Source organism: Jaculus jaculus, chromosome 4 (genome assembly GCF_020740685.1).
Source record: "Jaculus jaculus isolate mJacJac1 chromosome 4, mJacJac1.mat.Y.cur, whole genome shotgun sequence".
Taxonomy (NCBI): Eukaryota; Metazoa; Chordata; class Mammalia; order Rodentia; family Dipodidae; genus Jaculus; species Jaculus jaculus.
Window position 1 is genome coordinate 74,392,997 of NC_059105.1, and position 113,330 is coordinate 74,506,326.

At 40.1% G+C, this 113,330-nt stretch overlaps 1 protein-coding gene and 1 pseudogene across 1 annotated transcript; both read left to right on the forward strand.

Annotated features, from left to right (window-relative positions):
- The first annotated feature begins 2,191 nt into the window (after nucleotides 1-2,191).
- On the forward strand, nucleotides 2,192-2,793 carry LOC123460157 (annotated as a pseudogene).
- A 3,420-nt stretch (nucleotides 2,794-6,213) lies between these two features.
- On the forward strand, nucleotides 6,214-63,077 carry Slc38a11 (solute carrier family 38 member 11). Its single transcript, XM_004651717.2, has 12 exons — nucleotides 6,214-6,345; nucleotides 6,776-6,890; nucleotides 7,890-7,964; nucleotides 14,131-14,265; nucleotides 16,361-16,426; nucleotides 17,690-17,796; nucleotides 22,408-22,487; nucleotides 39,118-39,188; nucleotides 39,962-40,123; nucleotides 43,280-43,392; nucleotides 47,703-47,834; nucleotides 62,709-63,077. The coding sequence occupies exons 1-12, from the start codon at nucleotides 6,310-6,312 to the stop codon at nucleotides 63,000-63,002; spliced, it is 1,386 nt and encodes a 461-aa protein (XP_004651774.2). The 5' UTR covers nucleotides 6,214-6,309; the 3' UTR covers nucleotides 63,003-63,077.
- The last annotated feature ends 50,253 nt before the right edge of the window (nucleotides 63,078-113,330 follow it).

The window sequence follows — 113,330 nt, forward strand, 5'->3', positions numbered from 1 at the left end:
TTTAAGTGATCACAGTGTTGACAGAAATCAGAGACTCTCTCAGGGTGGAAGAAGGAATAGATGTGTAGAGACCAGGTAAGTTTTTGCTGCAGTAACCAAAATCTCTGCATTACACAATTTTTACCCAACAAAGTATTTTTGTTTAAATATTCCAGCAGTGGACATTTATGAAGCATTTATTATGAGCTAATTAACTGCATCCTTTAGTTTCATCCCTGTTGGAACCTTAATGTCAGAAAGGGGTCAGCCAGCTTAGCCATTAGAAAGAGATGTCTAAATTCAGATGTCTGACCAGAGGCAGCTGCATTTCAGTATTTCTAAGAAATCTAGATGACCTCAGAAGTCAACTAACCTGGACTACAACCAAACAATGGAGAAAAGTAATATTCTTACATGGATAAAGAGTATTATTTGACATAATTGTGCAATTCTATAAAAAGCTCAAATTAGGACTCTCTAGATTCCTTAAAGTCTGGTTTCCTGACCTCAGTCTGGTGGGAGACAGACTCAGTAACACAGGTGGTTTTATTTTCCTGCTGCATGTGGATCTGTATTTATCCAACAAACAAAACACCATATAATCTGACTGAGCTGATGGGTTCTAACTCATCAACTCTGCTTTCCTCTGCATGCCATCATTGTCAATGACTCTGCTTTCTGCTTCAACTTTTTATATAGAGAATATAGTATTATTTTTTTTTTTTGAGGTAGGGTTTCACTTTAGCCTAGGCTATCCTGGAACTCATTATGTAATCTCATGGTGACCTTGAACTCATAGCGATCCTCCTACCTCTGCTCCCCAGTGCTGTGATTAAAGGCATGTGCCACCACACCTGGTCAGAGAAGATAGTACTCTTGAAGTGAAAAGATCCTTTGAAGGGAGATCATTAACTATGCATAGAAAGATTGCAATACACACACACACACACACACACACACACACACACACACACACGATCCTATTGTAGCTATCTATTGCAGTGAAAGTAATAACAAATGTCAATGACCTAGAAAGTCACAAACATTTTCTCTCTTACATGTTCTATGGATCAAAAATTTGGGATGACTTGTTTGGACAGCCTTGCTAAAGGTGTCTCATGAAGCTGCAGCCAGGCAGCTGTAGGACAGTGTAGACACTGGGAAACTTGATTGGCATTGGAGGACCCTCCCTACAGAGTTCATTTATATGACATTTGCGGAAGTCTTCACTTCTACCTACATAAACCTCTCCATATATAATTGTAATTTCTCACAACATAGTGTCTGGATTCTTCCAAAGTCACCTGAGAAAGAGCAATTCAGAAGCCACAATGACTTATGACTTAGTTTATCAAGCGACTCACATCACTTCCACCACATGCCTTCCATTAGAAGAAAGTCATTAAGTCCAGCACACTCTCAAGAGAAAGGGAATTAAACTACCTTTTGAAGGGAGCATCAGAACTTGTGGAAATGTTTCAAAGCCCCACAGAGAAAAAGAAAAGAAAAATGTAAGGTTCACACACCAATTTTAAGCTTAAAATTTTTGGTGAGATTAGAAATATAATATTTTTTTAAACAGTGTCCCATTCTAGTCCCAGCTGACCTGGAACTCACTCTGTAGCCCCAGGATGGCCTTGAATGCATGGAGAATCTTCCTATCTCAGCTTCCTGAGTGCTGGAACTAAAGGCTTATCAATTAAAAAAATATATTTTTATTTTATGTACTTTTATTTCCTGCCCTTGTTTTTATTTCTTGTTATGTATTTGTATATTCATGTGATGAGTGTAGAACTCATTCTGTAGTCCCGGGGGGGGGCCTCAAACTCACAGTGATCCTCCTACCTCTGCCTCCCAAGTGCTGGGGTAAAAGGTATGTACCACCACACTCAGCTGGCAATTTTATTTCTATATTTCCAATTATCATCTCTCTAATTTTTCTTGCCTTTATTATTGCTTTAGATTAGGAACTCTTATACATTATTACATAACAGTCATAAACATATCCATTTGAAAAATATTCTATTTGTTTATTTGCGAGGCAGACAGAGAGAAGCGGTGTGTCAGGGTCTCTAGCCACTGCAAACAAACTCCATATGCATGTGCTACCTTATGTGGGTACTGGAGAATTGAACCTGGTCCTTAGTCTTCTCAGGCAAGTGCCTCTTTCTGTTAGGGGGTGCATACGCACATGTGGCCACACAGAGCCAACATGCAGGCTGCCTGGAGCTGGGTTTGTAGCAAGACTTATGTGACCCCGCGGAGACCCTTTGAGAAACCCCCTCTCGACCTGGAACTGACCCCTTCTTGACCTGGAACTGAAGCTGATCATGGACTCCGGAACAAATGTGAGGTCTGGAGGGTCAAGTTTACTCTGGCGAAGATCCGCAAGGCTGCCCACCAGCTGCTGACACTGGACAAAACGACCCGCAGTGTCTTTTCGAAGGCAATGCCCTGCCTCAGCGACTTGTGCGCATTGGGGTGCTGGATAAGGGCAAGATGAAGCTGGATTACATCCTGGGCGTGAAGACTGGGGATTTGTTGGAGAGGTGGCTGTAGACCCAGGTCTTCAAGCTGGGCCTGGCCAAGTCTATCCAACATGCCCGTGTGCTCACCTGCCAACTCTGCATCAGGGTCTGCAAGCAGGTGGTGAACATCCCATCCTTCATTGTCGGCCTGGATTCCCAGGAGCACATCAACTTCTCCCTTCATTCTCCATATGGTGGTGACTGACCGTCAGGTCACCTGAGGAGGAAAAATGCCAAGAAGGGCCAGGGTGAGGCCGGAGCTGGTGGTGATGAGGAAGAGGATTAAGCCCACACATCTTTTCTTGGGAGGATTGTCTAGTTTTCCAGTCAGCTAATAAAACAGGACCAGTACAGTGGGGAATAAAAGAAAATAAGGAAGACAGCATGTTACTATAACGTGCACACATTATTCCTCCATTTTATGCTTATAAAAGTGTATTCCAGGACTTCCATTTAAGGAATTTTTATTAGCTTAGCTCTTGTGTTTGTAAATAAAAGAAATAAAGTACAAGTAATATTCTTCAAAACAATTTTCAAGGGTTATAATTATGTGAAAATATCCACCACATCAAAATAAAGATAATGGAAATGTATACAACAATCACACACTCACAGACAACAACAAAATAGCTTTCTTGGTATTGACAATGCCAAACAAGTTTACCTCTATGGTGGGAGTGTAATTGGTATGATCAGTGGAGCAACTTGGAAATAACTGAAGTTGAAAGTGTTCATGCCCTACTCCCTAACAGTGCTTGTAAAATTGTCACTTACATGTTCAATGTTCAAGGTATGAAGAGACGACTAACTGAACTGCTAGGAAGATAAAATGGACAAGTGAGATCTGCATTTTTCTACAATCATGCATCGGGAACATGAGATTACAATGCTGCATGAGGTCTACAATGTTATACACCATCTATGTGATATGCCGTCAATGTCATATACTATATATGGTCACAGAAGAATTAACTTGTGAATTACAGATAGAAAAGATGCCCACTGCCTTCATGAACTGGGTGACTGCAGGCACGATGTGAAGGGCAGCGGAACGGGGAAGGAAACTGGATTGCTACTTAGAAATTCAGGGCTTACTTTAATAAAATGTTAACATTTCTTCAACCCATGTTAGAGGGTTTGTGGGGTTTATTTCAAACTCTACTTTTTCCAAAGTTAAAAAAATATCATAATTTATAGTAAGTGAGGTAATGCAGGCCTAGAAAGCCAAGCGCCGCATGTTCTCTCTCATATGTGCATCCTAGCTATAGATGACTGGGCTTCTGTGTGACAAGGAAAAAACTCAGTAGCAGAGGCCAGTAAGCTAAAATTGAGATACAAAGGGAAAAGAAAGGAAGGGAGGAGGGTACTTAATGGGTTGGTATTGTATATATGTAGGTAGAAAAGTCTAATGGTGGTGAAAAGGCCCAAAGTGAGGTCAGGGGAAGAGATAGAGTAAAGGAAAGATAGAGTGTGGGCTAATCAAAATCTAAGAGGATATAAATAAATCATATGGAATCCTCCATTTTTGAACAATGGAACACTCAGGAGCCATAGATTGTTGCTAGAAAATTTTCAGTGTCAGGGATGGGATACCTTCCAGTGAGTTGTTGGCCAGGGAGATCCCTGGTGCCCTCAAAACATTATAAGCCATTGCCAAGGTCCTTGGTTTCCCACAAGGAATAGATGGTAAGACCCTATTGCTGAAGACTCCACATTCTTGGGCTGCAAGGCCACTGAGAAATCCTGCTGGAACTGAGCTAATAACCTCCTCCATGTAGAGCAGCTAACAGAAAGCTGGAAGAAGCCATTCTACATGCAGTTCAATGGGTGAAAGAGATATCACCAGTGAAGATAATCAACAGTGGACACTGCAAGCCTTATATTTGGCCAGCTAGGACAAATGAACCAACAGGTACAACAGTGGCACGTCTATAATGGTGGAAACCAACTGCCCTCCAATTGGACTGGAGGCCCACTCCATGGGAGGGAATACATCCCTGATACTTAAAACTTAAAACAGGGGTAGTCATGAGCTCTAAGGGTGTAATGTCTGCTGATATCTGGCTAAATGTATATACTATGCTTATCAAACTTCCCAGTAAGCACTTCTCTTAATATTCATACCCTTATATTAATGCTACTCTCACTTTTGCTAAAGAATCTTCTCTTTTCAGATGGCAGTGACCTTAGGACAACTCAGAAAGTATCATGGTGCTGGAAAGAAGTGACTGGAGTACTGAGTAATATCTCAATCACACCTTCCAAGGTTCAGGGTCTAATGCGGAAGAGGTGGCAGAAAGAATGAAAGAGCAAAAGGAAGAGTACGACTCCTTACAACGTGCTCCCTCCAGACATAAAATGGCCTGGATATCCATGACCTCATAGTGCCTGACACTACCTACACAAGACCATCATAAGAGGAGGAAAAGATCATGATATCAAAATAAAAGAGTGGCTGATTGAGATGGGGAGGATATATGATGGAGAATGGAGTTTTTAAAGGGGAAAGTGGGGGGAGGGAGGTTATTACCATGGGATATTTTTTATAATCATGGAAGATGTTAATAAAAATTGAGAAAAAAATACCATAGTTTACATCTGTGAAAAAGAACCTCTGGAATTATATTCCATGTATTCTGTATCTTTGTGATTGAATACACTCTGGGCCTGATCAGCTATACTATAAAGACAGTGAATAGAACAGCATTTCAGATTTTTTTTTTTTCTAGCTCAGCCACTGTAAGGTTTTCCCTTTGTCACCCCCTGAGCCTGTCCTTTCCTTTAATTTTTTTTTTTTTATTACAGAGAGACAGAGGGGTGTAGGGAAGGGTTCTTGCCTCTTCAAACCTCAGATATACGCATCATTGTGCACATCTGGCTTTATGTGGGGACTAGAGAATCGAACCAGGACTGCCAGGCTTTGCTACCAGTGCCTTTAACAGCTCAGCCTTCTCTCCACTCCCTGTCTTTTGCTTATTAAGGTTTATTACCTGAATACATTAACAACGCATCTTCCTTTTCTTCTTTTTGTCTCCTAATCTTATAAGTTACCAGGAAGCATTTGACTAAAGCATGCACAGAAATTAAATTTGCAAATTTCTTGGAAAACATGGTATTTTCGTTTTTTTTTCTTGGAATTAAATCTTATATAGAGACTCGTTTTTCCCCTTCTATTTTTTTTTTATTAGTTTTGTACTCAGTGAATACAGTCAAGTTACTACCATTGTTAGCTTCCTCCCTGTCCTCCCCCCTCCAAAGGGACCCTTCTTGTTGGGGTATATGGGTCGGGCTATTTTTTTTATTTATTTTTTCCAGCCCTGGAAGAGGTGTGGAGGGAAGGAAGCAGCGATAGAAAAGATCCTCTCTGAAGCCGGGCTGCTACTGCTTTGGGCATCAGACCTAAACACAGCGGATCTGGGAGTGAGCTGCGCAGTGAGCAGGGCTGCGTGGGAGGAACAAGCTGCACCTCGAAGCTTCAGAAAGAGAAGTTGTCCGTGGTGGCTGAGGAGAGGGGTGGTGGGTGAATGGCGGGGTGCGTGGGGACAGGGGAAGTCTGAAGCGTCTTGGAGCATCCTACCGCAGGAGGACCTCGCGTCTAGCCTAGCGCACTCCTGCGAGAACCCGCCCCAGCTGTGACGGCAGCTCTCTGGGCTGCACCTCGCGCAGCGGACGCGGCGGCTGGGAAGCAGCTCCTGCACTCGCCAGCCTCGGGGACCGGACCGGGACGCCCAGGAGCCTGGCCAGGCGGGAGCGGGGTTTGCGGCTACCGGAACTTTCTCTCAGCCCGGAACCCTCCCCAGCCATGAGCTACCAGCCACAGCCCATCTTCCCGCCGCAGGTAAAAGGTGCTGGGGGCGGGCTCTGAGCAGTTCCTCTCCAGTTGCCTTCACCCCGCAACAGGTCAGCTACCTTCTTCTGGGGTCTTGGTTTAGCACCGGGAAAGTTCTCCAGAAAGGAAAGAGGGTACCTGTAGCTGACTTAATCTGGCCCCTCCTCACTTGGCAAACACTGTTCAATATAACCCCTGTAATTTCACAAAATAGTGTCGTTGATTCCTAAGACGCATGCCGTGTGGGCGCCCTAGGAGTGAACTTGGGGGCTCTGTCGTTACTATTACTGTTATCCGTTATTACCTTCGTCTGTGTTTTATTCTCACCACTGACATTGCTTAGCTGTATTAGCATGCTGCAAATCTTGCACTGAATATTTGAAATCGACGAGTTTTGGAGCAAGGAGATAGATAATCACTGTTTTGTCTGTTGAAATAGAGAGACCTGGGTGACAGAGAGGCTCTGGTCTCCGAAAATGAGCAGAAAGGGAGGTCGTGCCAGTCTGCAGCGGTTTTCAATGTGGTCAATTCAATTATAGGCTCCGGTATCATAGGTAAGTGACCTGTGATCTGTTTGGTTTTGCTTTTGATGTTAAGTAAAAAGCCCAAGCTTAAAAGTGAATAGCATTCACTGGTGAATTTTAGAGAAAAAATATCTTAGAAGAAAAGTAGTAATTTTCTTTCATGAAAGCCTTCCTTTCTTAATTCCAAAGAAGCACTGTGCGTCAGTCTTACTTATGCTGCATACAGCACTGGCTTCAGCACCCCCCAGTACAGCACCCTCCACGCGGGTAGTGGAATGGCAAAGGAGGGAGGAAAGGTGTTTTTCATCGGTTACCTTGTCAGTTGGTAACTTCACCTAATTCATTTGTTTCTTCTTTCTGAACCATCAGTTAGATCACCTTCCTGTGATCCTCCAGAACTGTAAAACCCCCCAAAAACATATTATAGGTACAAAAGTGCAACATGAAACATGACAATCTTATGAAAAATTAAATCCATACATTTCCTTACCTATCTATCTATATGATGTTAACTTTTAAATTACGAGCTTATGAAATAAACATTTCTCATGTTTTGTCACATGCACAAACTGGTTCAGTGAAAGTGAATCTCATTGTTTTCAACTGTGGCCAGTTAGTTTAAACAAAGGAACAGCTCCTATTTTTCCAATGTATTGGTCCTCTGCTTCCCTTGCAAGCACGTGAGGAAGGGGTTGGGTCATTGTTCTACATATGAAGACATGTGTCACCTTCACCTAAAGTGAACATTATTTGGGTGAGCTTATATCTATTTTATTTATTTTTTCCTAATTATTTTCTTATCATCTTGTAAATTTGCTTTTGTAACATGTCCATAACAACATTTTATTCTGAAAAAATATTAATGCACTAGTATTTTATTTTGGGGCTGCTCTAAATTGTACTGCTTACCATTTTGTCATGTACAAATATGAATTATTTTTCCTGCTTTATATATATGAATTTGGGAAAATTTTTGTGTTCCTATATATCCTTTTAATGTAAGGGAATGGGCATTTTATGTTTTTCCAGGATTGCCTTATTCCATGAAGCAAGCTGGGTTTCCTTTAGGAATATTGCTTTTATTCTGGGTCTCATATATTACAGGTAAAATTCTATATAATTACATATTCCTGCATCTTAAACTGTGCAAAGATTTCTTTACTTACATGAGCATACCCTTCAGTTGCACTTCTTGGCTAATTAAAAAGTGCATCAAAGGATCCTAAAGAATTTAAGCATCATGGCTGAAGAGATTTGCTTTTTGTACTAATCCTTTAAACAGATTAGAAAAAGTAGAGCATTCTATTACCACACTTAAACCTTTTCATGTGCCTTTTCCACACTGCAGAAAGGACTAGATGGGAAAGTCATTCCAAAGGCCGGTTCAGGCTTAGAGGACACTTCTCCACAGTGCACAGAACAGGGCTGGGCGGGGGCAGATGCAAGTGTTGTGTCTGGAAGGCCTGGTGCTGAACCTGCAGGGTTCACCACCCCAGCCCCTCACACAGGTCACCTGGGCACACTGTCTGCCACTGCCTTTCAATGTAGCAGCAAGGTGCTTCTGAATCACCTCTCCAGGTCCCCTCACTTCATGTGCTGATGATTCTCACCCACACTGCTACACCCTGTTTAGATGCAGGCTTCAGTCCTAACACTCACCTTCTCTCTCTGTTGTCCTCAGCCCTGTCATCCCACCAGCTGACCTTCTGACAAACATAGCATCTGTAATCTGCCATTGGATCCCTGTGAACGATGTGGACATCAGACCTGGGGTGGTGGTTCAGTGGCCAATGGTGCTTATTTGCAAGCCTGCTGAGTTCAGTCCTCCCCAACACTATGTAAAGCCAAATACAAACTTTCAAACACATCTGTGACCCCAAAATGCCTCTGCCAATGTGAGGTGGAGGCAGGAGAATCCGGAAGCTTGCAGGGCAGATACATTAGCACATGCAGCCACCAAACAACGAGAGAGACCCTGGCTCAAAGAAGGTAGATGATTACAGACCTTCAGGTTGTCCTCTAACATCCATATACTAGCCCCTATACAAAAATAAATTTCAAAGAAAAATTTAGAGGGGAAATAATCACAAATAGGCACAGGGGTTGCTGGTGTAGAAATGGCTATGAGTAGTATCCTAGATAGCTTGTACCAGCGAGTGCAAAGCCAGCCCACTATCCCTTCTCTGCTGCGGTGGCCTGGGTCTCAAGAAAGCCACCTCTGATGAGTTTACACCCTCCTTCTTCCACAGCTCCCCCTTGTCCACAGTCTTCAGCCAATGACTTAACAGAAGACTCCACAGCTTATTTGTTTCTACAGGGAACAATGTGTAGCTGGATCTCTGGAGCCTCACCACCTCAGTCTTGGGGGCTCACTAGTGTCCCTACACCCAGGACCACATCCTTGTCTAGCTATTTCCTCTGCCCATCCTTCCACCCCCTTCTTCTGGGACCACTTCACCCATAAGCTCCTTGCCCTTGACCTTGTATCTGAGCTTGGTTTCTGGAAACCCTGATCAAGATGTCATCCGTCATAAGATCTCAGGCATCCAGGACCAGCCTGTAGTACTGCTGCTTGTCCTTAGATGAAGAAAGACACAGGAAAATGTATACTAAATTCAAAGCAGCAGAGTCACCGGGCTGCTTTCTGCCCACTTTTCTCTCACCACCTCCGTCCCTAAAACTGAAACTCTTCTGCCTTCCACTATTAGCCTGTAGCTTCAGACCCATTACATCCTTGTGGGATACACAACTGTGCTTGCTAAGAGTTTCTGCTGTTTAAGGAAACATCATAGCTATTAAAGCAGTTATCACATTAAAATTCACATAAGGATTTAGCCTTGTCATTTTTTAATTTCCTGCTTCCTAGTCAGGGCTGGCAAATTAATTTCCTCCCAGGCATACTACCATAGCTGAAGTGCATTGTGAACACCTAGATTGTAAGTCAGCAGGTACAAAAAATTTAACACCTGAGAATGAACAGTTCACTAAAGCCACATCAGACTATGTGTAAGGAAATCCTAGTGGCGGGAACTTTGTCCAGCTGCTATGTATATAAACTCCTTCCAGTGATGGTGAGCCATCCTTTCCAAAGTCATGTATAACAAAGTCACTAGTCAGTGGAAATTATTGTCCTGTTCATTTCCTTACATCATCCAGATCCTTTGATAATTTTGACAAATAAAAAATTCCCATGTGCTGGGTGTGGTGGTGCACCTCTTTAATCCCAGCACTCGGGAGGCAGAGGTATGAGGATCACCACAATTTCAAGGCCACCCTGAGACTACATAGTGAATTCCAGGTCAGCCAGAGCTAGAGTGAGACCCTACCTCGAAAAATCAAAAAATAAAAAAAAATCTCATGACAAGCAAAACAATTAATATGTTATGGTTCATTTTCCTAGACATTTAAGATCAAAATCTACAAGTAGAGTAAATGTTTTCCCTTAAATTGATATTATAACCAGTCAGGTTTTCATGTTTGTGAACTATTAAGAAATAATAATTTATAAGTATTTACAACAAAGTTTTAAGTTTTACCACAAGCTGTAAGTTTAAAAAAATATTTTCACACTTGTTGAGTAAAGTTTTTTATTCAATATACATAATAATTTTAAAGAAAATTACCCTGCTAGATAACATCAACTTATTTCAGGGATTAAAAAAAATATTTTTCTGGGCTGGAGAGATGGCGTAGCGGTTAAGCTGTGAAGCCTAAGGACCCCGGTTCGAGGCTCGGTTCCCCAGGTCCCACGTTAGCCAGATGCACAAGGGGGCGCACGCGTCTGGAGTTCGTTTGCAGAGGCTGGAAGCCCTGGCGCGCCCATTCTCTCTCTCTCCCTCTATCTGCCTTTCTCTCTGTGTCTGTCGCTCTCAAGTAAATAAAAATTAAAAAAAATATTTTTTTCTTTATTTATTTGCAAGCACAGAGAGATAGAGAGAGGAGAGAGAATGGACACATCAGAGCTTCCAGCCACTACAAATGAACTCCAGATGCTTATACCATGTGGTGAATCTGGCTTTTACATTGATACTAGGGAACTGAACCTCTGTCCTTGGGCTTTGCAGGGAAGAACCTTAACTTATGAGCCACCTCCCCAGCCCTCAGGGATTATTTTTAAACCTATGATCTTTAAAGGGAGGACAAAATATTATACTGATTGATGTATTTGAGATGCCTAAAGTTATTAAGGGAACATGAGTACTTTTAAAGCAAATTAAAACATTTATATTTGTTAATGACTTGAATATTAAAAATTATTTCCTTTAAGCAATGCATTTTGATCTTTTATAAAGCCTCCACTATTCTCATCACAAAAATGTAGTTCTTTACCAAACCTCTAAGGCATCTATAAAAGCGCTGGCCTCTGCTCCTCCGCTCAGCTCAGTGACACAAGCTCTCATTGGCTGTCTTTCTCAGCCAATATAACTGTCCAATTTCCTGTCTCTAGCACCTGCCCACTTGCTGATTGGTCCTCCTGCTGCTTCAGGGGCTGCCTTTCTAAACCTTCACCTCCTCTGTCACTCCCAGTCACTGATGACAAAGACAGCAAAAGTTATTGCAGCCAAATTCCCTCGTGACTAGGATACTGCATTTTTAAATTATTTTACTTTTAATTGCTTATTTGAGAGAGGGAAAGAGGCAGAGAGAGAGAGAGAGAGAAGAGACAGAAGAGAGAGAAGGGGTGTGCCAGGGCTTCCAGCCACTGCAAACAAACTCCAGATGCATGTACCCCATTGTGCATCTGGCTTACGTGGGTACTGGGGAATCGAACCGAGGTCCTTTGGCTTTGCAGGCAAGCGCCTTAACCACTAAACCATCTCTCCAGCCCCGGGATACTGCATTTTAATCACATCTCCAGTGACTCTAACATGCGACAGACTGTGACATACACAAACTTTCTTTGCCATTCTGGACTTGTCTGGTCTCCACATGTACATGGTTTCTCCTGTCTTCCTGATGATGGTCTTTGTGTGCCTGACATTCCTTTTCTCCTCTGCCTGGCAAAATCCTGTTCACCTTCCAAGGCATTTTTGGTCTCTTGGGTGAAGCACTTCCTGGTTTAAGAAAAGAAACTAAAATTAACTGCTACAACCTTCATGTTTGCAAAGTAAACCATCTCTTTCTTTCTTTCTTTCTTTGCTTTGCTTATTTTTTTTTTTTTTTTTTGAGGTAGGGTCTCCTATAATCAGGTAGGTAAACATCCAGAAACTCTATGTTGACATTAATTTATTCATCAAATCTACACTGATGTCCAATGTGCCAGACACTGACACTGCATCTAATACAACAAAGAACATTATCCATATCTTTATGGAGCTCAGGGTACTTTTCCAGGACATTATACTAATGGGATTCTTATCTGTCTCACATGTGGCATCATGAAGGCATGCAAGCCTATTAAAACAACTAAGAGGTTAGCCAGATGCACAAAGATGAAACAAACACAAAGTAGCATATGCCCACTAGGTGGCACAAGCATATGGAGTTATGGAGTTAGATTTCAGTGGCTGTGGCCCTGGCGTGCCAATTCTCTCTCTCTGTACCTCTGTCTCATATATATTTATACATACATGCATACATACATACACACACACACACACACACACACACACACACACACATATACACACACACACACATTTATTTATTTATTTATATTGTTATATACATAAACAAACCTAAGACCTGGGTGTGATGGTACACACCTTTAGTCCCAGCACTCAGGAGGCAAAGGAAGGAGGATCTCTATGAGTTCGAGGCCAGTCTGAGACCACATAGTGAGTTTTACATTAGCCTGGTTTAGAGCAAGACCCTTCAAGACAAACCCCAAAGAATAGATAACTTCTCATTCATTCAGCTGTCTGAGACACAGGATCAGGGTAGAGGTGTCAGCAGTGCACTCATCACACCTCTCTTCAGGGCTGGGTCATGCTCCATCTTACAGAGACATTCAGCAAGGGCCACACATGTCCACTTGGCTTATGAAACTAGTTCCAATATTGTCTGTCTAGGATAGCCAAAGCAGGATAAATGCATGTCGGGGTGAATAGCCAGGGCAGCCAGGTAAGAAAGCACTCACCAGTGAGTAGCACAGGCAGCCAGCCATCAGAGGAGTGTGTTCTCTCTGAGCTTCTTCATAGCTCACCTCCAGAGGGCCTGGACCTCCCACTCTGAAGGAAGGACTTCCTCCCCCAGTTAGTCTTTTCAGCAAACAATCTCCCAGGCCTGCCCAAGGCTCAAGAGGCTTATGTCTTGATTCCTGACCAGATCACATTTGACAATAGAACGTAACCATCACACAGCACACACTTCAAAGAAATAAAATAATGTAGAACAACCAGGAAAAGATGGCATCACATAAAAGCAGGGAAAACCAGGAAACAAACAAAATGAAACTGAAATTATATTAAGGCTAAGTAATTGGATTAGATCCATCATTTTGGCCAGCTTGGATGACCTTGGGAAGTAAGTTTCCTGTTGAAGAAAGGAACCAAAGTAGAAACCATACCAAAATGATGAGGAGTTTCTCCTTTATATAAAGTATTTGTAAAGTAGTTAGATTGTAAAGAAATCAGGATGATTGACAAGAACAAGTACCAACCCTTGGGCATCCATCTGTACCCAATATTATTGGAGTGTCTTTCAGTACAATGACATTGTGTTAAATGAAAAAAACAAAAATTAAATTTCCATTATGTAATATCTGTATGCTTATATCTTTAGTCTGAATTTTAAAACTGGGAATGAGATTCCTACAATTTAAATTTCAAACATATCCATGAACTTGCTCTATTAACCATAATAACTAAAACATTTAAGTTTTTATTATGAAACAAATGCTCTCTGAAACTCAAGAATGTCTTAGTTTTCCAAACACTCACTTCATTTTTCATTCAGTTGTCACATATGGCAAAATTATGATTACCTACTATTGCACACATCCCAGTAACATGGGTTGCATGCCTGAGTTAGGAAAGTAAGCAGGCCTGCCCCTTTGTGCTGGTGTTCTGTGCAACCTATCACCTGACTAAGCTTGAGAAGACTGATATCCTGATGGAAAAATGTGTAACTGGAAACATTATGGTTTCAGGAAAAGTGGTGGTGTATGAAAAAAATCTTAGCTGTGTCATGGTAATACTGTTCTATTCAATGAACTCTTCTTTCAACGTTCCCTTTTTCTCAGTAGTAATTCAGTCAAAACATCCAAACCCTGTTACCAATGTATCTTGACATTTGTTTATTTAGTTGCTTTTTTTTTTTTTTGCCACAGACTTTTCCCTTGTTTTACTGATAAAAGGAGGGATGCTCTCTGGAACAGACACCTATCAATCTTTGGTTAATAAGACCTTCGGCTTTCCAGGGTACCTGCTGCTCTCGGTCCTACAATTTTTGTACCCTTTCATAGGTAAGATGCTTGTGAAGGTGAACAATTGATTTTATTAATATGGTGTCATTTCTGAAAATAAGTTTCAATAATTAAAGAAAAGTAGCAATCGAAATATTTTCCAAATTAAGTGCTCACATCTTTTTTATTTATTTATTTATTTATTTTTGATTTTTCATGGTAGGGTCTCACTCTAGCTCAAGCTGACCTGGAATTCAATTTGTAGTCTCAAGGTGGCCTTGAACTCATGGAGACCCTCCTATCTCTGCCTCCCGAGTGCCGGGATTAAAGGCATGCACCACCACGCACAGCTAAGTGTTCACATCTTTAACTATTTTCTTATTTCCTGGAACCTTCACTCTATTTTCCCAATAGCTTTTTGATGTAAAGGGAAGATTATTTTCATTTGGTTAATGCTTGGATTTCCCTCATCTGGCAAAAAGCAGAATGATATGGGATTGAAGATGAATGAGAAGTAACATGTTTCTCTTAAAGTTCAATATTGAAAACTTAAGGTTTTGGAAAAGCCATTGTGGTGATTTGAATAGATGGCCCATAAACTCATGCTCTCTGAATGCGAGGGCCCCAGCTGGTGGCAATTTGGGAATTGTATCTTCCTGGAGGTGGTGAATTGTTGGAGGTAGGCTTATAGGTGTTATAGCTAGCTAGCTTCCCCTTGCCAGGATTTGGTACAATCTCCTGCTGCTGTTGTCAACTGATGTTGGAAGTAGGTGACCTCCAGCCTCTGCTCATGCCATGGTTTCACCTGCCATCATGGAATCTCTCCTCTAGTCTGTAAGCCAAAATAAACCGTTTCCCCCCCACAAGCTGCTTTTGATCAGGTTCTTTCTACCAGCAATGTGAATGAAGCTGACTGAAACAGTCATGTATTAAGCCAACATACTCATTAAAGTTCTACCATAATGGTAAAAATGTCTCCTAGCTCTTCCTCCTCCTTTCCCTCCTCATCTTCATCTTCCTTCCCCTTTCCTCTCTTCTATTCTTTTTTTTTTTTTTTTTCAGTTAGGCTTTCCTTTTGTAGCCATGGTTGGCCTATAAATCACTGTACAGAGAAGGCTGGCTAGAGCTTGTAGTGATCCTCTTGCCTCGGACCCCCAAGCACTGGGATTCTAGGTGTTCATCGCCATGCCTGTTTTCACCTAGTACTTCCTAAGTAGATAAAATAGTAACATAAACCGCTGACCAAATTGACTTCAGGTTTTGAATCAGGACTATAGAAACTATTATGCAGATGGCTAGATCCACATTTTCCCACATGCCTTTAATGCCAGCACTAGGGAGGCAAAAATCAGGAAGATCTCTGTGACTTCAAGTCCAGGCGGGGACTGTAGAGTGAGTTCCAGGTTAGCCTAGGCTTGAGTAAGACCCTACTTTAAAAACACAAACTAAGAAAAGAAATAAGCATGAGAGAGACAGAGAGAGGAAGGGAGGGAGGAAATATTTCCTCAAAAAGTCTTACATTATCAATTGAGGAAATGTTCTGGTGCCTTGAATTTTTTCTATTGTTATTTAGGTTCTTCATTTTAAGCATTACAAATATTCCTAAAAAATCCTTGGAAACTGAATTTACAAAAAAATAATAAATGACATTTTATCTGACTATGAAAACACACTCTTTAAAGTGTTTTGCTATGATGAATCAACTTGTACAATGAAAATGTTCTTATAACACAATTTAATTCTCAGCCATATAGCTGCCATTGATATTCTTAAGGTTGTACAGATTGGTAATCATAATATGTAATTAAAAGTAGTAAAATAGGAGGACTGAAGGGATGGCTTAGTGGCCCAGGTGCTTGCCTGCAAAACCAAAGGACCCAGGTTTTATTCCCTAGCACCCACATAAAGCCAGATGTACAAGGTGGTGCATGCATTTGGAGTTCATTTGCAGTGGCTACTGGCCCTTGTGTGTCCATTCTCTCTCTCTCTTTCTCTATCTATTTATCTATTTATCTACCCATCTACCTATTTGCCTCTTTCTCACATAAATAAAATATTTTCAAAAGTAGTAAAATATGCCAACACATATGTTTGAAATACTCATGATAAAATATATGATAGCTTATTGATGATCATGTTTTTAACTAATTTTTAGCTATGATAAGTTACAACACAATAGCTGGAGATACTCTGAGCAAAGTTTTTCAAAGAATCCCTGGAGGTAAGTAAAAATAAGATTTATAATGAATTTAAATAAACTTATTTTACAAAAATTTAATGCTATTAATAAAAATGTATAAAAGATTTTAATGTTGGAAAATTAGATTACTTTATATATCTTGTAGTTTCCATGGCCAATGTCAATATTGACCCACTTTCATGTATGATTTAGTTTTTAACTGATTTAAGATGTTTATTCACATACATGTATTATATTTTAAATTCCTTGGGTTTCATATGACCAGTTCTTTGTAGCAACATTTTTATGTTCTTTTTATAGTGTAACATTTCTTAAATAAGCAAGTTGTTTTCCCCATTACTTGTAAGCTTGTTTGAAATACTCATGATAAAATATATGATTGCTTATTGATGATTGTGTTTTTAACTATTTTTTAGCTATTATAAGTTACAACACAATAGCTGGAGATACTCTGAGCAAATACAGTCTAGTAGTATCAGCCTTCTTTCAGTTGAGATGTTGTAGTGCTAATAAGTGTACAGTCCTAGAACCACAGCCTCACCAAAATACAGACAAATTCACCCCCCTTGAAGACTCCTGAGTCTGTACTCACCATGTCTCTTTGTGGTCAAACTATCTCTCATGTCCAGCCTCTTGTTACTACTCACTCACTTTCTCTCCCTATCATTTTGCTTTTGGCAGAATGCCATGTATATTCATGGGAGAAAGTGTAGCTATTTGAGTCTTGCATGTGGAGCATAGGACTGAGATTTGTCTATACCTGTGACTCTACCAGGAGTTTGCTTATGCACATTTAAGAACATTACATATTATGAACATATATAAATAATGTATCAAGCATTCACTTGAGGGATATTTGCATTATTTTCTCTGTGAGGCAATTATAAAATAGCTGATATTAACAGACATCTTCCAAGTGTACCAGACCCCATTTCCTGTCTAACAGTTCACTATGTTGTGATTATAAAAGGAATTCAGAAACCATGGATATGCTTATTTTGAGGTATAGAAACAAAAAAACTGAATAAGAGGCTATTAAAGTAATATAAATATAAAATTTTATATCATTTAAATATAAGTTTAACCTTGCTACTTTTGCATCTATACTTTTGTGAATTATTTTTACTTTAATATGATTTTTGATTTATTAATGTGAAATAATTTTCATTTAGATAAGATTTATTATTCAGCTCATTGCTTATAATTAAATGTTTAGGTATTTAGTTGTTTCACCAGTGTTTTATTTTCACCTGTGAACACTAAAATATATTTATTATATTTTAGTTGACCCTGCAAGCTGGCTTATTGGCCGACACTTCATTATTGTAATTTCTACAATCAGTTTCACTCTGCCTTTGTCATTGTACCGAGATATAGCAAAACTTGGAAAGGTAATTTTTACATTTTACTAGTTTTGTTCTGTAGGGTCGCACTGTAGCCCAGCTGACTTGGAACTCATTCTGTAGCCCATGGTGGCCTTGAACTAATGATGATTCTCTTACTTCAGCCTCCTGAGTTCTGGGATCAAAGGCATGCACCATCATGTTGAGTCATTTTTTACATTTTAAATATTTCTGTTTATTTATTTACAAGCAGAGAGAGACAGAGAAAGAGAGAGAGAATGGGCATGCCAAGGCCTCTAGACATTGCAAATGAGCTCCAGATGCATGCATCACTTTGTGCATCTGGCTTTATATGGGTATTGGGGTATTGAACCTGGGTCGTTAGGCTGTGTAGGCAAGTGTCTTAACCACTGAGCCATCTCTCCCACCCCAATTTTTACATTTTAAATGAACATGGGGTACATTAAGTTTGTGATCTACAGCCTACTTGGCCTGGTCTTAAGTATAATATTTGACCTTTAACTTACTTTAGTTTACAATTATGATTGAGTGAACTGTACTTAGCTTGTTAATTAGCTTGTTTGGCAGTGTCCCAGAAAACCTTCTCCTGGGGTGACATGAACATATGTATTCTCCCCAGAAAGGGCACAGACAACAGACCAAACACGATTACACCAAAACCAGTTCAGGTGAACCATTGAGTTTGTTGGGGTTACTTGCAGAGCAGGGGAGGGGCTGCTCATAGTACCAATGGATGACTCAAAGGCAGCTGCTTCACCAACACGGCTGCCCCAGCACAGGTGCCGACACACAGACGCCCCATCTCCAGGGCCCTGCACTGGTCTGAGTCTCAAGCACAACACACACCTTGCAGGCAACTCAACTAGAGACTCTCCTCTCTAAGCAGTCGTTCCCCCCCCCCCATATAGCCTGAAGGGAGTTATTAAATCTCAGGGAACTTACTTCCTCCCCCTCAGGAAGAACTGTTTCAGCTTCTAATTAACATAACCTTGGGGAGTGGTTGAGTGGCCTTGAAATTTCAGGTCTTCTAGACTTGATTTCCTGAATCAGAGCCTCATCCTCTTTTCAATTCAGGGAAATCTGCTACACAAATGGGTGAATTGCTGGCTGAAAGTGAGCAAAACATGCTCTTCCTTTTCCTTTTCCTTTTCTGAGGAAGATATCCTGAGGCCAAGCAACAATATACTTAGAAAATGCAATATATATCTTTAAAGCATATGTGATTTATTGGAAAAGGATTTCTTCTGTTTATAGATAGATTAATTTAAAAAAAAAAAAAAAAAAGGCCAGTTGTGGTGGCACACACCCTTCATCCCAGCACTTGGGAGGCTGGCCTGGGTTAGCAAATCATGGTGAATTCAAGGCCAACCTGAGAGTACTGAGTAAATTCCAGGTCAGCCTGAGCTAGAGTGAGATCCTCCATAAACAAAAAAGAAAAAAACAAACAAACAAAAGAAGATTACACTTAGAGACATAAAATTTGAAGAGGTAAATAAATTTGATCTTATTTAAACATAATACAATGCATATATCAAATGTTATATAGTGCCTTATTAATATGTACCGTTTTATATTTTGTCTATCAAAATTTTTTTTAATTAGGGCCAGAGGGATGGCTTATCAGTTAGGGTGCTATCCTACAAAGCCAAAAAACCCAGGTTTGATAACCCAGGACCCACATAAGCCAAATGAAAAAGGTGGCACATGCTTCTGGACTCTGTTTACAGTGGCTAAAGGCCCTGCTGTGCCCAACCTCTCTCCCTCAAATAAAAAGAATAAAAAATGTAAATTTTTTTAATTAAAAATAACTAAAAAATAAATTTATAAATCATAATGTACATTACATCTATTTTTCATTCAATGAATTTACATAGAAATTTGCTAATTAATCAATTGTTGAGAATTTGGCCAGTATGTAATTATTTTTGCTAAAAGAGAAATGCTAATGAAATCAAACAAATAATTATTTAACTCACCATATAAATTCATTTTCATAGACTAGCCTTTTTCTGGCTGTATTGTTACTGGAAAATGACTCACACAGAGATGGCACCAGAAACAGAGAATCAGAAAATTTATTCATGTTGACATAGACTCAACTTCCAAAGCCTGAGTAATGATCTCTGATAGCTCAGAGTTTTGATAGTATGGCAGGCAATTTGACATCATCTTGAGTTCTTTATACTGTCGGCGAGTTACAAATTTCTAAGGTTAAATGAATTTGGGCACATACAGAAAATTCCTTAGCAGTAACTCAGTGATAAGAAGGTACATATGTATGTACAAAAGAAGGCTGTTTATTTAGGGGTGTTTGTGCCTGTGACTGTACTTACCAGATAACATCCAAGCAGGGTGCAGCTGCCTAGGTAGGGAGGAAGCTCAGCATCATGCCATCTCCCTGATAAAGGCTTGAGCAATACAAATTTGTGTTTTACAGTATTATCTGGGTCTGGTTTCTGTATTCTTTTTCTTCTACCACACTATTATTCCCTTACTACCAAGAAATGTCTACACTTTACCCAAAATATAACTGATACTGTGTCTACATGATGCCAAACATTCTGAAGAGGCTCTTGAAAACGGTTAGTTATGTGAGGCTATTATGTTCTAATGTGAAAAATTCCAACATTGACAAAATTTAACTTTTCACTGTGACGTTTGCTATTGCATCTCCAGTGATGAAGCCCCTCCTTGCAGGCAGAACAGAGCAGAGCAGAGCAGAGCAGAGACACAGCCACACGGTCCGTCCCTAGCCATGGTCCAGAAACAAGCATGAGTGTGCCCAAAGAGGATTCGGTGGAGTGTTCATTCAGTGAGCTAATTTTCACTTCACAAGTTCAATTTAGACATGAATCTTACCCTGTAAGAGCGGAAAGCAAAGCTCTGATGGAAAGGACCAATATTACCATATTATTAATTTCTAAATATTTCCCTCTACTGTCCCCTGAAAGTGTCATTAAAATACTGAAATCTCTCTTGAGCAAAGCATAAAAGCACAGTAGTAAGCACTGATCTGGAATCGGTACCTGCCTTTTCATTCTGTCTGACACCTTCCAGTTGTATCAGCTTAGTTTTGTAATTTAATCTCTCTGTTCTTCTTAAGACAAGTGGTCTCATAATTTTTTGTCTAATTAAACCTGAAGAATTTAGAAAACAAATTTATTGTGAAACATATAAACTAAAGCAATTTAATATTTTTTTCACTTATCAGAGAAAAAAATCTAACATGTGCTTCTTGACTTAAAATAAAAAATCAAGCTGGGAGTGATGGTGCTTGCCTTTAATCCCAGTACTTGGGAGGCAGAGGTAAGAGAACCACCATGAGTTTGAGGCCACCTTGAGACTACATAGTTAATTCCAGGTCAGCCTGGACCAGAGTCTGACCCTACCTCGATAAACCAAAAATAAATAGATAGATGGATGGATGGATGGATGGATAGATAGACAGACAGACAGACAGACACAGATAGATAGATAGATAGATGATAGATAGATAGATAGATAGATAGATAGATAGATAGATAGATAGATAGATAGATAGATAGATAAAAATAAAAACAGGGCTAAGGAGATGGCTTAACAGATAAAGGTGCTTACTTGCAAAGTGTGAAAATATGGGTTCAATTCCTCAGTGCCAATGTAAAGCCAAATGAACTAATTGGCACATGCATCTGGAGGCCATTTGCAGAGGCAAGAGTCTCTGTTATCTCCATACTCTATCTTTCTCAAATAAATAAATAATATTCTAAAATAAAATTAGGGGGCTAGAGATATGGTACTTGCCTATGAAGCCTAAGGACCCAGGTTTCATTCCCTGGTACCAAAGTAAGCAAGATACACAAGGTAGCACATGTGTCCAGAGTTCGTTTGCAGTGGCTGGAGTCCCTGTTGTACCCATTCTCTCTCTACATATATATCCCTTTTTCTCTCTCCTTCCCTCTCTCTCAAATAAATAAAATAAATAAAATGTTTAAATTACAGTACAGAGAGGGAGAAAAAGAATAGACCTAGAAAAATCAGACCAAAGAGCAAGCCACACCAGAAAAAATTGTCTAACAGAGCAGAGAAGAAAATGCAGAGGCATTAGAAAAAAAAAAAGTAAAATATAATAATAATAAAAAGAAAAAGAGTAGAGAAGTGGAGCTATGTGGCACGCTGGAAGGAGAAGGGGAAGATAAAGACAGAATTGCAGGTAGCAAAATAGCTAGCACAAGTCAATACTAAAATTGAGCCTGAAGAAAAAAATATAATTTCAAACTTACTTTCAAAGTAGGAAGCCACGAAAAGGGCTTAGACTTAGCAAGATCACATAGTCATGTGGATACATGTTGCTTTCTGTGGAGGTGGGGGCCAAGAATGTGACCTGATTCAAGAAGTGACATGTCTGAGATTGCACACACCAGTCTATAATACGCACCACCAATCAACTGAGTAAAAATAGTCAAGGAGTAATGGTACCCAAGAAAAAATATTTTAAATGATCTGTATATTTTCAACTAATTTATTTTTAACAATTTAATACATGTCTATAGTATATTCTGAACATATTCACTCTCCCCGTTATTGCCTCTTATCTCCCTTCCACTCCTACTAAACCCTCTCTTCTTCCTTATAATGTCTTGACATTTTCTTTTACAGATTTCTTTTATTTCGACAATTCTAACAACTCTAATTCTCGGAATTGTGATAACAAGGGTATTTTCACTGGGTCCTCACATGTAAGTTATGTTTGTAAATTTGTGTTTGGTTTTTATGTTTCACATATATGTCTAGATGGCATAAGCGCAGTAATATAAAGTAATCAGGAACATGAAGAAAGTATAGAAAGCAACGTAGCAAGCCTGTAATTCCAGCCCCTAGCAGGTAGATTCAGGAGGATCAGGAGTTCAGGGTCAAGACCATCTTTAGCTAGATAGCAAGTTCAAGGCCAACCTGGGCCACATGAGACACTGTTGAAACACCAAATATAAAGTGGGGCATGGTGATGCATGCCTTTAATCTCAGCATTCTGGAAGCAGAGGTAGGAGGATTGCCATGACTTGAAGGCTACCCTGACACTACGTAGAGAATTGTAAATCCCTAACTTGAAAATCAATATACACATATATATAGCGTGTGTGTGGTAATCAGCAATACCATATGTATTTAGTATTTGAATAAAAAAAAAAACAATCCTTTCATTTGAGCTCTACCAAGCTGAAGGGAAAGAAAACCTACATATCCTTTTAATGGCCAGTTCGAAGGATTAGAATAAAGACAGGATTTGAGGCTGGGTGTGGCACACACTTTTAATCCCAGCAGTGGGGGAGTGGGCAGAGTTAGGAGGATCACCATGAGTTCAAGGCCACCCTGAGACTACATAGTGAATTCAAGGTCAGTTTGGGCTAAATCAAGACCCTACCTCAAAATACTAAAAATAAAAAAAAAAGATAGGGCTTGAAGTAGTGGTACACAGAAATGAAATACAGGTGTATTCAATCTAACCAAAATTTTACCTGCCTAAACTGAAAAGAGGCAGATTAAAAAAGTAGTATAGGCTGATGTCATGACTCACACTTTTAAGTGCAACACTCAGGAGGCTGAGTCAATAGGATTGCAAGTTTGAGAGCAACTTTGGGATGAACAATGACACTCTGTTTTCAAAATAAAAATAGTATATATTTTTTCTCCATTACTCTAACCTTAACTTTCCTTTATTTTCTTCTAAGTTTATATGCTTGAATTATTTTTAATTTAAGATGCTTAGTCCCCTGGTAGCTGATGATAACAACTGAAAATGGTATGGCAACTATCTGTGTTTCATAATATTATTTGCTCAAGCAAAATGATGACAATTTGGTACTTGTTCCCAAAATTAAAAAAGGTTACTCATCCTTGAAATTCAAGGGTGTGCATACTGTTAATCTAAACCATGCTTTTCTGCTCTGTTCAGACTTGGTTCACTGGGTAAAGAGCATGGGGCTAGGATACTAAACAACACAAAATAAAATTAAGTCTTAAGGAATTCAAGGAATATAGATTTTTCTATGAATGCTCTTTATAAGAAAAGAAAAAAAACAAGGAAAGCTGATAAATAGTTCTAACTGATGGTGTGGTTCACGTTAATTTGCTTTGCTATTCATTAGTTGTTACTCTGTCATACTATTTCCATGTGAGTATGCTTCTGTAAATCTTCTTAGCCTTACAGAAAAGAAACAAACAATGTGCCTCAAGTAGTCCACAAGTCCAAGGTCAGGGTGCCAGTAGACCTTGATTGAGGTAAAGTCCCTCTCCCTCTTACTGTGGTTCTCATATGGCCACAAGATGTCTGTTGTCACCACTGATAAGGGCACCAATCCCCTCTTGAAGGCTGCTCCTCATGACCTCATCTATCCCTAGGACCTGCTGCTTCTAGTCACTGAGCTGCTCCCACAGATAAGAATAGCAAGCTATAAATCAGAATTTGCTGCAAGTAGAATACTTGAAAAACAAAAGAGGAAGAAAATAAATTCAGCACAACATAATAAGTGCTAAGTAGAAAAATGAGAGGAGGACTGGAGAGATGGCTTAGCTGTTAAGGCACTTGCCTGTGAAGCCTAAGGACTCATGTCTACTCTCCAGATCTCATGTTAGCCAGATGCACAAAGGTGAGGAAAGTACATGGTCACATATGCCAACTAGGTGGCGAAAGTGTCTGCAGTTCGATTGCACTGACAGACGCCCTGGCATTCTCTATCTCTTCTCTCACGCTCTCCCTCTCTCTCTCTCTCTCTCTCTCTCTCTCTCTCTCTCTCTCTCTCTCTCTCTGTCTCACTCTCTGTAAAATAAAAAGAAAGTAAAAAAAATGATCTGGTTATCTTCAGGGATGAACAGGATTTTTTTTAGATACATCAGTGGGTAAAAGTCATTGTAGGCCCAGGAAGAGTATATATGAAAATACAAAAACAAAGCTGGGCATGGTGGCACACGCCTTTAATCCCAGCACTCAGGAGGCAGAGGTAGGAGGATCACCATGAGTTTGAGGCCACCCTGAGACTACATAGTGAATTCCAGGTCAGCCGGAGCTAGAGTGAGACCCTATCTCAAAACAAACAAAAAATACAAAAGCAGCCTAGCATGGTGGCACCTGCCTTTAATCCCAGAACTTGTTAGGCAGAGGTAGGAGGATTGCCATGAATTTGAGGCCACCCTGAGACTACATAGTAAACTACAGGTCAGCCTGGGCTAGAGTGAAACCCTACCTCAAAAAACCTAAAATTCAAGGAGAACCCTGACTACATAGCAAGTTTGAAGCCATACTGGGTTATCTGATATCCTGTCTTAAAAAAAAAAAAAAAAAGAAAAGTTAAATTATAGCAACAAAGAGCTAGTAAGAAAATTCAGTAATACAATATATAAATAGTATTTCAGGGGCTGGAGAGATGGCTTAGCGGTTAAGCACTTGCCTCTGAAGCCTAAGGACCCCGGTTCAAAGCTCGATTCCCCAGGACCCACGTTAGCCAGATGCACAAGGGGGCACACGTGTCTGGAGTTCGTTTGCAGTGGCTGGAGGCCCTGGCATGCCCATTCTTTCTCTCTTTCTCTGCCTCTTTCTCTGTCTGTCACTTTCAAATAAACAAACATAAAAAAAATTTAAAAAATAGTATTTCAGGCTAAAATGTTAATTATGAGACAGAACTATTGTAACTGATGCCTTTTAATGAAAAGAAAATGATTCTACCAAACAGATTTCTGTTACAACAAAAGGTCTTTAAGTTTGTTTTGTATATATGAAGCAATATCAAAGGGAAAATGGAGAGGACATTCAAACAATAAGGAAGTAAATAAATCAGTGCTCCCTGCTGCACCAGGAGACATGAGTAAACAGCAATGTCCATCTGTGGCTTCTCATTAGAATCCCCTGAGCAGCTCCAAGGACTGGTGATGCCAAGGCCACCTGTAGAGCGGCTGACAGCACATACCCAGGATCTGCAGACAGATGCCCTCTGTAATCCCTGTAAAGCCTGCAAACTAGGATCTCCCTTACAGCTTCTTGGCTTAAAATCAGGAGTATGCAACAGAAACATTCCTAAAATGAAACCAGAGATTGTCATTTTCTTTACCGTCATGTGAGATGCTGTCATGAATGCAAAGAAATGCTTCTGTCCTTAAGGGACTTGAGTTTAGTGGAGAGGCAAAGGCTTCACAAATGAGGGTCGGGTGGGCTGTGAAATTTGATCCAGAGGAAGGAGGGAGGGAGGGTCACTTAAGGAGCTGATTTTGTGACTAAAGAAATATTTTGGGTTTTAAACAAATTGTGAACTTGTCTTCTAAGTTGTGATAGATTTTGTCTGAGATTGCATTCTTTTTTCAGGTATTATTATTCTTATTTCAGGTATTATTTAACAGGTATTATTTCTCTAACTGTTTCAATATTTTTATGTTAAAGATGTATGCCTTTTAACACTGAGACACCTTTTGTTTGTTTGAATGCTGTTGCAAACAGCTTCTGTTTGCCCCATTTACAGTCAGACCAATGAAATCCCATGTTCAGGAGTTGGCATAGTAGTGAGGCAAGTAGGCTTCTTTTTGAAAATATGACAGGTACAAATGCTTATAATCCATAAAACATGAAGGATTCAATACACCATGGGTGCTTTTCTTCATTTTTGGCTTAAATGACTGACCAGAAGAGCTGTTTCTTTTTTTTTCTTTCTCTAGATTTTCAAAAGTGGTATTTGAAAAAGATCTTTAAACCCACCATCAGAAAAGAGGAAGGTCTGTAATGGCTACTGATATTGACCTTGTTACTATGGAAACACCTTTTTAGTGGTTGTGTTTTAAAAATAAAACATAATTCAATTTCCTTTTCCATAAGCCATATGACCATAAATTCTGTTTTCTGATATGATTTCAAATATCCACAGTCCAATGACTTTCAGTTCTTCTTGGAAATTATGTTTAGTTTTATAGTATTTTCTAACCTTTTGCTTTCTAAAACCTGAGGTAGCAGGCCATTTAATTGCTTTCCAGAGAGTGCACAGATATAAAAATGCACTTACACAGTTCTCCTTCTTTTCCATTTTTTTAAAAACTAGAATAAGAGGCATTGTTGCAAAAGCCTTCATTCAGCTTTTCATTAATAGTCATAGGTTTACTATTAGTATTGAGATAACATGTAATCAACTATGAAAGCTGTTTTCCCTTTCTATGACATTTTTGTATGGCATTTTAAACAATAATGTATCACTCTAAGCCTAATTCCACTAAGTGTGTCTGTACTTTTTAGAGGTGCATTTATATATAAGATGTGCCAAAGAGCTCGTTATGCGTTAGTTTCCTTACTGTCTAGCCTAACCCTGAACTTCTACAATTTAATGAATTCGATATTTTAAGAAGAAGATCAGAAGAAAATGGGTAAAGAAACTCAAAAAGAAAGTAATTGAAAAAGGAATGATTAGTTTGACAAGTATCAAACAAAAATGAATTTTTTGATGACACATAAATTACTACTGTTTTATTTCAAACGATAATACCCTTCAGACTAGACTGAAAACTGTTGAAGCAAAAGAGAATACATTGACTCAACTAGAAAAGCCAAGATTGGTTCTAGTTTGGGGTATGGTTTTATTTAGGAGCTTAGTTAATGAAATCAGCCCTGGGTTTTCTCTTTGCCATCTCTTTTCTCTGTCTCCTGTTTGGGCTGTAGTTTCTGGATGCCTCCCACACTGTGACAGGCTAGGGCAGCAGTCTCAGCTTAGATCCACTCAAACCCATGTCCACAAGGGAAAAGCTTTCTCTTTCAGGGCACTTCCAACTTCACAGTCAGGCTCACTTCTGAACGGGTGCACAACTGATGGGTGCGCAGTCGACCTATTGAGGGGGTCAGAAAATGCCTCAAGATGCTCCTTCACACTCCCTCGATCTCACAGTCTTTCCACCTCTCGTCTGCAATGTTCCTTCATCCTTGGAGGGCAGGTTATTTGTCTCCTTTAGTGCTGAGCTCTCTGCAGCCTCTGATTTTTCTGCTTTGAGGAGTTTTGAGTCTACTCAGTGTAAGAACATCTTTTCTAAAGCCATGGAAGTGAAAAGATGGATTCAAAATTGAACCCAAGAGATCTTGGAAGGTTGGCATTTAGGGTATTGCTAGGGTGGTCCTTCCAAAGAGAGTAGAGTATTTCATCTTGAAACTCTGACCCAAGTATATGGAGAAGAGCAAATGAACTCATTCTGAAGACTGTAGTTGGTGAATGGAGCCTACTGTTTCAAAAAGATCATCATCTGAGAGCATGCCAATCACAAGAAGGTTCAGAACATGAACATCTTCTTGGAATAAATATGGAGATTTCGTTACAGGAAGTGAGAAGTGTTTGATATATAGTGTGTTTTGTTTGTCATCACACTGCAAGCAGGGGTGGCATTCCTGCCCTGTGTGACAGTGTATACCCATTGCTCAGCAGTGTGCCTGACAGGGACGTGCAGCTCAGCAAAGAAGTGCTGGGTTATCAGTTCGATGCGTACATGAATGTATATGCCTTCCAGCCAAAAGTTTTAAGTGATAAGAGAATAAGAATGGCTTGAAACTAAAATTTTAATGTGAAAACATTTATTGTCTAGAAAAAAGATTCCTAGGGCCACATTCAATGCTAGTGATTACCCTACAGCACCCACTGACTCCACTTCCATATTGTCACAAGCCATGGGCAAATTGTGCTTAAAGATATAACTAGAGTTTTAATGATTCTGGGCTGCAAGTTTGTCCAGTGTATAGAAGGAAATGAACACAGAGAGCGTGTCCGAGTCAATAGTGAGGGGGGAGCTTTATGTGCAGTGGTGAGAAACTTAGTGAAGGGGAACTGACAGAGCTGAAGCAGCAGAACCACGTGAGGTCTCTGTCTTAACTGGACTTTTCTTGCAGCAAATAAGAGGACAGAGGGGTCAGGAGAGATGGCTCAGTCATTAAGAGGCTTGCCAGCAAAGCCTAACAGCCCAGGTTCGATTCCCCAATACGCACTTAAAGCCAGACACACAAAGTGGTGCTTGGATCTGGAGATCATTTGCAGTGGTTGGAGGCTCTGTCATGTCTATTTTTCTCCCCCTCTCTCCTTGCATGTAAAGAAATAAAGATATTTTTTAAAAAGAGGACAAAGGAGAGTGCAGATACCTAGGAGTCCGTCTAAGTGTAAGTAAGTGTACAGGCAAAAAAATAATAATAATCAGCTGGCACTGTACCTGAGTAAGACTGGCAAAACTGAGAAGGGGAAAAATAAAAACTTTAAGCTGATAAATTTAGTGACTAATTAAGAAAGTAAGAGGAGGAGTTACCCAGAATGATCAGGGTTTCCAGCTTAAGCAACTAGATTGATAGATGGTTTTGAATGCACCACCAAAGGAAGGAAGTGGAAGTCTAGTCTATCAAGGAGCTTTCAATAAGTGCCTGCTGTATCAGTCATTCTTCAAGTTGTGAGGCTGAAAAGGCAAATGTATCTATGCTCTTTCTGTGAGTTTGTTATATGCTTATAGAAGCACATAAAGTGTAACCTCCAAGCCAGTTATGGTGGCTCACACCTGTTAATACCAGCACTAGGGAGGCTGAGGCAGGAGTATCACTATAAGTTTGAGGCCAATGTGAGCAATAGAGGAAGTTCCAGGTTAGGAAAGGCTAGAGTAAGATCCTACCTTTAAAATAAAATATAATTTAAAATTACATATATAAATATATATATTTAGATAGATAAAATCTGGGCCTTGTACGTACTGAAGGTAGCTAGCTTGCTTGCTTTTTCTCTTATTTCTTTCTACTTTCCATCTTTTCTTTCTATGATTTATTTGAGAGGAATTCTTGTTTTATTTCCCAGGCTGGCCTAGAACTCACTATATAAACCAGGATGGCCTCAAATTTACAAAAATCCCTGATCCTTCATCTCGTGAGTGTTGGGATTATAAGTGAGACACTATGCCTGCCTTAACCTTGCTTTTATCATCATATGGAGACTAGAGGGTGTTGTGGTGATTGTCTCATTGCTGCCCAGCTATGATGAAGATAAGCTTGTAATTCAAAAGCAGGTGAGAGGCCTGAAAACAAAGATTCAGACAATTCTGCAAAATGAACTTAGCTCCCCCAGACCATTCTGTGACTACCTCCCCTGACTCCTAACATACAGAAAGGTTCTTGAAACAATACAAGGCTAAAAGTATAGATTGGTGATATAGCTTTTAAAGATTAGCATGTGTCAGTTCCTGACATAAACCTTCAGCACTCCCTACCAAAAAGAATGAACAGAAAGTATATCATTAAGCATTTTCATAAAGTTTTAAAAATATATTTATTTATTTGAGAAAGAGAGAGGCTGAGAGAGAAAGACTAAGAAGGAGAGAGAGGGAGCAGGAGAGAGAGAGATAGTGAAAGCTTAGTGAGTATGGGTGTACCAGGGCCTCCTGCCTCTACAAATGAACTCCAGCACATGTGCCCCTTTGTACATCTGGCTTTGCAACTGAACTCTTTTAGGTGATAAGCCATATCTCCAGCCCCTAGTTAGATTTTTTATTTATTTATTTATTTGAGAGCGACAGACACAGAGAGAAAGACAGGTAGAGGGAGAGAGAGAGAGAATGGGCGCGCCAGGGCTTCCAGCCTCTGCAAACGAACTCCAGACGCGTGCGCCCCCATGTGCATCTGGCTAACTTGGGACCTGGGGAACTGAGCCTTGAACCGGGGTCCTTAGGCTTCACAGGCAAGCGCTTAACCGCTAAGCCATCTCTCCAGCCCCCTAGTTAGATTTTTGATGTAAGGGTAGCAATCATTCTTTCAGAGGTATTTGCTACAATAAGGTTGAACCTGCTAGATACCACTTTTTTTTTTTTTTTCTTCAAGGTAGGGTCTCACTCTGGTCCAGGCTGACCTGGAATTAACTCTGTAGTCTCAGGGTGGCCTTGAACTCATGGCAATCCTCCTACCTCTGCCTCCCGAGTACTGGGATTAAAGGCGTGCACCACCACGCCCAGCTAGATACCACTTTTTAAAATATTTGCCATGCTAACATTGCAAACTGCTATGCTAATACCTAAATTATCCTTTTCCTTTTTTGCATGTCATAATACATAAAGACATAATACAGCTTTTAAAATTAAATACTTATATTTTCTCTTGCAGTCTTTCTCCCTTCCTCTTACCCCACCCTCTACCATCTCTCTTGCTTGCCCATCTTTCTTTTTTTCCTGGTTAACTCATTTTGTTTACCAGTTTACTCTGCTTGGCTTTGTTTTGTTTCATCTTTGTCTTGTTTGGCTTTGGAGACCAGGTCCCTGGAGCTCAGAGTAGCCTCCTGTACAGAGGATAATGTTGAAACTGTGATCCTCCCACTTCTGCCTCCTGAGGGCTGGGATTATGGGTGTGTGCCACCTCACTGGGCTGGATGTGCTACTGGGGATTGAACCCTGGGCCTACAAGGAAATCACTCTACCAACTGAGCTACACCCTAGCCCTTTGTTTGGCTTTGGAATTTGACCACTTTTGTTACTCTTCTTCCAAATGCTCAGATATACAGGATCATCTACCACTTTGATTATTTCATAGAGTGCTCCCTCTCAGAGCTCCCCATTGGGCTGTGCCTTCTATGCCCGTGCCTGCAGTCTTTCTTCCTGGGGCTTGTACGGCTGGTTTTACATGGGTCCTGGGGAATCAAACCTGGGTCCTTTGGCTTTGCAGGCAAGTGCCTTAACTGCTAAGCCATCGCTCCAGCCCCCAGATGTAAGTTTCTTAAAAACAGGAAAATGACCCAGTTCATTAGTCTATGCCTTTTGATTAGAGAATTCAGTCCATTAATATTCAGAGCTCTCATGGGAAAATATGAGTTATGTCCTGTCATATTGGTGATTTTGTGGGACTTAGTGTTTTCTTTGGTCATTATTTGTTGATAACTGATAATTATTTTCCCTCTAACTTCTTTAAGTTGTTTGCCCCTCTCTTTAGTCTGCAGTATTCTTCCAGTGTCCTCTGTAGAGCTGGCTTAATGGTCATAAGTTCCTTTAACCTGCTTTTATTATGGAAAATTATTCTTTTACCATTTATTATGAGAGATAATGTTGTTGGGTATACTAGTTTAGGTTGACAGGTATGTTTTCTTTAATATTTTGAATGCATCATTGTACATTTTCCTGGCTTTTCATCTGTTATAATAATGATAATGATATATAATGTTGTCATTATATATAACTTTTTTCTTTCTCTCTCTCTGTCTGTTTTCATTATCCTTTCTTTGTTCTATGTATTTAATGTTTTGACTATAATATGACATGGGGAATTTCTTTTCTGGTTCTATTTGGTATTCTGAATGCCTGTTGTATCTGGATAGGTATCACTTCTAGATTATGAGAGTTTTTTTCTATAATTTTACTGAACATATTTTCTATTCTTTTGATCTGAAACTCTTCTTCATGCCCTGTATTTATAGACTTCATCTTCTTATGGTGTTTCAAATATCTTCAATATTCAACTCATAATTTTTTTTGAACTTGTCATTAAAGTTGGCTAGTTGATCTATTTTCTCTACATTATCCTTGAGCCCTGGTGTCCTGTCCTCCCCTGGAATTTCATTTCATATTCTAGTATGACTTCACCATTTCATTTAGCTGTTTGTGTTCTCTTGGAGTTCCTTCAGCCTCTATTCATATCCTCTTTGAATTTATTCAGGTGTCTGTTGTGTTCTTTCAGATGTTTGTATACTTTGGGATTTCTTTTTTTTTTTTAGGACAGCTTTATTAGAATTTAAGCGAAAAACCACAAGGAAGATAAGCCATAACTTTCAGCAGCTCACTTAGGGATTTCAAAAATGATTTTAATTTGTCTCAAGGAGGATCTCATTGAATTCAACTTAATTAATTAGGTTTCTTTGATGCTTATATTCATGGTATTCATTTTGGGAAGGTTTCAGCCATTATTCCTTTAAATTTTATCTATGCTGTTCTTCCATTTCTCCTATCTCCGTGTTTCACTTCTCTTTCTCCCATTTCCTCTCTTCTTCCTCTACATCTTTTTCTCTCCTTCTCCAGAACTCCTAGAATGCATATGCTGGTAATTTGGCTCTGTGCACTTTCAATTTTTTTTCTCTTTTTGTGTCTCAGACTTGAAAATAGTCTATCATCTTTTGTCTGTCCTTTTGTCTGCTTAAATTTGTATTTAAGTTTCTCTGGCAAATTTTTGACTTCAGTTATTTTACTTTTCTGGTCCTTTCAAAGCTTCACTGCCTGTTTAACTGGTATTTCTCTTTGTTTGTGCACCTTTTTCTGGACTTTGCCTGTATCTTCTTTGATGATTTATGCATCTTTAAAACTGTTACTTTAAATCTTTGCCTGCCATTATGTACCCTCCCTCATAGTTTCGATTGATTTTGATTTTATAATTAGGCCATGCTGTATGGTTACTTTGTGTGACTTGTGACATTTTGTAGGATACTGGGCATATATACACAATAATGTAGCAACTCTAAAAGTCAGATAATCTCCTTCCCAATAAGTGGCTGTATTTTTTTTATTGCTTTGTTCATGCTTTTCATTGTTGTGGTCTGTATCTATTGCAAGAATCAGCATAATTTGTAAGTGCATGCTTTATTTTACTAGATCTTTTCTGAGCCTGAACTTTTTCCTAAGCATATATCATCACTTTCTGATTCCCCTGTATATATAGTTATTTTTGAATAATGCCCTAGTCTAATTCTGGTACTCCAAAGGAGGAAAGGTTTGTGATATGGGAGTAGATGCAATCAAATAGATCCTAATTTTTGTCTACCTTGTGGTCAGAAGCAGTGATCAACAATCTAAGCATGGAACCCTATATTTAGAAGGCAGGGTACCTTTGCCCAGCTTAAATTCTTCAAGCTCCTCATAGAATATCCATATAGCTTTCTGACACAGAGCTGTGTTTTGGCTACTGTGCTAAAAGCTGAAATTGGCTAAAATTAACTCTAAGCCCCCTCTCCACTGTAGGAATTTCAAACCTCTTTAGACTCCATAGTCCTAAACTAGGTACATTAGGAAGACTGCCGCTTCAATTGCTGTGTAGACAGGGAGATAGCTTCCAAATGCACTCTACTCCACCACCATCCCAGAACTTATCACTCAGTTTAAATAAAACATCTTGCTTTACCTAAGGACTCTTTGTTCTTGAAGAAAAGATTATGAACCATGAACGAGTCTGTATTTTGTTTACTTCTAAATCTTTATATCCAGATTGAGGCATTTACTGTTAATGTAATGATGATGCCAAGAAAGAAACAGGAAGAGTTTTATCTGCATTGAGCATCCATTCTGTGCCATGCTTTCCTCACTTACCTCTTAATTCAGACATGTAAAATAGAATTATAAATATTGCCTATTTTGTAGAAGACAAAAGTGAGACCTGTGTCACTAAGCAGTCCAGACACAGCCACCTGCAAGGAAATCATACAGTTAAAATTTAAACACAAGCCAGGCTGACTCCAAAGCCCACAGTTTTCCTTGTATCTTGCTGCATTCTCATGCTTAATGGTCATAAGAAAATTTATTCATTACAATAAAAATTAATCTCATTACTGTTTTGTGTTTTTAACTGATGACATTGGAAATTGTTTAATAAATAATCGTATAAAGTGAATGAAGCAGATGGGATCCAAATATTGAGGGAAAGCTATGACATTCCTCAGCAGATAGCATTACCACTCTCTCATGAAATGATAGTGGATTAACATCTGGAGAAGCTCTATAAAAGTATTACATAAATACATGCAATTTAGGGAGCAGAAAATTGTACTCAGTCTTTCTGAATTTGTTTTAATGGCTGCTTCTAATCTTGAACAGCAGTAGATGATCATATTACAAGTTGAGTCATTTCTCTGTCCTCACAGGTAACTATTATGCTTAATTTGAGTCATTCCTGCTCATGTATTTTTTACCTTTCCTATGTAGCTACATATTGATAATATGTAATATTGATCAGCATTCTTGTAAAATACATATTAGTGATTGTTATGACAACGAATTTTATAATTTATATTTCCTTCTATAATTTCTTAATTTTTCTCGGTATTTTATTCTATAAATTTCCATTTTGATATGGTTAGCATTTAATAATTAGACATCTGAAAAAAATAAAAATAATAAACTTAATGAAAAGGTTATTATATGCTGGATAATAACCTTTTCATTATTTTTATGTGCAAACAATCTCACCTCCCAATTTTAAGTTTATATTTTAACTTTATTTATGAACTATTTCATTTACAAGTGTTTTATATTTTCCATGCATTGATTTTTGTCATTTGTAAATCCTTACTTTATGATTTTACTTTTGGAATTTTAAAATTTTGTCCCTTAATATCATATTTTATATTTGAATATTAGTTTGAGAGAATTGACATGATATTGAATCTTCTTTGTTGTAGATATGGACATAGTGTGTCTCAACAGTACTTGTATCTTTCAGTAAAAGTTTAACATCACATTTCTGTCAAAATGGTGGAATTTTTTTTTTTTTTTTTGTCATGGCCACTCTTTTTCAATGTTGGTTGTGTATGATAACTTTATTAATATTTTGGGTATGGAGGCTATCTCCCATCACGTTGCTGAATACTGTTATTAACTTCTACAGCTTCTCACTGGAGTTCCCTGATTTTACAGTGTTCTTGGTTATGCTGTCCATAAATAATCTATCCCTTTCCAATAATTACACATCCTGGGATCTTCAATGATGTGACTTTGAAACAGTAACATGGGCCATCCTTGTCTTTAAATTGTAATATTTCTACCTTTTAAATTTTAAATATGTCACATGCTGCAGGTTTGTTGTAGATATCCTTCATTAGATAAAGGAAGAATTACTTTAATAACAGCATGTTCATGAAAATCAATATTGAATCATATGCTTTCCTTGTCTTTTTCTATAAAAAACATTTTTTTTTTTTGAGGTAGAACCTTACTCTAGCCCAGGCTGGGATTCACTCTGTAGCCATGGCCTCAAACTCACAGCGATCCTACTACCTCTGCCTCCTGAGTGCTGGGATGAAAGGCAGATGTCCCATGCCTGGCATGCTTTTCTGGGTACTTCAAAAGTTCATAAGCTTCTCCCCCACTAATATGTTAATGTGGTAAACTGCATTGATAGATGTTTCTATTAAACTATCTTCATATTTACCACAAAAGTCATTTGTAGTGCTGTTTTTACCATATATCTTCCGTTATTGCATATTTTAACATCTGAAGTCCAAAGCCAAAGGGAATTTAGCCTCATTTTTTTTTTTTTCTACCCAGGATAGGTATCAAATTTCTACTGTCACAAAGTACTCCAGGCATCTCTCTCCTTTTCCATCTCTCTCTTCCTTTGAAACTAGCCGTTTCTGGAATTCAATCCCAGATTAGAGAATCCTACCATTCATTAGGAACATAGTAGAAAGTCTGACACTCTTCTGTCAATCCCATCTTATAATTATGCTGCTGGTATTTGCCAGGCTGTAGGCTGGCTGCAGTAAGAGCAGTGATGGCAGCAGGTGGCAGCAGCTCCCACTCAAACAGCAGGGAATCTCCAGCAGGCCGGGGAACAGCTGGAGGCCTCCCTCACAGGCTGGCTCCTCTATAGTTCCTTTCTGCTCACAGCTGTTTGTTTCATATATGAAAAGAAATATGTCATACTGCATAAATCCCACAAATTTGACAAGACAAAGAGGACGTTTTTTTGTTGTTGTTTGTGTGTCCTATTCCTATTCGGTTTTATTCTTGAGAATCCCTCTTTTTTATTTAAACTCTCCCATGTCTGTGTGCTTTCTAGGTCACCGGCCTTTTCTGTCTTCTTGTATTCTTTTGGCACACTCAAGCTTTCTTTCCACAGATGTCAGCCATATTATAAACATTTCTCTACTTTTTTATTAAATATTAGGAGATAGTAATGAAAGCATTAATAGTGATAATAAAACATGTGACCATATATTAAACATAAACAGTGTTATAGACCCTCTTTGAGAAGATTTACACATAATATTTTATTTAATCTGCAAAATAACTCTGGAAAATAGATACTACTCTTATCCCCAATTTATAAATGTAGATGAAAATTGCAGCACAGAAGGATCAGTTCACTTGGCTGAGGTCACACCATTACTTTCACATGTAAGAGGCCAGTAGAATAACACAGGCTAGTTATTTGACCTTGAAGCCCTTGCTCTTCACCATTAAAAGAGGCGGGGGGCGGGGCTTGAAGAATGTTAGTAAGACTCATCCCTCCTGATTCCAGCAGGGTAGCAGCTGCTTTAAGACATTTAAAGTACGTAGGAAAAATAAACTGGGCGTGCTGGTGCACATCTTTAATCCCAGCACTTTGGAGGTAGAGGTAGAGTTCCAGGTCAGTCTGGGCTACAGTGAGACTTTAGCTTGAAAAAAAAAAAAGAAAGAGAGAGAGAGAGAGAAAGAGGAAAATGAAACAAAAATAGCCAACAAGTACTTTAAACGTATTCAACTTCCCTAATCATCAGGGAGATGAGAAATCGAAACAACTTTGACACTGTCTTGCCTTACTCAGAATGGCTAGCATCAAGACTGCAGACAACAAATACTGGTAAGGATGCAAGGGAAAGAGGAAACCTATACCTGTTGATAAGAGTGAAAAACCAGCACAGCCATTATGAAAATCAATATGGAGGTTTCTCAAAAAAAAAAATTAGAAACATAATTCCCATACAATCCAGCTATACCACTCCTGGGCATGTACCCCAAGGACTCCACACTCTACCACAGAGATACTTGCACATCCATATTTATTTCAACTCTATTTACAATAGCTGTGAACTGGGGCCAGCTTGGGTGCCTATCAACAGATGAGTGATGAAAATGTAGTACATATACACAATAAAATTCTATTCAGTAATGTTAAAAAATGAATTGGGGGATTTGCAAGAAAATGGATGGAACTGGAAAGAATCATATTAAGTGAAATGACTTAAACTCAGAAAGACCAAAACCTCATTTTCTCTCTGATAAGCAGTTCTTAGTTTGTAATATCCATAAATATGCATATATAGAGGGGAAATGTGGCCTAAATTTATAAAAGTATTGTTGTAGGATGTTGGGATTAAGGGGAGCCTGTGAACCCCAACTTTTGGGTCCTTATCTGATTAGCAAAGAATTGATAAAATGGACTCCTAGAAGAGTAACTTTGGAATTATGAAGTTTATTGTAGGAGGGGTGTTAAGATCCAGGGAGGAGGCTAGCTGAAAGACTTAACCTAGAGGAGAACTCTACTCATTGTCCCGCTGGGAAGGAAGAAGGGAGACAGAGAACCTCCATCCTAGAGAAATCCCCAGGGGCCACAGGGCTCTGGAGGAGGTGCATACACACACATGCAGTAGGTGACGCATAAGAAGCAAAAGATCCCCATTCACATAAAGACCAGAGGGGATTAAGGAACAGTTAAGGACTCAGAGATTAAAGAAAAATCATACACATAACAATGTGAGAAATCCCCGCCCCACCCCCAAAAAAGCAAGACACATGTAGGAAAATATGCAGGCAGAAGGAAGTGCTGTCCCTCACCTTTTGGGGAGAAAGACATCACTGATGTTCAGGTGAAACCACAGGCAGATCACACGTGCTACCAATTCTGCATCTGAATGGATAAATAAATAAAAAGAAAGAAAGAAATTTTAAAAATGTATATACCTTCAAAACTGTTTTTGAGAAGTGTACTGACAGGTGAAAATAGTTCAACATGGAAAAGATATTGGATGGAACATACCAAGAAGATAAATTTCAAATTTCTTATTACCTGGAAGTTAGGCAAGTTAGGTCATGACCCACAGACTGACTTTTCTTGCATGTTAAATGATGATGATGCTTGAATGTTGCTGTCAGAATTAACTAAGAGAACAGCAGAGTTCTAAGACAGAGTCAGTACGCCCTCAATCATTAGTAGCTCATGTCTACCTCTCTCAGCAAACTGCACCACCAATTAAGTTTCCCTTGGTCAAGTTGACCTTGAACACTACAGAGGGCAATAAAGGGCAGTTATTGGACATTACTAATTTTTTATCTCCCAGATGAGTATTGGAAGTGATGATTCCGTAATAAATATGTACTAATAAATTAAATGAGCAATTACATTTCTGAAATGGCATGGTCAGTGGATATTTTACAGGTATAGAAATAGAACCTGTCCAAGTATTTGACATGCAGTTTAGAGGACTGGGGTTAGGGATAGCATTAATGCTCCAAGAAAATGTATGTATGTAAGAAAGGTTAACCGGACCCCCCTGTTAATTTTTGGCTGAAAGATAATTTTATTTGTCACTATTTCTTGTTCTGTGGTGTACTTCCTATTGCATTGATTTAATCATTTAGTAATTATTAAATTATAAACTGATTTTCTTCTAGACCCAAAACAGAAGATGCCTGGATATTTGCAAAGCCCAATGCCATTCAGGCTATTGGGGTTATGTCTTTTGGTGAGTACATGGCTTCAAAAGCCCCTTCCTGACATGGCACCACTGGTTCTGTGGCCAGACACTGTTTTATACTTATGTCTGCATAGCACATCTCCTGAATTCCAATAGACTCCCCATTAAAAGCAGCACATCATCTTGTTTGCACTAATATAAAATTCACTTCAAATTGAAGAAATCTCTTTTTCCTACAGAAAATTCATAAGTTATATTGTTTATTTTTTGTTTTGTTTTGGTTTTTTTCTAGGTAGGGTTTCCGACTAGCCCAGGATGACCAGGAACTCACTCAGGCTGGCCTCAAACTCACAGTCGTCCTCCCACCTCTCCCTCTCCAGTGCTGCGATTAAAGGCATGTGCCACCAGAATGACTCAGTTACTTTAGCTGGGAAGTCCAGCACAGATGTGGACTTCCTCAAAACCTTGTGTGCGAAGTGTTAGGAATTGGCTGGATGCCACGTTCCTGATGGTAAAGGAAGTCATGCACTGATAGCAATGGTGTTTTTAGATTTTCCTTTATTTGGGAACAGTCATTAAGAAGAGGAAAGGGAGAGAAGTTTGGGTAGGTCTGGTTTATGTAAAGAATGGCACAAAGATAAATATTACATAAGCCCAACTTGAAGTTTCTCATTAGAACACCTACTTCCTGGCATGTTTAGTGAATTTGTATATTTGATCTTTAGATAGTTGAAATTCTAAACCAATATACATCTTTCACATTGGAAAGTACAACCCTGCCACTTGTTTTAATGACGCTTATTTCTCCTTTTGTGTTACAGCATTCATTTGCCACCATAACTGCTTCTTAGTGTATGGTTCTTTGGAGGAACCCACAGTACCTAAGTGGTCCCGCATCATCCACGTGTCCATCTTGGTCTCTTTGTGTATCTCTGTGCTCTTTGCTACATGTGGGTACTTGACTTTTACCGGCTTCACCCAAGGTAAAATGAGACATGCAGCCACCATCCCACTTTGATGCCCACAGGGACGAGTACCAATGGCATTCCCAGGGCTCCATTCCCATCACCCTTCCACCTACTCTCTGCTCTCTTCTGCCTCTCTGCTCTTCCCTGGATTTCCGGGCCTTGACCTGGGAGACATAGTCCTGCGATCCCTGCTCTCGTCTTCCCGGTGTTTGTTTCCTTGCATGAATTCTGACTCTCCTCCGTCCCTACGGGTATCAGTGGTGTCCCAGTGTCGGCGCTGATAACCCTCCTGATTCGGGTCCTCCTGACATTTCTGTGCCTCTCAGCGGGACTGAGCATCCTTCCACAGCCCCGGGTTTCATTGGATGGAGGATGCAATGCTGCTGTGCTGTCCTCACTGTCCTTCCTCTGTGTTAGTGGTTCTAGTTCTGTTCCTTGACCTCGCTCATTCCCCCCACCTCACCTGGAGGCTGAGTTCAGACAAATTGCCTGCTTTATTGTGAACAAATTTCTCTGCAAGCTTTTATCACTTTAATCCTAGTTGGTTGGTATCCTTCTTTATATCTCGAGTCTGTAGGGACATTTCTACTTAACCATTCCACTCTTGCCTTAATCACAAAATATCATCATCTTCCCCATAAACTAGCCCTTTCCTTCTCTGACTTCTCTTTCCGTGTATCACTCAGGCTAAGCTCCTGAGCGGGTGGTCCCTCTTTTCTTCCTTTGACCCTTTCATGCAATCATCCATGTGGCATAATGTTCAGGGCAGTCTGACAGCAGGCTAAATGCTGTGATTCATGTATTTCATAGCTTTTGTAGGCCCAGGATCTCATTGACCTTCCCACAACCCTTTGAAGCTAAGTGGAATAACTAGTTCTACCTCCTGCTTACAACACAAAGAGGCGAAATAACTTGCCCAAGCTGGCTGCTAGCTAACAAAGTAAAACGCAAGTCTCCTGATGCCCTACTTCTATGTCCTTCCATTCGCTTTGGGCTTCGCCTCTTCTGTTCAGAATGACTCTGAAAGCTCTCGCTAAGCCTTCAGTTCCTCTTAGCTTAGTCCTCTGTGAACCTGAGGTACTCTGGGAAAATGGCTACCGTGATTTGAATAGAGGTTATAGGTCATTGAGACTGTATGTAGATATTTCTTAGAAAATAAAGAAGTTTTGTGAAAAAAAAAAGAAAAGAAAATGATACCAATGCAGTCAGAAATGTAAACCCTGTCTGCTCCAAGACAGTGCAGTTGAAAGTGACCTTGACTGTCTGGATAAGAGCTGTTTCACAACATGGCCATGTGTCCCTATTTCTACATCCTTGCCAAGACAAATTTGCCAAGATAAATGGCTTAAGGGCTCTAGGCTGCATAGGGCCTTGGTTTGTAAATGCTTCTATAAGACATAAGCCTTGTAGATATATATATATATATTTTTTTTTTCTAGTCACACTTTCTAGTGTTTTTACCAGTGGTAATTGCCATCATGTAATTAAATCTTTGTAACAGTTCTGTGTAGTGGCTGACATCTGTTATCCCAGCACCTAGGAAATGGGTGGAGAGTGTTAACTCCAGTCACTTAGCAAGACCCCGTGTCAAAACAAAAAAGAGAGAGGAAGGGAAGAATGGAGGGAGGAAGGGAGGTAGGGAAGGAAGAAGTAAGGCAGGAAGAGGGGGAATTTATGCAAAAAAGTTGACAGGTGTCTGATGTAGATGCTGTTGGCCTTGACTTATTCCTTAGTTATAATTCCCTAAAGTACACTTGGATTCAAGCTGGGTTATACTGACCTTGTTTAGTTTCTGAGGTCATTTTTCCTTAGGGAAATCTGATCTTGTTCATACAAACTTCTACCCCTCTCCTTTCGCAGTAGGTGAATTTCTGTTTGTAAAGCAGTGGGAACTCTAGGTTTTTCTTGGCCTTCCCAGTAGCCTCTGAAAAGATGCAGGGCCTGATCACTAGTAGAGGGCAGGGAGCAGGGAACTTAGGTTTTGTTGTTGTTGTTTGCTTGTTTTGCTTTTTCCAGAGTGCTTGAAACTTTTCAATTTTGAAGCAATTCTCTGCTGCCACTGTGTTGTGGTGTGACCATTTTGGGGCCAGAAGGAGCACTAAAAATGGTGCCCATCTGCTGTAGTCCACAGGGGAAAGGGAAATGGAGTTGCTTGAAGTTACCTGTTGGGAAGGGGCAGCTCATTCAGACGATCAGCTGTTTAATGAAAAGTTCAGGCCTATTGTCCTTTTTTCTTCTTTTGAAACAGTGCAGTAAAATATGTGGCTTTGATCTAGTTTTCTATTTAGTTTAATTGAAAAAAGACAACTACAATTTTCAAGTTTAAGCCTGTTATACACAGGAAGTAAAGCAGTCCAAAAGCTGAGTTTCAGTGAATGTAATTTGCTGATGTCACATCTGTGTCCTCCTTACATCCCTACATGTCTTCATAGACTTCTGAAAGCATGGACTCTCAGTAGGAATTGGTTTAAGGTATATTTGGCCCATTATTTACTTTAGTTCTAATCAATTTAGTGCTCCTTCCTGGAACCAGCCGTACTTTTCAGTTTTAAAACAGCCAAACACTCCATTTGCACTTGGGTGCATCAGATGCCATGAAAGAGAATATATGTTTGGAATTCCTCAGTGTAGTCCTGAAGTAATGTTGGGCCCTATAGCATGAAGTGCAGGAAGTCCAGCCTCCCAGATGTCCTGATCTACTCTTCTTTCAAGACTGTCCTTGATCTAAGAATAGCATTTCAAAGGGAACTGTGCTTGTTTTCACAGACTTTATAAAAAATAAGGCAGTCACTTACCAGAAACAAAAACCAGAAGCAAATTTACCAAGGCAATTCAGAAGAATTTAAGGAATGAATTTTGATAGTAAAAAAAAAAAAGGTTAAAAAAATTCAAAAGTCAGTACAAATTTAAGGCAAACCTACCAAAAACAATAACAATAAAAACTGTTAGTGGTGAATTTAACTTCAAATGGCATGTGTACTGGTTTTTAATAACAGTGAATAATATTATGGTTGCTGAATTCTAAATCTTGTATTTAGACCTGGTAATTCTTTTAACGAAATGAAGTGAAATATATAGAACTTCACCTTTATAAAGATACAATAATCTCATCTATTAGTCACTTCCAATACTCAATGCCTAGTAAGTAAATGTGTTTCTATTGCTCTCCAGGAGACTTATTTGAAAACTACTGCCGAAGTGATGACCTGGTGACTTTTGGAAGGTTTTGTTATGGCATCACTGTCATTCTGACATACCCAATTGAATGCTTTGTGACAAGAGAGGTAAGCATAATTCCTTTACAACACTTTATCCAGGTAATCTCTCTACTTCATTTAATTTAGGATGATTTATAAATAATTCGACATGCAAATTCCCAAGCACACAGCAGATGAAAGCATTCATAAAATCTTTGGGTGAATGTGTGTGTGTGTGTGTGTGTGTGTGTGTGTGTGTGTGGTGTATGGCACATGTACATGTGAATGCATCTGTGTGCACTTGGTGCACATGGGTTTTGAGGCCAGAGGAGAATGTCAGGTATTCTCGTGTCACTTATCCACATGTTTCCTTGAGACAGAGTCTCTTACTGAAACCAGAGTTGCCATGTTCAATCAGACTGGCTGCCACAGGACTGTAGTTACAGGTGTTTGTGGCCACACCTAGCTGCTGGTATGGTGTTGTGAGGAATCAAACTCAGGAAGAATCAGGCCCTCTCAGACTTGTACAGTAAGCACTTCCACCTGCTGCATCATTGCACCAGATGCTTAAATCTTCTTTTAAAACCATAAAATAGGGAACCATGGAGATAGCTCAGCAGGTGATAGTGCTTGCTGAACAAGAACAAAGAACCTGAGTTCAGTCTCCAGCACCCACATAAAAAGCTGGGCATGGCCACTCGTGTCCCCAGTCCTGAGGTGGGTAGAGATAGCAGGAATGCTAGGGTTCTCTTGTCAAGCTAGACTGATGCAAAAAGTTGCTCTCGATTCAGTAAGAGACGCCATCCCAGGGAAGCAATGCAGAAGAGCGATGGAGGAGGACCCAGTATTCAGCTCTGACCTCTACACACGTAAGCACAAAGCTCACAGGATTGCACACACATGTACATAGATTAGACCTGCACATGTCACACACACCATACCACACACTCACACAAGTTGAGGCTGCAATAATATAATAAACTATAACATGTCAGAACTTAATAATGAATGCATATTCAAATATTTATAAGGTATGTTTTTCAAAAGTTAGAACTAGAAATTATGCTTTATGCTTGAGTTTGTATTATTATAAGCATTAATACACAAGTTTTATTCCAGAGTGAATTATAGCTTATAGGTAGCCAAACTAAAGATGTCTTTTTTCACAGCATTGTTATGAAGATACTAAGAATGAATGTTTAAAAAATGGCTTCCAAAATTGTATTTTTACTAAGTTATTTTATTAGTCATTGTGTCTTAAGGCATCATAAGTGAGATTCTAATTGGTTTTATTATTTAAAAAAATAATATACGCTGGCTCTGGTGGCGCATGTCTTTAATCTCAGCACTTGGGCAGCAGAGGTAGGAGGACTGCTGTCAGTTTGAGGCTGCCCTGAGACTACATAGTGAATTCCAGGTCAGCCTGCGCTAGAGCAAGACCCTACCTTGGAAAACAAAAATAAAATAACATATTCACTGAGGAGTCAAAATTCAACTTTCATCTGTATTTTATAGATACATGTGTATAAATTGATAAGCATATAAATACAAGTAGTAATGTAATATATATTTATATATGTATGCAAGTATATTTAATTTATAAAGTCACCTCAAAATTATGTTATTATAGTCCATGTAGATTTATGGAGAAAGATTAGCTGAAGGAGAACTAGTTCTATGAGGGGAACACTGGGTACCACCGCCTGCTGGGACGCTGCTCACACTGTACACTAGGCACCCAGTGTGCTGGCTAGCAGTCAGACGAGATGCCACTTCACAGTGCTTCTTTCAGGAGTCCCCTGAAAAGGCCTTAGTCAGGATGCACTGCTAGAGGCTGTTTGCACAGTGAAACATGTGAATGGGTCTAATGTACGATGCGACCTGCCCACAGAGCCTTAATTCCCCTCAGTGACCCCCAGGCTTCTCCAGCCAGTGCTCACCGCAGGCCAGTTCTGGCCTTGAGGGGCAGCACAGGGCAGGAAGCAGAGTGAATGCTCTCTCCAGTGTGCACTCCCATGCTTTCGGCAGTGTGACTCCCGTGCTCTCGGCAGTGTGACTCCCGTGCTCTCTGCAGTGTGACTCCCGTGCTCTCGGCAGTGTGCATTCCCGCTGCTTACTCGCTCACAGAGGCACAGCTCACAGGCCAGACCTGGACCTTCCCTGCACAGGAGAAGTGCAGTGAACTAAGGGTTACTTTCCCGGATGTTTAAATTCAAGATTCTTCCAGAGCTTTGCTATTGTGAGATGCAGGAAATGCCACTCCGTCAGCGTCACCCAGGGCCTCAGGCTGACATGGGCCCTCTAGATGAGCAGCGGTGGACCGCAAATGCTGGCACTGTTTCCAGTAAACTGCTGGTGGGAGCTTCTGTTTTCACTACTTGGCACTTGACTTTCCTTTCTAGCTCCCATAATGGGAAGACAGAACTAAATTAAGATCTTCACCCTAGCAAATATGACGGGGAAGAATGTTATATGTAGCTCACACATTTGCTTATTTTCTTTCTTCTCCCTTCCCCCCCTCACTCTGTCATGCATTCACTTCTTTCTACACACAACACATACGCACATGCGCACAGATGCACCACAAATGTGCCTATCGCACCCTCCCAACCATTTCGATTCATAGGTAATAGATAAGTACATATAAAGGAGACACACTCCCCTTCTCTCCCCTTGGGTGTGCTTTCCACTGTGGCCACAGCTTGGAGCTCTGCTCCATCTTCAGTCCCAACTTCGAGCTAAACTACGTCAATCACATTTCCAGAATGCTAACGGAGGGTTGTGATATGTCTCAGTTGGTAACGTGCTTGACCAGCAAGTTTCAGGACGTGAGTTCAGTCCCCAGCACCCATGTTAAAAAGCCATGGAGATGATTCTTCGAACCCCAGTGCTGAAAGGGCCGAGGCAAGCAGATCCCTAGGGCTCCCTGACCACCCAGTCTAGCCTTAATGGAGTCCTCCAGGCCAGTGAGTGGCACTGTTGCAGCAAAGAGGAGGATGGCGCCTGAGAAAAATGACACCCGAGGTCTTCTCTGGCCTCCACATGTATCTGAACAGACACATTTACTGCTCATACATGAACACACACATACATGCACAAAAGAAAGAAAGAAACGTTATAAAGGAGATTACTCCACAGGAGACTGTCCTAGATCATTGAAGATTGTTCTAAATTCTAGCCTGTATTTTGTACTGCAGTACACATTTCTTTACATTGACTGTAATGCTTCCATTAGGATGTTAATTGTTGAGAACAGGACTCATCTCATAGACATCTTTTTGCAAATTGTATCACCATGTGAAATGTATAAATAGCTTAGTTTCCCAGTCTGAGTATTAAATGAAATGGTGAATTTTGTTCCATTTTGTGGAGGGAAGGACAGTGAAGGAATTCCTTTACACAGAATTGATTCCCTCTTAGTAAAGGCTATGACACAGGCCATGTCATTCAAAGGAAAAGTGGTAACACCTGCCCTAGAGGCCACTAAATGATCTACTTAATACTTGTTTTAGTGTTAATCTTTCTGGACTCAAGAGTGATAAAATAACTTCCCATGGGATTTTACATATGGAGGGCTTAAGTGATAGCAGTTAAGGAGCTTGCCTGCAAAGTATAACGACCCAGGTTTGATTCCCCAGAACCCATGTAAGCCAGATACACATGGTGGCACATGTGTCAGGAGTTCCTTTGACGAGACCAGAGGCCTTGGTGTGCCCATCCTTTCTCTCTCTCTCACATATACACACAAATAAATAATAAAAAAATTTAAAAAATACCTGTGGGGTTGGGGAGATGGTTCAACAGCCAATGTTGCTTGCCACTTAAGCATGAGGGCCTCTCAGCTGGAAACCAATTTGACTCCTCAGAACCACATAAAACACTGGGCATGTACACCCACATTCGTCACACTGGTCCACAGAAGGACAGAAACCAGATTATCATGGGGGTTCACTGACTGACAGCAGCTCTCTGGGGTTGACGGGGAGACTCCATCTCAAGAAAACACACAGATGGGTAATACAGGAAGGTGGCTGTTGTTCTCCTCTGACCTCCACACATGGGTGCATGGAGCAAAGGCCTCTACACACATGCGTGCTCTCACCATAGGCCACACACCACACACATGCACAAAAGGGCAAGTGTTCCAGCTCCAGTATGCTATGCTCTGGCTCTTGTCATATAATCCACTGGCCAATAGCTCCTCAAAGTCTACCAGCTACCGTTATGTATGTCTGTGTGTGAGCTTTGGAAAGATAAAATATTCATAGTGATTTCAGATTTGGATAATTGCCTTACTGGTGGCATTTTATACAGTTCTCATTCTGTAAGAAAATATTCTGTTAGTAAATCCTGCAGGCCTCAAAAGCACCTCACAATACACTCTGTTTCTCTGACAGGTAATTGCCAATGTGTTTTTTGGTGGGGATCTTGCCCCAGTGCTCCACAGAGTGCTGACCGTGCTCATCGTCACTGCGGCCACGCTGGTGTCGCTGCTCATCGACTGCCTTGGCATTGTGCTAGAGCTCAATGTAAGTGCGTGCCAAGACTCGTTTTATTCCAGTTATCTCTTTCAGAGTGGTTCCATTTAATTAAACGTGTGTTTTGCTTTCTTTTAAAAGGGTACTATCAGGGCTGGAGGGATGATTTAGCAGTTAAGGCATTTGCCTGCAAAGCCAAAGGGCCCAGGTTCGATTCCCCAGGACCCATGTTAGCCAGATGCCCAAGGGATTCATGCATCTGGAGTTTGTTTGCAGTGGCTGGAGGCCTGACATGCCCATTCTCTCCCTCTCCCTCTCTCCCTCTCTCTCTCTCTCTCTCTCTCTCTCTCTCTCTCTCTCTCTCACCCTCTTTCTCTGTCAAATGAATAAATAAATAAAATACTTGGTTAAAATGGTACTATCTTATTTGATTGTTTGTTTGCAAGCAGAGCGACGAGAGGAGCACAATGGACACGTCAGGGCCTCCCACTCTGCAAACAAACTCCAGACACATGTGCCCCTCTGTGCATCTGGCTTTACATGGGAACTGGGAACCATACCCAGGCTGTCATACTTTGCAAGCAAGCACCCTCAACTGCTGAGGCCCTCAAGTGGCACGTTCTGACATGTGATGAAAGTGTGCTGGCAATATAATGGTAGACAGTTTTACTAGTGGTCCTTTGCTCTTTTCGGGACCCTGAGTTTCATAGCAGTGGTTCTGAAATGAGGGTAAGTGTTTTCTTCCTCCCCCAGAGGGCATTTGGCAATGTGTGGAGCCATCTTTAGTTGTGCACGAGGGGGCAGTGCTGTTGGTGTCTGTGAGAGGAAGGGTACTGTCAGCAGCTCACACCCTCACAACAAAGCATTATGAGACACAAAGGGACTAGAGCCCCCTGTGAGCACGTCTCATTACTGTACTATATGCATGTTTCTGAAATTCACCATAAATTGAGGGGATCTAGAATTTTTTCATCCTTATTTAAAATATGTCTAGCACACTCCTTGAAAATACAGAAGGAATAAATTCCTGACCAGATTGCAGTCATTTTTCATGGCCCAAATTCTTTTTATTTAAATATTGTTTTCTTCTCTCCCAGCTTTTCTTCTGTAGTCTGTGCTGACACCGCCCAAGTTTAGGTCTTCACCATGTCGCATCTGACCTGGGTCCTAACACCTTGGCTTCAGTGTGTACGTTCTCAGTTCTGCTTTGCACTCATCTGCCTCCTGCCCCTGCTTCCAAACATCTCCTCTCTCACCACAGCAACTGGAAACAACTCGTAACGCGGGCCCTTGCCTTCCTAGGAAATTATTCCCGAGTTACTTCCCAAATTTTACACTGAGCTCTAGTCAAATTTAAGTTTGGCCTGTATGTATGCCATACCAATTATTTCTATATTTTCCTGTGATGACTATTTTTCTTTTATTTCTGTCAAAATATTACCAGAAACTTCATTTATCATAGTATTTTTAACTTGTTTATTAGTTGGCCATTTTTTTCATGTTTTTGTGTGTGTGTGGTGGTGTGATATGTGTGGCGTATGCACATGTGTATGCCTTGTGGCACCCCATACCCTCACCTAAGGAGAGCCCTGTGCCTGCATTGGCCATGTTGGGCATCCAGCTCCATCACTCTTCCACGGGGTCTTGTTTGTGAGTTGGAGTATCTTTTATTACTGTTTCACAAGCTTGTGGAGCTGCTTCTAGTCTTGGGTTTCTGCTTCCCTGTGTGACTGGTGTTACCAAAGCACAGAGACATGCACAGCTCCTTAATGCGGTATCTAGGGATTGGAACTTGGGTGGTCTCAGGCCTTTATGCTTGTGCAAGAAACACACCTAACTACTGAGTCATCTCTTCAGCCCTACTCATTTTTGACAAGTTCATACATGTATACATGGTATTTTGAACATGTTCAATTACCCTTTCTTATCTCCCAGTTGCTCTCTTTTGTACCCACTCCTGTGGCTGCGTTACTGAAGAACATGACTCTCCCCACCTCCCCACAGCAACCGCTGACTGTCAATAACTTCTTCAGGGACCTCATGAGCCCTTCCCCCATCCATGATGACATATAGCCAGGTCCAATCTAGGGTGGGAAACCATAGAGACTGAGTGTTCATGTGTATAATAGCCATGTTTTATCCAGAAGACAATATTCCACAGCACTCCTCCTCCTCAGCTGGCTCCTATATTACTTCTAGCCCCTCCCTTATGATGTTTTCTGAGCTTTGGAGAGAGTGACAGAGATTCACTGTTGGGGTGAGCACACAGTAGTCACTTATTCTCGGGCACATTGTCTGGATACGCATCTCTACTTTAAACTCTGCCCACAGCAGAAAGGATCTTTTATGATTGAGGCTAAAAGCAGCAGTAATCAATGGGCATAAATATAAAGACCGAGAAGGCAGTTTGACCACATGTCTATTCAACATAACAATAGTATTAAGTCCATTTCCCCCAGGCCCTAGGTCCTGGACCTACGACCTCCCAATCCATGGGCTTTTGACTAAGTTTACAGGCTAGGCATGAATTTCCTCTTATGAAGTGGGTAGCTCCATATTTTCCCCTCCATCTCCCTGATCATATATTTACAATTACTATGTGCATACAACAGCTCTCAAAGTGATGAGAAAAGTTGACACGATTTGGCGACAGGTTAATTTGGAAGGATAGAGGCAAAAGTGACATAGGAAGAATGACTCCATTCTATTTTGTAGAGCAAGGACAATGATGGCCTTTGATGAGACATCAATGGAAGCAGACATTCTAGACAAAGTCATTACTCTTCTCTTTCAAAATTCTTAAGGAATTTATAATCATAATCACAGTACTAGTGTTTCCTGGCCATGCACCACAGGGATGGCAGACTTGCACAAGTAGATTCCAAATCATCATTCACTCATCACTTTGAGAGCTGAGTTAGGTAAAGCTTGTTGCGAGTGCCTAAGTCACTATGTTCTTCACATGCCACTTGTAAAATTTACTTAGTGACAGTTTTTGTACATGTATACAATGTATTTTGGTCATTTTTACCCCCCATTACCTTCTGTGGTCTTCTGCCAACTCTCACGGAATCTCATCTTCTCAAGCAGTCCCATGTGCCATTCTGATTTGAAGTTCCAGACAAAGGCAGTAGATATCCAGTTGAAAAGTAGACTATTGGGACTTCTCTTGTGTCGGAGCAAATAGAATGTGGAGAGTATGCAGCTTTCAAAAAACCTCAGGTCTCTAGGGAATTTTCTATTATATTGACAGCAGAAAGAACAACAACAACCAAAGCTGAACCCAGCATGGTGATTCTCAGCTACAGTTCCATCTACTCAGCTACCCAGGAGGTTGGGGCTAGGGGATTGCTTGTACCCAGTCTGGCAAACTGGCAAAACCTTGTTTCTTAGAAAAATGAATATAAAATCTAAAAGGATCACTCAAATTAAGATTGTAATTTTTATTTCTGTAAATGGACCTCTGCTATTATAATGAAATAACCTGGTTTATATAAATTATTGTATCTATGTGCTGTTTGAATTGTCCAAAAATTTTTCAGATTTACTAACTTGTAGGTTCTTTGTAGATAGGAGTATTTGACTACTATGTGGTAAGCCTCATGCCTCCCCAGCTAGTGGAAATTTAGGAGGTGGAACCTTGCTGGAGGAGGTGTGTCACTGGGGGCAGAGTTGAGGTGTAATTGGGCCCAGCTTGCTGGTGAGACTTCTCCTTGTGACTGTAAGCCAAACTGAATCTAGCAACTGCTTTTGGTCAGATGCTAATTATAACACCATATCTAATATACTCACTATTGTGCTTAGAACATTGTGCTAAGGACAAGGAAATGGCTCAGTGGGTAAGAGTACATTCCGTGCAAGCATGATGACCTGAGTTCAATCCCTAGCACCCACATAAAAAGCCAGGCATGGCCATACAGGTTTGTAACCCCAACCCTGAGAGAGACAGAGACAAGAAGATGAGTGGGACTCTGGTCAGTCAGTCCAGTTGAAAAATATTGAGCTGCAGGTTCAGCGAGTGACAAGGAGGAAGGCAAAAGAGCAAGAGAGAAGGACACCCGACATGCTCTTATGACTTCAGGACATGTGTGTGTCCGTGCACACGCATCTACACACACGTGTTCATAAACAAGGCCATTGTTCAGCATCTATACCTCTAACAGCACTGGGACATTAGACCATTCTGTAGTATAGTGGCAGGAAAGTTAAGTATTACACAAAAGCCCTGGTGGTGTTAATAGTAACAACCTTTCAACTATGCTGTAGTAGTGATGAAAATAATAACCAGGGACATTGTTTAATTCTTTTACAAGTTTACTAAGTTTGTCATTTATTTCTTGCGGGGGGGGGGTGGTAGATTTGTTTCCCCACTGTTTTTCAGAGGCAACTTCTTACTTTATCCCAGGCAGGCTGATCTGAAACTCAAGGTGATCCTCCTACCTCAGCCTCCTGAGGGCTGGGATTAAAGGTGTGCACCACAACGCTTATTTTTTTTTTTTAATGTATTTTAAGTGCAAGGTTTTTGGAAGTCTGTTTCCTGTTTGAAAAGGACTCTTGGAATGTAACTTAGGTTGGCCTCAAACTTGTGGTTCTCCTGCTTCAACCTCCTAAATGCTCAGGTTACAGGTGTGTTATAACATGTCTGGAAATGACAGGTTTCTATTGAGAGAAAATATGTTGAGTAGCTTCCTGAACGTGCAGCCCACCATTGAAGCTTTACGAAATTGTTTCTTCCCCTTTAGCCAACTTACCCAAGGCACATGTGCTGCTCATTTTTCAGGAATGTACATACTTGTAAACTTAAGCATTACTTTCTGAGGAAGTAGTTGTCAATAACCCTAAAACAAGTGCAACAAAATTCCAGCCATGTAATCGGACTTTTGCTTATTATATTTCCATGAAAAGTTTGATCATTATTTCACCTGGTGACTAATACATGCTGAAACATGCAACATGTAGCAGTAACCAGCACATGTCATGTTCCACTTCACAGTAATGATGTGAGCAAACATACTTGTGCTGTGGTAAGTGCTCTGCACATGTTTCTTAGTACATATTAACTTTACAGATGAAAAAAAAAATTAGGCACAGTGATTAAAGTTAATAACATGAGGTCATAATAGTTGCAAGTGGATGAATCCAGATTTGAACATGGATCTTTGGACTGTATAACCTATGCTTTCAATCATAGTATGAGACTTCCTAGGTCTCAGTTATTAAATTTTGTAAAATAATTCTGCTCTTTTTTTTAAAAATATTTTTTTTGTTTATTTCTACTTATTTGAGAGCGACACAGAGAGAGAGAAAGACACAGATAGAGAGAGAGAATGGGCGCGCCAGGGCCTCCAGCCACTGCAAACTGAACTCCAGATGCGTGCACCTCCTCATGCATCTGGCTAACGTGAGTCTTGGAGAATCGAGCCTTGAACCGGGGTCCTCAGGCTTCACAGGCAAGCGCTTAACCGCTAAGCCATCTCTCCAGCCCTAATTCTGCTCTTATATTCATTTATTGGTTAAAAATTTATGCATCACAGCCAGGCACGGTGATGCACTCTAATCCCAGCACTTGGGAGGCAGAGGTAGGAGGAGCTGTGGGTTCGAGGCCACCCTGAGGCTACATAATGAATTCCAGGTCAGCCTGGGCTAGAGCAAAACCCTACCTTGAAAAACCAAGAAAAAATAATAATAATAATGCACCACAGACTGGAGAGATGGCTTAGTGGTTAAGGTGCTTGCCTGCAAAGCCTAAAGACCGAGGTTCAATACCCCAGAATCCATGTAAGTCAGATACACATGGTGGTACATGCATCTGGAGTTAGTTTGCAGTGACTAGAGGTCCTGGTGCACCCATTCTCTCTGTATCTCTCTCTCATAAATACATGAAATTCAATTATAAAAAAGTTTACGCAGCATGTCTGTAATCCTAGTGTTCAGAAGATAGATTTAAGAAGGTTATGAATTCAAATCCAGCCTAACATATGTAATGCCCTTGATTGTATCCTCAACAATGCAAAACAATATATTCATATGCATGTGTATATAAACACATATACACATTTATGTATAATTTTATCTTTAAATAAATAATAATCCATAATATATATTTTACTTATATAACATATATAGTTTTTGATGGGAGGAAAAGAAATATTAAAAATGAACTTAAAAGTTTTTTTACTAATTTTCAGTTGATAACTTTCATTTCAGTTAGTAAATTTCTTATGGAGGGCTGTTAAAGATTTAAAACAGGACCTCCTTGTCTCAATTAATAATTGTAGTAATTGAGTAATTCTTTTCTTTCTTTTTGTTGCATGCATATATGTGAGGTGTTCATGCACATGTATGCATGTGGAAGCCAGAGGTCAGAGACATTCCAGACAAGGTGTATATTATAATCAGATCTTGCAAAATTAGAGAAATGCGGTTATTTCATAAAAATAAACAATATAGGATAAATTATTTGGGTTATGTTAGTCATTCAATAAAATTAAAACTGCAGTTTGAATTCTACCTTTGTTTATTACTTGCATGGCAATAGATAACAATGAAATATTTTTTTCATAACAAAGACACTTCCAATTTTAATGAATTTATTTTGGAAGCAAGTAAAATGAGTCTATTCATGGTTATAAGAAGCCAGCATCTTGGCATGGTGTTGCTTGGTGAGAAGAGAAGCATCTGTAGTAATTGGGCCCTATGGGCTTCTGCTTGCAGTTATACAAAGAGGAAAAAAGTTGAAACAGCTGGAGCTTGTGGCCAGAGGAACCAACCCAGCAAACATGGTGCACTGCTTGTCTGAAAGCAAGCAAGCAGGTCAGGTCCCCAGACAAAGCCCACATACAGAAATGTAGTTGTCAGGGTGAATAAGCCTAGCCCAAGTTGCCAGACTTCCTGAACTAGAAAGACTTTTTTTCTGAAGATATGGGGATAAGTTTAATAATTAAAAGATTTTTATTTATGCAGGATAATTTAATTTTCAAATCTCAATTGTTAGTAAGAAAAAAAATCTTCAACACTTCCCTGTTGCAGGCTGCAAAATGCCCGGCTGGCATGAGTTGGGTTATTTATAGTTGCAACTGTCCAATCTTGATAAGTAAGACAAGAATTTACTCTTTCCTTAATTAGCAGCTATGATTTTATTCTCAGCTAAGCGACTTCCAAAGCCAGTGGTGTGTCCTCAAACAGCTCTATATTAAAAGATGGTAAATAAGCTGGCTGCTTAAAAGAAAATTGATCAGCTGGTTCTGCACAATCATTTTACTGAAGATCCTGAGTCTGACAACCACTAACAAATCTAAGCAGTCAAATATCCAGAAAGTAATCAGTATCTCAACACGATAATCAACTGGGCTTTTTCCAGTACAAGCATCAGTTATATAGTTTTCCCTCTAATTGTTACTTTCTCAACTCCTACGACTGATAACAGGACACCCATTACGTTGCCCTACCCTGCAAGTTAGATTGGAAGAGCCCCAAAAAGCTGACTGCCAATAGCTTCTTAGCAGCAAGCAGCTGGTCGTGGTTTTCTTGCTGAGGGCATCACCACATGCCGCCACTCCAAATGAATTAGCCTATAAGGAGTGGAGATGACACTTGTAAGCCAGTGGATATAGATTTGAATTATTTTGTAATTTTTCAGATGCCCTTATTTCAAAGAAACTACGGGGTAATTCTTGTTGTAAACATAGATTAAGTTTCATGCCATTTCCTGTAACAAAAAGTCCATACATTTAAAGTATTGTGATGACAAAGTCATCATTCACTTAATTTTAGTTATTTGGCAACTAATTTTTAAATTATTTTGTACCTTTATAGGTATTTATTTTTACTTAAGTGCTGTCAATGGCAAAAATGCATTGACTATATAGTTGAGAATGCAATGTTAACAGCACTTGCTCTGAAAGCCTGCCAGCCAGAGTCCAGATCCCCACACCCATGCACAGCCTGATACAAAGTACCCTGTACATCTGTGATGCTAATGTAATGGTAATGGGAGGTGGGTTTAGGATAATCCCAAAGCTCACTAGTCAGTCTGGCCTTCACAGTGGCAAGCAAGAAAGGGAGACCCTACCTCAAACAAGATGGAAAGAGAGGAACAATACGCTGAAGTTGTCCTTTAACCTTTATGTGCACTGGAGCGTGTGTATGCACACACACACACACACACACACACACACACACACACACACAAAATTAAAAATTAAGTAGGATGCAATATTGATACCTCTTTGTATTTTTCTATTTTTTTATGTCTTACCATGAAGATATTTTCCACACAGTATGATTTATGCTATTCTTCCTTAGATTTTTTTAGACACATTCATGGGTAGACTGGTTTCTCAATGTGATTTCTCAACATGTTCTTTGTTTTGGTAAAAACTTTCAAAAAAGGCGCATTATTGGATCCTGTCTATTATGGCAACAGTGCTTAGTGTCAAACATGCAGCAATTGTGTTAAGTTGTGGTACTGAAAAAATAGGTACTTTAACCATGTTTTGTGGTATAATAATTTTAGGTCTTAAGGTTGTCAGCTTATTTTGATAATAGCCACCTTCAAAATCAATTTGCTTTAACGACCTTTAGAAATAGCTCTAATAATAGAGTGGCACAAGTTTCATTATACAATTCTTACATATAAATACAAATTTGTATAACATTGAAATATTGAAAAACATTGTATATAAAATTTATATTTAATTATAAACAAATGCTATATATTCAACATAGTATTAAAAGTATTAGCAAGAGCAATCAGACAAGAAAAATAAAATCATTAAAATTAGAAAGGGAGAAGTAGAAACTATCTCTGGGGCTGGATGGATGGCTTAGCAATTAAGGCGTTTGCCTGCAAGGCCAAAGGACCCAGGTTCGATTTCCCAGGACCCACATTAGCCAGATGCATGAGGGGGCGCATGCATCTGGAGTACATTTGCAGTGGCTTTAGGCCCAGGCATGCCCATTTTCTCCCTCTCTATCTGTCAAATAAATAAATAAAAATAAAATATTTTTTAAAAACTATGTTTGCATATGATATGATGCTATATGTAAAAATCCCCCAAAGACTACACAAAAAACTTTTAGAACTAATAAGTGAGTTTAGTACTGTTGTAAAACCTAAAATCAATATGTAAAAAATGAGTGACATTAGGATAGAGACAGTAGTTAAAGATGCTTGCTTGCAAAACCTGAAAGCCCAGATTTTATTCTCCAGCACCCATGTAAAGCCAGATGCACAAAGTGGCACATGCAACTAGAGTTCATTCACAGTAGCAGGAAGCCCTGGTATACCCATTCTCTCTCTCTCTCTCTCTCTCATAATTTATATTTTTAATAATCAATAACATTTTTCAACAAAAAATGATATGCTACATGAAAGAGAAATGAGTAAGCATGCCCATTTATAGTCATACAAAAATTACTTGTTAATCAATTTAACTAATAAAGTAAAATATTTATGTACTAAAACAAACTAATGAAAGAAATTGAAGGAGATGCAATAGAATGGAAAGATACCCAGTGTTTAGAAATAGGATAATTAATATTAAAATATCATAGGCTAGAGAGATGTCTTAGTGGTTAAGGTGCTTGCCATCAAAGCCAAAGGACGCAGGTTCAATTCCCTCTCTCACAGTATATCTCTCTCTCAAAAATATTATACATGGGGCTGGGGAGATTGCTAAGTGGTTAAGGCGTTTGCCTGCAAAACCAAAGGACCTTGGTCCAATTCCCCAGGACCCAGGTAAGCCAGAGGTACAAGGTGGCACATGCATCTGGAGTGCATTTGCAGTGGCTAGAGGCCCTGGGACCCATTCTCTCTCCCTCTTTCTTTCTTTCCCTCTCTCTCTCTCTCTCTCTCTCTCTCTCTCTCTCTCTCTCTCTCCCTCTTTCTCTCTCTCAAACAAATAAAATATTAAAATATATATATACCATGCATGTATAAATATCCATATTATCTAAATCAATACACATTCATTGCAATCCCTATCAAAATGCCAGTGGCATTCTTCACACTAATAGATGAACAGTTCTAATACTTACATAGAACCACACAGAGAAGGAAAACTAAACAACTAAAGCAATGCTAAGGAAGAAAGACAAAACTGGGGCATCATACTTTCTTCTTTAAAATTCTAAGTAAGAGCATGCAATATCATATATTACTGTTAAAAAAATAGAAATTTGACCCAGTGAACAAAGTGAATACAAACATACATAGTCAATTAACTTTTTACAAGGGTGCTAAGAGACATAGTGCTAGGAAAACTGGATCTCTATGTCCTGTACAAAAATCAATTCAAAATAGCAAAAGAAGACCTAGATTTAAGACATGAAATGATATATGCCCTGGAGAGAATATAGAGTAAAACGTTCTGGCATTGACTCTGATAATGATTCCTAGTTATCATACCAATATATTTGTCTACACAAAAATTAAAAATGGGAATACATCAAACTAATGGCTTCACAAAGTAATGAAAATAATTATCAAATTAAATACCAATCTATCAAGTGGAAAAATGCATTTGCAAACAAAAATATCTGAAAGGGGGTAATGTCCAAAATTTTGTGAATAACATTCACAACTCAATAAAAGAAAAAAAAAAACAAATTTTATACTTAAAAATTAAGCAAATGAAATAAATAGAGCATTTTCCAAAAAAGACATATAAAAGTGGTTGACATATGTGTAAAGATATTTCAGCCTGGTGTGGTGGCACATGCCTTTAATCCCAGCACTTGGGAGGCAGAGGTAGGAGGATCACAGTGAGTTCAAGGCCAGCCTGAGACTACTGAGTGAGTTCTAGACCAACCTGTGATACAATGAGACCTTACTTCAGAAAAGCTAAAAAAAAGATATTTGACATCACTGGTCTTCTGGAAAATGCAAACTAAAACCATTGTGAGATATCACTTCCGACTCATTTGGACAGCTATAGGGAATACTCGTACGCTATTGGTGGGAATCTAGACTAATAGGGCTGCTAGAGCCATTATGGAAACAATTATGGAGGTTCCTAAAGACATCAAAACCAGAGAGCTATCTCTAGGAGTCATCATCTAGAAACATATTTGCACTCTCGTGGTCATTGCAACATTATTCACATCAGCTGAGGTACGGGAGCAGCCTGTGTGTTCAACAACGAATGAACAAACAAAAGACACTGTGGCATATGGGCACGACGGAATGTTATTCCACTTTACAAAGAAGGAAGCTCAGGATTTTGTTTCTACATAATTGGACATTATGCTCAGTGAAACAAACCAGACACAGAAGAAAAAAATCACATGGTCTCACTTATTATGTGGAACTTTTTCAAAAGAGGAATACAGAGAAAGACAGAGACTAAGACAATCAATGGTGACCAGGAGCAAGGAGAGAGGATATGGAGAGGCGGAGGCATATAGAAGCCAATCTGGGATCTGATGTGTAGCACAAACACTATAGCTCATGGACTTAGATTGCATTTGGGTTTTGGTTCAATCAGGAGATTTTAGCTTTTCTTTTTTTTTTTTTTATTTAATTTATTAGTTTTCTTTTCAGCAAATACAGGCAGTTTGGTACCATTGTTTAGGCTCATCCATGATCTACCCCCTCCCAATGGACCCTCCTTGCTGATGTATATGGGTCGTGCATTATGGAGTTAGTCCACAGTTATTGGTACGATAAATGTCTCTGCATATCATGACCCAACATGTGACTCTGACATTCTTTCCGCCCCCTCTTCCACAAAATTTCCCTGAGCCATGTTGGGTTCATTTTTGGTGTGCTTCAGTGCTGAGGTGTTGGGGGCCTCTGAGGATCTGGCTCTCTGATTTGGTAGGAGTTGATTTTTCTCTGTGTTGGTCTCCTTCCCCTTTGTGCTGGTATACGGTTCATCAGGAAAACAGAACCCTTGCTTGTTTCGCCAATTTTCTTTAGTTTCAGTCAGGCCCCTTTTGAGGTATGTTGGGGCAGCTCTCTCCTTAGGATCTGCATCTATCTGAAAAAGAGAAGCAGCCAGGCGTGGTGGCACATGCCTTTAATCCCAGCACTTGGGAGGCAGAGGTAGGAGGATCACCGTGAGTTCAAGGCCACTCTGGGACTCCATAGTGAATTCCAGGTCAGCCTGGACCAGAGTGAGACCCTACCTCGAAAAACCAAAAAAGAAAAACCAAAAAATGAAAAAGAGAAGCAGATTCTCCAACAGAGATTAAGTTAGCACCCGTAAAATTGAGATAACACTTACTTTTTTGATAGAGAGTTTAGTAGGTGTAGGCCCTCTTGTAGCCCATGATTGATGGTAGCTTGATATTGGAGAGTGGGCTTATGTTTGTATATTTTTGTTTCCCAGCTCCAGCTATGGGTCTGGTACCACTGAGGGGATCAGTTAGCCAAATCAAGAGCAGTTGGTTCCCCACCATGGCTGTGTGCCACTATGGCACTTGTGTGGGCTTCACACCAGGTTATTTGCTGCTAAGTCGGTTAGACCATGAGTTGCTTGGACAGATATTGGTCATTTCCCCCAGTCGCCCATGTAGCACCTTCTGGCACTAGACGCGCTGACTGTCTGGGGACTGACTCTCTCCTGGCTTCAGCCATGACTTTCGATTTTATGTGTCAGCTGCGTATGGAGTCTTGACCTTAGGTAGGTCATCAAGTACTCTGACAAAAGTCTGTCATTATTTTAGGAAACCTTGTCATATGGGCAAAAGTAACTATATTTCATGTTGATTTGCTACAATAAACCATTTTGATATCTTCATGTATCCCATAATGCATGATGTAAACCCCCAAAGCATACAATAAAACTTATTCAAGAATACTTTAATGGATTAAAGAAATAACATTGGTCATAAAATTTTAATGCTTCATGAATGGTATGTTTAACATACAACATGGTCTAATTAGAGAAATATAGTGCCTAAAATGCAGTGATTTTTTTTTTTTTTTTTTTTTTTGAGGTAGGTTCTCACTCTAGCCCAGGCTGACCTGGATCTCACTCTGTAGTCCCATGCTGGCCTAGAACTCATGGTGATCCTTCTATCTCTGCCTCCTAGGTGCTGAGATTAAAGGTGTGTGCTACCATGCCCAGGTAGATGCAATGAATTTTAACTTTAACATTGTTTGCAAAGTTTTCAGTAAGAATTAGCTCAATTGAGGGGGAAAGTCTTTTTTCATTTGAAGTCAGTAACTGCTGGTATTTTCATGATAGACACATCAATGTGACATCCCCCCTTAGGTTACCCATAGCAAACATGGCGGAGGGTACAAAGTTTCAGACACTTAGTTCTGCTGACAAGTTTTGAAGATAATTAATGTGTTAAGCTTTACTTAAAAGATTAGAAGTACTATCTCATGGTAAGTGCCTTAGGGTTACAGCTGTCTTTTCTGTCACTACTTCCATATAAGCTCTGGCAAAGAGAAAAGATAAAATACCCCTACAATTTCTCCAAGCCTCTATCTGCATACAGATGGCAAACAGACCACTCAGATTTGAGAGGCAAGGGAGATGCACAGGAATTTCTTGATAGTAAGAGGACAATGATGTGACTGAAAACATAGATTACAGGTTTGGCAGAAGGCATCTGGTCATCTGCTTTATTTTCTAATCATGTCCTTAACCCCAATAGACTATTATGACACTATTGCCTTTTTTAACTTGTGGATATTCCATTGGACAAGAATTTGTTTCTAAGTCCTTTTTGCAATGTTTTTTTTTTTCTTTCGTTTGATCTAAATGAACCTATCAAACTTTTAATATGTGCAATGAAAACTACCTCTTGTCAATGCATTTCTTTTTCTTTCTTTCTTTCTTTCTTTCTTTCTTTCTTTCTTTCTTTCTTTCTTTCTTTCTTTCTTTCTTTTTGAGACAGGGTCTCACTCTAACCCAGGATGACCTGGAATTCACTCAGTAGTCTCAGGCTGGCCTTGAACTCACAGCGATCCTCCTACCTCTGCCTCCTGAGTGCTGGGATTAAAGGCATGCACTACCATGCCCGGATAAATTTTCTTATTTTTCTTTATTTATTAGAGACAGGAAGAGAAACAGAGATATAAATAGCTGCGCCAGGACCTTTAGACACTGCAAAAAACTCCAGAAACATGTGCGCCACCTTGTGCATCTGGCCCATGTCGGACCTGCAGAATCAAACCTGGGTCCCTAGGCTTTGCAGTCAAGTGCCTTAACTGCTAAGCCATCGCTCCAGCCCAGTGCATTTCTTTATTTTTTAAAGTATGGGACATTTTTTGTTGTTCATTTTTATTTATTTATTTATTTGAGAGTGACAGAGGCAGAGAGAGAGAGAGAAAGAGAGAGAGAGAGAGAATGGGAGTGCTAGGGCTTCCAGCCACTGCAAACAAACTCCAGACATGTGCGTCCCCTTGTTCATCTGGCTAACGTGGGTCCTGGAGAATCAAGCCTCGAACCAGGGTCCTTAAGCTTCACAGGCAAGTGCTTAACTGCTAAGCCATCTCTCCAGCCCCCAATGCATTCTTTTTTTTTTTTAATATTTTATTTATTTATTTGACAGTGACAGACACAGAGAGAAAGACAGATAGAGGGAGAGAGAGAGAATGGGCGCGCCAGGGCTTCCAGCCTCTGCAAACAAACTCCAGACGCGTGCGCCCCCTTGTGCATCTGGCTAACGTGGGACCTTGGGAACCGAGCCTTGAACCAGGTTCCTTAGGCTTCACAGGCAAGCGCTTAACCGCTAAGCCATCTCTCCAGCCCCCAATGCATTCTTAAAAGTATCCAAAGCCAGGTATGGTGGCACATGGCCAGCAGCACTCACAAGACCTAGGTAGGAGGATTGCTACTATTCCGTGCCAGCCAAAAATACATAGTGAAACCCTATCTTGGAAAAAGCAAAGCAAAAGCAAAACAAAACAAAAGACTGCCCAAAGAAGACTCTAATGTTATTGTGTTTCTTGTCTTTAACACACAGGGTGTTCTCTGTGCAGCTCCTCTGATTTTCATCATTCCCTCAGCCTGTTATCTGAAGTTATCTGAAGAACCAAGGACACATTCAGATAAGATAATGTCTTGTGTCATGCTTCCCGTTGGAGCTGTGGTGATGATCTTCGGATTCATCATGACTGTCACAAATCCTCAGGACTGCTCTCATGGGCTTGAAATGTTCTACTGCTTTCCTGACAATGTCTCCTTGACAAACATCTCAAATTCTCACTTACAAGTGACAACGCAGCTTTCTACCTTAAACATCAGTGTCTTGCAATGACTTGACTGCTTTAAAAATGTATGCATGTTTTCACTGGTATCTACACCACCTAATAATATTCCCATATTTTAATCTCCACATTAAAATCTTATCATTGACATTTACCAACACTTTCTTTTCTTTACTACTTACTGCAATGCAAAAAGCTTAAGATGAAAGTTGGATGCATTTTATCTTAAACAAGAACAGATGTTTTGTTCTGGCTGCTCTACTCTAATCTAATTGAAAAGGAGAAGAGAAGCCGTAGGCATTTGCTGTCACCTCTCAAGCATCACTCTTGAATATGTGAGCCAGTATAGCATGCTCAAAACTAAGTAGGCAATTATGGGTCGAATTCACTGTGTGTGTCCTTCAGGAGAAAACAAACGTTTTAAAAGTGTATAGAATTGAAGACAAGAGGGAAAACCAACCCTACTAAAAGCTTTCCCAACAGTGAAGAGAAGCTCTCTATTGTAATTTCAGTAGCATCCCTTGTTTGGAGGAAAGTGGAAACCTGCAGAAATGAGCAAAGTACCCCGTGTTAAGAAGCATGGAAAACAGGCAAGATGTTCAAAGCAAGGTGAGTGGGGAGTCAAAATTATCTCCCAACTTTTATTGCCATGGGGTTCAATAGTTACGTTATTTTAAAACAGAAAAATACACAAATTATTGTGAGGCATGAGCCCAAAAATCAGTTATGCATCAGACTTGTACCTATTGAATCTTCAGTGTGGCAAAAATACACAATGAGAAGCTGATTTTTTTTTAATATATCTCTTTATTTGAAACAGAGAAAGACAGAAAGAAAGAAAAGGGTTGCACCCAGGCTTCTTGCCTCTATAAGTGAATTCCAGATGCATGCACCACTGTGTGCACCTGGCTTTAGGTGGGTACTGGAGACTAGAAACCAGGTTGGCAAACAAGCACCTTTAACCACAGAACCAGCTCCCCACCACTTAGAAGCTGATTTTTGTTTGTTCATTTGTTTTTGTTTTTTTGAGGTAGGGTTTCACTCTAGCTCAAGCTGACCTGGAATTCATTATGTAGTCTCCGGGTGGCCTCATACTCAAGGTGATCCTCCTACCTCTGCCTCTCGAGTGCTGGGATTAAAAGCATATGCCACCACACCTGGCCAAAAGCTGATTTTTTAAAGTTTTATCATTATTATTTACTTATTTAGAGAGAGAGAGAGGCAGATGGAGAGCATGGATGTACCAAGGCCTCTAGTCACTGCAGAACTCCAGATGCATGCTCCCACTTGTGCACCTGGCTTATTTGGGTACTAGGGGATCAAGCCTGGATCCTTATGCTTTGCACATAAGTATCTTAACTGGTAAGCTATCTCTCCAGCACCTGATTTTTGAGAATAGAAACTTGATGAATGAATTTGAACTTCACAAGAAGCATTCTCACTGCCTGGGGGTCCTCTTGGAAAAAGGGGGAAGCAGATGTTTCCATACTTAGTTTCGCTGGATATTTGTTAGGGATTGCAAGTAATGGTAGACAAGGAGGAAAGTGGACTTGGCAATGAGAAGTGGAATTGCAATATGAGCTGGTGAAGCTTAGGGTACTCCATAGAGAGTACAGAAGACAAAGGGCCCATCCAAGTTGACCTTGTTCAAAGAACCTAGCCAAGTGTTCATACCATATCCATCAGTCATTAAACATAGGCAACTAGGAGAGAATCTTGGGCTAAACAACTCTTTGCAGCTGAGAAAACACAAAAGGAAATGAGAACTGGAGGGTAGGTGTCTGTCAGTGGCTGGGGTGCCACACTCTTCAATCTAGATGGATCTGGAAGGCATAGTTGACCAGACATCCTACATTCTTTTGTTTTTATTTTTGTAGTTACTAAATACATTCAAGTTGGTACCACTGTTAGGCTCCTCCCTGTCCTCACTCCTCCACAGGGACCCTCCTTGTTGGGGTATATAGGCTGTGCATTGTGGGGTTAGCCTTTAGTTATGGGTAGAAGGAAATGTCTCTGCATGTCATGACCCAACATGTGGCTCTGACATTCTTTCCACCCCCTCTTCTGCAAATTTCGTTGAGCCATGTTGGGTTCATTTTAAGTCGGCTTCACTGATGAGGTCTTGGGTGCCTCTCTCTCTCTGGATATCTGGTTTGATAGGGGTTGATTGTTCTCTGTGTCCATCTCCTTTACCACTGTGATGGTTCCCAGTTCGCCAAGAAAACAGCATTCTTGCATATTTTCCCAATTATTCTTAGTTTCAGCTAGAGTCCTTTTGAGGTATGATGGGGTGGTTCTCTCCTTAGGATCTGCACCTATCTGAAAAAGAGAAGCAGATTCTACAACAGAGAGTAAAGTTAGCACCAATTAAATGTGATAACCATTGTTTATTAGAGAGAGTTTAATGAAGAGTAGGCTCATTTTGGGACATGGTTCTGACTTGTTTCCCAGTTCCAGTTATGGATTCTGTTCCACTGAGCAGATCAGCTAGCCAAATCGAGAGCAGTTGGTTTCCCACCATGGCCATGAACCACTATTGCACTTGTGTGAACCTCACGTCATGTTGTTTGCTACTAAGTAAGTTAGACCATGCATTGCTTGGACAGATATTGATCATTATCCCCCAGTCACTTACATAGCATCTTCTGGTACTAGACGAACTAACTCTCTGAGGACTGACGTTCTTACAGCTTCCAGCCATGTCACTCCATGATACGTGCCAACAATGTATGGTGTCTTCAGCAGTAGGGTCTTACCATCCACCTATGGTGGGACATCAAGCACTATGACATAAATATTTCTTCTTTTGGGAGAACTTGTAGGTCTCTGTGATAAGAATCTCATTGTGGATAGTATCCACCTGCTAGTTCAGGGAGTTGCGGTCAGTGCCAAAGAAAAAAAGAAAAGGATAAGTGATATAAAAGAGATAGAGTGATGAGAGAGAAGAGAGAAAGAGATGGAGAGAGAGGCAGAAATAGGAGGAAATAATGGTCAGTTTTCATCAAACCCTCTCCAGAGCCTTGTAAATCCAGTGTTCCCTCTAAGCCCCTAGTGGAGGTTCAAACATTTGGTTTGTCTTTTAGGATGTAGAGTTTTATACTACCATTGCCTTTTTCAGGGGGTCCAGTTTTGTGTCCCCACACCCTCCTTACCTACCCCTCCTTCTCCACCCTCCCTATCATCTGGTCCTTGAGATGCTTAGTAAGTATGTCAGCAACTTAGGTAGATTCAGGTTAGGAGCTGTAGATGAGTGTGACCATATGGCGATTATCTTTCTGTGATTGGTTGAGTTCACTGAGAATGATTTGTTCCAGGTTTGACCATTTTTCTTCAAATTTCATTGTGTTATTTTTCCTTATAGCTGTGTAGAATTCCATTGTGTAGATATATCATATCTTAGTTATCCATTTGTCCAATGATGGACATCTGGGTTGATTTTAGCTTTTGGTTATTATGAATTGAGCAGCTATAAAGATGGTTGAGCAAATCTCTCTGAGCTGAGGCATGGAAGTTTTAGGATACATGGCCAGTAGGGGAATAACTGTGTTTATTGGTACCTCTATAGTCAGATTTTTTAGGAGTCTCCATATTGCTTTCCAAAGTGGTTATACCATCTTACATTCCTACCAACAGTGGATGAGGGTTCCTATTTCTCCACTTCCTCACCAACATTTGTTTGCATTTGATTTTTTGATGTTTGCTATCCTTACTGGGACAAGGTAGAATCTCATAGTAGTTTTTATTTGCATTTCCCTAATAATTAAGGATGATGGACATTTCCTTAGGTGTGTTTGCCATTTGTATTTCTTCCCCTGTGAAATGCCTGTCCAGCTCTTTGCCCCATTTTGTGAGTGTTTTGACTTTATATTGTTTAGGTTTTGGAGTTCTTTGTAGATTCTAGAAATTAGCACTCTGTCAATTGGATATTCAGCAAATATTTTCTCCCATTCTGTGGGTAATCTATTGACTCTGCTTATTGTATGTTAGTCTGTGAAGAAACTTTTCAGATTCATGTGATCCCATTGGTTGAGTGATATTGTTTAAGATCCAGTGCTCCTGGGGTTTTGTTCAGGAAGTCTTTTCCCATTACTAAGTCATGGAATGTTCCCCCTAACTTTTCTTCCAGTAGTATGCAAGTTTCTGGTATTATATTGAGGTCTTTGATCCATTTGGACTTGATTGTGGTGCATAACAAGATGTGTGGATCAAGTTTCAATTTCTTGCCTATGGTTATCCAATTTGTCCAGCACCATTTGTTGAAGATGCTGTATTTTTTCCAGCCTATGTTGTCAGGGCACTTTTCAAATATCAAGTAGCTGTATCTACCTGAACAAAAGTCTAGGTTCTCAATTCTATTCCATTGATCTATACTCCTGTTTTTATGCTAGTACCATGCTGTTTTTATTACTATGGCTTTGTAATATAGCTTCAGATCAGGTATGGTGATAACAGCCTCCAGAGGTGTTTCTTTTGCTGAGGATATGCTTAGATACCAAGGCCTTCAGCTTTTCCATATAAATTTTGAGATCAATTTTTCTATCTCTGTGAAGAACAATGTTGGAATTTTGATGGGAATTTCATTAAATCTGTATATTGCCTTTGTAATGATTGCCATTTTCACAATGTTAATTCTACCTATCCAGAAGCATGAGAGGTCTTTCCATTTTCTTAAGTCCTCCTCAATTTCTTTTTTTAAGTGTTTTTATGTTTTCATTGTATGGACCTTTCACTTCCTTGGTTAATGTTATTCCAAGGTATTTTTGTTGTTGTTGCTATTGAAAATGGGATAGTGTCACTTATTCCTTTCACTGTGTATTTGTCATTTGAATATAGAAAGGCTACTGATTTTTGTGCATTGATTTTGTATCCTGCTACTTTGCTGAAGAAATTTATCACCTTTAAGAGTTTTGGAATGAAGGCTCTCAGGTCTCTTACACATAAAACCATGTCATGTATGAATAGCACTAACTTAAGTTCTTACTTTCCAAATTGTATCCCCCCTTTTTTTTCTTTCTCCTGTCTTATTGCTTGAACTAGGACTTCTAGTACTATATTGAAGAGCAGAGGTGAGAGTGGACACCCCTGTCTTGTTCCTGATCTCAATGGGAATTCCTTCAATCTATCTCCATCAAGTATTATTTGGGCTTTAGAAGCCTTGCATATAGCCTTTATTGTGTTAAGAAATAAACCAACCATGCCAATTCTCTCCAATGTTTTGATCATGAAGTGATGTTGTATTTTGTCAAAGTCTTTTTCTGCATCTATTGAAATGATCATGTGTTCTTTGTGTTTAGCCTTGTTTATGTGGTATATTACATTGACAGATTTCCACGTGTTGAACCACCCCTGCTTTCCTGGGATGAAGCCCACTTGATTAAGGTGGATAATGGATTTGATGTGTTATTGAATTTGGTTTGTGAGGATCTTTGTGTAAGTTCATCAGGGAAATAGCCCTGTGGTTTTTTTTTTTTTTTCTTTTGGCATCTCTGTCTGGTTTTGGTATTAGAGTGACAGTAGCTTCATAGAAGGAGTTGGGGAGCTTTCCTTAATCTCCAATTGTGTGGCACAGTTTGAGAAAGATTTGTTTCACTTCTTCCATGAAGGTTTGATAGAATTCAGCTGAGAAGCCATCTGGTCCTGGACTCTTCTTTGGGGGAAGGCTTTTTATTACAATTTCAATATTGATGGGTATGATAGGTTTATTTAGGAGATTAATCTGCTCTGAGTTTAGCTTTGGTAGGTGGCATATATTGAGGAATTTATCCATTTCCTCTATATTTTCAAATTTTGGAGAGTAGAGTTTTTTGAAGTAACACCTGATAATTTTCCCAATTTCACTTATGTCTGTTGTGATATCTCCGTTTTCATTTCTAATTTTGTTCATTTGAAGTGCCACTTTTTTTTGTTGTTGTTTGTTTTTTGCTTGATCAAATTGGTCCGGGGTTTGTCAATCTTGTTTATTTTTTCGAAGAACCAACTCTTTGTTTCATCAATTTTCTTAATTGTTTTCTTAATTTCCAATTCATTAATTTCTGCTCTGATCTTAATTATTCTTTCCAACTGGAGTTTTTTGGATTGGATTCTTCTTGTTTTTCCAGTGCTTGTAGGTAGATGGTTAAGTTATTGATTTGGGTTCTCTCTGTCTTTATTGTGAAGGCATTTAGTGCTATGAATTTTCCCCTGAGGACCACCTTCATTGTGTCCTATAAGTTTTGGTATGATGTGTTCTCATTGTTACTCATTTCTAGAAATTTTGCAATTTCATTTTTTATTTCATCCACTATCCATTTATTGTTTAAAAGTGTGCTGTTCAGTTTCCAGGAGTGGATGGGATTCATGGTAGGTCTTTTGTTGTTAATTTCTGGCAAAATAGCATTGTGATCTGATATCATGCAGGGAATTATGTCAATCTTCCTAAATATATGGAGGCAGGCTTTGTGATATGATCTATTTTATATAGTATATGATCTATTTTAGAAAATGTTCCATGGGATGCTGAGAAGAATGTATAGTCTGCAGACTTGGCATGGAATGTTCTGTAGATGTCCATTAGGTATAAGTGATCTATGTTTTGTTGGGCTCTCTTACTTTCCTGTTGACTTTCTGTTTGGATGATCTATCCATTACTGATAATGGTGTGTTGAAGTCCCCAACTATGATGGTGTTGGTGGTTATTTCTGTTTTATTGTCAAATAGGTTTTCTTTTATGAACTGTGGTGCCCCTGTGGTGCATAAAGATTTATGATTGTGATATCCTCTTGATGGATCATTCCTTTGATAAGTAGGAAGTGGCCTTCCTTGTCTTTTTTGATTATTTTTTATTTGAAGTCTATTGTGTTCAATATTAATGTAGCTATGCCTACTTGTTTCTTATTTCCATTTGCTTGGAATATTGTTTTCCACCCTTTCACCCTGAGGAAGTGTCTGTCTTTAGTGGTAAGGTGGGTTTCTTGAAGATAACAGATTGAGGGGTCTAATTTTTTGATCCACCCTGCTTGCTTATGTTTCTTGATGGGTGAATTAAGGCCATTAATACTTAGGGTAGTGATACTGAGGTTTGATTTTATCCTGACAATATTATTTTGGTTTATGTGGTTTGGTGTTTTCATGGACTTTGAAGTTTTTGTGCCTTCTCTGAGTTAGGCTATTGTGTTCTGCTTCTTGTAGTCACTTGAGGTTGATTATTTGTTTCTTCTGTACTGAGAATTTCCTGAAATAATCTGTAGGTTTGGTTTTGTGTTCAGATAGTTGTAAAGCTTAATTGTGTCACGGAAGGTGTTTCTTTCACCATCTATTCTGAGGAATACTTTTGCTGGGTAGTGTAGTTTTGGTTGGAAGCCATAGGTTCTTAGAGTTTGCAGTGTTCCAATCCAGGCCCTTCTGGCTTTCAGGGTTTCCATGGAGAAGTCTGAAGTGATTCTGATGGGGTTACCTTTGAAAGTGGTGTCCTGTTTTTCCCTAGCTGCTTTTTGGACTTTCTTTTTGATGTTAATGTTTAGAGTCTTAATGACAATATGTCTTGGAGAGTTTCTCCTTTGGACTAATCTGTTTGGAGTTCTGTTAGCTTCTTGTATCTTGATGGGCCTTTTGAAAGAGTAGGAAAGTTTTCTTCAATTGTTTTGTTGAATAAGTTCACCATGCCTTTGGTCTGAATTTCTTCCCCTTCTGGTATTTCCATGTTCCAAATGTTAGGATGTTTGTTGGTATCCCACATTTTCCTCATGTTTTATTCACAGAAATTTTTGAACATATTGAAACTTTTGAACTACCAAACTGTCCTTTCTGTTTTGTCTTCCAGATCTGAGTTTCTGTCCTCCACATGGCTGACTCTATTCTTGAGAGCCTCTAAGGAGTTTGGGGCTTGTTCAATTAGGTTTGTATTTCCTACTACTTTTCTATATATGGTTGTCATGCCTTGGTCAAGTTCTCTTTTCATATCATTTTCTGATTTTCTTGATGCTTCTTGAAATTCCTCCTTGCATTTCTTTATGTCTTCATTTAGCACAGGCTGCTAGTTTTTTTAGGTCCTTTTTTTCCCCCACTTTCTTTTATATCCATTAACTATGTTTGGACCCCTTCTAGTTTCTTATTAAGTCTAGTCCAGTGATGGCAGCATCCACACAATTACCAGCCCTTTGTTGCTTTTCTGAAAGTTCTACCAGTAGCTTGGTCAGGGTTGCATTGTTCATAACTTCATTTTGGTGTTCTGATCCTATTGTCTCTTCTATGTTTTGATTAGAGACTTTCATTGTAGGACTAGGGGCTCTTACTGGATTTACTTGCATTTTATTTTTTATGTTATTCCTTTGGCATTGTGGTCTGCCCATCACAGTGTAGGAGCAGGGAGAACAGGACTATGGTAGGGATGATTGGCAGAGGTGGTGCAGCTTGGGGGGGGGTGGAGATGGGCATGGGGGAACAGGGGTGGAGGGCATCTAAAGTCAGGAGGGGGTGGTCAGGCTGGGTCTGGGCAGAGCAGGCAAGGGTCAAGAGTCACATGGGGGCAGAGCTGGTGGAGCAGAGCAGCTCTGAATTCACCTGGGGTGGGGGCCAAGTAGAGCTGAGCAGAGCAGAACTGAAGTCTTTGGAGGCAGAGTAGAGCAGAGCAGGTGGGAAGTTGTGTGGGGCGGAGTCAAGCGGGTCTGAAGTCACAGGGGTTGCGTGAGGTTAAAGCAGGGGCAGCACAGAGCTGGAATGAAGTCTTGGGGTGTGGGGGCAAAGCAGAGCAGAGCCATTAGGAGGTCATGTGGAGGTAGGACTGGTGCAGCAGAGAAGGTCTGAAGTCCCCCTGGACAAGGCGGAGCAGAGCAGCACCATGAGTAGGATGTCACCTGGGGTGGGGCGGGGCTGCAGCAGAGCCCACTGGGTAGGAGGTCACCTGGGGGCAGAGTGTGGCAGAGCAGAGCAGGCCTGAAGTTGCAGGAGGTGGGGGTACAGGTCCTAAGCAGTGTGGGGGTGGAGCCAAGCAGGGTGTATCCAAAAACCTCTCCCTAGGGCCAAGCCAAGTGGATCCAAGGGAAGTTGTGGGGGAGGGGCAGAGCTGCACGTGGCTGGTAAAGTCGAGGGGGCAGGGCAGAGTGGAGCGGTTCAGAAGTCACGGGCAAGGGGGTGCTGGGAGGAGAGGGACCGAAATGGGTGGGTGATGGAGGTCTGAAGACATTTGGGATGGGGAAATCTGTGAACTGGCAGAGAGGGGGTTATGGATCCCTGCAATAGGCTGTGCCTGGAATCACCATTGGAACTACTGGCCTGGGTCTCCTTGCCTGGAGTTACTGTGGGAGTAGCCTGAAGCTGGGACTCTGGCTAGAAAGGCCCATTGGGGGAATTGTTAACTGAGACTGTGGGAATCAGCCAATTCCCTTTTGGGCCCCTCCACACCCTCCCACAGGGCTCTACTAGAGATTGCTCTCCCCTGAAAGTCCCATTGACCCCCCTTAATTCCTTGCCTCTCCTTGATGGGAGATGGCATGGTTAGGCCTAGGCTATGTTGGCTGGAACCCCCAATGCCTTCTTGACATCCTCCATTCTTAATGAGGATTTCATAGCTTTTTAAATCTTTTTAAAGTAATGGAAGAGATGCCTAAGCAAGATGCTTGCTTGCAAAGCCTGAAAACCCAAGATTGATTTCCCAGGACCCATGTAAAGGCAGATGTACAAAGTGGTGCATGCATCTAGAATTTGTAGTGGCAGGAGGCTCTGATGCACCCATACCCTCATGAATAAATAAAATGTTTTTTAAAGTAATAGAAGGAAATCGGGACTGTTTCAGTGGCTTCGTTATCAACTATTACCTATAATTGCATTTCATTTTTTCAACTGCATTTCATTTCCTTTGATCAGCTTATATTAATTGTTGCTAAATTATGAGAAAATATCACATTCAGAGTTAATTTTATACATAATTTGTTTCTACACTACACAGGGGAAAATCCCTCAGGATAAATATATAAATATTTTAAAGTAAGTTCACAGTAGTTTAAATAAAATTATGAGAACTGAGTCATTATATGACACAATAAGAAAGTTGTAAAGTTGGGGCAGAGAGATAGCTGAGTGGTTAAAGGTGCTTTTTTGTAAATCCCGACAACCCAAGTCCAGTTCCCCAGTACCCACATAAATCCAGATGCACAAAGTGCTGCATGCACATGAAGTTCATTTGCAGTGACTGGAGGCCCTGGAGTGCCCATGTTCATTCATCTGTCTGTCTGGTCGGAGCTACTCAGAAGCAACCAGCCTGACAAGAAGTATACATGAATGCATTGGTGGCACACAGCCTTATTGGGAAACCAATGGCTTTCTGATTGGCTCCTAAGGAGTCCATTTCTAGCACTGGGAACCAGGTCAGAATCCTATGGAAACAAAGATTATGTTCTCCAATGTCAAGCTCCCCCTAGTCTTTGGCTAAAAGAAGGGATACACCCATCAAAATCTCTCTAAATTAATAACACCTATCTAAATTAATCTATGCTGACTTAACTCTCTATAGGAGAATCTGGTTTTCTTTTTCAGAAGGTAGCAAGACCTGAGGAGATAAACTATCCCTCACATTTCAGTCAAGGCCCAAGTGAAACCACAAAGGAACTAGGGAGATGAGCAGGAGTGCTGATCCCATGGTGAACCTAATAATGAGTGTCAGGGTGAAGGAGACAGATGCTGAAGGTACTCAACACAAACCAAAGGAGAAATCCAGAGGCTCCTGAGAGCTCATCACTGAAGTAGACTTTAAACACACCCACCAAGGCTCAGGGAATATGGCAGAAGAAGGGACGTAAAGATTGTAGGAGCCATAGGCTGAGATGTCATGCCAAGGAGCATTGCCATCCCCCCACCCCAGTAACTGACTGGTGCTCCCACAACACATAACCCACAACCCCATGGGGAATATTAGCAACCCCATTGAGGACGGACCCCAGCTGAGTTGGGGAAGGGAGAAATGAAAAGATGGTACTAACACATGATATATCCACATAAATATGTTCTTGATAAAAAAATAAATAAAAATATTTTTTTAAAAAAATGACATAAAGAATACAAAGTTGTCCACCTTAGCTGTCCCAGAATGTGATGGGGATTCTTTATTTCAACAAAACAATATCCATGAGGCTAGGAAAGTAGCTCAGAGAGTAAGTAAGTGTGATCTCAGCATGCACACAGGCCTGAGTTCAATCCCTAGCCAAGCATAAACTATAATCCCAGCTTTCAAAAACTAGAGACAGACAGGAGGATGGAAATTCAAGGCCATCTTGCTACATAGCCAATTTGAGGCCAGCCTGAGCTACAGGAGATCCTGTCCCAGAAAAGAAAAAAAAAAAAATCTATGTTCCTAAGGTCATTTAAATTCTGTTGATTATATAACTTTCCAATATTTAACCTATACATTTCTTTACAGTTGTTTAAGAATTGTAAGTCTGAGCAGTATATGCCTATTTTAGATAGGTCATTTAACTAAAGTTACAATAATTGCAAGAAGACTTCAATTCCACACTAAAGGTATGTGAGAGATGTTTGTAACAGTTTATCTGAACATGACTCAAGACTGAGGAACACAACCTACCTATTTATTAGATAAGGTCATGCAAGATGAGATGACCAGAGAGTGCAGACTACATCAAGGATAATATAATTCAGTACTTAACTGTCTATTATCTCGTCGTTTGGATATTGCCTCAGAGGTATTAACCTTGAATCTTCAAGCATCCCCAGGTAGGAACTGAATGCAACAGGAATTCCTAATAAATATTTCCTGATTTGCTATTAAGAAATTGTGGAACAGGGCCACCCTTGGCCCAGTTAGCAGGTGCATTTGTTGGCAAAATCTTTCAAATTATGGTTGAATAAAGTTTAGGAACTCCTGTCTATTTGTAACAATACAGAACAGCATGGTAGCAAAATAATGCATCCATTCCAGTCCCTATTCTGCCTCAACTTAATAAGAGATTTCCACTGAAACTCATCCATTCCTTGCCCATAGAAAATCAGCTTTCATGACTTAATCCAACTTTTGAAGCTGTGACTGCAATTTAAACTTTTAAAGTATGTGCTAATTTTCAAAGAGGTAGTAGTAGAAAGCAATGGTATCTATACCCACTAAAGCAAACATCTAGCAGTACATTCCCTTCAAGTATATACATTGGATAGTGTCTGTGTGGTTTAGAAACTAAGTCCTTACCCAGTTCACTTCAAATCTTTAATTTCAAATCTATCTGGAATGATCTTCAGTACTCAGAGCAGGTAAACTGCCTTGCCTCTGGACCATTTCCAGTGATGACAGGTAATGCAGGTTGTCCCATGTCTTTCCTAGAACTAGTATGAATCTAGGTCATCAAACTCGGAAAATTCCAGCTAGCCCTCAGTTAGTCACACAGTACAAGATCTCGTAATTAAAGACAGGTTTCTTTCATAGGAGCAAGCTTCCTTCTTCTTTATCTTTTGAACTTTGATCCAGAAGGCAGTTCTGGTCTGTTTTTTTTTTTTTTTTTTTTTAAATGAAGAGTGGCCTCCTACTGGCCTAGATATTACAACACAATTGTCCAAGAATAGCTCAGACATGAACCAGTGAATGACCATAAGGTAGGTACATGTAAGTGCTACTTTGATTGCCATGGGGTACTAATTGCTATACTAATTTGATACCCTCCTTTAAGAATTTACACATATTCTAGTGGTTGGGAAGATGGCTCAAAGGTTAAAAGCATTTGCTGCACAAGCCTGACGACCAGAGTTTATAGCCCCAAAACCTACGTAAAGCTGGATGCAAGTACAATGCACAATGTAATACCATAACAATGAGAGGACGAGTCAAGAGGATCCTAACGTTCATAAGCTAGCTAGCCTGGCATTCATAGTGCAAAAGTTACAAGAGAGACCCTGTCTCAAGCAAGGCAGAAGGCAAGGACCAATACCTTAAGGTTGTCCTCTAACCTACACACACACACACACACACACACACACACACAATTTGATACATATTCTAGCTGGACTAGGAGACATGGACCTGCAATCCCAGCTACTTAGGAGGGAGTCTGAGGCAGTGGAATTGATTACAAATTCAAAGCCATGGGTTACAGCATGAGATGAAATTAAGCCTAGGCAAGTTAGTGTGACCATGTCTCAAAATAAAAAGTAAAAGGGGGGGGGGGTTTGCTGAGGATATGCTTATTTTGAAAAGTCCATAAAGAATTTACCAGAATAAGAGGAAATGTTCAGAATGGACCAGAGACACCATCAGCAAGAACACACCCTGACCAGAGGAAGAAAGAGTAGAGTTACTCTCAAGAGCAGAGGGTGTCTTCAACAAACAAGTTTTGGGGCCTCCCCCCAGTTTTGGGATTGGCTCTAGAGTGTAACTGAGGATGTGCATGTGCGAAGTTGCCAGGTGGTGCCAGAGCTGTTGATGTCAGACCACATTTCTAATAAGGTAGAGGTGGGGCCTAAGGAAGTGCTGATGAGGACAACTGCTTAAAGGTTAAAAATTCGATTTTTCCATTCCAAGGATCACTTTTATTAGATTTAAAACAGAAGTTAATCTAAACTTAGATGCGGTGCTCCACAACTTATTACCCATATGAATATGAATTTTCTTTAACATAATATGATTTAGGACACTTGTAAAGCTGCATTTACATCTGTTTAGGGGTTAGGACAAAATGCAAGCAAGATGCCAGAAGGGAGGGTCAAGGGAATGAGAACAAAGGCAAAAACAAGAGATTGCGGCCTAACGTCAACACAGCTGTAGCCACTCAGCCAAAAGCCTGGTTCCTAGCCTGCCATCATCCAGGGAAATCTGACCTTTACAGTGTTTGGTGCGAGAGGGAAGAAAATGCACCAGTTCCTCAGAAGTATACCACGTTTTCTAACGGTGTAAGTTGTCAGTGAAGCAGTTTACTTAGGCTATTACTAATACTACATGAATAAACTGGCTTACAAACTCTGTTCTCAATATAGGCATGTAGATAAAGAATTCCTGCTGCTGTGCAATAAAATATTTTTGATCCTATTAATGATTTTTCTTTTTATTTATTTTTATTTATTTATTTGAGAGTGACAGACAGAGAGAGAAGGAGGCAGGTAGATAGAGAATGGGAGCTCCAGGGCCTCCAGTCACTGTAAACAAACTCCAGATGCATGCGCCCCCTTGTGAATCTGGCTAACGTGGGTCCTGGGGAATCGAGCCTTGAACTGGGGTCCTTAGGCTTCACAGGCAAGCACTTAACCACTAAGCCATCTCTCCAGCCCCCCATTAATGTTTTCTTATGGAAATGAAGATTAACAATAGGCTTAGCTTTGCTATATATTATTCATTGATAGCAATGTGCAAGTGCTCTATTAAAGCAAAAACAACCCTTCAGGGCTGGAGAGATGGCCTAGTGGTTAAGGCACTAGCCTGCAAAGCCCAAGGACGCACATTTGATTTCTCAGTACCCATGTAAAGCCAAATGCACAAGATGGGACACATGGAGTTCATTTGCAGATGCTAGAGGCCCCAGTATGTGCCCATTCTCTCATTCTCATTCTCTGTCTCTCATAAATTAATTAATTACTCATTCATTAAAAAAATAAAAACCAATCCTCCAAAACATTGTCTTTGGTCTCTCCTCCATTGTGAAGTTTCACTTGATTCAGGTTCTTATCAACTCACATCCAGACACATGGAGAACCTCTAGCCAAGGGATTATGCTTTCAGGCTATGTGTCTGCCCAAATGATTTGTATATCTCTTCAAGAACCACTTTTATTAAACCAATATTTGTTATTATCAGTTTCTTACTCATGAGCTTCTATGAAAGTCTTAGAGGATAAATTACAAACCTCACAGTCTTTATTCAAGTTTTCCTTACATGACCTCAAAATACTAGTCAAGCCACAGTGATTGCAAATGCAAGAAGGAATGCTTCATTCTAGCATAACAAAAGCATTGCTTTACATGGAAGACGCTGTGTATATCTTCACTTTGGCCTCTGATTTCTTGTGATTCTCTCATCTGAAATGCCAAAACAAAACCATCAGAATACTACTAATCTGCCTGTCTTCTCCTGGCCCCATCTTGACAGCCCTAACTGAAAGCTGATTCCTCCTGTGGAATTCTATAATTCTTGCTTTATGATGACATAAAGCAACCTTGTCTGGACATTACAGACAAAAAAAAAAAAAAAAAAAAAAAAACCTTGAGAACAGAGAATATAAAGTCTCTTTATTTATAGCTCATGCATGATGCCATCCAGTACAATAATGCAGTAGTTTGAATGTAATGCCCCTATAGCTTCAGGTGTTTGTAACTAAGTTTCCTACTTAGTCCCCACCTAGTAAAGTCTGTGGGAGGTAGAACCCTGCTGGAGAAAGGGGTGGACTGTGGGGTAGAGTCCAACCCAGTGTGTTCACAGCCAGCTTGAGCTTGACCTGTTCTCCCTGCTGTGGATGTATGATAAAGCAAGCCAGCATCTTCCATCACGATGAAGCTTCCCTTAGAAGCTGTAAGCCGAAAATAAACCCTTTCTTCCCATAAGCTGCTTCTGGTGGTGTATTTGTCCCAGCAATGAGAAAGTAACTTTAACAAGTAAATAATTATTTAACATGAAAAAATGTTACAAAATATGTTATAAAGCAGAAATTGGTCAATTGTATCAATAGCAGTCAAAATATTTTAGTAGATCTTTCCATCTCTGATTTACATTTAGTAAAATAGCAATTTATCTGGGCATGGTGGCACTCACCTTTAATCCCAGCACTCAGAAAGAAAGGTAGGTAGAGCACTGTGAGTTCCAGGCCAGCCTAAGACTACATCGTGAACTCCAGGACAACTTGAGCTAGAGCTAGATCAAGACCCTACCTTGTAAAACAAAACAAAAAAGCAATTTCATGTGAAATAATCATTATCCAAAAGGCTGAAAAGGCCCAAAGTGAGGTCAGGGGAAGAGATTGAATAAAGGAAAGGTAGAGGGAGGGCTAATCAAAATCTAAGAGTATATAAATAAATCATATGGAATCCTCCAGTTTCAGACAATGGAATACTCAGGAGCCATAGATTGTTGTTAGAAAATTTTCAGTGCCAGGGATGTGATACCTCCAGTGAGTTGTTGGCAAGAGAGGTCCCTGATGCCCCCAAAACACTATAGGCCATTGCTGAGGCTCTTGGTTTCCTACCAGGAATAGATGGTGAGACCATATTGCTGAAGACTTCACATTCTTGGGCTTCAAGGCCACTGAGAAATCCTGCTATAATGGAACTAATAACCTCCTCCATGTAGACCAGCTGACAGAAAGCTGGAAGAAGCCATTATACATGTAGTTCAAAGGAGAAAGAGATACCACCAGTGCAGATACTCAACAGTGGACACTGCAAGCCTTATAATTGGCCAGCCATCCAAAATGGGCCAAAGGATGCAATAGTGGCACGTCTGTCATGGTAGAAACCAACTGCCTTCCAATTGGACTGGAGGCCCGCTCCATGGGGGGAAACACATCCCTGATACTTAAAACTTAAAACAGGGGGAGTCATGAGCCCTAGGGGTGTCACATCTGCTGATTTCTGGAAAAATGTATATACTATGCTTATCAAACAGTCCAGTAAGCACTTCTCTTAGTATTTATATCCTTATATTAACACTACTGTCACTTTGGGTAGAGAATCTTCTCTTTTCAGATGGCAGTGACTTTGGGATGACTCAGAAGGTATCATAGTGCTGGAAAGAAGTGACTGGAGTACTGAGTAACATCTCAATCACACCTTCCAAGGCTCAGGGTCTAATGCAGAAGAGGTGGCAGAAAGAATATAAGAGCCAAAGGAAGGGTAGGACTTCATACAATGTGTTCCCTCCAGACATAAAATGGCCTGGGCATCCATGACCTCATAGTGCCTGACATTACCTACACAAGACCATTATAAAAGGAGGAAAAGACCATGACCTCAAAATAAAAGAGAGACTGATTGAAAGGGGGAGGGGATATGATGGAGAATGCAACTTCAAAGGGGAAAGTTGGGGGGAGGGCGGGTATTACCATGGGATACATTTTATAATCATGGAAAATGTTAATGTTAATAAAAATTGAGAAAAAATAAAAATACAAAAAAATAAATTAATTAATTAAATTAAAAAAAAAGGCTGGCTGAGATAACTAAATCAGTTTCTTGTTTTCCTTTACTATTCATGGAACCTTTATGCAGAGCATTCTTCAAATGACTCAAGTGCATACTTATCTCTTCACTTGCTTCAATTGCTAAATGAACATCACCTGTCCTTTCTTAGTTATACACTTTATACCTAAGGCCACAGTGCATTTAGTTCTATTTATGCAGTGTCTGCTCACATATCATCTCATTCAAGATAATAAACATTTGCTGGCTGAGTATATCTCAACTAAGTATATTTAATCCATATTTAATTTTATGTCCCATCAGAAATTTATTGATTCTTTCATTTAACATTATTATTCAAGAAATAAAATGAGCTGATGCCTAAAGTCAAATTTCTTATGGCTAAGGACCAGTTGCTACCTTGCTCAGCCTCAGCAGACAGCTCAGTAATTTGACAGAACGCTAATAAGAAGAGGCAGGTTAGGAACAAGCAGGCAACAATTTAAGGAAAACACCTCAGGCAATGTCTCCATCTAAGGTTCCAAATTTGAAAGACTGGAAATTTTTATGTCGAACGTATGGTGGCAGCTGTGTATTTATCATTTCTTAAATTTTGTTTTGCCTGAGGCTAAGAAGACCAATCCAGAAGAAGGAATTCAGCCCAGGCTCCTTAAACTCAAGTCCCACTACATAACAATATGATTTCTTAACTCATTAGGGTTTGGAAAAGAAGGCAGTAAAGTATACCCTAAGGAAAAAAAGAAAAAAAAAAAACCAGAATATTGTATCTCAGAAAGGCATATTTTGGGTAACATCTTACTTGTCTTAAATAGTTTTTCCATGCTTGCAAAGTGCTAAAGAAAGAATTTTTATGGTATACGTTTTAACTATGGTTCTTTTCTGTCTAGACTAAAAACTGACAGATATGTCCTTGGGTTATATGTCCTCTGTTGTTTCGATCTGTAAGAAAATTGGTAAACACTGAGAAAAATGGGATTTAGAAAACTCCAGGGATTTGTTGAAGGGGCTATTTAATTGTAGAAACACAGTGGAAGATGTTCTCCACTGTAGGAGACAAGATAATCTTTCAAAGTAGACTTTTTCTTTTTAAAGAAAATCAGCAATTAAATGCAGAAAGTTTCTGAGGAACAAATAATTTTATATGTGTAACCTAAATGTCACCTAAGGAACCTTTGTTACCAGATAACCTGGTTAAACTTGCTCTTAAGCCCCATCCCACAGTTCATAGGAGCTATGGACTAATTTTGCTCTTAATATCTTCTGACTTTTTCTCACACTTCTCTGTGCTGTGTTTTTTTTTTTTTTAATCTATAAATTCCATAGCATTCTGGACAAAGAATATAACCCTCTCTAATCTGTTCCAATTAAAACAAAAATCTACTCACTTCAGAAAGTGTATAAAGTTTTAATTGTTGTTGTTGTCTCTTTTGAAAAACTGCACAGCCACGAGGGTTCTGGGCAGCACGGCCCTTTGACCAGTCTTCAGGCTTTCTAGATGACCAGACTTCACCTCTACTTTCACTTTTCATTTCCTGAACTGAAGAATATGTTTTCCCTGCCTTCTTCAGTGAGGTCAATAATTCCATAGTGTGATAGTACCCCCACCACACACACACTCACTACTTGTTACCTTATTATGTTTTCTCCTTCCTACGCAATATTATTCTCATACAAAGACAAATTCAGACAGAAGCTGTTAATATAACTATCCTTCAATTCCCTCATATAGACAGATGATAGGTAGATATTAGAGAGATGACAGATAGATAAATCAATATTCAGTGAATTCCATGATATATATGTATATATATTCAGTCATTTACACTCTTAATCATAATTCTGAAGACTATGTTCTTCATGGAAGAAGCCCAGAAAACTTAATACTTTGCATAAAACTAAAACTTGGGTTTTCATGACTTCAAACATGAGATGTACCATTCAGATAGGTCACAGAGGCAGAGTAGCTCCCACCATGGTTCCCCAGCACAGTGGCCCACACGGGCTAGGCTATGCTTCTTCAGGCCACAACACCTGTTCTCCAGCCATTGTACTGTGTCATCCCAATACTGTCTAGTCTCCAAACAGCAGCTGTGTGTCTACTTACTTTATCTGCCCTAGGAGAATTAGATTACAGCAGGTCCAGCTGTAATGGGTAAATCACCATGTGCTCTATGAGGGAAATCTCTTAAATCCTACTAGTTTTCTCAAAAATCATCTATATAATGCTATGATGTCTGACACATTATTGATTTCTGTGTCTAAAGCAGATACATCTAAGTTAGGGATACAGCTCAATGGTATAGCCCTTTTTTTGTGTGTTCTAGGTCCTGGGTTCAATCCCCAGCAGAGCAAAATAAAAATAAATTTTAAGAAAATATATGCACATTCATATAAATTAGAATATATTAATAAATTAGTTTTATTAATTTATTAATAAATAAATTAGACTATCTAGATTAATAATTATGAACTGAACTGTGATTTTAAGAGACTTATGATGTTACTATCTTCTCCCCATCTGTCTAAATTCCAACAGAACATTAATATATTGTCCCAAATACCTAGTCCTTTAAGAGTTCTCCCCAGCCTTTCCCAGCAGGAATAACTTTTCTTCTTCTATAACCTGGGGATACTATATACATCTGACAAGAAAAGGAACAACCCAGTATACATAAGAATTTCTAATAATCAATCTGGTGCAAGGTTAGCATGAGCTGTTCCCGAATTTAGTGAGCTATTTGTGCCCAGAAACCTAAACCAAAAGTTTGACAACTGTTCACAGTATTGTAGACCAGTTTATGGCTTGCGTAGGTAATGAAGTTAGTGGTAATCATGGAAATCTTTAGGTTCTACCTTCTATCTTGATATAAAATCTAGCTATTGCAAGGTGTGATGGTGCATGCCTTTAATTCCAGCACTTGGGAGGCAGAAATAGAAGGATCAGTATGACTTTGAGGCCAGGCTGGAATTAGAGTGAATTCCAGGTCAGCCTGGGGCAGAGTGAGACTGCTTTGAAAAAACCCTAAAAATAAATAAGTAGATAGATAAATAAATAAAAATACATAAAATATAGCTGTTATGTAATTGCTTTATTTGTAATTGCATAACTTTTTAAAAAATAAAGACATTAAACAGCTTAGACACAATAACCATTCTTTCCAGGATTTTCTTTTTTGTCAAGAAAGATTTTAGTATATAGCCCAGACAATGAAGTCCTAATCCTCCTGCCTCAGCCTCCAGAGTGCTAACATTACAATATATCTTCTGCCACCAGACCCAACCCACTTCATTTGTTTTCAGGACTAAGATGACTGTGCACATAGTAAGAATTCAAAAATGGTACCATGAAAGATAATTTTAAAGGGGGCTTAAAAAAGAGAAGTGGGGATAGACTGGGGATAATAACTTATATGTGAGCAGAATTATGAACAACCATATCTCCAGGGACTGGTTGCACAGGAACTCATAGATGATAACTTATTCTCCCACTGGGCCCAGGAGTTACAGAGTTAAATGAATGGTGGCCAGTGGGAAGGGTCAATTCCTATTCTTTTCCTTCCTGTCAGCATTTCCACATTTCTACTTAACACAAAGATTATAGGCAAGAAATGCTTTGAAATTATAGCAAATATGTCCCTAAATTCTGTAGTTGCCTTCCTTCCACAGGAGAAAATTCCCTTTATACAGAAAGACAGAAAACCTCAGATAAGATAAACACAAATGCACAGATGTGCTAAGCCCACAGTTGGGGTTCCAGATATACAGTGTCATCTCCTAATGGCTAATCCTAGTGCTTACCATGGTATCACCAGAAGGCGCTGTGGAAATGCAGAATCTCAGGACACATCCAAGTCCAGCTGAACCAGAATCTGTACCTTAACAGGAGCCACAGCTTGTGTGATGGTCAAACTTGAGAAACACTGGTATAAAGAGGCCTTCTGCTCTGGGAGGAGCTTGTCTGAACCAGTTAGAAAACCCAGTTAAATAAGGAGCCACCTTTGAGAGAGGGTACTATGCCTGTGTTAGAGATTCTGTTGTTGATGAGAGAGTGCAGCCACCATTAGCTGGTTCTTGGCTCCAGCATGATGCCCAGTGTTGTTTGTTATTACTGACAACAATTTGACTGATGCCATCTCTCTTTGCATCATTGCCTAAAGCTGACACAGACCACCCATGCTCCTTTCTTAGGCCATCCTGTTTTGTTTGATTTGTTTTTTTTTTCAGAGACAGGTTCTCACTATATTCCCAAGCTAGCCTCAGATTCTCAATTCTCCTGTGCAGGTTTTTCCAGGGTTAGGACACCATCCCTGACTCTGGCAATTTTCTTTGTATGTATAATCAAAATAATGCTGTAGCATAGGGGAGACAGCTCAGTCGGTAAAGGGATTGCTGCACAAGCATGAGTACCTGAGTTCAGATCCCCACCACCCATGTAAGTGCTGGATGTGGTGGTACAAGCCTGTAATTCCAGAGCTCAGTATGTGGAAACAGGCACATCTCCTGGGCAAGTTGTCTAGCTACACCAGCCAAGTTGCTGAGCTCTGAGTTCAGTTACAGACACTTCCTCAATAAGTTAGGTGGAAAGCAATAAAAGGAGACAGTGATGTCTGCCTCTGGCTTCTCCAGGTATGCATATATCAGTCACCATTTCTCATGATAATATTGATAGCTATGATAGCATAGGCATCATTATCTCAAGGCTACTACCATATAGGCATGGTAAATCAAGACAAATGAGCACTTATGATGAGATCCTAAAGATCAAGAATTTGGACATGAGATAAAGGAGGTAGATATCCAACACCAATAAGTTTTTATAATTCCATTACCCCTAAAATTAAATATAAATATCAGCATAAATTTAAAAATATTTCATGTCCAGAATATTAAAACTATATTTCCTAGTTCTGGCCACTGCAGTGGCCTAGAAACAATGAACACATCTTTGCCAAGATGCAAAATGTCAAAGGCAAACAAATACCTTTCTTTTTACACGGAACCAGAATGTGTTAGAGAAATTGCAGGTGCTAGGCAGAAAAGGTACAAGATAAAAATGGCCAAGGGCTAAGATGCATTGATGGAGATGCATTCATGCATCTCCACTGGGTCTCCACTGCAACCCACAGTTAACCCTCATGGCCCCATGGGGTATCCATGCAGGCAACCAGCAAACCTGCTTCACATTTCCCATGGCCATTTCCAAAACACAAGACTGTGGTGCAAACTCAATGACCCTCTCTTTCCTGCATTTCTTATACTCCACAATACCAGATAGGGTGCCAATTTGTTCATCCAGGGGGGATAAAGCAGACTTTGAAGAACAGGACACTTCTTGAGCACTCAGACCCCTCCAAAAGAGTCTACATTCTTCATGTTGCCCCAGAGCAGGTCAGGTAGCCCAGTCTCAAAGGTTGTAATCTCTCAGTTGCAGCTGTATGGGCAACAGTTCATCCAAAGATTTTTCTTTCTGTGCCATATCCCTATGCTCACTCCAGTTCACTTATATACAAAGCAACACTGCACAACATCTCAAGACACAGGCGTAAGAGCAAGTCTCACACAAACTGCTAGCCCAGACCAAGCAAAGATCTTTTTCACCCTCATAAACCAAACCTCACAGTCCATGGTTCTTACTGCACTCAGGTCTTTCAACTCTGACCAGTATAGTCTACCAAGCTGTACTTACAGCACTGCAAGGCATCTCTTAAGCCAAGATTTCAAATCCTTCCACATTCCTCTATAAAATCAGCTCCAAAAGGTCAAAGCCACATATTCAGGTGTCTAGCAGCAATCCCACTCCTCCATACCACTTTACTGTTGCAGTCTGGTTTTCATTGTTCGTAGAAATCACCCAACCAAGAGCAGCTTCTGGGAAAAAGAGATTTATTTTGGCTTACAGGCATGAGGGAAAGTTCTACAATGGCAGGAAAAAACGATGGCATGAACAGATGGTGGAAATCACCCCCTGGCCAACATAAGGTGGACCATAGCAACAGGAGAGTGTGCCAAACACTGGCAAGGGAAAACTGGCTATAACACCCATAAGCCTTCCCCCAACAATACATTCCCTCCAAGAGTTGTTAATTCCCAAATTTCCATCAGCTGAGAATCTAGCATTCAGAGCACCTAAGTTTATGGGGAACACCTGAATCAAACCACCACAGGCGGCTATACTACTATCTGACAAAATAGACTTCAAACCAAAAGTAATTAAAAAGGACAAAGAAGGCCACTCATCAAGGGAGCAATTGAACAAGAGGACATCATAATCATAAATCCATATGTGCCAAACACAGGTACACCACACTTTACATAGTGAAACCTACTTGACAACAAACCAGAAATCCCAATACCATCTGTTGTGGTTCAATTCACGTGTCCCCCATAAACTTAGGTGTTCTGAATGCCATGTCCCCAGCTGATGGCAGTTTGGTTGCTGGGGGTGGGCTTATGCATGTTATAACTAGCTTCTTTTTACCAGTGTTTGTCACACTCTCCTGTTGCTGTTGTCCATCTGATATTGGCCAGTAGATGATGTCCACCCTCTGCTCATGTCATCGTTTTCCCCTGTCATCATTGAGCTTCCCCTAGAGTCTGTAAATCAGAATAAGCCCTTTTTTCCCATAAGCTATTCTTGGTCAGGTGTTTTCTGCCAGCAATATGAACCTGACTGAAACAATGAAGTTGGTACCAAGAGTGGGGTCATTACTGCTAGAAACCTGAATATGTGGCTTTTGGCCTTTTGGAACTGCTTTGCAGGAAGAATGTGGATAAATTTAAAATCTTGGCCTAAGAGATGCCTTGCACTGATATAAATATACCTTGATGGACCATTCTGGTCAGAGTTGAAAGACCTGAGTGCAGCAAGAACTATGAATGGTGAGGTTTGGCTTAAGAGGATGAGAAAGACCATTGACTGGACCGGGCTAGAAGTAGTTTCTGTGACAGGCTTGCTGTTATGGCCATGTCCTGAGAACTTGTGCAGGGTTGCATGGCATAGAAATGGACTGGTATGAGCAGAGGGATATGGCACAGAAATGAAATTGTTGGGCTGAAACTTTTACCCAGTCAGCTGCAACTGTTTAAGAGACGACAACAATTGAGATTGGGCCAGCTGACCTGCACTGGGACAAGAGGAAGAATGCAGACTTTTTGGGAAAGGCATGAACGCTGAGTGTCCTATTCTTCAAAACCAGCTTTATTTCCCCCTGGACTAATAAATTGACAGCCCACCTTGTATTATGGAATGTAGCAGGTGCATAAAGGAGAGGGTCATTGAATTTGCAACACAGTTTTGTGTTTTGGAAGTGGCCATGGGCACTGTGAAGCAAGCTTGTTGGATTACCTGCATGTAAACCCAATGGAGACATGATAATGAACTGTGGATTGCAGTGGAGACCCAGTGGAGATGCCAGGACTATAATATAACTACTTTCTGCATTATATTACACCACAATGCTTTAAAGCTAGAAATCAACAACAAGAGAAACAACACTAATTGCACCAGGTCCTGCAGACTGAACAACATGCAATAAATGGGTCATGGAAGAAATCAAAAAGGAAATTGTAAAATTTCTTGAACTAAATGATAACAAAAATACAACATACCAAAATTTATGGGACAGAGTAAAGACAGTCCTAAGGGCAAAATTCATAACCCTAAATGCCTTCATAAAAAAGACAGATCTCAAGTTAATAACCAAACCATCCACCTAAAGGTGTTAGATAAACAACAATCCAACCCTAAGAGTTCCAGATGGAATGAAATAATTAAGATCAGAGAAGAAATTGGTGAATTGTAAACTAAGAAAACAATTAAGAAAATTGACAAAACTAAGAGCTGGTTCTTTGAAAATATAATCAAGACTGACAAATCCTTGGACAACTTGATCAAATGCAAAAAAGAGAAGCCTCAAATTAACAAAATTAGAAATGAAAGCAGGTCATGAGAGATGTCAATGAAATTGGAATAAACATGAGAACATATTTCCAAAACCTCTACTCTACAAAATTTGATTACCTGGAGGAAATGGACCATTTCCTAGATACACATCACATACCAAAAGTAAGTCCAGAGCAGATAGATCTCCTAAACAATCTCATCACATCCATCAAGATTGAAAATGTAATCAAAAACCTCCCCAAAATAAAAAGTGATGGATTCTCAGCTGAATTCTACTAAACCTTCACTGAAGACCTGAAACCTCTTTTTCTCATGATATTTCACATAATCAGAGAAGAAGGAACCTTTTCCAACTCCTGGTATGAAGCTAACATCACCCTAATACCAAAACCAAACAGAGTTACAACAAGAAAACTATAGATCTATATCCCTAATGAACTTGGATGCAGAGATCCTGAACAAAATACTTGAAAACTGAATTCACCAGCACATCAAAAGCATTATCCACCTTGATCAAGCAGGATTCATCCCATGGATGCAAGAATGGTTCAATGTACGGAAATCAATTAACACAATATACCACATAAACAAACTTAAACACAAAAACCACATAATCATCTCGATAGATGCAGAGAAGGCCTCTGACAAAATGCAATGCTACTTCATGATCAAAACACTGGAAAGACTAGTCATGGAGGGTTTATATCTTAACATAATAAAGACTAGATACTAAGCACCTAAAGCCCAAATCATACTTACTGGGGAAAGACTCAAGGAGTTCCCACTAAGATCAGGAACAAGGCAGATGTGCCCACTCTCACCATTGCTTTTCAACATAGTATTAGAAATCCTAGTCCAAGCAATAATACAAGAGAAAGATTAAAAAGGGATACATGTTGGAAAAGAAGATGTCAAATTAGCCCTCTGTGCAGAAGATATGATCCTATAAATAAGTGACCCGAAAGATTCTACCATAAAACTTCTAAAGGTGTTAAGTACCTTCAGCAAAGTGGCAGGATACAAAATCAGCACACAAAAATCAGTAGCCTTCTTGTATGCAAAAGAAAAATCTACAGAGAAAGAAATTAGTGAGGCTATCCCATTTTCAATAGCCACATAGACACACACACAAAAAATCAAATACCTTGGAATAACACTGACCAAGGATGTGAAAGACCTATATACAGAAAACATAAAAGCAATCAAGAAAGAAATTGGGGAGGACATGAGAAGACAGAAAGACCTCCCATGCTCCTGGATAGGTAGAATTAATATTGTGAAAATGGCAAAAGCAATATACACATGCAGTGCAGTACCAATAAAAATTTCAGCATTGGGCTAGAGAAATAGCTTAGAGGTTAAGCATTTGTCTGTGAAGCCTAAGGACCCCAGTTCAAAGCTTGATTCCCCAGGACCCCTGTTAGCCAGATGCACAAGGGGGCATATACATCTAGAATTCATTTGCAGTGGCTGGAGGCCCTGGCACACCCTTTCTCTCCCTTCCCCTCTCTCTCTCTCTCTCTTTCTCTCTCTATCTGCCTTTCTCACTCTGTCTGTCATTCTCAAGTCAATAAATAAAAGATGAACAAAAAAATTTCAGCATCATTCTTCACATAGATAGAAAAACTAATCTAAAACTTTATATGGAATGGCAGAAGGCCTCAGATATCAAAAATATCTTCAGCAAAAGAATCACCTATGGAGGTTTCACCATACCTGATCTAAAGATAAATTACAAAGCTATGGTAACAAACATCATGACACTGGCATAAAAACAAACATATAGACCAATGGACCGGAATATAGAACCCAGTCCTTCAAGCAACCACATCTTCTTAATCTTTGACAAAAGATGTTCACTACAGAAATGACAGCATCTTCAATAACTGGTGCTCGTCAAATTGGATAATCACATGTAGAAAAATGAAACTAGGCCCACTCTTCTCACTTTGCAAAAAAAAATCATCTCCAAATAGATTGAATGCCTCAATATAAGATCTGAAACTCTGAAGTGCCTGGAAAAAGAAATAGGGGGAGTGCTTCATGAAATAGAAGTGGCAGAAGACTTCCTGAATAACACCCCAGGAGCCCAGGAAATTAAACAATCATTCAACCAGTGAGATCTCATGCAGCTAAAACACTTTTTTTTTTCTAGGTAGATTCTCACTCTGGTCCAGGCTGACCTGGAATTAACTATGGAGTCTCAGGGTGGCCTTGAACTCACAGTGATCCTCCTACATGTGCCTCCCAAGTGCTGGGATTTAAAGGTGTGCGCCCTGAGTGCTAGGATTCCACACCCAGCTCTTAAACACTTTTGTACAGACAAATAAACAGAGTCAATAAACTACCCACAGAATGGGGCAAAATCTTCACCAGCTATACCAATGACAGAGGCTTGATATCTAAAATCTATGAAGAACTCAAAACACTAAACAATCAACTCAGAAAATGGGGCAGAGAACTGAATAAGGAATTCTCAGTGGAAGAAATGCAAATGGCTCATACTCACTTAAGAAAATGTTCAACATCCTTAACCACCAGGGAAATAATTTTTAATTTATTTATTTGTGAGCCTATGAAGTTATCTAGATTAGGCTAACTAAGATGGGAAGAGCTAGGGCTGCAGAGACTGCTTACTGATTAAGGCATTTTCCTGCAAAAACTAATGACCTAAGTACAATTCCCCCATACCCATGTAAAGCCAGATGCACAGTGCCACATGAATCTAGGGTTCATCTGCAGTGGCTGGAGGCCCTGTCATACCCATTCTCTCTCCTTTCTCTCAGGTTAAATGCACTTGCTTGCAAATCCTGCCAGCCTGGGTTCAATTTGCCAGCACACACATAAAGCCAGATGCACAAAGTAGTGCATATATCTGGAGTTCATTTGCAATAGAAAGAGGCCCTGGTGCACCCATGCTTTATCTCTTGTACATGCATACAAGCATGTGCTCAAATAAATAAATAAGTGAAAATAGAATTTCCTAGAATATAGACAAAACAAGATTATCATCTAACCCCATTGAAGACAGTTGTAACTATTATCTGCTATGGATTTCTTACAGAGGTATTGTTCACAAGCATACAAGTGTAGCTAAGTCATACAATGTCCAAATGGGGCACCCAAATGCAAGGCATAAATGGAAACTTCTCTTTGTCCTCTGGCTGTTACTTTAGATAAGTTCCTTCCTAATGACAGTGGTGAGATAGCTCCTATCGAGACCACAAAGGGATGAGCTGTATCTTCTTAAGTTTTTGCTCCTCTTCCCAGCAATACCCACACCTGATGCTGTTCACAACACAGTATTTTCCTGGTGCAGAAGTAAGCACTACTCATGTAGGACTGCAGAATTATAGGATGATTTGAGAAGGCCATGACTCTATTAAAGTGTGAAAAAATTTCATAATACAAATTTAACAGTATTGAGGTAACTTGCATGACCACAGTCTCATATCCTTCAAAAACTTGGCACGGGTTTAAAGCCCTCAATAGTCTGTTCTTGGACAGCTTCACTTTTATTTCCCTTGAAGGCAGCTGGCTCCACTTTTGGCCTTCACCCAAGGTCATGGTCCTTTCTTGTTAACCTTACCATCATTCCAGGCCTCCTTGGAGTTCTACTTCCAAAGATTTCCTAGGCCCTTTGAGAGCTCGGCTTCTTTCCAGTCTGAGGCACAAGTCAAATTCACTGCACTAATTGAAAACTTCTCTAATAATTCCAAAATGAGCTGAGAGTGTTCATACCCACCTGCCTCTGGGGCAGGGGTACAAACTTCCCTGAGGTAAGCATTCTTCTGTAATTAGCATGTTCTGGGTTTCTCATAGTTATGTCAGGGTTTGTTTTTCTCCTTCCCTCCTTATGTTTCAGTTTTATAGAATCACTCTGTTGTTGATATCCCTGATCTCAGCAACCTGGTGCTTCCTTCCCATCCTCTCCATTCTAGGTAGCAACAGTTACTTTGAAAATGCCCAACTCAGAAGACACCCTTGGAGTGCTAAACTGCCTCACAGTTGAACCCTGACTATAAACCCTTTTGGCCTGGTAAAACATAAAAATACCATATACACAAAGCTAGGTGCAAATTTCTGATACCAGGTGAAAAGAACATTTCTGGTACACATGCTGTGCCCTTGGTTCAGGGCCCTTTCTGTCCAAGATCTCTGAACAGAAGAAGGCAGGACTTGAGAAGCACTGTTTCTTTGTTCTCAACTTTGAGTTGCTAGACAAACATCCAACCAGACTCAGCTTATGGGAGGAAAGGGCTTATTTCAGGTTACAAAAACAAACACCATCAATGACAGAAATAACTGGCTCATTTCCACAGATCTAAGCAGAAGGATACCATCTAACAGCCAGCAAACACACACACACACACACACACACACACACACATACACACACACACACACACACACATACACACACACACACACACACACACACACACACGGGGGAAAAAAAAAAGCACAAACAGCCAGAGCTCCAAACTGCTCTCCATACACATTAGGACTGGCTTCAAGATCTGTCCCCAGTGACATACTCGGACTTTGCCCACTGAAGCCTCAAGATTCAAGCCTGAATCTCTGGGGCCACACATTGAAACCACTACAAGCACCCAGTTCTGAGCAAACCTATATCATATAGGGACTTTGGTTAAGTTTGACAACTGAGCCTTAGCCTCTAAATGAAGCAAATCAAAGATAAAATTAAGGGTGCCCAGGCAATCAGTGGAATGTGTGCCTTCTTCCCTTTTATCTCAACATGCTTATCTCTGTCTGGAAAGAGCACTTCCTTAACCAATCAGAGATATTACACAAGAATCCCTGTGTCAGGGTCAGCTTCTGGAGAAATCAGCCTAAGAGCACATGCTGTGAAAAATGTTAACATTTAGTTATAACCAACACCTGAATCCTTCAAAACAGATCATTACATATTTATGAAAATGTGAGAAACAGCTGTGTTTCTATTCATACTAGAACAACCAAAAGAATATAGGGCCTGAGCAGGGTGTGGTGACACATGTATTTGAGTTCCAGCACTCAGGAGGCTTGCAGTGAGTCCAAAGCCAGCCTAGGGCTATAGAGTTGCAGGTCAGCCAGAGCTACAGTGAGAACCTACCTCTAAAAAAAAAAAAAAAAAAAAAAAAAAAAAAAAAAAAAAAAAAAAGAACATAGAGATAATATTCTCTAGTGCAAAATTTCACATTGCATTTTCTTTAGTGTCATATTTTTAAAAAATCATCCCAATTTTACTGCCTTTAGAAAACAAGAGTTTGCTGGGCGTGGTGGTGCACGCCTTTAATCCCAGCACTGGGGAGGCAGAGGTAGGAGGATCACTGTGAGTTTGAGGCCACCCTGAGACAACATAGTGAACTCCAGGTCAACCTGAGCTAGAGTGAAACCTTGCCTTGAAAAACAAAAATCAAGAAACAAAACAAAACAACAACAACAACAACAACAAAAACAAACAAGAGTTTACTTGGGTGTGTTTGCTCAGTATAAATTTCAAGGAAAAAGCACAAACATACTATAAGCAGCCTGCCTACATGTTCTTGACCTGTATCCTTGCTCTTTTGATTATTTTCCTTCACATACGTAGATTAAAACTATGATCAGCCTCAGAGACACTTCAAGTTATTGGCCTTGGTTTATAAGGCAAACTCTAACCAGTCTCTAACATTATTAAATAAAATTTAAATAAAACTGTGGGCCAGGAGAGAGGGCTTAGCAATTAAGGTGCTTGCCTGCAAAGCCTATGGACCCAGGTTCAATTCCCCAGTACTCACGTAAGCCAGATGCACAAGGTTCTGCATGTGTCTGGAGTTTGTTTGCTATGTGGCCATTTCCTCTCTTTCTATTTGCCTCTTTTTCACTCTCTCTTTCTCAAATAAATAAACAAAATTTTAAATAAAACTGTGTATTACATTTCATGTTTTCAATTTTTCAAGTTCTTAAAGCTTTTATGTTTTACAAAATTTTTTCCAAATATATCAAATTTATATGATAACTTTATGGTATACATATTTTTTATGGTGAGTAAATTTACCTTGACTTTATTGTGACCAGTTTTTTCAGTTGCAATATAAGACATTATAAACATGTTAAAATTATACATAAGAATGTGGTGGCAGCTTCTGGTCAAGATGGCATATTTGTAACTGTGATAGAACTTCAGGGGAGAAAGAACTAAGATCTGGGGCTCCAGTACTAGAGAGGACCTAGTTGACCTCCAATGGGTAGTCTAGGGGGTCCACCTACCGGAAAATCTGCCAATTCCCACAGGCTCTATGCCCTGCAGCACAGCTAGGGCACAAAAGCGGGAAACTTACTGGTCCTGCACACTGGGGCAGACTGGTTCCTGCTTAACCCACTCTGCCAGCTGAGTTCTAGTGGCTGAGGACAGGGGTGGGAAATCAGCGTTGCTGCACACCCCAGACTGTCAGACACGGCACCAACCAGAAGCTGGTGACTCCTGCCAGGACGGAACAAGCCTGGCACACCCAGTGAGGGAGGTGGGTCACTTGGCTGGTGGGTAGCCCATTCTCCATGGGCATGGGCAGGCAGAGTCTGTGAGTCCCTCCAGCAAGGCACAGCTCCTTGGATATGGCTGAAGGTCTTCTGACCTCCAACATGGACCTGAGGGCAGGCTGCGGGAGCGAGTTGAGCCCACACCTGGGCGCTTTTCTATCAATGACCAGCCCAGAGCAGCTGGCATGTTAGCCAGGGTGGTACTAGTGCCACCTCTACAATCTGCACAGCTGGGCACAGTGGAGGAGCTGGGGCTATGGCTCATTCTGCCGAGTACCTCCTGAGCTCCAATGGTGTGGCACTGCTTTGGGTGCAAGGGCTGAAGGTTCTCCTAATCCCCGCACAAGCAAGCTGAGCCCACACCAGTGTGCTTTCATACCAGCAACCAGCCCACAGTGGTTGACACCCTCCAGGGCTGTTCTAATGCGACCTTCACAACCTGCGCATCTAGCATACATTGGGAGAGCTGGGCGCAAGTGCTGCCACGTAGCTCCTGAGCCCCATGGGTGTGGCACTGCTGTGGGCACACAGGGTAAAGGACCTTGTGACCTCTGCATACTGTCACATAAGCCACAACAGCCTGCAGACGTGAGGACTGCCTAACCAGTATGTGCAAAGTGGTTCCCAGCAAAGCACCAGTACCTCTGCACACTCAGAGCAGTCAGAGTCGGGACACCAATAGACTTCCAGGCCACCCACACCTTCCTGTGAGCCGGATATCCCCTACTACACCGTGAATGAGGCCCAGCCGCAATAGCGGCTTCCCCTACTCCTTAGCCTACCACCAGCAGCTGCAGGTAATCCCACTACCAAGGGAAAAAAGTGGGCGCGTGGGGAGAACAGGACATTGTTGCCCATGGACTCATCCAGGCTTCCCAGAGTCACAAGGAAGTCCCTCTAGGGGCCCAAGAGCCCCCAGTCAAAACCTGTGGATATAATGCCAGCCCACCCCAATCTGTATCAAACCAAAAATGAACATTCACTGAAGATACTACTGAAGGAACCCCAAGATGGGGACCCCACTCTGCCCGGATATGGCGACACCCCAAATCACTCACGAGAAGCGGTCTTGATGCAAACTGCAAGAGGATTTTATTCCAAGCGCGCTGGGGCCCACAGTCATACACTGAACAGGGGTAGAGGACTGCAGAGCCCTGAATGCAGGAACGGGGCAGTTTTTATAGGGTTTCTAACAAAGCCTGTGCATTAGACCAATCATTTTTTTTAATATCAGGAGCCCACGGGGTGCGAGCCAGTCAGTTTGTGTCACTCCATAGTTTCTAAGCCAATTAGTTTAATTTGTTCAAGCCCCTCGTGGACCAATCAGTCTCTTATGACCTTGGTGGTCAGCATTTGCGCAGGTCCTTGGGTGGGAGTAGCAGAGTGTGGTATCAGTCTCCTATGACCTTGGTGGTCTGAGGCAGGCTGCTACAGCTTATGGTGCGGGCCACTAAGGCTTACAGTGTGGGCTATTAAGGCTTATGGTGCAGGCTATTAAGGCTTATGGTGCAGGCTATTAAGGCTTATGGTGCAGGCTATTTATAGAAACCAAATAAGTGGTTCACTTCATTACTCATTTCCCATCCTTGAGGGCTATCTCATGCCCTTTTTACCTAGTTTTATATTAAGAGCGGGCTCTGATATAATGAGAAGAGGGATTCTTTACTTGCTTCCAACAGAGAGTAAAGCCTGGAGTTTGAGGTATGCAGGGGCCCGCTTAAGCTCCCTTTGGAGCATGATAGTATTTCTGGGCTTCTGAATTCTTGGGCCTTTCACTACAAGAGTCATATTTTCTACCTCCTTAACAAGACATCTATTCTGAGATGGGTAAACCCCCACACAAGAAAAAAATCAATGCAAGAAAATAAGCTGAGAGATATCCACCAAGAATGCATAGCCCCACAATGGAAGCCTCCAATAAAAACATAAAGGATACATCAGACATAGAACCCCAAAATGAAAGCATGATAAGCTTAGTAAACAAGCTTAATGATACCATGACCAAATAGATAGAAGAATGAGAAGCAAATCATCAAAAAACTAATAATCACATAAATAACTCAGCAGAACCATCAGTGACAACAAACAGATCTCGTCATTCAACGTGATTGAAGAAAGTCAGAGAGATCTTAATAGGCAGATAAACAAACTGAAGGTGAGTCAACAAGTAAATGATGATCTCAACAATCAGCTAATTAAATCTTCACTGCCAAAGTAGATCATGTAGAAGACAGAACCTCAGCACTTAAAGACAATATATGGGAAACTGACTGGGAGTCCTAAACTATGATAAGTACCAAAAAAAGTAGAAACAGAATATGAGGGAACTGTTTGATATCCTAAAAAGACCCAATTTCCAAATCATGGATATGTAAGAAGGGGAAGAAATACAGGTCAAAGGCATAAAGAACATCTTCAACAAAATTATTGAAGAAACTTTCTCACCCTCTCAAAAGAGAGACCTGGGCTGGGCATGGTGGTGCATGCCTTTAATCCCAGCACACAGGAGGCAGAGGTAGGAGGATTAATGTGAGTTTGAGGCTACCCTGATACTACATAGTGAATTCCAGGTCAGGCTGGGCCAGAGTGAGATCCTACTTCAAAAAAAAGAGAGAGAGAGAGAGACCATCCAGATACAAGAAACTCATGGAACACAAAGAGACAGGATCAAAGAAGAAATTCTCCATAGCATATCATACTTAAACCTCTAAGCAATGAAACAGAGAGAGAGCTAAAAGCAGCAAGAGAGAAACAGCTCATTATGTGCAAAGGAATATCATTAGAATTACCTCTGATTTTTTAATGGAAACTCTAAAAGCCAGAAGGGTTTGGATGGAGTATTTCAAAGTTCAAAAAATCTATATTCACCAAACACAGGTGTAGCACATTTTATAAAGCAAAACCTAGTAGACAACAAATCAGAAATAAATCTCAATACCATCATGGTAGGGGATATTAATACACCATAATTATCAATAGACAAATCATCTAAGCAGAAAATTAATAGGGAAATAACAGAGCTTATCAACACCATAGATCAATTACACCTAACAGACATCTACAGAGCATTCCACCCCAATTCCACATATTGCACCTTCTTCTCAGAAGTTCATGAAACATTCTCCAAAATACATCATATGATAGGGCATAAGGCATGTCTCCACAAATTCAGGAAAATTAATATAAATTTCTGCATCATATCTGACCACAATGCATTAAAGCTAGAAATTGATGACAAGAGAAATTACAGAAAATTCACCAGCTCTAGGAGACTTAACAACAGGCTATTAAACAATGAATGGGTCATGGAGGAAGAAGCCAAAATGAAAATTATAAAATTTCTGGAACTGAATGATAATGAAAACACAGAATATAAGAATTTATGGGACACAATGAAGGAAGTTCTAAGGAAAAAATTGACCAGCACTAAATGCCTTCATGACAAAGACAGTGATCATGCTCCACATAAAGACACGGTGGGCAGTGGGAAGAACAATCCAGCCCTGCAAGTTCTAGGTGGAAAGAAATAATTAAGATCAGAGCATCAATGAATGAATAATAAACTAAGAAATCAGTTTCAAAAAATTATGAAGCAAAGAGCTGGTTCTTTAAAAACAATAAACAAGATTGATAAAGTCTTGGCCAGTTTTATCAAAAGAGAAAAGAGAAGTCTCAAATTAATAATATTAGAAATAAAAATGGAGAGGTCAGGCTGGAGAGATGCTTAGTGGTTAAATGCTTGCCTGTGAATCCTAAGGACCCTGGTTCTAGGCTCCATTCCCCAATACCCATGTAAGCCAGATGTACAAGGTGGTTCATGCATCTGGGAGTTCATTTGCAGAGGTGAGAGGCCCTGATGCATCCATTTTCTCTCTCTCTCCCTCTCTCTCTTCCTGTCTCTCTTTCACTCTCAAATATATATAAAAATAAAACAAAAAAATGGAGAGGTCACAACAGACACCAATGAAATTAAAACAATCATCAGGACTTATTTTTAAAACCTAAACTCCACAAAATTGGATAGCCTGGAAGAAATGACTAAATTCCTTGCCACATATCACCTACAAACACCAAACCCAGAACATATAAATTACCTAAACAAACATATTATATCCAACAAGATTGAAAATTTAATTTAAAATCTTCCAACAAAATAATTCCAGGACCTGATGGATTATCAGCAAAATTCTCCCAAAACTTCACTGAAGAACTGAAACCACTTTTTTTTTAAGCTGTTTTATACAACTGGAAAAGAGGGAATGCTCCCTAACTCCTTCTATGATGCCAACATTACCCTTATAACCAAATCAGACCAAGAAACAAGAAAAGAAAATTACAAACCAATATCTCTGATGAGCCTAGATGCAAAAATCTGGAATAAAATCTTCACAAACAAAATTAAACAATACATCAAAAGCATTATCCACCTTGATAAGGCAGTCTTAATCCCAGAGATGTAGGGACGGTTCAACATACAGAAATTGATAAATGTAGTACACCACATAAATAAACTTAAACACAATAACCACATGATCATTTCAAAAGATACAAAGAAGGTCCTCAACAAAATATAGCATCACTGCATGATCAAAATGATAGAGAGACTAGGGATGGAAGAATCATATCTCACCATAATAAAAGCTATAAGTAAAGCACCTAAGGCCAAAGTCATACTAAAAGGGGAAAGACTCAGAGTTCCCATTAAGATCAGGAACAAGACAGGGGTACTCACTCTCATTGCTGCTCTTCATCATAGTACTAGCAGTCCTAGCCCAAGCAATAAGACAGGAGAAAGGGATAACAAAGACACAAGTATGAAAGGAAAAAGTCAAACCAGCCCTATTGGCAGATGGCGATCTTATAAATAAATGACCTGAAAGACTACCATAAAACTTCTAAAGGTGATAAATGTTAAATTCTTATAGCAAAGTAGCAGGATACAAAATCAACACACAAAAATAAATAGCCTTTCTATACACCAAAGACACTTATACCAAAAAAGAAAATAGCAAGGCTGTCTTATTATCAATAGCCACAAAAAGTAAATATTTTGGAATATCGCTAACCAAGAAAGAGAAAGACCTATGCAATAAAAACATAAAAACACTGAAGAAAGAAACTGAGGAGGGCAGGATGATGGAAAGACCTCCTACCCCTGCCTGTTTGGAGAATCTGCTTCATTTTTACAGATGGCAAAGAATACTGGGAAGATCCAAGATCCATAAATTCAACAAGAAAAGATGGCTGACTGCTCACCACAAGATGTGCCACTTCTACCACATCCACGGAGTCCAGAAAAACACTGCCGAGGAAGCAGTGATGAGTGTTGCTCCCAATGCTAGCCTGGCAACTGCCTCCAGGGAGATAGCAACAAACATGGTGGTGAACTGAAATGCACTGTAACATAAATACAGGGGCTAAAGAGAACGCAACACAAAAACTAAGCTGCTAACACTTCCACCACAGCTCAGGGGTTGTTGTGGAAGAGGGGGTGGGAAGACTGTAAAAGTTGCAGAGTAGGTATAAATATCCTGAGGCACAGCTCCCCCCCACTAACATGACACAGGTCCTAATTACCTCACAGTGAGCACGAAGGACCCTACTGAGGAAGATCCTCAGGGAAAGGGGGAAGGATGAAAGGATATAAGACAATACCTACCCATGCAAAATATATAGATATATATATATTGCAAAAAAATTGGAGGCTGGAGAAATTGCTCAGCAGTTAAAAGCACTTGTTTGCGTCGTGTCAGTTCGAGTACCCAGATACACCAAGAGCACATGTGTCTGGAATATGTTGCCTGTGGCAAAATGTCCTGAAATGTCCATTCTTTTTCTTCTCTCCTTCCCTTCTGCTCTCTTTACTTACAAATAAATAAATAAATAAAAATATTTGGAAGCAGCCTGGTGAGATGACTTAGTGGCTAAGGCACTTGCCTGCAAAGCATAAGAACTCAGGTTTAAATCTCCAGATCCCACAGAGCCAGACACACCGTGACAAAACATGCAATGCTGCTCATGCACCATGAGGAGGTGGCGCATCTGGAGTTTGTTCACAGTGGCTGAAGGTCCTGGCACACCCATCTGCTCCCTTTCTCTCTCGCTCTCTCAAAAAAAAAAAACATTTGGAAGGAAATACGTCAAAATGTTATATTTATGGTATTATTTCCTGTTTTTCCTACTTTACTCTATTTTTGGAGATCATTATCATGAAAATATACTGATTTCATAACAGTAATTATAAATACAATATAGGCAATAAACTAAAGTACTAGAATTATAGGCATTTAGGACCACACTCACCTGATTCTTTATATTGAAAAATCACAACTTATGAATTATTACTGTCCCTAGAAGATGGGAAAATTCTAAAGTACACTTCTTTTTGCTTTTACTTTGTTTTTATTAATTGATTCATTTTATTATGATATTTTATGGATAAAAATTATAAAAGTAAAAAGGTTTCATTTAGCTATGTATTTTTTAACTACTGTGTCAGTTATTTTCTCATTGCTGGACAAAAGACCAGAAGAGGCTTAGGGAAAGCCAAGAGTTTTATTCAACCTATAGTTCCAAAAGGTAGAGTCGATCATGGCAACAAAAGCATGGCCAGAGCAGGAAGAAGGTGTCACATCATCACATCTACTTTGAGGAAGCAGAGACAGTGAACCACATTTGGTGCTTAGCCATTAACCCCAAGACCTGCTTCCAGTAACAGACTTCTACCAAGGTTCTACCTCCAGAAAGTCTTAAAACCTTTCCCAATAGCTAAGGATTAAGTATTCAGGAATATGAACGTTTGGGGGTTGTTATGCACCCAAACTGTTATAATAAGTGAAGCAAGATAACTTATAATAAGCTACACTAGAATGTGAGTCACCTTTTATAGGATTCATTGTATATGTAGAAATTCAAAATGCAAGTTCCCATGTAAAAACCCCTTAAAAGGGGATCATTTACTTATAGCAATAGACTAAAGATTAAAGAGCTATAAGGATCACCAAAACTTTGCTCCCATTCATTCTCTGTTTAGTATCCATTGTCATAACATTTACTGAAATATAAACATCAATATATCTATTTGATGCTTACATTTACTGTCATAGTCTGGCTCTTGTCTTATGTATTCAGTCACTACATACAATATCACAGTCTAATAAGAGCTTTAATTTAAAAAACAAAAGGAATTGGGGGCTGGAGAAATGGCTTAGCACTTAAGACACTTGCGTGCAAAGCCAAAGAACCCAGTTTCGATTCCCCAGGACCCAAGTAAGCTAGATCCACAAGGGGGAACATATATCTATAGTTCATTTGCAGTGGCTGGAGGCCATGGCATGCCCATTCTCTCTCTCTCTCTCTCTCTCTCTCTCTCTCTCTCTCTCTCTCTCTCTCGCTCTCTCTCTGCCTATTTTTCTCCCTCTCTCTCAAATAAATAAATAATTTTTTTAAAGGAGTTTTGTCAGGTATGGTGGCACACACCTTTAATCCCAGCACTTGGGAGGCAGAGGTAGGAAGATCATTATGAGTTCAAGGCCAGCCAGAGACTACATAGGGAATTCCAGGTCAGCCTGGGCTAGACCTACCTCAAAACAAAAAAGAGTTTTATTTGACTTTAATTTCAGGGTTCACATTTAAACTTGTCTTAATTCATTGCAAAGAACATGCAGATTCATGAAGTTGATTCAAGAAGTAGGCAACTTCTGCTGAGAAAAGAGTTGTGTTTTCAAATCAATACTAGCCAAAAAAGTAAGTTTAGTGTTGTAAGAATTTTGGTCACTTGTAGCACTGTATCCCACAGTTATTCTTCCATTAAACACTTGAAAATAAACCATATATGTGATATCTTTCTGTCAATACTCAAGAAACATCTCAAACATAATATCACCAAAACTTTTCTCCGGTTCCCTCTCTGTTTTAGGATTCGTGGTCATGACGTTTACTTTGAGCAGCTGTTCTGTTTTCTAAGAGCAAAAGCAGATCGGGGACGGGGACAACTTGGGAATGAGGAGACGGCTCAGTGAATAACATGCCCGTCTGACATCTAGTGCTCAGAAGCAAAGACAGAGACCTCTGTCTGCAGAAAAGCAGTTAGCCGAACTAGCCAAGTTGGCAGGCTTTCATCTCACGTGAAATTAATCACTTCCTCTGATAATAAGTGAAGAGTAGTCAAGGAAGATAGCTGGCATCAGCCTCTGGCCTCCATACACACCCAACTACACATATAAGGGCATCTGCACACACTCATCCACACACACGCGATCACACACATGCAAATGCACACAATCAAAAAAAGTAAACAAAATGAGCATAACTTCAGCAACAGAATTTAGACATCATGTAACAGTTCGTAAAAAAAAAAAAAATGTGATTTATCATGTGACACAAGAGGCTTCCATAAAGAGAGGCTCTGGGAAGACTGTCTAGAGGTCTGAACACAGCCGTCAGCCTGCAGTGGAGCCATCTGGATGCCGGCCAAACTGTGTCACTGCTGACGGACTTTCCAAGGACATGGATGTGTGGTTACTCAGGGAGGAGTCTTTCATATCATATTCAAAATTTGAACTCTGTAACTATAGTTTTTTGGGGGGAAAGTTAAGCAAATATATTTTTCAGGCAACAATTTGAGAAATTTATGAGGTATTAGATTGTGATGTTTTGAACTACAAGATGCAATAAAAGAAATGAGGTTTTTCTTCACCTATAAAGAATTTTTAATTGATCCAAAGAAAGAAGTACATAGTTAAATTTGCACTTGCACATGATAAGATATTCAAAGGAATAGTTAATATGCTAATTACACTCATAATTAATGATGTCCTGCATGAAGTCAAGGCAAGAATTGGTATGAATGACCTCTGAGGTTAAAATGTCTTCAATTACCATTTGTCTACATCAATCCCCAAGTAATGAAAGAATTTTCAAAGTTCTTTAACAAAACCCATGGGAATCACTGTAATTTATTCAACAGCCTTGGAAAGAATTTTGGCAATTTGTTGAGATTAATATTTGGAATCTTTTGATATTGTGGTTATCATGCAAAGCCTACTTTGACCATCTTGGTGAAGCAGTGAGTTAGTTGTAGCTTAGAGAAAGGACAGCTTTCCTAAGGTATTTTCTTGTGGTGCTTATCAGATGATGCTACCTAATCCGTACTCATCTCTCGGAAATATGTGTGTATTGAGACCAAAAAGGCAGTTTTTCCCACTGCCCTGTAATTATTGCTCAGACAATATGAAATACCTAAGATAATTTTGCCAGTTGAGAGCAGCAGTTAGGTTGAAATCCTGGTGTGATTCATTACCACTGGGATAAGAGCTTGGGTCCCCAGGGACCAGACATTTTTCCCAGCATGTTAAGGCCTGTTGTAGCAGTCTTCTAGCTTTTGCTCACTGATTAAATGTGAGCAGGTACATTGTGAAGTTAGGCTGGTACTTGGCCTTGGCCTCCAGACTTTACCCTGGTTCTTCTAATATTAGCACTTCACACAGCTGCTCCTACTAGCTTTGGTCTGAGGAGCGCCCTGTGTGGCTCTGGCTGCCCACCAAACTTGCCTAGGAAAAGCAGAAAAAAATGGCACCATGGAAAGACATTACAACATTGGCATTGCTTTGTAAGGAGCTCATTAACCCTCTAGGCCTTGGGGGGAGGGCGGGGAAGGTGAGTCAACAGCGAAGCCTGAGACTGATTGGAACACTCAGTGGCCTGAAGATCAATGCTTTTCTCCCACACAAAATAACTGCAGGATGAATTCATGTCCCTCGTTGTTGTCGTTGTCCGGCGTCATAGTCATTGTTGCTGTTGTTAGAGGCAGAGTTTCATACAGTCCAGGCTGGCCTCCACCTCCCAAGTGCTGGGGTTAGAGGCATGCACCACCACACCTGGTAAAGAGGTATCCTCAAAGTCATTTCAGACTTTGCCCAGAGCCTGTGAGAATAAGAAGTGGGAAAGACAATATTCCTCCCAAAAGAGATGAGTAAATAAATTGATTATCCAGCCACATTTGGAAACTAACAGCACTCCAAATACTTTGGTCCATGCTTGTCTACTAAGACCACAGTGCAGTGTTTTAAAATAGTAGAGCATTTGGTCGGCTGATGGCAGGAAACCATCAGAGGACTTGAGAGGAAGGGGTTTTTCTGAATGGTTTTCCTGGCTGCTATGATAAAGGAGGTAAGAATGGAAATGAGGTGGTTAGCAGAGAAGAAAGAGGATGAGGACTGGCTTCGAGTGACAGCAGCTGCTTATGTCCCTAAAAACACCCTGTTTTGCTGTAAAGTGACTATTTGAAGACCTTTGTGAATAACCATATGGTGAGCTGGTTATTAAGACCATTTCTGGTACCCCAAAAGTCTAGCTAAGTCACCTGTATATCATCGTGTGCCTATTTGCTAACCTCTGGATGCCTCATCTTCCTCTTCCATAAAATGGGCTTGCATTAGCACATGAGATTTTCCTGAGACTACAACAATTTACAAGGCTCAACAAAGGTCTTTTTATATTAAGACTACAAAGACATTCCAGTTACTACAAAGTACCTCCTATTCGCTAAGTGGTACAGTGACATAGAAGGGTGTGTATGTATCATCAACACTGATATGAAATCATTGAGCTGCAATGTAAAAAGAAGACATCCTATTTTCACCTTACTGGTAAACAGCGTTGATGTGCCAATCTGGTTTACTGACCCTCGTCTCTAAGCACTATGAATGTCTCCATTCAACTAAATTCAGTCTAGCTCGTAGCTAATTTCTGCCCACCAAGTGAAAACACAAAGCCTTTAAAGGACACAAGTAGGATTTTGTTATCTTAACAGATTTTTCCTTATAGAGACAAGTTAGGTCATTTCTATCCTTCTCTCCTTGTGTTAAGGACTCTCTGTGTTCCTGTTTCCTCCATCCCTTCCCTCCACAATTACTCTCAGTGCACCAGAGTGCCCACTCCCACCTGAGGACAGTGACCAGTCATCTGATACTCTTCCAGTCAAAAGGGAAACAGAGCTTCCTGCTGTGTGATTTCTGAATTGCCTGGCCATCCCATTAGCATCTCTATTGACTGTCATCTGAGAGGCCATTTCCTCCTGTATTCCCACTATCTGAAAGATTGAGAGTGGGTGCCATTCCCCATCTTCACAGTGGATGATAGTCATACTAACTATTTGTATTTATTCCTTTCATGGAGCATAGACAGTGGAACACACTGGCCAAGACCAGGACACTCATTCTCAGCATTACATAAACATTTGGAGGCAAGGAAAACATGTGCTTCTTTTAGTGTGTGTGTGTGTGTGTGTGTGTGTGTATGATATAATTATACACAATATATACAATATTATGTGTATAGGGTCTCACTCTAGCCCAGGCTGACCTGGAATGCACTATGGAGTCTCAGGGTGACCTCAAACTCATGGCAATCCTCCTACCTCTGCCTCCCAAGTGCTGGGATTAAAGGCATACACCACCATGCCTGGCTTAATTTTTTTTTTATTTATTTGAAAAAGAGAGAGAGAGAGGAAGATAGAGAATGGTCCTGCCAGGGTTTCCAGCCACTGAAAATGAACTCACGACACATGTACCAATTTCTACATCTGTCTTTGCGTGGGTACTGGGGGATCGATCCCTAGTCATTACACTTCGCAGGCAAGTGCCTTAACTGCTGAGTCATCTCTCCAACCCTCAAGATACTATTAAATAATGTCTAAATGTTTGTTACAAAGGCATTATTAGGTAACTATGTTAGGAAAATATCAAAGTGTCAAAAATAAAACCTGAGGCTGGAGAGGTGGCTTAGAGGTTAAGGCACTTGCGTGCAAAGCCAAAGGACCAAGGTTTGATTCCCCAAGAGCCATGTATGCCAGCTGCACAAGGTGGCACATACATCTGGAGTTTGTTTGCAGCAGCTGTAGGCCCTGGAGTGCCCATCCTCCCTCTCTCTCTCTCTCTCTCTCTCTCTCTCTCTCTCTGTCTCTCTCTCCCTCACTCCCTCTTTCTCTCTCTCAAATAAATAAATAAAAATAAAATATTTTTAAAATGAAAGTAGCTGGGCATACCTTTGATCTTGGCACTTTGCAGGCAGAGATAAGAGGATCGCTGTGAGTTTGAGATCACCCTAAGGCTACATAGTGAATTCCAGGTCAGCCTGGGCTAGAACAAGACCCTACCGTGAAAAACAAACAAACAAATCAGAAAAAGCATTCTTTAAAAATATAAATAAATAAAACCTGTTTTTTCTATTTAGTTACTATTAAAGTACCTCTCCTATATAGTTTTTGACCACTTCATAGCAATGGTCAGGGGGCTGAGGAGGAGGCAGAATTTACATTTGAACTAAGTATAAGTTAGCTTTTTAGATTTGACATCAGTTCTTGGATAGCACAGCTTAGAGATGTGGGTAGGGGCAGGGCAGGGCATTAGTCAGCTGGCAAGGATAGTCACCAAAGTGCAGCAAGCAGGCTCTTTCATGGGGCTTTCTCGAGCATAGAACAAGAAAAGACACAGGGAGAGGACGAAGATTCCTTCCAGATGCAGAACAGTATATTCCTTTAAAACACAACAGGATGCAACTTCTTTCTTCCACCTACTTAGCTAAAGAACTCCTGTCTCCAGTGATATGCCTCTGGAGCTTTCTGAAGACTATAGTGTCTGTGACTCCTCTTGAATGCCATTTACATGACTAATTAACTCCTGCAAATCCAATGATGCTTTCCATGGTGAGGGTTATATTGCAATGACCTAAAAAAATATAAATACTCCTGCCAGGCATGGTGGCACTTGCCTTTAATCCCAGCACTAGGGAGGCAGAGGTAGGAGGATTGCCGAGCGTTCGAGGCCACCCTGAGGTGACATAGTGAATTCCAGATCAGCCTGAGCTAGAGTGAGACCCTACCTCGAAAAACCAAATATATATATATATATACTCAATAACCATGCAAGTTAAATAAATTCACTTCAAAAACTGTAAGACAAGCTGGGTGTGGTGGCACATGCCTTTAATCCCAACACTCAGAGGCAGAGGTACGAGGATCTCCTTCACAAATTCAAGCCCACTCTGAGACTACATAGTGAATTCCAGATCAGCCTGGCTAGAGTGGGACCCTATCTCAAAAAAAAAAAAGGTGTAAGACATTCCAGCTTGGAAAAATTTTAAAGAGTTTGTCATATCTATCATTTAGCCAACCAGGAAGTTTCTATGTCAATCAACAATCCTTATGAATTCATCTGTGAATATCAGCATTAAAACACCATCTAGCTGGACACAATATACAATTGATAAGTACCAGCTACTAGAGAGGGTGAGGGAGGAGGATTGCTTGAACTAAGGCATTTGAGGCTAGTCTGGACAACATAATAAAACTACAAACAAATAAATAATGATTAAAGTAAAAGTGCATTTCTCGCTTTCTTGTTAGTAACTGTTCTATCACCTCACGATTCTGGCAAAGGATCAAATGAAGGTCTTAACCTGAAAGAAAAGTGGTGTCGTAACTGTCACAAAGATGGCAGACAGCTCTGTCTTTGGAACTGGAGGCCAAAGTCCAGTGAAGCCAACTTGGTACCAATGGTAAGGGGAAGGGACTTTGGCCAGTCAGTGACAGACTTTCAAGGACAAACAACTTTGCAAGTTCTGGTTGCATGTGCCTCAATCCTGTAGAGTACACAAGAAAATATATATATATTTAGTGCAGAGGACTGACTGCAGAGACTTACAGATATTTGGAAAGTACTTTTTCTCAGAGAGAAGTCCCCCACTTTTAAAGACTCATTTTTGGGGGGGAGTGCTTTTCAAGATATGGTCTCTACTCTAGCCCAGGCTGAACTGGAATACACTATGTAATCCCAGGGTGGCCTCAAACTCACAGAGATCCTCCTACCTCTGCCTCCCAAGTGCTGGAATTAAAGGCGTGTGCCACCATGCCCAGCTAAAGACTGATTTTTTTTTTTAAGTAGAGACTAACTCTACCCCAGGCTGACCTGGAACTCACTCTGTAGTCCAGGCTAGCCTTGAACTCACAGTGATCCTCCTACTTTAGCCTCTTGAGTGCTAGGATTAAAAGTGTGTGCCACTATGTCCAGCTCAAGACTCAATTTTTAAAAGCATAAGTTAATAATATAATTTACACATTTCTACTACTATAGGTTATGTAACATCAGCATATATGATAAAAGGCTATCTGTTCATTTATGAATAAACCATCTAGAAAATTACTCCTTTGTTTGCTAATTTAAAAATACATAAGTTTTAAAAAAAGATAGAGTTTGGGCAGAAATACTCTATGGGAGTTAATAATGCTGTACCCCCAAACCATAGATTATTACAAGAAAATCCCAATCTCATTACCAGAGATGGGATACCTCCCATTGAGTTGTTGGTTGGGGGGGCAGGGGGCTAAAATATATAAGCAATTTCCAAAGGTCTTTTTTGAAAATAAAAAAAAAAACTTTTTATGGACAACAATCATACAAATAGATGATATATAAGAACAGGCTCATAAACCCCTCTCATCACCCTCCTTGGTTATTATTGCCATAGTCCTTCTTCAGTGGCCCCTTCTTTGCAACCAGTCCATTTTCTATTTTGATGTCATCATTTTCCCTAGTATTATGCAGGTCTTGTGTAGGTGTCATCAGTCACTGTGAAGTCATGAATGCAATGGTCACTTTGCACCCAGAAATCAGAATTCCAAAGTACTCCTCCCCTTCCTTTGGCTCCTACATTCTTTCTGTCACCTCTTCTGCAATGATCCCTGAACTTTGGAAGGCATGACAGAGATGTCTCAGTGCTGAGCACTCCACTGTCATTTTGTTGAGTTTTGAATGTCTCCAGTAGTCACTAGCATCTGAAAAGAGAGTTTCTCTCAGAAAAAGTGAGAATAGCACTAGCTGTCATGGGGCTGAAAAGTGCTGTGCAGCTTTCTTGGGGAGAGAGAAGTCATCCGTAGGATTGAGCAGCAGTAGACCCTGCAAGCTACATGGCTGGCCAGCCAGGTGAAAGGTGCCAACTCATGCAATGGTGGCAGGTCTGTTGTGGGAGAAACCAATAGCTCACTATTTAGATTTGAGGGCTGTAACATGGGAGGGAATTCATATCTGGTACTGAAAACCTAGTCAAAAGCCAAAAACTATAGAGGCCATGAGCCATAGGGGTGAAGCTACTACTGTTGTTTTGGATACATTATGCCAACGAAATTTTCCTCTAAATATTTATATTTATACCCATATGTTAGTGCTATTCTGACTTTTGGTTAGAGAAGCTTCTCTTTTCAGATAGCGGTGGCCACTGAGGAGACTCAAAACTAATCAAAGTGCTGAGAGAAAGGGACAGATAAATACTCAGCTTTAAATGAAACATCTCTATCACATCCTCAAAGGTTGAGGACCCATTGGAAAAGAGGTGGCAGGAAGAATGTAAGAGCCAAAGGAAAGGAGGAGTGCCATCTTCCAGACACAAAGTGCCATTCATGACCTCATTTCAGCTTTTGTTTTTACCTACACAAGACCTGCATTGCACTGGGTCCCCCAATATGTTGTCATGGATGATGAAGGACGGCAAAAAATAAAGTGATATCAAAATAGAAGGGGGCATGGTTGGAAAGAAGGAGTTCAGTGGAAAGGAGGTGGAGGAAGAGAGGCAAAAGAAAGCAATAGGAAGGGAGCAAAGAGAAAACCCTTTTGCCGTAAATATGCTTTATTACCTTAGTTATTTGCATTAAATACTTACATTATGTTTAATTATTTTGCAATAAAACATATAGAAAAACTACAAAAAAATTACTTCAGTTTATCGTCAACAATGTCATAGCCTCACTGTGCCATATAATCCTAGCTACCCAGGAGGCTGAGGCAGGAGGATCTCTTGAGTCTAGGAGTTCTGGGTTATGCCGATCAGGTGTCCACACTAAGTTCAGCACCAATAGGGTGACCTTCCAGGAGCAGTCAACCACCAGGTTTCCGAAGGAGGGTTTGAACTGGCCCAAGTCGAAAACAGTTTTAAAGGATCTGGGGAGGTTATTCAGTGGGTAAGGCGCTTGTTTTGCAAGCATGAGGGCAGGAGTTCAATCCCTAGTGCACGAGTGACACTGCCAGGGGTGGTGGAGTGTGCCTTTGTTCCCAGTGCTGGGGAGGCAGGTACACGTGGATCCTGGGCCTTGTCAACCGGATAGTCTAGCTTAATTGGTATGCTCCAGGCCAATGAGAGACCATGTCTCACAAAAAGGTGGACAGTGTTTCTACTATCAGTTTGTCCTTTGGCCTACACACACACACACATAATTAAAATTTTTAGAAAAGGGATAGAAAGATGTCTCAGCAATGCACTTGCCTGTAAAGTCTGACAGCCCAGGTTCAATTGCCCATGGGAAGCCAGGCGCACAAAGCGGCCTGGAGTTTGTTTGCAGAAGCAGCTGGCCTGGTGTGCCCGCACTCGCTCATTCTTCCTTAAAAGTATCCAAGATGTCACATATTTTAAAAAGTTGTCATCCAACTAACAAATAAGAAGCTGAGAAAAATCCATATAAGTTATAGAATATTAGCAGTATGCTAAAGAACCTGGTTTTCTTATGTTTATGTATCTAAAAATACCTTGAGTTCTTAATACTTTTCACTTAATTCCTAAATAATTTCTCTTGAAGGTGCATTTCCTGAGCTCCTATCCTACTCGTTGCATCATATATGAAAACATAAGAATGTTACTACATGACTTTAATCAAATCTTGTCAAAATCACGTATGCCTGGTAATCCCCAGCACTTTGGAGGCTGAGATAAAAGGATTATTCCAAATTTGAGGCCAGTCTGGGCTACAAAATACAACTGTTTTTAAAAAATTATTTATTTACTTATCTGCAAACAGAGAAAGGTAGAGAAAAGACAGTGACTATGGGCCTCCTGTCACTGCAAACAGCTCCAGAAGCATTTGCCACTTTGTACATCTGCCTCTATGTTGGTGGTGGGTAGTTGAACCAGGGTCATTAGGCTTTGCAGGCAAGTGCCCTAACCACTGAACAATCTCTCCAGCCCCCAAATGAGACTCTTACCTGAAAAACAAAGAAAAATTTTAATGAACTAACAACAGGGAAGCAGTTTCTAAAACTAACAATGAACCTTCCTTAGGGTTTGTTTCTGGTCTTAAGTCCCAAGATGAATTCTGCTTCACCAGGCATCCAGCCCTGCTTTCTAAACCATAGAAGGAAGGAGGGACAAGAAGAAAGTGTAGCGCAGAGATCAAGATAGCAAAATATTGCCAAAATCTCCAGAAGGTTGCTGCAGAAGTCTCCTTGGCCAAAGCTATGTCTCATGGCCACATGTTCCTTGTCATAAGCAAGGCCAGGATACATACAGCATTTACTCTTGGCTAGTCTCACCCATTTCAAGAAACAAAATAAGAGTTCTAGAAAAGAAAAAAAAAAAAAAAACAAGTACATTTGATTGATAGCTAACAAAATATAGCACATGTCATTTATTCTATACAGCTGAGGTAAATGTCACTAGCCTTCTCAGATGGTCATTTAGTCACCTGTGAAATGTTGATGATGATATCTTCTTGATGTGTGCAAGCATGAAGGTCAGAGGTGATGGGCACAGCATGCTCAATGTACTCCTAACGTGTGAGGATTGCATAGTGAGGTTTAGCTGCTATTATTGTGTAATTGGCTGGTTAGTTAACTGGTTGATTAGGAATTGAAGAACTGGGCAGGAGAAATGGCTCAGTGGTTAAAAGCACTTGCTTGAAAAGCATGGCTTCAGTTCCCCAGTGCCCACATAAAGCCAGATGCGCAAAGGGGTGCAGACATCTGGAATAAGTTTACAGTGGCAGGAGGCCCTGGTGCACCCATACTCACTATTTCTCTGTCTGCCTCTTTCTCCTTGTTCATTTTCTCTCAAATGAATAAATAAATTAGTTAAAATACTTTTTTAAAAAATGAATTGAAGAACTAAGAATTTTTAGCAAGTTTTTCCTCTAATACACTAGAAATGGTATCACTGTACATGGAGTCAGCAGTAAAGATGGATGAAGCACCACCTGAGTGCAAATATGAGGGCCAGAGTTCAGTCACTGAACCCCCATCCAGGCCAAGTGAGCTCAGCAGCTCATGCAGCTCTGGGGAGGTAGAGGCAAGGGACCCCCTGACCAAGCTGGTCAGCCTAGCTGAATCAGCAAGCTCAGGGGAACCAAGAACTTAATTGGTAAGTATTAGGAAAATGAAAATTTAGATGGAGGTTATAATATTGCAAAACCATGTAATTAACAAACACTGCATCAGGGAATGTAAGATGTGGAGGAAATTTTGTAGAGCTCAGCAAAACTGTTCTCCACATTATAGTGTGGAAGAGGGTAGAACATATGTGCCTGCTGTTAAGGGGAAAAGAGGTACGAGAGCCACACCAAGAATCTTGGAAGCGGATCGGCACAGAGTGTAGAACCATGGAAAGTTTGGTTTGCTTTGGTTTCATTAAGACAGGGACTTGCTACAACGCCCAGACTGACTTCAAACTCACAGTTCTACTGCCTTCCCCTCCCCAATACCAGTATGGCAGGTGTGCACAACCATAGGCTACTCATCAAAGGTTCTCACACAGGATGAAGTCTGAGCCGAGCTGTATTCCAGGACCACTCAGACAGCATACAGAAGATGATCTGGGGAACTGGAGCAAAACCAAATCCAGAGGAGCAGTGTGGGCTAACTGCTGTACAAGTATAGTATAATGGGCTGAAGTGCTGTGGTAGCAACAGAAACGGAGGAAGATTGGCTTGGGATCATTTCTGGAGTATCAATTACACAATCTGGCATCCAATCAAATAGAAAAGGTCAGGAAGTAGAAGGATGCCAAGGCAGTGAGATACAACTCAAATTTAGTGTGTCGTTAC

What these genes read in the sequence shown, in the direction of transcription:
- Slc38a11 (XM_004651717.2), top strand. Translation starts at nt 6,310, where the DNA reads ATGAGCTACCAGCCACAGCCCATCTTCCCGCCGCAG. An exon ending in CTGGGTCTCATATATTACAG is followed by an intron (nt 7,965 to 14,130) that starts GTAAAATTCTAT and finishes TTTTTGCCACAG; the next exon opens with ACTTTTCCCTTGTTTTACTG. An exon ending in GCATTGTGCTAGAGCTCAAT is followed by an intron (nt 47,835 to 62,708) that starts GTAAGTGCGTGC and finishes TTTAACACACAG; the next exon opens with GGTGTTCTCTGTGCAGCTCC.